Source organism: Talpa occidentalis, unplaced genomic scaffold (genome assembly GCF_014898055.3).
Source record: "Talpa occidentalis isolate TD23 unplaced genomic scaffold, MPIMG_talOcc4v2.1 talOcc4.8, whole genome shotgun sequence".
NCBI lineage: Eukaryota > Metazoa > Chordata > Mammalia > Eulipotyphla > Talpidae > Talpa > Talpa occidentalis.
Genome location: NW_023605194.1, coordinates 43,585,502 through 43,702,865, shown reverse-complemented (window position 1 = coordinate 43,702,865; position 117,364 = coordinate 43,585,502). Strand labels below are relative to the sequence as shown.

The window sequence follows — 117,364 nt, the reverse complement described above, 5'->3', positions numbered from 1 at the left end:
AAAACAACCTGTATGCAAATGTTCATGGCAACTTTATTCAAAATAGAAACTGAAAACAACCCAAATATGTGTCAGATAGTGAGTGGATCAGTAAACGGAGGCACATCCTTACAATAGAATATTATTCAGCCACAGAAAGGAATAAACTACTGGTGTGTTTGTAATACTTCTGTTCAGATAGATCTAACAAGCATTTGTGCTAAGTAAATAAACCTAGGTCCAAAAGCCCATACATCAGGTGATTCATGTGTTCTGGAAGAGATAAAACAACAAGGATAAAAAACAGATCACTAGTTGCCAGGGCCGGGATGGGAGAGAGATTGACTGGAAGGGGCAGGGGGAACGTTTTGGAGTAATGGGGGTACTCTCTATGTGATTATAGTGGTGGTTACACTCTGAATAAATGACACAGATTTTTAAATGAACTTTCTTATTTGCAAGTTTTATCTCAATAAAGAATCACTTTTAAAAGTCACATAACCAAGACAATGGGAGATGTTGGGTCCCCCCAAGATCTCTGAGAACACACTGCTATTTTCCTGCTATTGGGCAGACCCAATTCTTCATTATCTTTTCCTAGGGGAAAACACCTGCTCCACTCCCTCAATTGGACAGGGATTTATTTGATTCCCAGCAGCCCAGAGAAGGTATTGCTGGCTCGAGGGGCAATCTTGCTTAAAGCCTTTTCTCATTGTTTACTATTCAGGTCAGCCCAGTATCCCTCTAGGGAGCCCCCTGTTGCCTTAGTTGCTCCTCTGTGATCCTGCTCTGGGGGATCCTGCACCCAGAGCATCCTTCTTGGGTGTGGCCTATTGGTCTCCACCACTCACTGAAAACCCCTGAGAGCAGGAGCTGATTCTCTAGCTCGGAGCCTGGCACACAGAAGCACACAGTAAATGAATATTGAACTGTAGGTGGGTGCGTGGAGTGAAGAGTGGACGGCTCCGGGAGAGTTTCCCACTGGACCCTGGGCTGGACTGAAAAGGGCTTTGGCCCTGGGGTTCCGCCTCTCATCTGTACCTGCTGACACAGTCTCATGGGGTGTCAAAGGTCGTCAAGTCATGACTACCTCAGTTCCAGCAGGACCATCAACTCAGCACAGTGAAAGAGCATCCACAGAGACCTGGAAATTCACCTCCAGGGCAACCATGAGGAGGAGACTTTTTCCCTTTTAGTGTTCCTGCTCACTTACATAGCTCCATCATCCAGAAAATCTGAGCCCCACACTCTGCCTTGGCCAAGCCCTTGATGAAAGGAGGCTTATAGAATCAGGAAAGCACAAAACAGTAGGGGAGCTAGGCTTTGTTGTAAACTTGAGAACAGGTAGTTAAATTCTCCCATTGCTAATTTAACTCCCTGAAAATTACCTCAAACAAACCTCCCAGCACTCACCTCACTCCTTTTAAGTTTTTTCTGTTATCAGATGAATTGAAAATATATGAAACATCGTGAAACCAAGACGACCCTGGCCACTCGTCCCACCTGGACAGCAGCTTCACTGTGGCCTCGAGTCTCCCGGGAGACTTCCCCAGCAACACGAACAACAGAGCCATACTTCAATTTCAGACACCAGGCTTGGGGTCTCTCCCTCCCTTGCCCAGGGGCTGTTTTTCAGTACCTGTGTCCACAGGTTCATGTCCACCTGAGCAGATGCCCCCAGCTGGAGCTGGCCTTGACGGACCATCACAACTGCAGCCCTGACAGTGGGGTGCAGAGAAGGAAGGTGTGGGACAAGCAGGGACTCTGATGGTCCCTCCTACAGGCCTGTGCTCATGCAGTTCCCTGCCTTTTCCCCTTTCTTTACTCTTCTTGGAAGACTAGAGCCAGGTGTCACCTCTGGGGAACCCAGTTGACTTAGCGATGCCCTCCTCTGTGCATCCTTCACATACCTCCGTGTTCACGTCCCTCATTTTCATGACTTTGCCTCTCTCTCCGCTCTACTGAGCTGGGACTCCTTGAGGGCAAGACCCAATTCTTCATTTTCTTGTCATTCAGTCAGCAAGCATTCCTTGAGTAACTTCTGTGTGCACTGGCACTATATGGAGCTGACAAAGCAGAGACGGTCCTCGCCCTCATGGAGCTCACAGTTTGATAGGGGAGGCAGCTAATGAATGAGTCAACAATGAGGATGATCTTTTCAGATTCCTTGCTAAGAAAGAAATATACAGCATGACATGGTAAAGAGGTGAACTCTCTTTGGATTAGGTGGTCGGAGGGAGGCAGAGGGTGGCGGGGTCTCAGAAGTGATGATTGTGCTGAGAACTGAAGGACGAGGAGCCAGCAGGCAAGTGCTGGGAAGAGCATTGCAGGAGCAGTGGTGGGAACAGCACGAGCAGGAGCTCTTCAGCAGGAACAGGAGTCAGAATGTTGCAGGAGGGCCAGGTAGGCTTTGTTGAAGGATTAGATGTGGGGTCAAGGGTCACGCCCAGGTTTCTGAGCACATAGATGGATGAAGGTCCTGTGCCGGAGGAGCTCAGAGTCACGAGCTACATAGTAGACATGTTAGATCGGTAGTGCCCATGGACCCAAGGAAGGCATGTTGGCAACAGGAGCTCAAGAGAGAAGGCAGGACTGGAAAAGGCAGTGTGGGGGTTATCAGCTTGCAAAGGGTGTCTGACAGCAGGGCGTGGGGAGGATGGCCTGAGGAAGAGAGCTGTCAGGGAACAGCAGAGGGCCCAGGAAGGAGCCTGAAGGTCCAAGCTGGGCAGGGGGGCTGCAGTGGTCCTGCACGGTGTTTGGCTTGCATAGGACGCTGCTGGCCAAGAGTTGACAATACAGCCAGCTGGGCCCCGGGAAGAGCCTTACACAAGAGTTATAGGTTGAACAATGTCCCCTCCAAATTCATATGTTGATGACTCAACCCCTGACAACCCAGAATGTGTCCTTATTTGGAGAAAGCATTGTTGCAGATATAACTCGTTACGATGACATCATTGGAGTAGGCCCTAATCTAATGCGGCTGGCATCCTAACAAAAAGAAGAGATTCAGACAGAGACAGACATGCTCAGGGGGTTGGAGGGTAAAGGCCACAATGTGGGTGAGGCGATATTGTGAGTGCTGAGAGTTCAGAAAGAGGGTACAGATCAGTGACAGAGGCTTCCATTCCTGAAAGGATCCTGAGTGGGCTGCCCTCTGGGGGTGTCAAGTCCCCCGGCCCATTAGCAAACCCCTGGCACCAGGAGCTGGGGGAGTTGTTTTCTGAGCAACTGAATAGAGGATGGTGCCCTTGAGGAGGGGGCTTGGTAATGCCCCCTGGGGAGAGGGCACTAGTACAAGGCAAGGGGCCCTAGTACTAAAATGGAGGCTACATGCTTAAACTGGTCTCAGACAAAAGGAAAAAAATAAACTAAACTTTTCTCAGGTATTTACAGCCAGCAGGGCCTGGACCTTGTCTGGCACAGCCTAACAAGCAGAAGCAAACAGGCTGGGCTGAGCTCTATGACTGGCTAGATACTGAAAACACAGAGGAGAGGTTCCCCAGACACAGGGCCCCACCAACAGAAATTCAAAGCCCAGCTATCTGGAAAAAAAAAAAAAAATAAGCCTCTTCCTACTTCCTACTTCTTGTTTATTGTGCCCTGTGACTCGTCAATGAACTTCAGCCAAGTCCACCTTTCTTTGCCCATGACCCACTTTTCAGCCAATAAAACTGAATTCCTTGTTCTCAACCCTGGCCCCCAAAACCTTTATAACCTCATTTCCTTTCTTAATTTGGGAAAGTAGATTTGAGTTTATCTCCTACCTCTTTGCCGATTGACTCACAAATGAATCTGACTACAACTGCCAAAGCCATGATATTCCTGAGTGGGGGGTATTATCTGCGCACTTGTGAGATCTGAGAGGAGGAGGCAATCAGAAGAGCGAGGGGGAGAAAAGAAAGGCCACAGCAGAACACTAGGGGCTAGCAGCGTGGCTCTTCCCTGCACATCTCCTGTAAAATCTCCTGAAATCCCAAATCCTAGCTCGCTATGGTTGGGTTCCTTCTGGTGATTCATGCAGGAACCAAATTCTTCAGCTGGGTTGACATTAGGGGCAAAGCAGAGGCCAGAGGCTGAAGGGCCCAGAGACTATGTCGGGGACCCAGAAATCTTTAGGTGATGGGAATTGGGAGGGTTCGAGGTTATCTCACCCGGAGTGCCATGAGCAGGAAGACAGAGTGCCACAGTGCCACAGGGGACTAGATTCTGGGCAGGAATCCTGGACCAGGAGCTGTTTTCTAGACTGTACTTACTTTGTACTGGCAATTTGCCAGTTTGCAAGGTGATTTCTTCTCTGCTTTATTCTCCACTTTAAAATCTGGACAGATGGACTGAGAAGGAAACAGATCTGACCAAGGAAGGCATGCAGAGCTGGAATGTGGCAGGCATTCCGGGTGTGGGTTCAGCCATAGAACATCTGGGCCCAGCCCCTTGTCGGCCAGCAAATGAAAGCCCTTGGCCATGCAGCCCCTGTCAGGTGGGGGCAAGTGAGGGTGCTTGCCAGGTAAGCAGAGAGGAGTCCTGGTACCTTCTGCTTGCAGCAAATCCAGCTCCTGGTCCATGACCTAGAGTTCTTTCCACACTTCCAGCTCCTTCCTTGGGGTCCTCACCAAGTGCCTCAGGTAGGGGGCCACCCTCTGCTGGGAGTGCTGGAGCTGGGGAGAGGGAAGGCCTTTGTTAGCGACAGCCTCATTCCCAGTTTGGGGAGCATTGGGGCTCCAAAGCCCACCCGGCTGACCTGTGGAAGGGCGGTCCCTCCTGCCAACCCTTTCCTGCCCTTCTGGGAACTGCCAGGTTGGCGTTCAGCTTCCACCAGTTTTGAGGACTGTACTTTATCTCTGCATGGTGCTGCAGAAAAAAACCCCACTTTTGTGATTCAAATCTGTGAAAATCTCATCTTGTTCTAAATGCAACTGGGGAACTCATTAAAGAAATCTCAAGAGGCTTTCATAAAGCTGCCACTGGCCAAAAAATCGTCATTGAAACAAAGTGACTTGCAGCCACTTTTCCCTTTCTAAGTGAGTGGTGGAATTTTTATCCCTGAGTAAATAGGTCTGCACCACTGGGGTGCTGAGAAAAGTGAGCCTGGAGAAAGGGCCCTTTGTGACCATGGATAGCTGACTTGCCTCCATAATGCAGAGGAGAAAGTGGTTTTGGAGCTGGGGGAGCAACAAAGACAGATGGTGGAAATGGGAGGGGGCCTTTTTAGGACACAGTTTGCCTAATGTGTGTGATATTTAATTAAATTTGTGTCTATTGCTGTCTCCTCAAACCTTTAGGAATGTTCACCACCACCCTCCCCTCTCCCACCACAATGGCTTTGTGTGAGTCAGGATTTTTGTTTATTTTGATGGAAATTGAGAAAAATGGAAGGATGTGTGGGTGTAGGTAAAGGAGCAAACAGCAGCCCAGGGAAACAGGGGGGAGGGGGAGAATGAGGTTCAGGGCAGGCCAGTGCCCTCCCCTACCTCCACCCCTTCTCCAGGAAGTCGCAGAAATAGTGAGGAAAGCACCACATTTTGCAGAGATTCTAGGCCATCCATGACCTTAAGAAGAGCTGGGTTTCCATAAAGAAACCGCCTCCAATTTAACGTCTTTGTTGATGTGGTGTTTGTATTGGGAGAGTCGAAGTGGGATCTACCTGCTCATGATCCTAATTTCTCCCTGTGGAGCCATGGCATTTTGGGGGTTGGAAGGAGCCTGAAAATATTCTGAACCCTCACCTCTACAGAGGGGGAGATTGAGGCCCAGGAAGGAGGGTTCTCCCTCAGGGTCAAATGTGGGTTTACGAGCCTCCCTGGTGGCGCAAGGTGCTAAGTCTTAGCACTATGAAGCCATCCACAGCCCCTGCAGCTCAAGTTAGATCCCCAGCCAGGGAGCTACCCACATGGCACAGCAGACCTCTCCTGTCTCACCTGCTGCCCCCCTCAGCAGTGTATTTCAGTCAGTCTGCCTGTTCTGTTCCCCGCTCTGTCTCCCCACTATGTCTTTGGTGAATCCTCTCACCACCACCCCCCTACACACACACCTCTGGCCTACACTCCAGCTCTTATATGCATAAATAAATAAAATAAATCTTAAAAAGAAAATGTGGGTTTATGGCAGAGCACAGTGGCTCCTTTTGTCCAGGCAGGTCTCAAAGCAGAGTGAAGAAGCAGCAGAGTGGCAGGGGCAGGAGAGACACTGTCGAGAGTCAGGGCCTCTCCCCGGCCTGGCTGGGACCATAAACGATGACGTCAGGTCAATCTTTTCACAATTCCCTAATGTTTCTTAGGAGACATTGCCAGAGTGAATTGGAGTGAAAAAGGTACCAAAAGCACATTTTAAAGGCATTTGATATTTATATTTCCCAGCTGCCTTCCAGAAAGGTGGTTCAGATTTTAGTTTTTCCAATGGTGTGACAGCACAGCATTCTAACTATTCAAGACTGATAGAAAGACTTTGGAGCACCCAAACAGATGACATTACTAGAACTTTGGGATTACTGTCCACATGGTAAGAACTGGCATTTGTAATGACGTCCCCAAGAGCTGAGGATGTTTGAGGAGCTTCTGAATCCTCATTTCGGCTGATGGTCTCTGAGTAGTCACAGGTTGTAGGACCCAGAACACTGGTCTCAGAGGCAGGAGACCAGGTGCCAGCCCAACTCTGCCTGTATTGTCATCTGATAGTTACTACTCCCCTTTCCCTGTCACCTGCCAGGCAGGAGAAGCTTCCTCTGGCTGGATCCTGATGGGGCAGCTGTGAAGCCATGAGACCCCTATGTAAATGTTAGCTGTCCCCTGAATAAAAAGCAGTCAGGAAGATAGGTGTGGTGATTTTCAGGTTCCATTAATTTCTGGAGATGGGAGCTTGACTGTGGAGGAATATATTACAACATTTACCGAAAATACACAGTGTGCTGGCACTGTGCAATGTCCTTCATTTAACAGCTCACTGAGTCCTGACAATAGTCTGACAATAGCTGCTATTATTAGCCCCATCTCACAGATGAGGAAATTGAGGCGAAAGAAGCCACTTGCCTAAAGGCATACAGGTAGCAAAGGGTAGAGAACCTCTACCTGGAAGCTAAGGGGAAGCCATATAGTAAATGAAACACACGCCTGGAATTGTGTACGTGAGACAGCCAGCTACGCACTGAGTGACAGTGTTTGCAAAAAGAAAAGGGGTTGGGCTCCTAATATTGACGTCAGAGTCAAGACAATCCTCTTACAGGTCACCTGATGTTCTCTGGGAAGGTGTTCCTAGCAGGCATAAGCCAAGGCCTAGAATGATGAAAGGAGAGAAGACATTTACACAGTGAGTGGCCCATACAGAAATTGTCTCCATCCTTTGCTTGCCAACCCTAAAGCCACCATGTCCATCTTTCTGCTTCTCCAAAGAACTACAGAGTTGGAATGTGGTCAGTGCACAATAGTCCTGGCATCTAGATAAAAGGAAGCAGTCAACCAACACCTTTTGCAGTGAATGAAATTGGATCCCTTCATTTTCTGTAACTTAGAATGCAATAAAATATAGTTCACACAGAACTTTCCCTGATCCATGACTGTGGACAAAAGTTTACCCTCTTTAAGTTTCAGAGATTGAACTAAATGCTCACTGAGTAATTGTTTTAGCCGAGAGCAAGGACAGATTGTCTCAGGGCCTTTAGGTCATTGTTAGGGAAGTGCAGAGCCCAGGAGAACATGGGAGCCAGAGTTCAGCGAGGGGACTGGAGAAAGCTAGAGCAAGCCTCACATGGGTAGCAGCGGGGGTGTCCAGCGCAGTCTCTCAGACTCAGCAAGTCCTGTAAATGAGGGTGGTGACTATGGGGAGTGGGAGCTGCTGCCAGGAGGAACAAAGATCCAGTGTTTCCATAGCTTCTGATGTTTTAAGAGACGCTCCAAATTCAGATTGTTATATGTTAGGGGGAAAAAAAGAAAGAAGAAAAAATCCCTGCAAAGGTCAAATGAAATTTATTAATGGCCTGTGTTTGGCTCTCTGGCCGCGGGTCATTTTAGTTGGCCAGCTAGGCCAGGCGCTCCCAGGGCAGCCAGCACAGCATCCTCCCTGTCTTCCCTTTCTCTGAAGTCCAGGGTGCGCAGCTCTAGGGATGGTTACTTCAAAGGACCCTGCTAGGAGAACCTCCCCTTTGTCCTGGCCAGATTAAGTTCGGGGAAACTCACTAGCAGCATTAGGAAGACAGATCTGTACAGGGTGCTGTCCTGGGAGCCAGGACCCCTGGGCACTGGCTGTGTGGCCGAGGGGAGTCACATTCCTCCCTGTTCTTCAGGTTCTTTGTCATCTCTCCGTGACACTAAGGGAAACAGTATGCTGCGCTGACTAAATACATGGGTTGCCTTTTGCTGTGACGTGTTGGCCTCTCCCTGTTTCAGTTTTCTCATGTAAAAATGAGGATAATAATATTATTTAATTTCATTATTATGAGTACCGATGATGTTTATAAAATGTTAAGCATGGTGCCAGGGACATGGAAAGCCTTTAACAAATGTTACTGATTTTTATTATCGGGAAACCCTCTTATTGTAAAGTCACAGATTAACTAGGAAGAAGGGGCCTCAGTGAGCTGAGGGTAAACAAAGGCCCAGAGAGAAGAGGGACGTGCCTGGAGACAGCTTGCTGGGGCAGTGCCACATCCATACCTGGCAGGACTTGTGACAGGTCCTGGGGTTGCACATTGACCTGGGGCTCTTCACCCAAATGTTGTCTGACTTGGGCTGTGATGGGGACTAACCCGTTGTCTACCTTCAGTATGGGCAGCATATGTGGGGGTCCACCCCTCTCTTAGAAGAAGTGAATAAATCAGGGAGAAATGTTAATAGGCACTATTTTTCCCTCTTCCTGCTGACAGGCAGAAAACACTTAAGCAATCATTACCCCAAATTAATGATCTTTGATGACAAACAAAAGTTTTGCTGAATGGAAAAAAACAGCTGGGCTACACCAGTTTAATATCAACTCTGAAGAGCTAAGCAGCGTCAGACTGCAGAGGTCAAGACTGTGGTCCAAGAAAATCACAGCCAAGGAGCATGGAGTGCCACAGAGCAACAGGACTGAGAGGGGTGTCTTTTCTAAGGTTTGGGTTCCAACCAAAGGGTTCTGGAAAGGTCCAAGGAAAGCAGAGATGAATTCTGGATTGGTGACTATTTCTGAGGCAGGATCAGGAGTGTGGGGGTAACTAGAGGATGGGTCATGGGCAAGGGTGACTTAGCCATTGGGCATCCTGAGGAACATAGAAAAATAGCAAACATTGTCAGTCAGTGGGTCTCACTGGTAAGAAAGTAACAGTGACTTAACAAGGGGATGATTATGGCATTTTACAGCTGCTGCGGCTGGCTCTGTGTCTCTTCTCCCAGTCTGAAGAACAGCAGGGCTGCCTTTGTTTTTCAGTACAAGTCGATTTTCTTGCCTTTAGTCTTGTTCAGGTTTTACCCCTTCACAACCAAGTCAGCAAAAATGAAAGCACAATTACTATCACAGCATCTCTGTTGCTATTTTTATTTCCTCTTGCATGTTGAAATGGCCCAAAGGAAAAAGAAACAGCAAGGAATGGGTCACTGATCTAGGAACTTGGAAAGGGGCTCAACCAAAGCCACATGTTTCGTGAAGATTCACCTAGAGATGCCAACTACACGAAGGGCAAACTGCACAAAGGTTCCAAGACATGTGCCTTGTTCCCTGAAAGTGGTGCAGTGATAGAAGTTGGGTAAAGAGAAGTCTAAAAACCTCACAGGTTCCCCCCAGTTTAGTGGAAAAGAAATTGCAGGTTTGGGAGTGCCCACATGGGCAGTGAAACACCTGGTACTTGTCTCCCATTAGAGATGAATAACATCTTAGATGGAGATGGAAAACATACTAATGGGCACTACCCCAAGCTGGCAGGAAGAAAGTACTTAGGCAATAACTACCATGCTGCAACATGAATGAGCCTTGAAAATATTCTGCTAAGTAAAAGAAGCCATTTATAAAACCATACGTTGTATGATTCCATTTACAGGAAATGGCCCGAATAAACAAATCCTGAGACAAAAAATAGTTTAATGGTTTGAATAAGGAGGAGGTAGGGGCTTTAGAGGGAAATAGTGACTGCTAATGAGTGTAGGAGTTTCTTTTTGGAGTGATGAAAATGTCCTGGAATTAATTGTGAAGCATGACTCTTGAATACTAAAAACCATTGACTGTACACTTTAGGTGGATTTTATAGCCTGTGAATGATTTCAACAAAGCTCTGTATTAAAAAAAAATAATAATAGGGGAAACTGGATGTTTCCCCTATATGGAAATTCTCTGTGTTATTTTCACATTTTTTTTCTTTCAATCTAAAACTGGTCAAAATTTTTAATGAAATTACAAATGAAGAGAACAGAGCTCTAATTCATTTGCTGGTTTCCCAGGCCCCAGCCATCTCTCAACCCCTCTGTCCTAAACAGCTAGAAAGGGAAAGGGGGAGGGGGTGGGGGGGTGGGCGGCAGGCAGGGGGCATGTAAATAGAGAGAATGAAGAAGCCCTCTGTGAGAATAGGAGAATAGGAAACTATTGACAAGAAGGGTTCCAGGTCCAAAATAATAAAAAATAAAAGAAACCTCCATGGTCCCTGTGCAAAACCTCACAGGTTACCTATGCAAGGGAAAGATGAAATATACATGCTAAAAGAGGACATGCAGGAAACAGAAGACAATATTGGATAAGAAATGTTTTGCTCTCTCAAGAAACTGAAGATAACTTGAGCTCTTTGAAAAATGAGATCAATGTCCAGGCAAGGCAAGAGAATGATTTGAAAAGGAGCAGCAAGAAAGTAAGAGAATAGAAGAGTAAGAAAGTAAGAAAAGAAACCAAGGACAAAAACAACAGTGGGGCAGAGTTAGTGGATACAAGGGCTCTTATCAGTGACTCTGGAGTCTGATGATCCTGAATTCTAATTTTGGGGTCTCCACTTAGATTATTCGGGATCCTTTTGTTCACACATGACATAAAATTCAACTACTTTTACACATGTGTGTTCATAGCAGCATTATTCACAATAGGAGGGGAATAAAAACCTGAAAAAACCCAAATACCTATCAATGGATAAATAAACAAAAATGTAGCATGCACATGCAACAGATTATTCAGCCTTGAAAAGGAAGAAAATTCTGACATATGCAACAAGTTGGATGAATCTTGAGGACGTTATGCTTAATAAGATAAGCCAGTCACAAAAATGCAAATATATGTGATTCTTATATGAGATACCTAGAATAGTCAAGAGATGGAAGGTAGAAGTGGCCAGAGGCTAGGGATAGAGGGAATGGAGAATTATTGCTTAACAGGTACAGAGCTTCAGATTTGCAAGATAAAGAGAGTTCTGTAGAGACAGATGGTGGTGAGGGTAGCCCAACAATATGGATGTATTTACTATTGAACTATACGCTTAAAAATGGGTAAGATGGTTAATTTTATTTAGAAATGCACAAAAGTCAGCGATTAGATTAAGAAGTAATTTGTCTCACATAATGGAGGAGGATGGGGCAGAATCAGGGGCATCACGTGTGACCAGGGCTTGGTCTTCATGGAGTGATGATGACCAATGATGGCATCCTCTCAAACACCAACAGTTCTTCATGTTCCTCTCCCCCCACAAAAGAAATCCCTAGGACAGTGATTGGCCCGGCTTGAGTCACATGCTTATCCTACCCCTGAACCAGTCCCTGTGCCCAAGGGAGGGGGTGCACTAATGGGGCAGAAGAAGGATGGGGAACTCTTTGGGCAGCCCCAAACAATAACTACCATAGAGATTAAGGAGACTACATTCCAAGGATGACTTAGAGCTATAGGGGAGAAGATTGGAAGGGGGAATCTATGCTATGCTTTAGGCGAGAAGCAGAGAGTAGGGAGAAGAGGAATTCCAGCACTAGGAGTCAGAGAAAACTTAGGAATAGGGCCTCCCTGATTGCGCAGGGGTTAAAGACAGCTCTATCAAGCTATTGCAACCACTGCAGCACTAGTTTGATCCTAGCTGGCCAAGGAAAGGCACAGTAGACCTCTCCTCTCTCATCTGCTGCTCCCCTCAGTAGTGTATTTCAGTAGATCTGCCTGTTCTGCTCCCCACTTTGTCTTTGGTGAATTCCCTGACCTCTGTACCTCTGACTTACACCCCAGTTCTTGTATGCATAAATGAATCTTTTTAAAAAAGAAAACGTAGGAATGACCAGGAAGGAACAGTGGCATGTTGACACCCAGGAGAAGTCATCTTGATGCCCAGATGCAGGCCATGCTGCTGTGACAGGGAGCACTGTTAAGCAGAGCACAGAGACTCTGCAAAGCCAAATAGACCTCAGAGGTCAGTGCCCAGTAGCCTGGCCTCTGACCCAGACAGGGTTTTCAGGCACAGCAGGTGAGTGTAAATGAGGAGGAAGTCAGGCCCAACACTACTCACGTTTCCAGAAAGACCAGTTGCGACTTTGGTGCTTCGTGAGATGGAATCTTCCAACTGCCCCAACTGGCTATCCCTCTAGGACTCAGCAGTGATACTTTGAAAGGAAGAAAGAGGATGCAGGCCAGTTGGGGAACTTTGAAGATGACCAGGGAGTCAGGGCAAACCTTGTCTTGTTCCATATCCAAGTGATCAGGGAAGAGGAATCGGGAGGAAAAGAAGGTGAAGGGTCCATTTCTTTCATCTGGGGATGAATGGGCTTTGGGGTGTGGCCTGCGAGATCTAACAGAATGAAGAGACCACTGGAGGAGGAGTCTGACTGCACTGGGCTTGCAACAATTACTTAGGGGCTATGTGAACTTTGATGTTTCTATTGTTCTATTCCAGTTTCCTACCAGTAGATTGTGAATAGCTATGCCTGCCCTTTGGGCTACCTATGAGCTGAGTGAGAACAGAATCAGGCCAGGTCATATACCTTAGCTCTGCTGCTCATGTTTTAGCGATACAGATTCCCCATGTGCGCGTCACAGTGTTTATTTCCACAGTGTTTTTATGAGTACATGGTTCAGCTACGTCCTCTTGTCTTTCTTGATAGACTGCAGGGTTGCTGAGAATGATCTGTGCACAATCTACCCTCAAATACTGGGCAAAGAGCCAGGCCCAGGAAGCTTTGTCTCTAAGTACAATGCCAGTGGGTGCAGAGGCCAAGCAATGACGCGAACATTTTGTAGGAATTTGCAAAAGCAAATATGAGACAGGAAAGCAAAATAAATTTGAAGGCTGGGTTAAGCAACTTTGAAGAGAGGTCTACTCTGTGGAATAAGAAAATTTTCAGAATCTTCAGTGGCAAGTGTTAACCTCACAGCTTTATTTCTGGGAAAAGTGAGTTTGGATGACCTAAAGGATCAGGGTTTTCATGCCAAGTATGATTTGTTCTGGAAGCAGGTATCTTCTAGGAATTTTTACTGCATGGATTTTTGAAAAGAATTCTTAGGAGGTGGGATGTTATTACAACTCTAACTGCCAAGGGGCAAGGACCTTATTCCGCAAACAGACCTTAGACTCAGCCCCTTGAGGAGTTTTTACAACGAAGGTGGGTCTGGAGGATTTAGGAGCAGGGACTAGAGGAAGCTGAAGTGCTTCATGGACAAAAATAATAAATGTAGGTGGGAATTCGTACACCAGCTGTTGATGAGCCTTTAGGACATTATGCTAAGTAAGGTGAGCCAGGCACAAAAGGACAAATGCAGTAAGACTGCTCTTACATAAGGTCTCCACAGCAGTCAGATCCATAAGGAGAAAGCAGAGCTGTGTTGCCAGCGCCTGGGAGCAGAGGGGATGTAGAGTTATTGATGAATGAGTCTAAAGTTTCCATTTTGCAAGATGAAAATAATTCTGTGGCCAGATGGTTGTGACGATTGCAGAAATACAAATGCACTTAGTATCACTGATCTGTACAGTTAAAAATGGTTACAATGGTTAATTCCATGTTGTGTTGATTTTACCACAATACAAAAAATGGAAAAAAGGAAATGTGGGTTTTCCGGGGTAAACTGGGGGCAGCAAGATGGCAAGGGACACAGTTGATGTAAGAGATGCTGCCGTCCGGGAAACATCCCCCAGTGGGACAGTGGCCAGGGACTTTTAAAAACAAAATGACTTAATATTGACTGTGGTGAAGCTATTAGCTAGGTTCACAGCAAATCCCTATCCAGCCCCTGATCTGGACTGAAGCCTGATGCACAGAAAAGTTTTGCATAAACCGGGTCTTTGAGAAAACCCGGAGAGACTGAATACATCTGAACTGCTGTGCGGTGCTGCGTGCATAGAATAGAGTTGCCATCCATGGGCTGAACTGCCAGAAGTAGGCACTCAGAGTCATAAGCGACCTTGACATTGACCTCAGTGCCTCCCCACTGCATGCCCCCTACCTTTCCAGGCAATTCTCAAGGAAGACATTGGACTTCCAGAGGGTCAAGTCCTCGATCTTAAAGGATAGGACACCCCTAGCTGCACCTGGGTCTCATTTATAAAATGCCCCTTTCCTTCTGGATTTTGCCAGGCACCATTTTTTGGATAACCCTTATGCTTTTCAGAAATGCAACTACAAATATTAGTAAGGTTTGCTGTTTGTAAATCAGTAGAGGATGTTGAAACAGAGCAGGAATTCTAGAATGAAACATGTTGAGTTGGGATCCTGGCTCTGCCTTCTACCGTGTGACATTAATATTTTACCTTATAGAGCTCTTAGGAGCATGAAATCAGCACCTCAGGTAATGGATGCAGAACAGCTCATAGTGTTCATCATCCCTGCTACCTAAGTCAGTTGGAGTGGGGTGGCGGCGGGGCTAGGGCTCAGTAATTGGTGATTGAAGATTGATGATTTTCCTGAGGAAGCTTTGAGTTCCCAACCTCATCTATAACCAGAACTCTTGTGTCTGGGCCCAAGGAGTGCAGAACCCCTTTCTCAGGCTGCCCCAGCTACCATCCACCCTTCAGTTCTCTGGAGCATAAAAGAAGCAGGTCAACTGCACATGAACAGTGGGGTTTGGATTCTCTTCAAATGAATGGGGATCGTTCAGAATATCTCATCCCCTCTCTTGGAATAAATGACCCCAAGCACATAGCTGTTGCAGATAGGAAAGTGGAACTGGCCTCTCAAAGAGGAGACTGTATTTTAATCGGCTCTATGTGATAGACAATGCGGTATTTTCGTCGAGATCGGGATAACCCCGAAGCCCAATTCATCGTTGTAGCAAAGTGCTCCACTTGCTTAAAAGTCTTCAGCCCTCTGCTTTGGGCATCAACACTTTCTCCTCTGTGTTCTCGCTTGAATGCACCTGGAGAACTTGCGCTTTCCCAATATATTCTGAAAAAAGGGAGACAGCAGACAGGAGAGGATGAGGGCGTCTGGGCCCCTCCCCGGGAGTACCCCATGCCGCCACAGGCCCTGAGCTGGTATGGGTGAGCCTTTTCAAGCTCAGTCTGGCCCTGGGCTCTGCTGGTAACCGGAGAGGGGTGAACTCCCATCTCTGATCTTCACCACCACTCTCTGTCCTTTCTACACCCAGGTAACAAATGTCTATGCAGTGCCCTCGTGTTAGACACTCAGTCAGGCACTTAGGTCTAGTCTGGGGGAGAATAACATACCCCCAAAATATCTGTCCTCTTCTCTCACCTCAACCCCCGACCCCTGACCTGGTCTCAGGCACTGGCTTCATACAACAGCCTCCCCCCTTCTCCCCTATGCCCTCCTGTCCCGTAACAGTCTATCTTCACACAGGAGCCATAGGGGTCCCCCACATCCTGCTTATAAACCCTTCAGTGCACCCCAGACACAGTGTAAGAACCATATCCTGGCCTTTGTCACAGGCCACCTGCCTCATCTCATTTCTTACTACTTTCCCCAAACCATGAGTACCCCAGTCCCCATCCTGGCCTACTTGCTCTTTCACCAGCACAGCGGGGGAAGAGGGGCTGCCCTCCTTCTAGTTTCTCTCCAGACCTGTGTAGGCCTGGGGCCTTGCTGTCACTCGGCTCTTGGAGGCCTCTTCCCACCTGCTGGTAGTTCCTACTGTCTGTTTTTTTATTGCTATTTCTCATATCACCTGCTTGAAGGCACTTATGCCTCTCAGATGTTTTTATTTATTGTCTGCACTACTCCTCACTAGATGTAAGTTCTTCATACAAGCTCCTCCACAGCTGGGATTGTCTGAATTTTCCCTCAGATGCCCAGAGCCTAACATACAACTGCTAAAAAAGCATGTGTGGGGTGAATGAGTGAATGGATGGATGGATGGATGGATGGGTGGGTGGATGGAAGGGTGGACAGATGAAACCAGACTTTCTTGGGCAGAGACCCATTTCTAGGGTGACTTGAATCCCTCGAGAAGTCCAATCTGGATGAGCCTTGGTGCCCCCAGCATGACCTGCTGCGTGGACTTACCTGGTTTCTCGCTTTTTGGTACCGGTGGTGACTTCATCTTCTTCAGGGATTGACTATAACCAACACAAACAAGAGGCTGGGAAGGTCAGGCTGGAGCACATGACAGCGGAATAGCAGGATGGGCAGGGAGTGGAGGGAAGGCACTCTTGGGAGAGGCAGGTTATCACCCTTCCTGGAGAGCCAGCAAGTCTCTTTCCTGGCTGGCACAGCCCCAGCCAGGACCCTGGCAACTGTAACTCCATTTCCTGCGGCAGCCACAGGGAACCAAGGCCTTGCTGTCCCAGTTGCTGTAGGGAGATCCCTGGACCTGCCTGCCCCAGACCCTCACCTGCCTGCTACTTCCTCTAAAATAGGAAGCCTGCTTGTTTGAGTGGAGACCAGGACCTCTGCTGCCCTAGGGAAAGTCTTACACGCACGAATAATGCTCTTCCATCTTGTATCAGCTTTCTACTTCAGCAAGCCCTTCTCTGCAGCCAGTATCATTTTTCCTGTCTCCAACTCTGGGAGAGGGGTTTTGGGAAGGTGAAACTGAGGTTCAAAGGTGGGAGGTGGCTTGCCCAAGCTCACAGTGGGGCCTGCCTTCCTCATGAGTCTCCCCTGGTCTCTCCAAATGGAAAAGAAAACCAAATTCAAGACGAGAGCAAGAAATCAAACCTTCAAGTCTGAGCACCCAGTCCCTTCTCATCAAACCCACCCATATTCCAACCATCCCAAACTCAACATTCCCTAGAGTATGCACACAGCCAACCTCCTTTTCTGAATTTCCCTACCCCCTCTCTTCAACTTCAAATCCTATCCAACCCTGCAGAGTTCCACAAGTCTATCAGAAATACCTAGGTGATTATTAAAACTACACATTCTCTATGTTCATTCCCACCCTGCTGGGTTTGAATCTCTAGGATTCTGCATTTTTAATAAGAGCTCTGGTAAATCTGAGTGCTGCTGGGCATGGCTCTCCTGCTGACCAACAGGATAACTGTGAGTAGTCATTCAACTTTCCCCGAGCCTCAGTTTTGTCATCTGTAAAATGGAGATCATACTGCTTCTGTGAGTGGTTGTGGACCAGAAAGATATACAGTACCTGGTGTTCAATATTTCTGGTTCCATTACTAACATTCAGGTCCTACTCACCTGCTTTGTGGGGCCTTCCTGAACCCTTTCTCTTTCTCCATCAGACTTAATGCTGACAGAAAGGTCCTTCTGCCTCCCTGTTTTAGCATTTCACCCCTATTTTTGTCTTCCCAAAGACCAGGAGCTTCTGGAGGACTAGATGGGGTAATTCAGACCTGGATGGTCTCTTGGCTACAAGAGACAGCTCCTGAGGCATTCCCACAGCCAGCAGTCTGGTCTGGTTTGCAAAGCGACCTTCAGAGAGTACAGACAGAAGTGGAAGGTCCCCTGCAAGGGGCTGGGCCTCTTCCTTGGGGCCAGCTCAGCCAGCTCAGGCTGTGGCTAGCACCAGGCTCACTTCTCTGGACCCACTGACCTCACTTGGGAGGACAGGCGGCTGAACATGAGGGGGCAGTTCTGGATACAGAAGGGCAGATGAAGGCGATCAAGCGCACCTGGAGGGTGGTGGTAGTTGTTTCTCTTGTAATTCTTGTACTTCTTGGAGTTGGTCGAGCAGTTTTTCTGCTGGTATGGAAAGTAATGGCTCGGGTAGGAGCTGAGCCACCGCTGTCTGCAGGAGCCCCAGTGCTAGGTCTTTCTCTGTAAGACAGCCAGGACAAGTCCTCAGCGGCAAGACCAAGGCCCCCATCCCCTCCCTAGATGAAACAGGCAAGAAGCAGGGGTCAGGGCTTCCCGCCAACCCTGGCCCAGGGCAGCTTGCTCTAACCAGCTGGCACAGGTCCCTGTAGTGGGTAAGAAGGGCCTTACTTCCCTCCTGGCCTGTGTGTACAGAGCATCCAGTGCTTCTGCTCCTCACTCTTGCTATACAAGCACCTGTGCACCCTGTTCTTAACACCCTCTGGCCCACTGCTCCCTCTCACTTACTCCCCACCCACCCTGGAAAGCTTCTCTCCTCCCTTCTCTTCCCTTCTCCCCTGGCTTTCCCCTCTGGGAAGCCTTCTCCAGCTCTCCGGCCCTCATCACTCCTCACCCTCCCACTTAGACACACGCACTGTCCCGTGTCTGCGTGTGTGTCCATGTGTGTTCATGTGCATATACGTGTGTGTGTGTGTGTGTGTTTTGTATCTATGTGTGCATTTCCCACAGTGCTGGGTGAGGACTGAGTCTGCTGAGTATAGTCTTTGGATTTTTTCCTCCTGGGTGCTGGGGCCTGCGTGCAGTTAGCATGAAGGAGGGGTCCTCCTCATGTAAGTCTTACTGTGGCATGGAGAGGAGGAAGCGGTGTGATTGTCCGGCTGGAAAAGGTTAGTTTGGGACTCCCAAAAGGAGAAAGGAGAAGAATCCCAGGTGGAGGGCCCTGGGGTGGGAGCCAGGTGACATCCATATTGGCAGAGATAGAGGAGGAGGCCCTCCCTCAGCCATCTCCAGTGAGAAAAGGACCCAGGCACCCCAGGATGGCTGTGTTCTCACCCTTTGGTGGAGCGTAGAGTAGCCAGAACTGGATAGAACTCAAGGAGTCTGTCTGTAAGATCTGACACAGGAGCTCCAAGACCTGTGGGCAGAGGGCCTGGTCAGCGTGCCCAGATGGTACCTTCCAGCCGCAGCACAGACCCTCTCCGCCCTCCCGAGTGGCCTCCCACAGCCACTGCTTGGTCACATTGGCCCCCACGGTGGCCCATGGTCCCCCTCTCTCCATGGTTCTTTACACTTTACAGGGGACCTTCTCTCCAGAGAACTCTGGAGGAAGCTCCTCACTGGACAGATGAGGAATTCAAGACCATGGGAGGATGACTCACAAGGAAATTGTGGCAGAACTAAGCCTCAGAATCATATAGGTGGGCCCCTCACCCCACTTGGAAGGGTTGTACCCCAATTCCTTCACTGGGAAGGCAAAGTCAGAGCTGGCCAATCAGTTGCTTGGAGACGCACCGAGTCTTGAATCCCTGGGTCCTTGGTGTGGGAGCTTCAGGGACCCCACGGGCTTCCTCCCCACCCTGGAGCTCCCAGAGTCTGGAGACATTAGAAAAGAGGTGAGGTGATCCCAGGGGGTAGCCTGAAGGTCAGGCCTGGCTGGTACTGCAAACCGCCCAGCTGGGGGCTCCTTCTTGCAGAGCAACTCGTACACTTCGCTCCCAGCTTTCTCAGCCTTTGGCATCTTTGTTACTTCTGGATTTTTCCCCCCCTTCATTCTCCAGTCAAGAAAAGAAAGATCCAGCTCTGTCTCGGATGGGCTATGGGAGATCCCTACGCAGGGTTGCAGGCGGCGGCCATGGCTACGGTGGGCTGAGGTTGGCACCCGTGGTGGGAGGTGTAGCCCCTGGAGTCCTAGGAAAGTGGGAACCCCTCAGTGCTTGGCAGGTTATTCTTCCCAGGACTTGAAGGGGCTTGTCAGTCCCCTCAAGTCTCTGCATCCTTGGCAGAGTGGAAACTGGGCAGGCTGCTCCCCAGGCTTATGCCACTTGGGCACCCACCCTCACCCCCATGTATATACTCACTGCAGTGACCCCCTCCCCTGTCTATCCCTGAGCCCTTCTCCATTCTCCCAATCCAACTTACCTGCCCTGTGCCCCCTCCCCACGGGACCCGAGAACCTAATTCCAGGCAAGGTGAGGCCGCCCTAAGGTGGAGAAAGTACTGTGTTCTAGTCCCAGCTCTGCTGCTCCCTCTGGGGACCTGGGCCACAGAATGTCACCTGGCAGGGCCTCAGCCTCCCCATTGTGCCATGAGGATCTCAGGCCCTGTCTATTCTATTCACTTCCCTGGACTCCAAAGGGAGCACAGGCTTGAAAGTGCTGGTCACAGGGAAGGTGCCCAGATGCTGTCTCAGTGTCTGCCTTCCCTGGAGGACACAGATATCTCAGTGCCGTAACCCACTGAAGAAGACATGGACTCATCTCAGGCCGGGAAGGGGAAACTTGAATGTGGAAAAGGTGGTCTTTTTGCTTTGCCGTAGCATAGATCAGACCCTTTCGGAGTATGAGGAGACCAGGCTGCGGGGCACAGGTCCCCGGGAGTGCTTTGAGGACACAGTGGGCAGGACCTTCATCTCCATGCTTGTCATTCCACTATTGTAGCTGCCTTCATTAGCTCATCAAATGCCATAGCTCGAGCAGACCTTCATGATGACTTGTTCATGCTCCCAATTTGGATAGATCCTGGAACTAAGGCCCTGAGAGGGAAGGACTTGACAGGGAGGGAAAGCTTAACAGAAACCTGGAGGCAGCAGGAGACTGGAACCCAGAGTCCTGGCTCCTAGGTCTGGAGTGTTCAGATCAGATGCAAGCACCCCTGGGAGAGGCCATACTTAAAAGTAGTCTGAAGAATCCTAGTGGGGATTGCTACGGGCCTGGGGGCAGGTACCACCTGGTCGTCCTCAGACCAGGGCCTCTGCTGGGCCTGCCGTCGGCTTTCCCTGGGCCTTACCAACAGCTCCTGATCCTGCAGGATGGTCTGGACTCCTCTGTCCTTGCCTGAAGCATAGTTCCTTCGACCCTGGCGGGAGGCGTGGCGGCCTATGGCTCTGGTGGAAGTGGGGATGAGCCTCCCTGTCTCAGCTGAGTACTTTGCCCCCTGTTTCCGCTGGGGCTCTTCCTTCTGCTGGGACGTAAGTGTCCTGACACTCTAGGCAGAGAGAGAGAGACAGGCAGAGACAGACACAAGGGAGGAGAGGTAAGGAGAGGAAAAGCAGGGGAGGGGAGGGGAGGGGAGGGGAGGGGAGGGGAGGGGAGGGGAGGGGAGGGGAGGGGAGGGGAGGGGAGGGGAGGGGAGAGGAGGGGAGGGAGGGGAAGGGAGGGGAGGGGAGGGGAAAGGAGGGGTGGTGGGTCACACCCTAGGACGCCCATCACTGCCTCTTCTCCTAGAATCCCAGCATCAAAACATTGCGAGGATCCAGAACGTTGACTAGACCAGCCCCACCCCACCCCATCCTAGACCCTCTCCCCAGTTCATCGTTCTATCGTCTCCCTCTTTCTCCTGAAATTTCATTGCATTTGGCTGTTCTAGTGCTCCTTGGGTGGTCTTCATGCTTCCTCTTAGGCAGACATGCCCTGCTGCCCCTCCCCTTCCCCCAGTCCCTCAGGGATTTGCAAACAATATCCTGTGTCAGGACCCCCACATATCTTAATTCGTAGTTCAGCTGCCCCCAGTTTTATCCCCCACAGCTTGGCATCTTTTCTTTGCCCTGGGAAACCCTCCCAAACCAGGACTGTGGACACGAGACCTGGGGTCCCCAGCCCCTGCAATTCCAGTTAAGACTGGTAGTAAGTATCCTTCCGCCCATTTTAAAGATAAGAAAACTGAGGTCCAGGCAGCTAAGCTGAGCTCTGCAGGGAATCAGCTGCCGAGCAGGGGTGAGCACTCTGCTGCTCAGGCAGGGGCAGGACCCTACTCAGCCACACAGCGCTGGGCCTGTCCCAGGACCAATTCCAACTCCCTGCAGTCTGCCTCCCAACTATTTTTACTGGGTTATCAGCAAAAGGCCCCATGCGATCACCCCCACCCTGCTTGAGTCAGTGATTCTCCACTCCTTATGAGAACAGATACTAAGTTCAGAGGGAAACACAAGCTCCTCTTGCCCACACTCAAAGTTGGTCCCCTCTCACCTTTTCTCCAACCAATGCCCGCCGCCTGCCCCCTCACCCCCCATCTCAAGCTGTCCTGTACTTTTCAGCCCCTGAGATTTGGGCTGCACGCCTCTACTGGGAGCGCCGCCCCTTCCACTAGCTGACCTCCCACTCTTTTTGGGATGTCTCCCCTAGGAACATGCTCTCCTCCTGAGCCCTCACTGCAACCCTCTCCCTTAAGTGTTCCCGGGCCCCTCCTCCCGTGCCAACAGCGCCTCATATGACCCTGTGCTCTAGGACTGATTAGGTCCCACTGACTCGGAAGGATTTGGGACAGGAAATGGATCCATTTCCTCTCTTCCCAGGCAGCTCCTCTGTTCAGCACCCACCTCCTTGTCCTTCAGCTCATTCTCCTTGGTGAAGATGGCCACCCGGGAGGCCAGGTCCTTCAACTCCTTCTTCCATGCCTCTGGGAGGAGGGAACAAGATCCCGCTGGCCCACATCTGGGTTCTCCCCATTGCCCTCCCTGTGGTGCAGGGTGTTGGGAGGCCTGCTCCCCTCCCCAGCTTTGTACCCTACATCTTTTTTTTAAAAAGTATTATTTATGCATACAAGAACTGGGGTACAGGCCAGAGGTGTGTGGGGTGAGAGGATTCACCAGAGACAGAGTGGAGAACAGAACAGGCAGATCTACTGAAATACACTGCTGAGGGGAGCAGCGGGTGAGACAGGAGAGGTCTGCTGCGCCATGTGGGTTGCTCCCTGGCTGGCCAGGGGATGGAACCCATGCCCACCCTACATCTTAAAGAGAGAAGCAGAGGCAGGGTCCTTGAGAGATGGAGCAGGAATATTTCATTGGCTGGGAGTGCGTGGGTGTGGTGAGTGCTGGAAGGGCTCGATGTGCAAGGCCTGGGGTTTATTTGGAGACTGTACCAGGTTGTATATTGTTCATTATAGCGTTGCCTCTTTTAGGGCTCTGAAGCTGGACTGAGATTCAGGAAAAGTGCTGTTACTAAATACCGAACTACTGCTGGAGTGGTTATTAAGGAGCACTACAGCACATCTTCCAAACCTGTGCATGCACAGGACTGTCCTGCCCCCCAGGATCTCCCTTCCTCCCCACCCTACCCACTTTCCCACACCCTAGTATGGAAAGGGCAAGGCTTGCCAAAGCAGAGGCCCCTGGCACACAGCTCCAGCACGCTCTATGCTGATGAGATGATAAGCTGGTACCTGAGACTACAAGTTACTAAATATTTCCAATATCATGCCCTTCTCCAGCTGTCAGTCACAAGACTGTTGTCCAAATCTGCTTGTCTTCTGCTTGGTACAGAAGAAACTCAAAAACAAGCAGGGGTGCATTTGTTAGCCACTGGGCGGGGGTGCGCAGGGAGAGAACTAATGCAGATGCAGGTGCCCAGGGAAATGAGGGGGAAAATGGAGGACCCCACCATAAGCCACTGACCTAAAAACAATAGCCCTTTCCTTCTCAGGCACCCCCCCAAGCAGGGCTGCCCATGGGGAAGGTGTATGGTTCAAGTACCTCCAGAAGAAAGCTGGGGTTCCTTATTGGACTGTGGGTCACCAATGGGGCCATAGATGGTGGGCATCCCCATCAGATAGCGGGGTAAGGTTGCCAAAGAGAACTCGTCCCTGACGACACAGACGGGCTTCCCGGTGAGATCTGTGAAGGGTTAGAGGTGTGAGAAGGTGGCCCAGGTGGACCCCAAGAACTCTGGGAGACCAGTCGAGGCTAGTGTACAGGGAGAGCCCCAACATCCCCTTCTCCCAGTACCCACAGCCCTTAGATCCGCAGCGCTGGGAGGAAATCTGCAGCCAGCATGGTCCACCCCAGGGGCACTCAGAATGGAGGCGGGAGGGACTTGCTCAGGGTCACGCAGTAAATTAGGCAGAGGTGAAAGAACCAGGTGCCTTGGGCCCCTAGTTCTGAGTCCTTTGCGTTTTCTATGATGGGGTAATACATGCAGGTATGAGCACACAGAGGTCATGCTGGGGGCATTAAAACACAGTCTGTGATAAGAGGGCTCGGATCACAGGGAGTGAGATTTCACTAGACTCTTACAATGAACCTCACACCACCTGTCAGCCTGTGTAGGGCACAGGGCAGGGCAGCTCGGAGGTGGTGGCAGGCAGTTTGCACGCGAGGGCCCTTCTGAGCGAAGGGCTGTGTGATGTGCTATTCCTATTAGAGGGTTAAGCCTGGAGGAGCAGCCTGGTTTGGACTCAGAAAGGTCGCCTCCTCTCCCTTTCCCTTTTGGTGCCAGGACCCCTCAATTTTTGGGTTCCCTCCAGCTCGCTGCCACCTCCTCCTCTCCTCTGCTGTTTCCTTCTCATCTCTGTAACCTCTCACCTTGGGGTACCGGGGCTGTGTCCCCAGGTTCTCCTCTCTTGGATGCACGGATCTCTGGTGCATACATACCGGACGATCTTCTCCAGCCATGTCCACTCAAATACCATCTTCTGAATGGCTCTCACACCTGCCTCTGCCCGAACTCCACACCCAGCTGCCCACTCTCCACCTCCTCCTGGGTGTCTGAAAGGCAGCTCACACTTCTCGTTTCCCACGTCCCAGCCAAACTCCTGACCCTTCCCCACCTTCCACTGGCTCCTTCCATAGGCTTATTTGTCTCAGTCAATGCAACTGCAGTTGCTCAGGCCAAAAGCTAGGCATCAGCCTTGATTTCTCTTCTTCATACTTTATTTTTCATCGACCAGCAAATCCTGCCGGCTTTACCTTCTGTATATCTCTGGAATAAATTCACTAATATTTCCATTACCGCCTTTCTGGCTGTCCACACAGAGGGCAGTAGGTCGCTCCTGTCACTGCTTTGCTCTTAACCTTCCAATGGTTCCTACTTGACTTGGAAAGACGACTCCATGTCAAATGCTGCAGGGCCCATGTACTCTCTGATGCTCTCCTTTCTCCCCCTCGATCCCCACTATTCCTGCAACGGTGCCCAGATGCTCTAGCCTCACGGCCTGTATGCTTGTTGTCTCTCTACCTGGGACATTCTTCCCGATATCCATGTGGCTCATGCCTCTTCCTTTAGTGCTTTGCTCAAATGTCTTGTTGTTGGTCAGTCTCTCCTCTCCAGCCTTGAGACTCACTCTGGTACCTGGTCTCTTTCCTGGCCTCCCCCACTATCTCAACCCCATCAGGGCAGGGGCTGCCTGTTTTATTCACTGTCATTCCCCAGGACCTAAAAAAATACCTGAACTATTGTTCACATACAATAAATGGTTGATGGATGGATGGGTGAAGGGATGAAATGGCCTAAGCTAGAGAACAGAGAGCAGCTGGGGCAAAATGTCATCCATTTGTCTGATTTGTAAAATGGGAGAATCCAGCAAGGAGGGAAATCCTATATTTTACACACACACACACACACACACACACAGTCTGCCCTTAAGACTTTTATTCTGCTCCCCACCCCTCCCAACTCCCAAGGCAAGTCTTGATTTGGCTAAGTGCTGCAGTGGCCAAACAGCTCTGTGACCCTGACCAAGTCCCCATCCTCTCTGGACCTCAACCTGGAAGCAGGAGGCCTCCCCCCTTTCCAGTTTTCAAGAACACTCCCCACCCCCCACCCCACCCAGGTTTTGGCCTACCTCAGCCCTACCTTTGATGTGGATCACACGTTGGGGGTGGGGGTGGTGTCGGGAGAAGAAGGAGTGGTGACTGAGACGGCCAAAGCGATAGGCGCCTGGGGTTTTGGTCTTAGGGGTCTTTGGTGCCTCTTGGGTCAGCTCAAACTTCATGATCCCTGGGATCACCAATTCTTTCTGTGGCCCGTCATTCCCTCGATGCCTTGGATTGTCCTCACACTTCTTCACAGGCTTCAGCTCAGCCTTTGGACTAAAAGACAGGATCAAGAAGAAGGTAATGGAGCCCCCATAGTGGTGCTCATCTGAGCTCAGAACTCAGTGCCTGTTTTCTAGTATCTCAATACCACCCCATGGCACGCAAAGCTGGGTCTCTCCGAGAGTCCTTTCCAAATTGGTACAATCCGGCCCCAGATTTTAGAAGGCAGCCTTCCTAAAATAACTTAGCAGGAAGCTAGGATCCATTTGAGAGAATGCAGATGGGATCTCCCAGGATCCCAGTTTCTCCCCAGAAACCATCTCTAAAGCCAGAGACAGAAATCACAGACCCACCTACTCATCCAAACACCTCGGATGGAGCAAAGACCCATTATATATATACATGGGCTGACACAAGCAAGGGCCTGCCCCCAAGCCAAACTGTTGGCAACCCAGGAGAAGTCAACTACAGGTGGTCACCTCCCCCCATGCCCTTGGGTCAGTCTTGGCCCAGTCAAAGCCGGTACCAAACCAGACTACACCACCAAGTCTTTCCTGTGGGGGCACCTCCTGGAAGAGATATCAGGCTGTGACGCCGCAGGGAAGCATCAAGCTCTTACTGGCTTGGCTTCACTGGAGACAAGCCGTCTCAGGTTCTCTGGCCTCCACCCTGCAGCCCGCCCTGCTCTGAGTATGCTGTACTTTTTCCCCTAGAGGGAGAGGTCAAGGTCGGCCCGCAAAGATCCAAGCTCAGCTGCGTTTACTTGGGGCCTGGTGGTACCACCTGCCTGCTAGGTGTCTGTATTTCCTTCTCCTTGTGGCCCTGGAAAGGAGTCTCATTGGAGGAGAACAGATGGGCTTTGGATACGCTAAGTAAGACTTTCCGCCCTGGGACACTGGGAGGATCCTGCTGATCAGGCACCTGAGTTTCCTGTTCCATCTTCGATTCATCACTAAGAGACTTGGGACTTAAAGAAATAAAGCAAACCTCAGAAAGTAGCAATTCGAAGCCTCCCTCATCCCCTGCAAGTAACAGAGGAAGCCACTCCCAGAAATCAGTGCCCCTGCCCCCTGCCACCATGGCCTCCCTTTCCCCAGGCTGTGACCCCTGCTAACTCAGGCTTGAGAACCCCGCTGGGGGCCTGGTTGGTGACAATGAAAGGTGAGGAAAAACTGCTGAGTCTTTCCTCTGCTGAGTTCACCAGGCTACCTTTGTCTTCCTTCCCACCCCTACCCCACTTCCTTGGCCAGCAGGATGTGCACATGGGACCTTACCTTATCTGTGGATCCTGGGACAATTCAGTCATCTCCGTAGTCATTTTAGGGTTTAATGGAATAAAGACTTGTACACTTAATACTAGTGCAGAAGACAGATGACAGTCGCTCTCATAGACTGGTGATGGGAGTATAAGCCAGAACACTTTGGGGGGAAAATGACAACATCTTATAAAATTGAACATGTGCATGCCATACCATGCAGCAACTCCTCTGCCAGATACATGCTCAACAGAAACTCTTGCAGATGTGCAACTGGGACTATTTGCAAGAACATTCAAACTCACATTGTTCAAATAAGCAAAAACATGGTGACAATCCAAATGTTCAATGGCAGAAGAATGGATAAACAAGCTGTGGTGATTCAGACAATTGAACATTGTATTGCAAGGAAAATGAATGAACCACAGCTATAGTCAGTGCATTGATGCATCTTATCAGCAGATACATCTTACAAGTCAAGGAACTGTCCTGATGTAGCCTAAGATTCTTTTGAAAAATGAAGTTCAAAAGCAAGAAAAATTATCATAAGCGTGATAAAACAAGGAAAAAACAAATGTTAATGACAAAAGTGACTAGTGGCTACTTCTGAGGGGAGGGGAAGGAGGGAGGAGACAAGATGTGTTGGTGGTGATTTTCTAGTTCTTGGTTTGCAACATTATTTACACATGTTCACTATATTATTAACTAATGAAATTAAATGGATGAAAGACGATGGATGTCAAACCTAAGGATTGTGATTAATCTAAATCTCTGGACCTGAATATATATATATATATATATATATCTCCAAAGTACTGGGGTTGCAGGTGCCAGGAATGGGTTTAGGACAGAAAATCAGTGCATTCTTCAAATTAACCCTCAGAATCACAGAAATTCCCAGGGCCAAACTTGGTGGGGAGGGTGGGTCACACTCTCTGAGGTGGAGAAAGAGAAGACTCTTTGGGGTCACCCAGCAAGGAACCAGGCATTCTGATTCAAAGGCTCTTTCTTGAAAAGAGAAAGAGTTCTTCCTTTTAAGGGAGCTTTGGATGAGGGTAGGGTGGGGGTCCTGTGCCCTAGAGCACTTAGATGCCACAGGCTTGAGGATAGCCCCAAACCCACCTGCCAGTAGGAAAAGATATTTTTCATAATATACACTTTCAAAATGCTTTTGACTATGATCACAGTAAGAAACTCATTTTTGCCTCATGACCCAATTAACACATGCATGAGCATAGGTTTGTGGATATGAAACTGAAGCAAGGAGATCCCCAAGCCATACTTACCCTTGCTTCATTTGATGCAGACTCACATCTTCTTTCTACTTTTGGCTTTCATTTTGTAAATGTTAGACGTGAACCCACTCAATTGATTTTATTAGCCATGAATGGATCACACCCATAGCTGCTGCAGAGAAGTCAAGAGAGACTGAGCAGGCCAGGCCTGCCTTATCCAGATTGGAACAGGCTGAGCCCACTGCCCCTGCCCTCATCCTCACTTCCCTTTTCCTCTGGGCCCCCAGCCATCCAGGCAGGAGGGGTCTGAATGCTCAGATCAGTAATGAAACAGAACTTATATTTCTCCAACTCAGCTCCCTTGGGCTCCACCCCTATCCCCCACCCAGGCTCCTGTCTGGCTGCAGTGTTTCTTTTCTCCCCTGGAGAGGTCCCTGGACTCACCGAAGGCAAGTGCCCGCCGCTATAGAATGTGGGTAGGAAGCCCTTGCTGCCAGAGCAGAAAGGAGCAAAAGAACCAGTCACCGAGAAGGCTCCTTGGTTCTGTGGGCAAGCCTGTCTGCTTTGTGACTGCATGAGCTAGTGGTTGCTAGGTTACCCCTTCCCTACAACTCCAGAACCACTCCCCAGAACCCCTCTCCTCATCCCCACACAGCTCCTTTTACCTCTCCTGGAGGGCAGACAGGACTCACTGAGGATCTTCTCCCTTCCTGAGCTCCCTCTCCACGTTGCATTTGGCATTTTCAGTGGGGGGACTAGGGAGAAAATGAGAGTCAGGGCGGGTTCCAGCCAGCAAGTAACAGGCAGAGAGAGAAAAACTGGCGAAGAAAGTTGGAAGAGTTGGATCCCAGCTCTGTCAGACAGAATGGGCCTAATGCTACCTAAGCGGGTTCTGTCTCCATGCACCCAGTTTCTGAGGATAGACATGCAGAGTCATCTCTTGGCATGGAGAGAGGGAACCCTGTGAATGTGACTCAGAGCATCCGTGCCCCCTATTCCAGGCAGGATAGCTGGTGGGAAGGTCCTGTGCTTCCTGTTGGCCAGGAGTTTCAATCTGACACCACCTAGCCATGTCTCCTTGGGGAAGTCGCTTGTACTGCCGGAGATTCCGAACAGCCACAATAACGCTCAGTTCAAATCCCAGTCCGGCTACATCCTAGCAGACAATCTACCTGGTGTCTCTGAGCCTCAGTCCTGTGTCTCTGAAATGAGTGATACTTGCACTGATTTTCACAGGACTTGGGGGGAGACTGAGTGACAGTGCACAGGAAAGTGTTTAGAGCAGTGCCTGGCACCAAGAGTGAGCGCTCATTGTTGCTCCTCTCTACTTATAAAATGCAGCATCTCACTTACTCACAAAAGATGTTTTGAAAGACAAAAGCAATAAGGAAAGTGAAGCACCTTGCCACATGCCTGGCACACCGGTGATGCTTAGAAATAGTGACATAAGAGTCATTATCACTGGTAGCTCATGGAGGAGGGGGGTCTAGTGAAATGAGTCCTTTGCCTAATTGCTTGGGTAATTTGCTTTATTTCTCTAAGGCTCAACTTGGACACCTGTAAAATGGAGGTGAGGATTATCTTTAATCTATGAGACAGTGGTGGGTTAGAGGCTGGGAGGGGCACAAACAGGCTGAAAGAGGAAAGGTTTTCAGGCTATGCCTGAGGCTGTCCCAAGAATGAGAAGATTCTGTTCAAGAGTTCTCAGCACCCCTGGCTCCCTAACAGAGCCCTGAAAGCTTCTAGATTCTAGCTTCACTCTGGGAGGAAGAAAATGAAGGAGGGTTGCTTGAGGCAAAACCGAACTCTTCAAAACTTCTAACCTTCTCAGCTGAAGGGAGGGACTCTGATCACAGCAGTCACCCTCCGGGGAGTGAACTTCCATGTTGTCCTTGACCCATATGCTTCTCCATCCACACAGGTATGTGTCCCCCTTTAAGCTCTAACTTTTCCTGGATGTGTCTCTGCAGAAATGAAGTGATCCATTCTGAAAGCCTCCTCTTCCACGCTTCTCGGGAATCCTGGTGGCTGTTATGATAAGTGATATATCATGTTTGAAAGAAGAGAGGACTCTCTTCCATCCTGACTACCCTGATGTTTTCAGATACTTAGGGGGCTTCCCAGTGTCAGGGCTGACACAGCTGAGAGTAAAACCAGCTTCACCTTCCCATTGCACACCCCCCCATGTCCCCACCCCACCCCCACACCTAGAATCTCCCCTCTCTGCAGTTTCATTTTCCATCCCTTCAGTTATCCCTGATGAACTGAGGTCTGAAAATATTACATGTCACAAGATTTTTTAAGAGAAAGCTCACATTCACAAGACTTTTATTACAGTAGAGTGTTGTCATGGTTTTATTTTATTATTAATCATTGTTGTTAATTTCTTACCACACCTCATTTAGAAATTAAACTTTAGCATTGGCGTGTATGTATTGGGAAAACCACAGCGTAAAATAGGGGTTGGTGCTATCTGTAGTTTCAGGCATCCACTGGGATCTTGGAACATATCCTCTGTAGACAAGGGGGTACTACTGTATTCTTTAGAACTGAACATGCGGTCTGCTGAGGGAAACCTACTTTTTTCTTTATGGTCAGAGATTCTGTCTTCCTGGAAATGGAGTGCAGTCCTCCTGCCTTTCAGTGTCCACACATACATTGCTAGTATGTAGACTTTTTTGTTAGTTTTGTATCCTGTGATTTTGGGGAACCCGCTCATTAGTCCAAGGAGATGTGTTATAGATTTCCTTAAGTAGCTAATAATATCACCCACATAGGGAACATTTTAATTTTTTTCTGTCCGGTCTGTGTGTCTTGTCTTTATTACCTATTGCACACACTAGAAATTCTAATACTATTTTGAATAATTGAGTAGAGAATGGTAAAAAGTGGATATCCTTGTCTTGTTTCTGATCTTATGGGATAAGCATCCAGTCTTATTCATTACATGTAATGTTAGCTGTAGGGTTTTTGTAGGTGTTCCTTTCTAAGGTGAGCTGTTCTTTATTTTCACTTTCCTGAGAGGTTTTTATATTATTGAATTTTGTCAAGTGCTTTTTTGGCCTTAATGGATATGATCTTACATTTTTTTTTCTTTAACTTTCTATTATGGTGGCTTACAATGATTGATTTTACATATTGAAGCAGTCTTGTCTTTCTGAAATAAACCTCACTTGATCCTAATGGATAATTCTTTTGACGTATTGTTGAATTCCATTTGTTAAAGATTATTATATCTGTTTTCATGAGGGATATCGGCCTGTGGTTTCCTTTATTGTATACTGCCTTGGTCTGGTTTTGGTAACAGGGTAATACTAACTTCATAAAATGAACTGGAAAGTGTTCTTGCCACTTTGGGGCGGGGGGGAGAAGGGACAAAAGATTGCATAATATACATGTTAATTCTTCTTGGAATGTTTGCTAGACCTTTCTAGGAAAACCATGTGGACTTGGAATTCTATTTTTTTTTTTTTTGAGAGTCTTTAAATTACAATTTTCTTTATAGTTACAGGGCTATTCAAATTATCCATTTCACATTGGGTGAGTTATAGTAGTTTGTGTTTTTCAAGGAATTGGTCCATATCTTTTAAGTTGTCAAATTTATATGCAAAGAGTTATTCCTAGTATTCTTTTATTATCCTTTTGAAGATTGTATTAATAACCCATTTCATTTATAACATTGACCATTTGTGATTTTCTCTTTTTCTTTGTCAGTATCACTAAAGGTTTGTCGATTTAAATTTTCTTTTCAAAGAAGTGGTCCTTTATTCCATTGATTTTTCTCTGTTTTATGTTTTCAGTTTCATTGATTTCTGCCATATCTTTATTATTTTCTTTTTGTGTTTATGTTGGGTTTATTTTGCTTTTCCTCCTCTACCTTCTCAAGGCAGGAGCTTAGATTATTGATTTAAGACTATTCTTTTCTAATGTATGAATTTAGTGCTATAAATTTCCCTCTCAGTTTAGCAGTATCTCACAAATTCTAATTTGGTATATTTTAATTATCATTTTGTTAAATGTATTTTTTATTTTCTTGAGACTTCTACTTTGACTCATGGATTGTTTGAAGTTTATGCTTTAGTTTCAAATGTTTGGATATTTTCCACCCTCTCTATACTTTCAATTTCTACTTTGGTTCCATTGTGATTAGAGAACAAACACTATATATTTTAATTCTCTCAAATTTTTTGAAGTTTATTTTATACTCAGTATATGGTCTTTATTGGTATGTATTCTGTGGCCATTTGAAAAAATGTATATTCTGCTGTTGTTAGGTAGAATATTTTATAAATGTCCATTAGATTCTGCTAGTTGATAGTGGCATTGAGTTCTTCTCTATCCTTGCTGATGTTCTGTCCAGTTCTAGCAATTGTTGAAAGGGAGACATTGAAATCTCTAATTATAACTTTAGATTTGTCTATTTCTCTTTTCAGTCCTATCAGTTTTTTATTTGCATATTTTATGACTGTACTGCCTGGTGATACACATTTAGGATTGTGATATGTTCTTCTTGATAGATGGACCTGTTTATCATTATATAAAGTCCCCTGTCTCTGGTAATTTCCTTTGCTCTGAAGTCTACTTTATCTGACAATATTAATATAGCCACTTCTTTAATCAATGTTTGCATTTCTTTAATTAGTGAGAGTGAACATCTTTTCATATTTGTATATATTTATTGTGATCTCTGTTCATATCCTTTGTTCATTTTGTCTGCTGATTTGTTAGTCCTTGTTATATGGATACACAGATTTATATATTAGATTATCCCTTTGTAATATGAGTAATTTTTAAGAGAACATTTTTTTCTTATGTTGTTGTTTGTGCTGTGAACTCCTCCTAAACTGCTACTCTGTAGAGCGCACATGCACTGACATTAGGAGTTCAGAGAGGGTAGCTCTGTTTTGACGCATTCTGCTTTTTGGGGGTTTTCATGCCTCCCTATGGAAAATCCACAGAGAAGAGCACAGGCTCTGGAAACACACTTGCCATTCTCTAGCTATACAAATTTAGATAGGTTTTGACAACTTCCAGATCCTCAATTTCTTCATTTGTAAAATAAGGATAGCAATTCTGCCAACCTTATTGGATTATTTTATGCTTAAATAAAATAATGCACATGTAATCACCCACCACAGTGCCTGACCTATAGTGAAGACTTGATGAATGGCATACTTTTAATTTTGTTTACTCAAATCAAGCAAATGTTTAATGAATGGCTGCTATATAATCCTGGTGTTATCCCCCATCAGTGTATAAGAGAAAATCCTGTGATCACATGCCCCTTGTCTTATCTTGTCTTCTACTTTGTCTGTGGAGGTCTGGATTATGGCCAATACTGTTGGGTGCTTTGATGAGGGTTGGCAGCTCTGAAAATTGAGTCTCTTCCAGGCTCTTGGGGTATAGCCACTAAGGCATTGCCTGTGCCTGTTGTCCCAAAGTCTGTGTGACTAGCTTGTGTGACTAGAGGAGAGGAAAGAAAAGTACATGACTTAAGACCCCACATGGTCCACCCACCTGTCTTTCCTGAGATGATCAAAGTCATTTGGCTATCTGTCACCTGAACAGGACTCACTGTTCCAGAATTAACAGGTATATATAGGTTTAAACCATTACTTAAGAAGGTCACCCAACTGGAAGAGCAGGCATAAGAAAAGAGAGAAACCTGAGCTCTCTAGGCTGGTCTAAGGTCATAGAACCAAATAAGCTTCCTACACTCATCCCTTTTCAACTTACATGCTTCTTTTCTGACTTCTACCCAAGTTCTCTCCCTCACACTCTTTTTTAATACTCAGTAATTCTTACAATGACATGTATCTGTGCTGCAAGCTTGCAACCTCCAAGAGGTCAAAGGCCACATTGTTTTGTTTATCACCAAGCATAGGGCCTTTCTCTGTACGCTGGTTAGACAAGTGTGCTTCTTTTGTGCTAATTCATTGAACTCTCAGTGCAATGCTTGGTGCCCAGTAAATATTCACTGCACAAATGAATGAATGAATCCCACAGTCTAAGCTAGTTATCCAAGACATTCACCCACTAAGTGCTGATTCTAAGAGTCTTACCAAGTTTATGGTAGTATTTGCCACTAAATCAGCTCTAGTGATAGGAATGCTCTACTGTCCAGGGCTACCTGGTCATTTTTGATGTAGTCCTGTTGGCCAGGAAGTTCTTCTTAATATTGAACTGAAATATATCTCCTTGAGGCATCCAGTCAGTATTCTTAGTCTACCTTTGGCCACATGAATCAAGTTTAGGCTGCCTTTGAAGTTAATTCTAAAATCCACCTTTTCTCCAAGGTAAGCACAAAATCATTGAATAGATAGACACTTATTTGTTGAGTGCCTACAACATGGAATTGGCTAGAGAATGAAAAGATGAAAAGATATAACACCTGTACTCAAGAGGTTACTGGTCTTGTAGGGAACCAAAGAAATGAAGCTAGAATGTGAAAAGTGCTAGGGACAGTGGAGATCAGCAGAGGGGTGCCCAAGTCAACCTAGGAGTCTTGAGGAAATGCCACAGAGGAGGGTATGGAATGAGCTCCAAGTAGAACAGGGAGGAGAGATTATTCCAAGGTAAAAAAGAAAGCATACTCAAAAGTGTGCAGATATAAAAGCCCATGGCTCTTATGGGGACTTTAAATCGTTCCATATAGCTAATGAGATCAGCAGCCCCAGGTTGAACAAAATAGTCCAGTGTAGGCCTGTTGTCCCAGAAAACCTACCAATATGTCCTCAGTCTCAAAAGTATCCCAGATTGAATGATAAGTTACATGATCACTCCAGCTATGCTTGATGCTCTATTTTATTTTATTTTTTTTGCAATTTTAAAAGATTTATTTATGCATACAAGAACTGGGGTACAGGCCAGAGGTACGAGGGGTTAAAGGATTCACCAGAGACAGTGTGGGGAACAGAACAGGTGGATTGACTGAAATACACTGCTGAGGGGAGCAGTGGGCGAGACAGGAGAGGTCTGCTGCGCCATGTGGGTCAGCTCCCTGGCCGGCTGGGGATTGAACTCGTGCTGAAGAGGCTATGGATAGCTTCATAGTGCTGTGTGTAATCCCTTGCGCCACCAGGGAGGCCCTGTGTTTGGTGCTTTAAATCTGAGGGTGAGGTAGAAAAGGGGAGTATGAAGTTGGAAAGAGAAGTTGCTCTTAAGAGGCCTGGTGGGCCAAATTCAAGAAGAGCATTCAGTTAACTGAGCTTTGTATGGGTGTCTTCCCTTTGAGGTCATCTTCTCCAGATATATAATTCACAAAGAGATGAGCATATCTGTTGATAAATGATTATTGCTATGGGTTATCTGTTATGGAAGATTTATCAGGTTAAGTGATTTCCATATAGCCTGAGATGTGGCCCAGGCAATCTCCCCGACCTTTGTTTATACATGTCCTGTAACTGATTCATTACAGCAGGCTTTGGTTTTGACTTGTTTTTATGGTTGTGAGGTTGTGTTCTGAGACAACATTGGGCAATCCCCTTAGGACCTCTGTTCCTCACCAGAATGATTGTAAAGCTTCCCTGGAGGTGGGTGGCTAGGGTCAGGAGCAGGCCTATAAATAAGTAGTTATAAATAATTGCTTTAAAGAACTGGGAAGATTTGTGTATTTGGAGCAAATTGTAAGAATATGCAAATGGAATGAGTTTGAGTCTAAGATGATGCAATAACTAGGGAATGTTGAGTTAGGTATTTCCAAGGGCAGTCAGTAGAAATGGTTTAAACATTGAGAGTATTTGAATTATGTGAATAGGAGTGAATTAGAGTGGACATTTGAACTATGTTCAAGTGCCTGGTTTCCTCAGTAGTGTCCCCTACGATGTCTCTCCCTAAGTGGCAGGTGTTGGTTTGTATCCCCAAACTGAATGTAGCAGTCCCCTCCAGCAGGACTAGCTTCAAGATCCATTTTTCCACAAGGAAGTCAATTGACAGTGGACCCAGGACTTCTGGAAGATTCCCCACCCCAATCACTGCTTTGACACTTGGCTGCTTCAGACTTTTCCCCACCCCTTCCTGCTTTGTCAACCTGCTGGAGTTTGGGGGGCTAGTTTGAAATTTTATTTATTTATTTATTTTTAAAGAGTTATTTATTTATTTATGCATACAAGAACTGGGGTGTAGGCCAGAGGTGCAGGCCAGAGGTGTGGGGGCGGGGGTTGTGAGAGGATTCACCAAAGACAGAATGGGGAGCAGAACAGACAGATCTACTGAAACACACTAGTGAGGGGAGTCAGCGGGCAAGACAGGAGAGGTCTGCTGCGCCATGTGGGTTGCTCTTGGCTGGTGGGGGATCGAACTCATGTGGCTGGTGATAGCTCGATAGTGCTGTCTTCAACCCCTGAGCCATCAGGGAGACGCTAGTTTGAGAATTTAGGTATATTAATTTGCTAGGACCATAAACTGGATGGCTTGAACAACAGAGATTTCTTGCCTCTCAGATCTGGAGACTAGAATTCTGCGATCACGATATCAGCAGAACTGGTTCCTTCTGAGCATGTAACAAAAAATCTGCCTTGTGCCTCTCCCCTAAGCTGGCAGTTTGCTGGCAATCTTTGGTGTGCTTTGGATAGTAAAAGCATCAGCTAATTCTCTGCCTTTATCTTTCCATATTTTCTGTGTGCATGTCTGTGTCCAAATTTCCTGCATTTATAAGGACAGTAGTTATATTAGATTATTCCTAATATAGGGGCTCCCTGGTGGCACAGGCAGTTGAGCGCAGTGCTATGAAGCTGTCCGCAGCCTCTGCAGTGCCAGTTTGATCCCCACTGGCTGCGGAGCAATCCACATGGTGTGGTAGACCTCTCCTGTCTCCCCTGCTGTTCCCCTCAGCAGTGTATTTCAGTCATTCTGCCTCTTCTGTTCCCCACTCTGTCTCTGATGAATCCTCTCACCCTCCCACACATCTGGCCTGTACCCCGTTCTTGTAAAAATGAATATTCCTACTATAGTATGACCTTATCTCAACTAATTACAGCTGCAATGATCTCATTTTCAAATAATGTCTCATTTTAAGGTATTGGGGATTAGGCCTTCAATATATGAGTTATTGGGGAACACAATTCAACTGACAACACTAAGGTACATAAAAAGAGTATCAGCCTGGAGGTCACTGCTCAGTTGGCTACTGCTACAACCGATTTTAAGGGACACCATCAAAAAGAACCCCATGGTTAAGTAAGAGGTACTCCAATTCTGCTGTCACTAGTTAGTTTTGTCTATTAGATAGTGAATTTCCCTTGAACTATGACTGTAACTTCTCTGGTGTAGCTTGAGGTCACACCTGGGAGCCTGCTGACCAGGACACAGGGAACCTCTAGCTCTGGGAATCTTGTTTTCATGTATCTGTGCTCTTTGCAAGAGTATCTTCTAAGCTTTTGCCATTATTCTGCCCTAGAAAGCCATCTTCATTCTTTGCCTGGAGGAATGCAAACATCTTGTAACTTGTCTGAGCATTTGGGTCTTCTCCTGGCCAATTTTCCATATGATACAGAGGGAGTGTTTTAAAATACAAATGTGCTGTAGTCAGCTCCTAAATTTAAATAACTTCATTGGTTGCTTGCTGATCTTTGGATAGAAATCAGAATACTGTATCCTGGGGCCTCCCTGGAGGCACGAGGGTTAAGACACAACCTATGAAGCAATCTGCAGCCACTGCAGCACAAGTTCGATTCCAGGGAGCAACCCACATGTCGCAGCAGACATCTCCTGACTTGCCCGCAGCTCCTCTCAGCAGTGTACTTTGGTCAATCTACCTGTTCTGTTCTGTTCCCCACTCTGTCACTGGTGAATCCTCTCACCCCCACATCTTTGGCCTCTACTCCAGCTCTTGTATGCATAAATAAATAAATAAATCTTAAAAAAAAAAAAATACTGTATCCTCTAGGACCCCAAGCTCTCAGACAGAGGACTTACCACATACATGCAGACCTGATGCTGTGTATGTTGATGTTCACTCCATGAGTATTTAGGAAGCTCTAATCTTTAATTTGTGGACTTGTCTGTATGTCTGGTATATTTCAACAACAACAAAAAACACTTCAAAACAGTTGAATGAGTTGCTTGGTCTTCTTCCCCTTTATGGCCTTTTAAATTGCTTGACAATCACCAAACAACTTAGAGATTTTCTTTCTCTAGCATAGGGGAAAAGGACGGAATTAACACACAGGGTTGATATAGCAAGTTATGTCATGGTCACCAAATACTAGTCCAATTGCAACAGGACTAGTCCAGAACAACATGATCCTACATTTTTCAGCAGCTTTAGACCAGAAATTATGCTGGCTTTCTATATCTGGGTGGGAACTAAGAATCAAGAGTGTTCTGCTGGGGCCTTCCCTGGTGGTGCAGGCGGTTGAGCACAGTGCTGTGAAGTTGTCTGCAGCCTCTGCAGTGCTGGTTCGATCCCAGATGGCTGGCAAGGGTCCCACATGGCACAGCGGGCCTCTCCTGCCTTGCCTAATGCTCCCCTCAGCAGTGTATTTCAGTCAGTCTGCCTGTTTTGTTTCCCTCTCTGTCTCTGGTGAATCCTCTCACCCTCCCACGAATCTGGCTTGTACCCCGTTTCTTGTATAAATAAATAAATAAAGCCTTAAAAAAACCAAAAAACAAAAAAAGAGTGATCTGCTGACCACCTGTGCCTCCCAGGACCAGGAAGAGACCAGGAGGGGTCTCTTGACACTGTTGGGTGTCAGTGCGACACGTCATTCCTGCTGTAGGGAGGGAATCTTCCTTTCTGAAGCAACAGCCTTCCCAGCAGATCAGGGGCAAGCCGAGGGCTCTGTGTCTGCCCCAAGATAGTAGGAGTTTTGGACAGCTCTGGCAATGAGAAAAGGGAAGCACCAGCCACAGATATCTGAAAACATTAGTTGGTAATATCTGAAGGTGGCTCAAAGGGGACAGTAACAGGCTCTTTAACAGAGCTCTGTCTTTTGGGTGCTGAAACTAATGCAGTCTTATAGAAGAGGGTGAACATTATCCCTGACCCTGACAGGCCCCTAGGACATCACCATTTTAGAATTTTGCCGAAAGTCTAGATTTCTGACTGGAAAATTGAAATTTTAAAAAATTATTTATTTATTTATATACATTTTACATCATTGTTCATTTTTTAAAAAGATTTATTTATGCATATAAGAGCTGGGGTACAGGCCAGAGAGGTGGGGGGTGAGAGGATTCACCAGAGACAGAGTGGGGAATAGAACTAGCAACTGCTGGAAGTACACTGCTGAGGGGAGCAGTGGGCAGGACAGGAGAAGTCTGCCACACTATTTGGTTTCTCCCTGGCTGGCCAGGGATCGAACTTGTGCTGCAGAGGCTGTGGATTGCTTCATAGTGTGGTGCTTAACCCCTTGCGCCACCAGGGAGGCCCCATCATTGTACATTTTTGTTCAATGTTTGCTTTCTCCTCTCAGGTTTAGTCCTTGTAAAATTCCCACCACCAAGTCACCCGTGAACCATCACCATAGTCCCTTGTGCTCTTCCCTCCCTTGTTTTGATTCCTCTCCCTCCCCTTCCTCTGAAGAAAGTCTCTGATTTGTAATTGACTGTTAAGTTTATTTTATTATTATTTTTTTCCTGATCCTTTATTTGGTTCCCCTATATTCCTCCCATAAGTGAAACCATCCGGTATTTTTCTTTTTCTTTCTGGCTTATTTTGCTGAGCATGATCCCTTCCAGCGCCATCCATGTTGCTGCAAATGGCATGAGTTTATCTTTTTTGATTGCTGAGTAATATTCCACTGTGTATATGTACCACATCTTCTTGATCCAGTCATCTATTTTTGGGCATTTGGGTTGTTTCCATAGCTAACCTATTGTAAATAGTGCTGCTGTAAACATAGGGGTGCAGGTGTTCTTTTGAATTAATGTTATTGTGTCTTTTGGGTAGATTCTTAGGAGTGGAACTGCTGGGTCATATGGTAGCTCCATTTTTAGTAGTTTGAGGAAACTCCACACAGCTTGGAAAATTGAATTGTTGAGCTTTCTTAAAGCTGCAGCATCCATGACATCCTGCCTCATGCCCCACATTTTCTATTTCTCATACTTGACTTTGCTTTCACCTTTCCCTAGCCCTTGGCCCCTTCTTGCTGAAATTCTAGTTCACATATCTATTTGTCTGTTTCCTTCTTCTAGAATGTAAATTGCATGAGGGCAGTGGTCTTTGTTATGCTCAATGATACATTTCCACTCAGGATATTGCAGCTTAGTGTTTAAAAGCTGAATGAATGAGTAAATGAGGCTGAAGCCTATACTCCCAAATGGACTTAACCTTCATGCAGGGTCACTTAACCTGCATGAACCCTTAAAGACACGGACATTTGCCCACTCCCCTGACAAATCCGTCCCTATAGACTTTTACCCTGACCTCTCCCTTGTTCCTTACTCTTATTTCTCTAGCACCATTGACCTGCCTTTGCCCCACTGGTCATTGGCGACACAATTCCTTACCCCTCTCTGCCTGGTTAAATCCTGCTCATCCTGCATTCTCAACTCAAGCTGTCCTTGCTCTTTCTGCCTTGATCACTTCCCCTCAGCGTGGAGAATAAGTGTCCTTAGTTTTTTTAAACTTCTGGAGAAATCTTTTATTTCATTTGTAAAGACATAGGAGGTTTTTAATCTGCATGTGGAGACAAATGCCCTTTGTTCCTGCCCTGACCTCTGAGTGCTAGATGCAAGAGCTGCTCAGCTGTCAAAAACCAGCCCCTCTGAGTGAGTCAACCATGGGAACCGGTTCTGCAGGGCCAGGCAAGCAGTAAGCATGGCTAAGGTTCATAATTACCCCCTTGGTCCTCTGTTTACAGAGGACTTTTATTACGCTGGGCTTCTTTATTGCATTCCATCTGTGTCAACACTGTGGGAGTGAGGAAGGAGACAAGGGGCCTGTCCTCCTGGACATTCAGGCTACACTGCTCATCAGGACCAGCAATGACACCTCCACCATCAAACAACCTCATGATCTAGGGCCCTTCCTGGAAATGTGGGGGCCAGAGAGGTAGAGTTTCCAAACAGAAGTTTTTGGAAAGTGTTACCTAAGTGGGGCATAAAGATTTCTAGACCGGGAGTTGGAGAGCAGCTTCCTCTTTCTAACAATTTTGAGTGAGGAAATTGAGATCTAGAGAGGGTAAATGGTGCAGCCAAAGCCACACAGCATTTGAGTGCCCTAGGCTACACAAGAACCTATAGATTTCACTGCATTCTCTGGGCCTGGGCTTCTGGGATGGAATGTCAGGAATTCTAGGTTCAGTGCCCACTCACTGTGGGATGAAGGTGAAGAAATGGTGTTCAAAATATAGATCTAAGGGTGTCCTTATCTAGGGAGTGTTCACAATACAGATATCTGGGCCCTACCCTCCATTCACTAGGTCTGTAGAAGAACCTCGATGTGTAGATCTTGAGAAGTTCCTTGGAGGATCTAACATGCTATGCGAGGTGGAATGGACAGTTCTAGATTGCTTAACCCTTGTAGATTAACCAATTTTCTTTTTCTTTTTTTTTTTAATAAATCTTTTTTTTTTAATTTTTTTTAATTTTTTTTTTATAGAGGCATGTTTTATTTATTTATTTATTTGTTTGTTTGTTTGTTTGTTTGTTCATACATGCACTGGGTACAGTCAGAAGCGTGGGAGGGTGAGAGAATTCACCAGAGCCAGAGCGGGGAGCAGAGCAGGCAGAAGGACCGAAGTACACTGCTGAGGGGAGCAGCGGGCGGCAGGAGAGGTCTGCGCGCCATGTGGGACCCTCCTCCAGTGGCCGGGGAGCAGCCGGGGATCGAACCGGCGCCGCTGAGGCCGCAGGCGGCTTCGCAACCCAGCGCTCAACCGCTGCGCCACCGGGGAGGCCCTTCTTTTTCTTTTTTAAAAGATTTATTTATTTATGAATATAAAAACTGGGCCAGAGGTGTGGGGGGTGAGAGGATTCACCAGAGAACACTTCTCCCCACTCTTCAGATTGACTGAAATACATTGCTGAGGGGAGCAATTGGTGAGACAGGAGAGGTGTGTTGTACCATGTGGGTAGCTCCCTGGCTGGGGATCGAACTTGTGCTGCAGCAGCAGTGAATAGCTTCCTAATGCTGATGCTTAACCCCTTGCGCCACCAGGGAGGCCCCTAGCTTAACCGATTTTCATCTAGAGCTATGAACCAGAGGCTGTGGGAGAGTGCGTTTCTGTTGTTAGTCCACAATAGCAGGTTTCAGTGAGAAGTTTTAGTTTCTCATGGAGCATCCTAACATTTTTAAAGTTTTGGCTGCCACATGATGGGGTCATTTCTCTGACATCAGTGATGGATGATAGGTATCTTGCAGGGGAGACATTGCAAGGGTAGCCCCCCACAGCGAAAAATTGTCCTAAATCCTACACATCTTTTTAGCATCCTGCCAGAACATTCATGTAGGGGAAAAGCCAGTTCATAGTCACATGAGCCCAAAGTTCAATTCACTTTGTATACAAGGAGTGGATTTTTTTTAAAAAAATATGATTTTATTTTATATCTTCCTGGGTTCTAACTACTGTGCTGAAAAGGCACATTTTTTTTGGGAACTTCATCAGCTGTTAATCCATTTTGGAAAATGCCCCCTGTACCCCCCAATCTGTTGGCCATGTTTATGCCAGTAATTGAGTCGCCAACACAACACCTCCATTCTGGTCTGCGTTTGTAGCTTTCCCCTTCACAATGATTACATGTGCTATATAAAGATGTTAACTTAACCCTGATTCCAAAAAGTTCAAATATAAAGGAAATAGTGACAATAATGGTCAACTAAACATTGTCATCTTTTAAATACACACTTACACATCACAAATTCATGCATCTGCCAACTTCAAGTATGATGGTATTGGAAATATCATAATTTTTAATTTTAAAGTTATGACACTAATTCCTTGTAGAAGAAGGTAAGTAGGTAAGTACATGTAAGTAGGTAAACCCCCTATTTATAACACTCTAGATCATAAATCTCATTAACCGAGGGTGCTGGTTGGTCTGGGACTTAACGATGTGTAAACAAACAAACAAATGAAAAAACATCAGGAAAACAGTCAATCTGCAGATCTCAGACAAGGCTTGGAAAGGCCTAGGGTGCCCTAGGTGGGACAAGCGGCTTGTCAGAAGGAAAAATCAACTGTCAGGATCAGGCTCTGCTGGGCACTGAAGTCAGACCAAGAGCAGGAAGGCAAGAGGGGCTGGGTTTGGGGTAGCAGGTCACAGAGCCCACATTGGGATCTTATCTGAACTTACCCTGGACATGCAGGGAGTGGGGTAGACCAATAGTTCTTGAGTGTCTACTGCAGGATGGGGCCTATGTTGGGGACGTGTATCCATCTCCTATAGTTGCTACCATCCTTTTAGGGGAGATGCTATTAACTCTGGTGCTACAAGGAAGAGCAACTTGCCTGAGGCCGCACAGTGATCTGGGTACAGGCCATTCGGCTTGGTTCAAAGTTGTTATGTCATCACAGGCCCCAGCTGGTTTCCTTCTGCCCAAGGAAGTTTATATTTATTTGGTTTCTGGTAAACACTCTGCTTTTAGTGCTGTGCTGGAAGTGATTGTGCAGTGCAGATGACAATGGGGGCTTCCTCAGCAAAAGCAGGACTTCTTTGGGAAGAAACTTGCTTCTCTGGGGTCTTGGTGTCTCTGACTTTTGGCTGAATTGATACCTGGGGCAAGATATATTAGTGATTCATAGCATCTTGTTCATTTCAGGGTGGCAACCTCTGGGTGCATATTCCTTGGCCCAGGTACTCCTATGCCTGGCTGGACCTTGGCCTCTCCTTCCCTCACTGGCCAGTTCTGTTGTGATCCACCCTGACTGCTGCTCTGTGTTAGCTGTCTGCTCTTCTTGGGCAGGACAGTCCAGTAGGTCCAGCAGTGGGCTCTCTGGTGGGTCACTCTGTAACAGGGTGGTCCCCAGGAAAGGGGGATGTTCCCTGCCCCACCCAAGGGAGGGTGGAGCTGAGCAGGAAGAAGAGAAGCTGCAGAAGAGACTGAGGAAGGAAGCAGGATGGAGCCAGGAGACCTGGAGGAGGCGCGTGGAGCCTAGAGACACGTGAAGAAACTGTGCTTGTCTTTTGGTCGTGGACTGGGTAACACAGATGTGGGTGAGACCCGTGGGGAGGTGACCATGGCAGCTTTTATTTTGATGTTGATTTTGCTCTTTTCCTTCCGGCCTTGTCTGGTAGTTTCTGACCCTTTTCTGTGGGTCCCCACTGGAAGATGCTTTAGACTTGTGGCAGGCTTTGGGGCCTTGCTCTGGGCCAATCCCATATGGATGGACTTTTACCCACGAGGGAATGGGTAACTTTGGGTGCTTCATTTAGAAACTAGACTCTTTGCCTTATCTGTATTGTTTCCTAGTTTTATTAAAGTTCCTTTTCATTAAAGTCTCCTATGTTTTGTGTTGATGCGGCGGATGGCAGAACCCATGTAGAATAGGCAGGTTTGCGGGGTTTGGGCTGCCCCTCTCCCTGTTCTATAACAACTCCTTTCCAGGAGGGGCTCAGATGCAGCAGTTGTGCCCACAGCCATCTCCTGAGATGAGCTTCCACAGAAGCTCCCCAGTGGGGTGGTGGTGTGAGGGACAGGAATGGAGGTATGGGTATCTTGTGTGAGCCTGCCTTTTCGAGTAGGGAGTATGTGCTTGTGTATGGAGAGAGGGTGTCATTAACTTGGCAGTGGATAGTTGCTATTTTCAGCAGTAACAGATTTCCTGGCACACATTTTTAAAAAGCAGCCACATGGGGGTGGGGGGAAATCCCAGAACATCTTCCTCTACACTCCTCTCTCTCCTCCCCTGCCACCCCAAGTGGCAGAAATTTCAGTCCCTCATTGGTTCCTCATAACCATTTCCAGTTCCTCTCAATCTTGCTATTCTGGAAAGTACCAGGATGGCATCAAAGGACACCTTAGGCAACTGTAGTTCTCCTTCCCTCCCCCACATGTTCCCCATCAACTACCTTAAACTATCTCAAACAGACATGCAATCTTAATATAAACAAGGTGTATTCTCTGCAAATGTCCAGGGGCTTACTTCTCAAACTTTATTGTCATAAGTGTAACCCAGGGATCTTAAATTGCAGATGCAGATTCAGTGGATCTGGAGTGGAGCTTAGGAACCTGCATTCCTACCTAGCTCCCAGGTGACGCCATTGCAGCTCACTGTTGGGAAACCAACTCTGATCATAGATGCTCCAGGCAGCCCCGCCTCTGCCTCCTGTGGGCCAGCCAAGCCCCTCCTTCATGGAAATTCTGATGATCCCACTGTATGAGCATCTAAGGGAGGAGGGCAAGGACACAGATGTTGGCCTGTGTCCCCTCCTTAGCTAACATTTCTTCCTTTTTATATCCCTCTTCTCTTGGAGCTATAATTCTCTCTTTCATTTGGCCTTTTTCTACTTGATGATTCTGTTGTTAATCACTGATGTTATTATTCAGTCAGACAGTATGGGGTAGAGGGACAGAGGGGCTTGAAGTCACACACACACACACACACACACACACACACACACACACACACACACAGAGTTTCTGGGCTATGCCACAAACTTCTAAGAATCATGTCCTTCCCTGGGGCTCAGTTTCTATGGGATTGATTTGAAAAAGAGCTGGAGGCCCCTCAAGTGCTGACATTCTTTGACTCTAGTTAACCAACAAACATATTTTAGGTCCTACTTACAAAGACTGAAACCTTAATTTCCCACATGAACTCCACCTATCCTGCTGTGTGTCTTTGGGATAATCATTTACCTTCTCTGGGCCTTAGTACCCTTGTTTACAAAATTAGAGGTGATTAAGAGTCACATGACCTGGGCAAATTAGGATATAAATAGGGCCTTGTATATAAAGATGCCCAGCATGGCTCTTGGTAAAGTAAGTGTCTTAGTCAGCTCTGGTTGCTATGACAAAACACTATAGACAGTGACTTAAACAACAGACATCTATTTATCACAGTGCAGCAGTCTGGGATGGAGAGTCAAGGATGAGGCTTTGGTGAGGTCCCTCTTTCTGGCTTGCAAATAGCTGCCATTTCAGTGTGTGATCACATGATCCCTTCTTTGTATATGCATGAGGGGTCAGTGAGAGAGAGAGATAGAGAGACAGAGACAGAGAGAGAAGAGAACACTCCAGTTTCTTTTCCTCTTTTTCTAAGGACAGTGATCCCATTATTGGAGCACTACCCTCACGACCTCATCTAAACCTAATTACTTCCTAAACTCTCTAACGGTAAGGATTAATCAATATGGCTGATGTATTTTGTTCATGGGGAAGAATGAACAGACTGCCCAGCCTGAGTTAGGGCTGGGGAGTCCTAACTGAGGTGTACCGCAGAGAGCATAGGGAGAAATCAGGTGTGGACCTGCCTCTCGTCAGCTGGCACCAAGATTCTAGATTAAAGGGGTTGGCATCTAAAGAGAGAGACTAGTGAGGGCATTCTTAGGACCTGAAGAAATCAAGCAGGGGAAGTGGGGAGGGCATCCCTGAAATTTCAAAGCAGCAAGAGGAGTGCTGTGCCTGATTCAGGAGTTCTGGATGGTAGAAACGTCCAGGACTTCTGATGGGGTGGAGGTGAAGGAAGGGAAGCCCAGACTGCTGCAGAGTCTTAACCATTCTGGATGGAAAATTAGGAAATGCTAAGGGGTGGGCAAAGAACTTTTGTGATAGCAAGGAATTTCATCCGAGGAGCACTAGATGAGGAATAGTGATGGTAAAAGATGATGTCATGACAACAGTTAATGTCATGTTAATGTCATGACAGCAGTTTGCAACAGGATGGAATGGGTACCCTCATTAGTGTCATTTTTGTTAAGGTTTCAAGATCCTAACCAGGTATTGTTTTTCAAAATCTGTTTAAAAAAATACCGTATGCAGATTACTGATGAGTTGCAACTATGCTGCCTTTTGTTTCTGCTGAATTAATTAATGCCACTGACAACATGGGCAAGGCATAGAAAATACTTGAGATTTAGTTTTTCATGGCCTTGGTGATCCTGGTGGCCAGTTTCACTTGAGTATTAGATGACTCCGACATTGCTTACTAAAGTAAATATGGGCAGCATTTTTTGCCCAACAACTATAGTTTCTGTTCTCCATTTTGGGGGGAGGAGAGAGGAACCGGTGAGATGATATTTTCATGATGGCAACTTTTCATGAAGGGACTTTTCCTGTTGCTTTTCTTCAGGCATCACTGGCTTCCTGAAAGTCTCCAGCAAGTCTCCAGAAAAGAGGCCAGGAGCAAATCTTTGATGACCCATTAAGACCCCAAGGGCCTTTCCGGAGACCCACCTGGAGTCCCCGTTTCGGGTTACCCTGCACAGAGCTCTGCGCTCCACTCGGCGCCGACAAGCGGCCCGAAGTCAGTGAGCAGATTCCCAGCAGCGAGCGCGGCGGGGCTGGAGACCCCCTGGGGCGGAGGGCGCGCCCTCCCGAGGGGGCCCGGGTGTGCGCGCCCCTCGGGCCGGCAGGCGGGGCGCTCGCCGCGCGGGGCCCTGAGGGCACCGGGCGCCTCAGTCAGGCGAGCGCGCGGCCGAGGCGGGGCCGCGCACGCGGGGCGGGGGCGCCGGGCCGGCGCCGCCCGAGCCATTTCCGGGCGGGGAGGCGGGAGAGGCGGGAGGGCGGGGCGGGGAGGGGCGGGGCGGGGGGCGGGGCGGCCGGACCCTCAATCTCCGGAGCCGCGGCGGCAGGGGGAGCCCGCGCCCCGCGGCCGGCTGGTCGATCGCGCGGCGAGAGGGAGCAGGACCCGCGACAGCGTGAGCCGGAGGGAAGGCGCGGGGAAGCTGGCTCCGGACAGAGGCGGTGGCGGGGTCCGGGCTGGGGAGGGGGCTCCGGATCGGGGTGAGGGGGCGTCGGCGGGGAGTCGCCGGCCGGCCAGCACTAGGTAGGGGTCCTCTCGGGGGAGGAGAGGAAGGGGGCTGGGCCGGACGGAGAGGCGGGGCGCCCGAGGCCTGGGGTGGGCTGGGGTGGGCTGGGGGTGGGCTGGGGTGGGTGGGGGCGCCGCCTGAGGTGAGCGGAATGAGGGGGGCTCACGAGGGGGGAGGGCGCCGGGGCCGAGGTGGGGCCGATGTGGCGCTCCCCTGCCCCGGCTGGGTCGGGGTGGACTTAGCGGCTGGGGTTCGCTGCTCTTTCAGGAGCCAAGAGGGGTTCTGGGGAGGGCGGGACGAGGCCGCGGGCGGGAGCGCGGGGCGGGGAGCCCGGCGGACGCAGGCCCCGGGACCGGGCGGCGCGCGGCCGGGCGGGTGAATGGTCGGGGCGGGCTGGGCGGCACCCTGTGTGCACCTGGGGGGCTGCCTTGTGGGAAGCTGGGTCTGGATTCGTTTGACCAGCTGTGGGAGGGAAGTGGAGCGGCTGCGGGGTTCCGATTCGCTGGCTCGGATTGCTAGGGGTGGAGTGCGGTATCTGGAGTGAAATCTGAGCTCTCAAAGAGGGAAGGGAACCTTTCTTGAAGGCTCTTGCGACTCTAGGCGGGCCAGGTGGACTGTTTAAAGCTTTAGAAGTAAACAAACCTGGTTCCCTTTTGCAGAGGGGAGGCTCTGAAAGGAAGACGAGAGGAATATGCCGAGTACGGACCTTCTGATGTTGGTGAGTCTTTTCTAAACGTCCTCTTTGTTAGAAGGCACTTGTTCCTTAAGTTTTATTTTTAGTTCAAAGACTTTTGAGTTCACCTCCGATACTTGCTTTTTCCTAGGTGAGTATTTCTGCCACCTTTTAGTTTAGGTTGAATGATTAAGATGGATACAAAACTAATTAAACATAGGAATATATATTTTATGTATACGAAGAAGCTTCAAAATTCTGCAGTTGATTTTAATCTCGCCCTTTCCGTAGAAAGGGGTTTTGAAACTTGTGTTACGTTTTGTCTTCCTCGACCATACATCAGTTTTTAAGAGTTTGACTCCCAGGTTAGTTATGATTCCCTGGAAGGCAGACATCATGTCTTATTTGTTTAGAGATGAACAAACACGTATTGCAGTGCTCTATATGTAATCAGTGCTTACCAAATGCTTGTTGAATTAAACTAGTTTAAATTTAAGCTCTTGTTGGTTTGAGGAATATGCTTCCTTTGGTAGAGGCTGTTTTTTCCTGTTGGTTTTTCATTGAATAGGGAAAATGTTATTGCCAAATGATTGTTTACCAAAATGATACTTTATTTCCTTGGGACTTCTATGGTTCTATAGAGGGAATTTAATGTGAGAATTAGGGGGAACCTGTGACTTTCAAATAGCAATATTCAAAAAATTATTTGGGGAGGGTTACATTTTAATAAGTCACTTCTGAGTCTGCTATTCCTTTTTTGCAAAAATATTGCCTTAAAAACAATTCCTTTCTCACTGTCCCAGAGTTGGTGCTGTCACTTGGCAAAAGTGGGAAGTTGGCAAAAGCTAATAGTGAGATTTTCCTGTAACTTGTGCTGACTTCTTGTAGAGATAAAACCTTTAAAATCTGCAGGAGGATAAAGAAGAGGGAAAGCCAGGTTGTGATTAGCTCTGGGGGCAGGGAAAAAGATGATTTTAAGGTCATAGTAATACTTGATTTATCTAGATTCCTGATGAAGAGTTTACCTGAAACTCTTGCCTCAAATTTCATGGACTATTAGTAGATAATAATAGCCTCATGTGATTTTAAATTTGTATTACAAGAGCAGTCTGTTACAAAAAATAGAAACTATAAATAAGCAAAAGGAAGTAAACTACTCAGAGACAGCCTCTGTTATCACCTTGGAGGGCTAATGCAGAGTGACTTGAGACAGTTGATAGTTCTCTTTTTCCTCTGACGGATCAGCATTCTTAAATCAATTAAGATTCCTATGTGTAAGTAGAATAGACCACCTTTCCCAGAGTTGTGCTTATTACTTCTTGGGCCTGTTCATTCCCTTTAGCAGTCTGAGCAGTGACTACTCATATTCAGAATATTAACTCTAGAATATTAATGCTGGAGTATTGATTTGCCACTACCTTTCACTTCCTCTTTTGATAATCTAGTATGTTTAGAGGTCTTGTTTTGATTGTTGGTGTAAGGAATTAAGTTATATAATGATTGGCACTTGTGAATCATCACTCTCTGAGGATACTATACATGTTGCTTAAAAATGACTTGAAAAGGTGTCATTTTCTCCTTGACTGTTAATCAATGAAGAACCATTGACCAGGGCTAGGTATTCAGTGGGGCAGTAAATCAAGTGATTTAGTGTAAATGATCTGAGTTCTAAATGTTTCTCTAGCTACTTTTTATGATGTATAAGACATGTTCTTAGATCTCTAACTGGGAAGAAAGGACCTGGGTAATAAAAAAAATTAACCTTAATTTAGGGCAGCACTTTGTAGAATTTCGACATTATAAAGAATCTTAGAAGTCATATGCGGGCCTCCCCTGGTGGCTCAGGCGGTTGAGCACAGGGCTTTGAAGCTGTCCACAGCCGCTACAGCACGGGTTCGATCCCGGCTGGCCCGCGAGAATCCCACGTGGTGCGGCAGACCTCTCCTGTCTTGCCCGCTGCTCCCCTCAGCAGTGTATTTCAGTCAGTCTGCCTGTTCTGTTCCCCGCTCTGTCTCTGGTGAATCCTCTCACCCATCTGCGCATCTGGCCTGTAACACGGTTCTTGTATGCACGAATAAATAAATCTTAAAAAAAAAAAAAAAAAAGAAGCCATATATGTAACTTCTTTTTATGTGTGAATCTTTTTAGACTATCTGATAAGTGGATATCTAGTCATCTATCCTTTCTGCTGGGAGTATAAGATGGACAAAAGCTAGGAAATATGATATTAGGTGTTGTCAGGAAAAATCTGTCTGAAAGCTAACATTTATTGAGCATATATTACATGGTAGGTACAGAAATACTCTACAGACTCGTTTCATTATTACCAAAAGCCTTTGAAAAATATGTTGGCCTCCTCCTTTTATATGTAAAAATCTAGACTTAGGGAGCCACAGCATTCAAGTGGTGGAGTCACATTTTAGCCACATTTGGTCTGATTTCAAATCCCTTTCTCCTGTTTGCTCTGCCTCTGGACAGAAGGGATGGGATAGCTTTGCCTTCTAGGGGACACTTTGGAAATATGTGTCTTTAGAAAGGGTGTGCTTTCATCTTCTAGTATAATCTTGTCTGCATTGTAATGAAATGTTAAGAATTATATCTATAGGTAGAAAGTTATAATCTTTGAATTTCATTTCATAAAAATAAAGGGACATTAATTATAAAATATTGGTTGTAAAAAGAGGACATTGAATTTGATAGGGTAGAAAACCCTGTGGTGTGGGTTTTATGCTGTGATAATAAAGCTTGAAGACCAGCTGGAGTCCACATAAATGACAAGCCTTATATTACGGACCAAGGAGCTTGGGCTGTCTGTCCTCCGTGATTTCTTGCCTTATTTTTGTCCTCATTTGAATAGGGTGGTTTGCTTGCCTTTTTCCATTTGTTCTTATATAACATGCCATGGCCTGTAATACTTTCCACCTGTGTCTCAGGGAGAATAAAGTGAGCAGGTATACTCATCTACTGAGGATTGAAATGTTTTCAGAGGGAATTCAAGTTAGGCAGTATTTAGCAACCTTTCCCTCCTTTGGCAACCGTTTTTTTAATCCTTGTTCTCCTCCTCCTCCCTACTACCGCGGATGGTGCCGCTTTGCAAATATATAAAAATGCTTGCAGATTTTAAGGAAAAGTTATAAAGTTAAACCTACTTGGGTGACTTTTCTTTTTTCCCACCCAGATAGGTGAATTAAGGTTACTGTATGCACCGGGTAATGCCAGATGAGTGGTTTGAATAATTGTTTATCTAGGGTTGTGGTTCTCAACCAAACCACAGGTGATTTTGTCCTCTAAGGATATCTGACAATGTCTTAGAGATACTTTTCGTTGTTATACTTGAGAGGTGGAGGTCAGAGATGTGACTAACGATCACTATTATGAATGCCCGCTCCCACAACTAAGAATTATCTTGATAAAATGTCAGTCGCTGGGGTTGAGAAGTCATGGTCTAGGGTTCCCTGACATAGAGATCTGTATCTGGTAGCCCTGGCGCTCATGTGGGTGTGGAAATGAGTCTTTGCATTTAATAGATATTTTGTAGTATTTGTAGTATTTTGCCATAGATCAAGCCCTGCTATTTTGGAATATGTATTGGAAAGTATACAGAATGATCTTCTGCAGCAGAGTAAAATTCTTAAATGCATTTTTTTAATCTTTTATGCAACATTCTTCTTTTTAAAAAAAAAAAAAGATTTATTTATTTATACAAGCACTGGGTACAGTCAGAAGCGCGAGAGGGTGACAGAATTCACCAGAGCCAGAGCGGGGAGCAGAGCAGGCAGAAGGACCGAGGTACACTGTTGAGGAGAGCAGCGGGTGGCAGGAGAGGTCTGCGCGCCATGTGGGACCCTTCTCCTGTGGCCAGGGAGCAGCCAGGGATTGAACCAGCACTGCAGAGGCTGTGGGCAGCTTCCCAGCCCAGCGCTCAACCGCTGCGCCACCAGGGAGGCCCCTGCAACATTCTTCTTGATTTGGAAACAATTAAATCTCCATTTTTGTTTTTTGAATTCAAAAATAGAATTTTATCTTTGACCCTTGACTCTTTTGCAGGGCTATTTTCCTTCAGAATCTTAAGTGGGATTTTAGCAGTAAACTGAAAGGTAGACACTAGGCTCAGTTCTTTTATTTGAATCTGGTATCTTATTTGCAGGATTGTCTAGAAGAAGGTAAAGTCATTCATTGAAATACTCAGATTGTTGACAATCTGACGGGCGTTGTAAGATGAGCACTGTATTTAGCATTGTTCCAATCTTATACATGAAGCAGAGCTATAATAAGTATGATAACTTCTCCAGCCTTTGGTCTGAAGGAAAGGGGAGTTATAAATAGATAAATCCCAAATCCCAGTATTTGGCTTGGCTTTACAAAAGTCTGTGTGTCAGGAAATTTTAGTAACATTTACTTTCTTAATTGGACTTTGCCCAGTCTAATATTACATACAGTTTGTACACATTGGTAGCGGAATTGGGAATCAGCCAGGGATTAAAAATTTTCCACAGGGAATTGGTTTATAGTGAATGAGATCCCCATGTATAAACATACAGAAGCCAATTATGGAGAGAAAAACTATGCTGTGGGGAAGGGGAGACAGGAGCTTTCTGGGAAGATGGAATAGTGCAAGCAGAGAGTAGTTTGTTGGCGAAATCAGTTATCTCATGCCACAATACAATGGTGGTGATTGAGGAGGTGAAGGGGCCTATTTATAAATGCTGGGCAGTGTTAAGGGAGACCAATACGGCTTGGTGACACACCATTATCACTTTTAAGGGGCAAGAAAGGAAATAGTTTTGGGACCTTGAGAGAGCTTAGATGCAGGAGAGGATAAAACCTGCATTCACTGTCAACTATTGGCCTAGCAGAAGAGGAGAATCAGGGGAATAAATACCTGAAACTTTCTTTTCCCATCCTCTGATCTTCTGTGGGTGCCTCTCATTGATTAAGCAAATCAGAAACCAGAGGAGAAGGGAGCCTGGGTATTGTAGTGCATAGAGTGAAGCTGTGAGGCCCCTTTGAGCGTGGAGTAGAAGATCTGGAGGAGTAAAGGACCAGCATGTCCAGGTCCAGTTAGATTTGAATGCACGAGTGAGAAGATAGTGTTTGAGCAGTCTTGAAGTGCGGGTAGAACATGGAATGTTAAAGAAAAGGAATGTTCTCACTGATAACAGGATTTCAGAGCAAAGTGTTCCCACAGCTTTGGCAAGCCCAGAGCTGCTTGGTTCCAACAGTAGCCTTAGAATCTTAATTGCCTGAAGGGCCTTTAGAAATCCTGCAGTCCAGCTTCCCTTGCTGTGTAGTCATCCCTTCTGCAATGCCCTGCCAAAAGTGGGAGCAGAATCCTTCGCGGGGAGTTCTTTGCATTGTTGGATAGCTTTAATTGTTAGAAAGTTTTTCATTTGTCCAAGTCACTGTAGTCACAGGATTAGGTTTGGCTGTTTTTAGCAGAGAAATTTAAAGAAGCAGAGACTTTTAAAAGACAGAAACTTCTAAAAGATAGAAGTTCCTGCTGGCATGGCCATTCCTTAGATCTTTGAGGACATTCCCACCACTTGCAGTTATGTTCCTTGTTGATCCAGGGTGGCTGCGCGAGCTCGAGCTGTCAGGTTCCTGTTTCAGTCGGAAGAAGAAGGGAGTAGAAGGGCTTGCACTCATCCTAATTAAGTATGTTTTGTGTGACATAAAGAAGAGTATATAGGCACATATACATTTTAAAGAATAATAATAAACAATCATATCTAATCTGTTACAGGGCAGGGAGAGGGGCACCCCAGACCCCGCAAACCTGCCTGCTCTAAATAGGTTCTGCCATCCACTGCATTAACACAAAACATATGAGACTTTAATGGGAAGGAACTTTAATATGATTAGGAAGCAATATAGGAAAGGCAAAGAATAGAGTTTCTAAATCAAGCACCCAAAGTTACCCGGCTCCTCATGGGTAAAGTCCACCCGAGCAGGATTGGCCCAGAACAAGGCCCCAAAGCCTGCCACAAGTCTAAAGCATCTTCCAGTGGGGGCCCACGGAAAAGGATCAGAAGCAACCAGACAAGTCTGGAAGGAAAAGAGCAAAATCAAAATCAAGACAAAAACCACCATTGTCACCTCCCCACGGGTCTCTCACCCACATCTGTGTCACCCAGTCCACGACCAAAAGGCAAGTGTAGTTTCTTCATGTGTCTCTCTGCTCCATGTGCCTCCTCCAGGTCTTCTTCTGGCTCTCCATCCTGCTTCCTTCCTTCCTCAGTTGTAACACCCTGGTTAAGAAATAAAATATTCACCACCATCCTCATGTGCCCCACTCTTGTTACATCTTCTTTCCTTCCCTCTAGATATAACCACTATTGTGATTTTTTGAATTTTTGCCTTACTATTTAAAAAAACAAACTCGTTCACCACCTATTATGCATCCCTGAGTTTAGTTTACTTTTTATATTGATGTAAGTGTATATCTGCATATGTGCGTATATATTTTATATACACATATATAATTTTCCTGTGTTCAATATTTGTGAGATTCATCTGTCTTGTTGCATGTAGTTTATTTAGTGCATTCATTTTCGTTGCTGTATAATTCATTGTATGGCTGAATCAGAATTTATCCATTCCGAGGAGGATTGACATTTTGGTTATTTCCAATTTGGGCATCATTTTAAACATTGTCATTATGATCTTTCTTGTTTATAACAACAGCTCACAAGTGAAAGAGTTTTTCTGGAATTTATTCCTGGGAGTGAAATTTCTAGATGGTAAAGGGTATATATCTTAACTTTCCAGATAACTGCAAACTTTTCTAAAGCGATTGATATGGTTTATATGTTTGGCAACATTCAGAGGAATTTTTGTTCCTACACAGCTTAACAAATTGATATTTATAAGGCTTTTTAGTTTTGCCAGTCTGGTAGGCATGTAAATCTAACTGGTTTCCGTATGCATTTCCTTGGTTACTGATGAGGTGATATCCTTTTAGCTACTTGGATTTCTTGTTTTGTGGGTCTCTCTTCAACTCTTATGCCTTATCACTTATTTAACTATTTCTCCTTACAGTTCTAAGGGGTGTTTTTATTTATATATTTGAGATTTTGTTAGTAGGTACATACAAATATAAAGTTGTTACATCTTACTGGTAAGTTGAGCTTTTTGTGTAATATTTTTTGACTTAATATGATACAGCTCTGTGAGCTTTTTGTCATGAAATAGGCAAACTTCAGTGTTTGGTGACTGAATAATTTGCCTGTTGTACAGGTATAAACTGCATGCAGTCTTCCATTGGACTCACTATGTCTTATCCTATAAAATGCATAAATGAATCACTTAAATAAAAACATAGTATTTTTGTTTTGAGGGATAACTTACATATAGCAAAGGGCACAAAATTTACTGTATGTGTCATTTGATATTTGCATGTGGATACTCTGTACTCATTATCCAGATCAAGATATGAAAAATACCCAGCATCCTGCCAGACTCCTCACATCCCTTTCTGTTGACATCTGCGCAAGGTTGTCATTCTTCTCACTATAGTTTAGTTTTGCTGGGTTTTGAACTCTATGTAAATGAAAACATACAGAATATTTTCTTTTATCAGTTAGTGTCCTTTTTTGCTCAGCATTTTGTTTTTGAGATTCACCCATGTGTTATGCAGCAAAAGTTTTTAAAAGTATTGCTGTGTAGTTTTGCAGTGTGTAAATACATAGCAATTTATTCATTCTACAGTTGCTGAACATTTCTGTTTCTCCTGTTTGGCTAGTATGAACCACATTTCTACATTCTTGTATCTTTATAAATATAAATAGAATTGCTGGGTCATGAGGTGTATTGTCAAACAGGTTTCCAAGGTGATTGTGCCAATTTGCACTTTCATCTATGCTTCTTAATATATAACTTGTTTATTATTTAACTTCAGACAAAAAAATCTTTGATTTCTGCTATCAGCACATTAGACATTGGAGAGATCATTGAGAACTTTTTCCAGGGTAGTGGAGACACTTTGAAGATGTAAAATGCCCTTCCTTTTTTTGTCATTTCCCTAGAAAATGTATTTCCCTTGCTGTGGTCTTGCTTTTTTTTTTTTTAAGGTTTATTTTTATTATTTATTTATACAATACTGGGTACAGTCAGAAGCGTGGGAGGGTGAGAGAATTCACCAGAGCCAGAGCGGGGAGCAGAGCAGGCAGAAGGACCGAAGTACACTGCTGAGGGGAGCAGCGGGCGGCAGGAGAGGTCTGCGCGCCATGTGGGACCCTCCTCTGGTGGCCGGGGAGCAGCTGGGGATCGAACCGGCGCTGCAGAGGCTGCGGGCAGCTTCGCAACCCAGCGCTCAACTGCTGAGTCACAGGGGAGGCCCCCTGGTCTTGCTTATAGAGACAATAAATATTAATAAACATTTGATGGAAGCAAAGAAACCTTAGTTCTTTGAGTCCTGAAAGGGCTCTGTTAAGAGCAAAGTTTAAGAGTTGTAAAACATCGTTCATAGCAGTTAATTCCAGGACTGAAATCTTAATCCTCTGGAACGCTTTGGAACCTGAGTAGTTGTTGTGTTGTATTTACACTTTGCACTCAATATTGAGGAAACCTGGTTTTCTGGAGGTTTTTTCCTGAAACCATTTAAAAGCCCTCATTTGAAATGCGTTTTGGCAGGTGGGTCTAAAAAGAATACATCTATCTGTGTTGAGCTGAGTCTTTGAAGTAATTGAGGCAAATATAAAATTTATTTTCTAACTCTATGATGATATTACCCAGCCCTTTTTGATGAACTTAAGATTTCAAATGCTTTCCCAAGAGTCATGACTGCAGCAGTCAATAGCATGCTATCTGGTAGCTGATTTAACATCAACAGGTAGCTGATTTAATCTTCTGTAGGCGGCTAAGGGGCCACTTGCAACCTTCTGATTGAATCAGTAGATAACTGAAGGCTAAGAGTTGGCTTAACAGTTGCCCAAAACTGAGGGGCAGCTCCTGATCATCATGTATTTTGTTACCATCATCTGTAAGAAAATACAACACATGCATGGGACTCAAACCACTTAATCCTCTCCTAGCTCCCCCTTGGTGACCTTAGTTACTTTCCCTTGCTCTTTCCTGAAGAGACAAGGAAAACATCAGATTCATGTAACATTTAGTAAGTGTATGTTATCTACAGTCATTTTCATATTACCTTATGGTTAGGTGAGTGGTTAGTATTCCTCTTTTTTTCTTGTGAACTTTTGGTTGAATTCTAACAATAGTAACTTTTTGCAGATGGGTAAAATCCAATTACATGGAGGTTCAGTATGTGGCAAAGGATGCACAGCTTCTAAGTGAAATCTAAAATTAAAATACATGCCTTTGCTTACTGGTTCAGACTTTCGAGGACAACATAGCTACCTGTAGAACAGCCGTGACGTGACTATGAAAGTTCACAGGCATAGTGGTGAGGCGTCAGTTCAGGACAGTGCTCAGAGGTGACTGCAGATATCCTGTCTTAGTGGCTGGAGTTCGTGTTCAGGAATTACCAAAGGAAAAATGATGTTTTAAAAATGTTTTAAATCATCATGTTAAAAGTTAGTGATTCTGTTTGTAGACTCTTCAAAACTATACCTTTAGATAGTAATGACATTCTTGGTCTAATCTACACATAAGTGCTCTACAGATTTCTAAGTTATTTTTAGATATTTATGGTTGGGTTTGTGTGTGTGTGTGTGTGTGTGTGTGTGTGTCGAAAGCTTTATTCTTTATTTTGGAATAGCAAAGCTCCTGCTGTCTTTTGCCCATTTGGAAACTCTTTTCAGACACAGATTTTTATTTTTATCTTTTTATTTTTTATATTTTTAACAAGTTTGTGAAATTAAAAGAATCTTTGGTGGTTGGTCTCAGCTGAGAGAATATTTGGTAAACATCAGTGGAATTGCTGGATCATAGTGCTTTTTTTTTTTTTTTTTTAAGGCAAACGATTCTGTGGTTTTCAGTATATTCACAGGATTTGTGCAGCCATCATCACTATTAAATTTAGAACTTACTCAGGAAAAATTCCATACTTATTAGTAGTCTCTTCCTTCTGTCATCCTAGTCCCCTAGCTCTAGGCAAGCATAAAACTGCTTTTTGTCTGTATATTTCCTTATTCAAAACATTTCATGAAAATGTAATCATATATAGTCTTCTGTAATTGACTTTATTTTTTACTTAGAGTCAGATTTTCAAGTCTCCTGTCACAGCTTATGTTAGAATTTCATTCTTGTTTATTACAGTCATCAAGCTTTTCTTGGAAAATTTAAGTAGTGGAGACATCCAATAGTGTTTCTGTTTTCTTTTCACCTACAGGGTGCACTGTCATTTGGGGCTCACTTTACATATGATAGAACCATTTGTAATATATATTTTATATATTTTTAAATTTTTTACATCAATGTTCATTTTTAAACAATTATTTGCTTCCCCCACCCCCTTAGGTGTAGTCCCCATGGAATTTCCTTCCCAAGGCACCCATGCACCATCACCTCAGTCCCCTGTGCTCCTCCCTCCTTCCCTCCCTCCTTTTGATTCCTCTCCTTCCTCCTCCTCCCCTGCAGTATGTCTCTGATTTATAATTGCCCTTTTTTGCTTTGTTGTATTTTGTACTGTTATTATTTTTTTTCCCTTGATGTCTTATTTGGTTCCCCTATATTCCTGCTATAAGTGAAACCATCTGATATTTTTCTTTTTCCTTCTGGCTTATTTCACTGAGCATAATTCCTTCTAGTTCCATCCACGTTGCTGCAAATGGCATGAGTTTATCTTTTTTGATTGCTGAATAATATTCCATTGTGTATATATGCCACATCTTCTTGATAGAATCATTTGTCGTACTAAGGTTACTTCTGTGATTTGCTTTACAGAAGGGCTTACTAGCCTGGGGAATATAAACCCCAGTGACTGGCCCTCAGAATGTTCTGATCCTTTGGTAATTAATTGTGAAATTTTGTGTTTACAAATATTTTTTTGATGAGGGAATTTGAGGGACTGAGAACATTTACCTTTTTTCTAATTGAGTTTTTTTGAGATATAATTGATATTCAGCACCATATAAGTTTAAAGTGTAGGGGTAGGAGAAAGAAAGGAAAAATGTCTTTTTCCTTGTGACAAGAACATTTAGAACTACTCTTTTATTTGACTTTCAATATGCCATATAACAATGTTGACAATAGTCACCCTCCATAGCACTTATCTGTCTTAGAGCTAGAAGTTTGTACCTTTTTGACCACCTTATCCAATCCTCCCCCAACCTCATAGCACAAATCTGATCTCTTTCTATGAGTAGATTTAGCTTTTGTTAAAAGATAATTAAAAAAAAATTATGACACTCATACAGATATAAAATGAGTACATACTGAAGACTATATTTTACTCATAATAAAGAAACCAGGCAGAGTTATTTATAACTGGTTCAAAGGAGAAGTCCAAAGGATAGGTAGACACAATTATACATCAGGAATATTAAAATGATTATTCAGCTGGAGGCCAGACTAGTTTCCTCCATAGTGGAGAGGGAAGTCATTTTGAATACGCAGTTTTCATGTTTGTAGATGAAGATTAGTTTGCAGCTGCTGCCAATTATCTACAACTTTTAGAGTTGTCATATTACTTCCATATAATCAGTATCAGATAACGCAGAAGGGTGTCCTAGACAATGTATGACATTGCATTGGAAGCACGCGGTTTCTCCTGTACTTTGAACAAAGTCTAAAACTCTTCCAAAGTTAACCTTAAGTGTAGAGTCTTCAGTTTTTAAAAGTAGCTCCTTTGTGGTGATGAGACTCAACAAAAACAAAGTAGATAATCCAGTCAAAAAATGGGTAGAAGAGCTAAAAAGAAACTTCTCCAAAGAGGAAATGCAAATGGCCAACAGGCATATGAAAAAATGTTCAACATCACTTGAAATCAGGGAAATGCAAATCAAAACTACGAGATACCATCTTACACGAGTGAGAATGGCACATATTAAAAAAAACTAGCAACAACAAATGTTGGTGAGGATGTGTAGAAAAAGGAATTCTCCTGCACTAGTCCAACCACTATGGAAAGCTGTGTGGAGATTCCTCAACCTGCTAAAGATGGAGATTCCATATGATCCAGCAATTACACTCCTACGTATTTACCCAAAGGACACAGAACCATTAATTCAGAAGGGCACCAGCACCCCTGTGTTTATAGCAGCACTATTTAGAATAGCTAAGCTAGGGAAACAACCCAAATGCCCAAAAGAAGATGACTGAATCACGAAGATGTGGTACATATGCACAATGGAATATTACTCAGCAATCAAAAAAGATAAAGTCATGCAATTTGCAGCAACATGGATGGAGCTGGAAGGGATCATGCTCAACAAAATAAGCCAAAAAGAAAAAGAAAAATACCACATGGTCTCACCCATAGCAGGAATTTAGAAAACCTAAATAAGGGACCAGGAAAAAGACTAATTATAATAAAGTAAGAGTCAAAATTAACAAGCAACTATAAACCAGAGACACACTACGTGAGGGGGCGGAGGGAGTAGGATCAAAACAAGGGGGGGTGGGGATTGTATGGGGTCTATAACCAAGATGAAATGCATACATTGCATTGTGCAAAAATGAAAAATGATGTAAAAAATGTGTAGAATAAAAAAAAAAATGCAGCTCCTTTGCGACTAGCTTTGAAGGCAGGTTTTCCAGAGGGTAGGTCTCTGGCTTATTCTTTTGAACAGGATTATATATTAGAATCTCCAAAGAAGAAAGCCTTTGCAAGTTAGGTTACACTTCTTGGCATGTATTCAGTATTCCTCATTTCTAACAGCAACATGGTTATTGAAGAGAGCGGATTTCGATAAATAGTTATAATTTGGTAAGTCTAGGTATCACAAAGGTAGATAAAATCCTATTAGTAAAATAGGCTCAGATGACTTCTGCTCAATTATGATATTATGCTCTGGGAAATGAGGACTTCTTTATGTGGGAAGAATTTGGAATTATATCTAGACCTTGCTAGTTATCCAAAGAATTCTCATTTCTGGTCTTCAGAGGATAGTGAATTTCTTTTTGTACCTTGAAAGGTAACCTCTGTCCATATGCACTCTAAGTCATTTAGCTTCTTGTTATAAGAGACTCTGGGCATTTGTAGCAAATTCGGCAGCGTGCATGTTCAACTTTGCATAGCACTTTCCCCCCACATTGTACCTACTGACTTAGACTGAGGATGTATTGATATTTAGCAACAAAATCCATAGTCATTCTTACCTCTGCATCCCTCATCCTGTTCACCTGCATATTGGACTTAGTTTTATGCATTTTAGTCTTCTCAATTATTTTAAATTCCCTGCAATACATTTCTTGATGTGTTTCAGAAGAGAGGTTCCCAGAATCATTAGCTGACACATCAGTCTCCGTTGTCATTTAGTACCTGTTTTCATTCAATACCGTGTTCTGACCACGAGTAAATAAATACAATATTTAAAATTGACTATAAAATACAATATTTAAAAAGGCTACTTCACTGACTATTTGGCAGTGTGTTAGGGCAGTCAGCTTTTAAAACGAGCTCAGAAACTTTGATTTTTCTTGAGTGCACTCCTGATGATTTGAGAACTTGGCCTATTTGTCTTCTTTTTGAGGCCCAATTTGTATCTCAGTGATAGTGAAGTGCTTTGCCTAAATACTCCAGTGCTAAGTATAGAGCAGTTCAGCAGACTTCTTAGTGCTTGTGAACTGTACTGAGCATGTATAGCTGACTCTTAAAGCCTGACCAGGAGGGGAAAATATGGACCATTACACTTTTTAAAGAGAACTTCTCAGATATTGGGGTCTTGTGATTTACATAGTGGAATTTTGGAGGAAGTTTATGGTTTGTTCTTTACCTCCTGAGAAATGATGATTCAGTCCCTTTGACATTAATGGCTGTTAGGTTTGTTGCTCAATTCTTAACTAATGACCCAAGGGACTTTTCTCTTTGGGTTTGTGATCTGTGTTAGCTGATAAACTTCAATGCCTTTTGCGGATATAAAGACAATAGTGTTTTTTTTACCTGTTTATGTTGCACTGTGAAGTTCTGCAGAATGTGATGTGAACAAGAATCAGATTGATTAGCTTTGTTTTCTGTTTTTACAGCAGAAGTAGAGTAAGAATAAATAACATTAAGTATTTGGATCTTTTCTGTAGTTTAATTTCACTCTAACATAAGTCTCAGTCTTTATAGAGTATGATTTGATCTTAACAGGGCAATGAGTGGATGGATAGGGTAAAACAGGTTTCTCTTTTCCTCAATAGTCCCTTCCTGCTTTAAAGCTAGGATTTCTGGCTTTACTGAAAAACAATATTGAGTGTTGAATTGTGCAATTATATTAGAGGTGGAGAAAGTGGAAGGAACACTAAAATAAATCCATTCTTCTCTGCATCATTACAAGATTGAAAATTTGGATTTTCATTAGTATCTGATCAAAGAATGAATGTTATTAGCGAAGAGCAAATTATCTGATGTTGTGGCTGGGCCCTGGGTCGAACACTACCAGGAAAGCTTAGTAGATATCTTTTTACACACCCCCATCTGAGAGATATGTAGCCTCTTTTTTTGGCAATTGGGTCTCAGTGATACCAACTATTGGCTTACTTTTTTATAAAAGAAGGCGATGGGGAGACGAAGGCCATCATGTTCTAGTCTAGAGAAAGGGTTCTTTACCAGGGATACCTATTATGTTCAATGGAGGCAGGGAGGTTACTTAAACTATGTGTTTCTGGTCTCCTCTCTACACTTACTGACTGCTATGTGGGATGTTCTGGGAGAGAAATGGATTTGGGTGATTTTGATCCATTCCACTGATTTAATGGAAAGAGTATACAACAAAAAGTTGGATTCTGATGTTGGCTGTGCCTCTAGTTTGACCCCAGGGATTGCGCATTTTAGTTAGTCTTTGAATCTCAATTTCTTCATCACTGAAATGGATTGGATTTTCATGTTTCTTTGAACAGCAACATTTCATAATTTTGAAGACAGTTCTCCTGAAATACTTTTCACACTTTTCAGCCTTTCTTTTTGAAAGCAGGTAAGTCATGTGTGAGAGTCTCTGAGAATGAGATTTGCAGTTTGAAATGACTATTGAGTGGTGGTCCAGTCTCCATAGGACAGTGCTCACATCACTTGGCAATGTTGTCTTAGGTTCAGAGAGTTGTGAGGCAGTGGGCTTGTAATTCAGCTTTTGGCATAAACTAGATGACATGACTGAGAATTGTCTGTTTCAAACCTGCTGGTCTTCTTGTAGTTTATGCCAACAATATTTGACTCTGGAAAACTGAGGAGTAAGAAACATAGTGGAAAAACAGTGCATGTTGAGTCAGAAGGTTTGAGTTCTGGTTCTGCCATTTCTAAGCCATGTGATCTTTGGGCCTCTGTGTCTTCACCTGTGAGGGATGAAGAGCAGTCAGTCATGATCAGATCTCTAACCTTTCTCCTGATGACCTATGATACGGTATCTTGTGAACCCAGCAGAAGGGTGCTGTGTGTACAAAGTCCGGTTATAAATAATAGTCATACTCCTCTGCAGGGTCAGACCTGCCACCAGGAAAGATGTGAGAGAGGGGAAGGCAGAAACGTCCTTGGATACACAAAACAGACTGTCATAAGTACAATATATGTAAGATTATAATTATTTCACTTTAGTTGAGTGAATCATTTTCTACCATGATGAAGATGTGGTTCTCATGGTGTCGGAGATATAAAAATGGCATCCCTCTTGTTTGTATCCTTATCAGCAAAGTTCAGATGTTAAAATACAGTTACTGGGTTATTCTCCCACTCCAGGGTTGAGTGCTTTGTCTCTAGGACTAATTCATTCACAGTGTGATTGGCTAATGTAGTTGGGCCCTGATTGACTTTTGAGAAATTACCTGAATTGAGGCACACTGTGTATTTGGCATATTCGAAATGAAAGAACACACTGTGTTATTATGAAGATAAACCTTTTTGAAAAAGTAACTTTCCCAGAAGCCTGATTTTACAGGGACTCATTGATATTAGGCATTACCAGTGTGAATTTTTCCTTTAGTGAGTGAGACTTATACTGGAACCCAGGTCTCTGTTGTGGCCAGCAGTCCACATTCGGACAAGCAGGGCGTTTGAGAGGTGTAGAGCAAAAGTACTGCGTTTTCTTTGGCAAGGAACGTGTTTCTCTTTGGCAGTTCAGAAACAATTGGTAGAGTAGATCAGTTTCTCAGCGGAAATGTTTTTCTTTGATCTTTTGCCTGATTTTCTTTAATGTGAGAGGAGTAGGAAGAAGAAAGTACATCGGAAGGTCTTACTGGTTTCTCTGCTTGGCTTTGTAGCTGTTGGTTCTCTTTGGTACTCTTCTTTGAGGTTATATTCCAATTAATGTTCAGTACTTACGATATTTTGAAGTTGTGAGAGATGTTTTCTGACATCTTGAATTCAATTCTAAGTGTGAAGTCTTGGATTTTAGTCTGACTCTGTCCCTTACTATCAGTTTGCCATAAAGCAAGTCACTTAACCTTCCTCGACTTCAGTTTTCCCCATTTGTAAAGTGAAACTGTTCATTCTTAATCTGACACCCTCATGAGGTCATTTCAGTTGTATAAATATTGCTGTGTATTCTCTCTAATAATTTAATGCATTTAGGTGCTTCATTCTTTCCACTGTATGCTGTCATGGCAACTTTGACTTTCTGTTAATTAGTTCTGTAATCAGATAGTCACCTAATCTTTGAGTTTTAAAGGGAAGAGGAAGTTTCAAGTGAAACACATGGATAAACCTGGGCCCTATAAACAGCATGTGCATTATAGGCACTCAGAAAATGCCTGTTGAATGACAGAAACCATAAGCCATGGTGGCATGTCTGTAGCAACAGTAGCATTGCAGGGAAGCTCTCTTCTCAGATGATGGGATGCAGATGCCACTGCTCTTGAATAAAACAAATAGGATGGTTTCCCTGTGGTAAATAATGGAAAGTGATTTTTACCATTTGTATTAGTTCCAAGGAAGGAAGCACCTGGTATGGTCTGAAAGTGTTTTCCCAAATGTTTTACCTCTTTTAGTGATACTCATTTTTGGAATGTTTCTTTTGCTATAAGCAGTAATTAATAAATTTAATGGGGGGAAAATCACTGTCTAATTGGCAGTAGTCAGGTACAGTACTAGTTCTTAAGTAAGCTTTTTGGGGAATGGAAGCTTTTTGGGTAGGGCCACCATGGGAAATTTGCTTACAAAATCTTCCCTTGAAGATATTTGGGGACTGAGAGAGTGCTGTCTCTGGGGATAGCTATGGGCTAATACAATGGGAAAGTAACCTGCAACTGAAGAATTGTGAATCTTCTGGACTTAGTTACTTCATCGGCTCATAATCCTGGCCTCACAAAGATGTTAACAGAATAAATCATAGCCATAAACAGCATCAAGATGTGTAAAGTAGAAAATAACAGTATTAACTCCCTTCATTGCATTACACAACCATATTCTAAATTTAAGGAAGCCAGGCACTTAGAAAATACCTGCTGAGTGACAGGAACCTTAAACCAGGAGTAAAAATCACTCTAAATCACTAGTTTTAAACCTGAAGGTCATGATCTGTTTAAAGGGATATGGAATCAATTTGATGGGTCCAACATTTAAAAAAAAAAAGTGTCAGGTATTATTTTGGAAACTTTTGGCTTTATATCTGTCTTTTGTTATGAGTATTAGATTGTGTTGTAAAATAACATTTCTTTGGGACCATGTTGGAAAGCTTGAAACTCATTGGTTGGAAAGCTTGAAACTCATGCTTTTTAAAATATCATGCCCCAAATTTACAGAATTTGTAGATTTCCTCTAGCATGTTACATTCAGGTTAGTGTCTTGCTCCCTTGAAGTGATTTGGGAGCTGAAAGAGTTCAATACCATTGGGGTAAGTTACTAAACTCCCATAAATTCTAGTAGATGCCTATTTGTCTAGTACTTGTCTAATTATTATTAGGATTTTTGAGTATAGAATGTTAATTATTTGGTATCTTGTAGGTTTCGGCTAAAACCTAAATCACTAAAGTAGAAATGGTGTGAATAAGAAGAGAAAGACTAAGCTTACTGATCATTATTTGACAGTAGCTTCCTAAAATAGTTAATAATTTGATTCTTCATACTAGTAAGGTTTATCTTGATTTTTTTCCTTTAATATTTTAAAAAGATTTATGGTATTCTTTACTATCGTTTTTTACATTTGCTGGGCAACCTTTTTGTTTTTTTCTCTAAAGGAATGGATTGCCAATTTTATATTAAAGTGTGAAGGAAGGAATGCTTTACTTTTGGAAAATTTAACCCAAACTATTGTTCTCTTGGGCCTCCCTGGTGGCGTAGGGGTTAAGTCTCAGCGCTCTCACTGCTGTGGCCTGAGTTCAGTCCCTGAGAGGAGGCATAGCAGACCTCTCCTGTCTCGCCCACTGCTTCCCTTAGCAGTGTATTTCGGTAAATCCGCCTCTTCTGCTCCCCACTCTGTCTCTGGTGAATCCTCTCACCTTCTGCACCTCTGGCCTACACTCCAGTTCTCATACTCAGTAAATAAATCCTTAAAAAATATATATACACTACTGTTCTGTTAATCAAAGGCTGGTAATAAACACCCCCACATACTGACAGGCACAATTGATCTATTTTATTCTGTGTCCCTTCTTGATAAAGAAGTGGAGGTGAAGATTGGTGATTTGCCTGGACTTGTACAAAAAGCTAGTGGCCTTTATAGATAACCATTCATAGTTGTTGTGTTGTCAAAGACACAATATGTGATTTAAGTTAAACAGAACCCTAAGTATTATAATTTTAAATATATATGCAGGTGTATATAAACAAAAAGTGTATTACTGTAAGCAAAAAGACTTGGTGGGAAATAATTATATGAAGTACTTGTGATACCTCTATCTAGATGTTTATCTCTAGTAATGACCTGGCAGTACAATTTTAGTTTGTTTTAGTTCTTATTAACTGTTTTACATGTCTAAGGTTGATTATGCTAAGAGCATAAATTATGAATAGAAAACTCTTGAAATGGCACTGGATCGTGATATGTTGAGAGAGCCTCTGTCTGCGAATATTGAGAATGAAGAACTGAAGGAGTACAGAAGGTTGAATCAGTAGCCAGGGTTCCTAGTTCCTACTAGGACACACACCTGTTTGTAGGAGTTTAGACACGCTGCTTCTCTTTGAGACCTGTTTGTAAAGTGAAGATGTTGACTTGATCTCTAAAATTTCCTTCAGCATTTAGAGTCAGTTTCCCAAGGGCTGGAGTATTGCATCAGTACCTGGCCCGGGGTTTGTGCTTTTCGCAAGGCCCCAAGGAACTGCCTCATCCTTTTTTTTTTTTTCCAGGAGATTGCATACATTACCCCACAGAGCCCAATAATGCAGTGAGCTCTCAGTGTTGTGAGGTGCTTCTTCATTGGGGACAGAGCTGAGGTTGTTAGTAATAATCTAGAAGGACTTTGGAATGAAGCCAGAATATGTGATCTCTGATCACCTAGTTTCCTACTCAGAAAGCTTGCTGAGACCTGTCCAAGTACAGTATCGTTCTGTCTTTGGTGTAAGAAAATATAAAATATTTCTTCATAGAGGAGATATTTAAGGATTTTTCTTCCTAATTATTTTTTGAGGGACGGTAAGGCATATTTACAAACACTGTTTGTTTTGGGAGTATAGGTTCACACCTCCACACCATACCCACTACCAAGTCAATTTGTTGCTCTCACCTCCTTTGCCTACCACCCTCCACCTTCCCCTTTTGTAACCTCAGTTCTGCAGACAAATTTGGGAGCTTTATGTCTGTTCCTTTGCTTTGATTTTTGTATGCTACATATGAGTGAAATCATCTAGTATTTGTCTTTCTCCTTCTGACTTATTTTGCTTAGCTCATTTCCTCCAGTTCCATTCTTGTTGCAAATAGCAAGATTTCATCTTTATTTATTTTTTAATGCTGAGTAGTAGTCCCGTGTGTATATATACCACATCTTCATCCACTCATCTATCTGTGGGCGCTTAGGTTGTTTTATATAGCTTGGCTATTTTAAGTAGTGCTGCACTGAACGTAGAAATGCATATACGCCTTCAAATTAGTGTTCTTTCATTCCTTGGGTAGAATCATAGCAGTGGAATTGCTGGATCATATGGTAGATTTATTTTAATATCTTGAGAAACATCTAAACTGTTTTCTACAGAGATTGGACTAGTTAGGCTACATTTCCACCAACAGTATACAGGATTCCTATTTCTCCACACCCTGTCAACACTTGTTTCTAGTTTGCTTTTGTTTTTTGTTTTTTTTTAATGTGGGACATTCTCACAGCTGTGAGGTGGTTACTCATTGTGGTTTTGATTCACATTTCCCTCATAATAAATGATGATCAACACTTTCATGTGCCTGCTGGCTGTCTATATGTCTTCTTTGGAGAAGTGTCTGTTTAGCTTTTCTGTTGGTTTTTTGATGGGTTAGTTTTTTATCGTTGGTTTTTTGATGGGTTAGTTTTTTATCGTTATCTGCGTTTTTTTTTTGTAGATCTTGGATATCAGCCCTTTTCAGGTGTATGATGTACAGATACTTTCTCCCATTTGGTAGGATGTCTTTGTTTTAATGATGGTTTCTTTCATCATGCAGAAGCTTTGTAATGTGAGGTAGTCTGATTTGTTTATTTTGCTTTAGTTTCCAAAAAATATCACTAAAGCCAACATCATGGAATATTTTGCCTGTGTTTTCTTCTTTATTATGGTTTCAGATCTTACAGCCAAGTCTTTGATCCACTTTGAATTTTGTGTATGGTCTGAGATCGTGGTCTAGTTTTGCCTGTAACTGTTTGATTTCCCAACACTTTTTCTTCTCTATAGACTTTCCTTTCTTCACTGTATGTTCTTGGCTTCTTTGTTGTATATTAATTGTCCATGTAAGTGTAGGTTTATTTCTGGGCTCTCAATTCTATTCCATTGATCTCTGTGTGTTTTCATAACAGTACCATACTGTTTTGATCACTATGACTTTGTAATTTGAAGTCTGGAAGTATAGTACCTCCATTCTTTTTTATTAGAATTAGAATTTTGTAAATGTTAGAACGCATGCCTTATATATTATACATTTAAAATTAATTTGCATTTGCTGATCTTTGCTTTTCCCCAATACTAATTTTTATATTACTTGTTTTGTTCAGTGCTGTGAACTGTTGATAATTTTTATAGTCATCTTTTTTTTTTTTTATATAGAGGCATGTTTTTTTCTTTCTTTCTTTCTTTCTTTGTTTTGTTTTTGTTTATACATGCACTGGGTACAGTCAGAAGCGCGGGAGGGTGAGAGAATTCACCAGAGCCAGAGCGGAGAACAGAGCAGGCAGAAGGACCGAAGTACACTGCTGAGGGGAGCAGCGGGCGGCAGGAGAGGTCTGCGCGCCATGTGGGACCCTCCTCCGGTGGCCGGGAGCAGCCGGGATCGAACCGGCGCCGCAGAGGCCGCGGGCAGCTTTGCAACCCAGCGCTCAACCGCTGCGCCACCGGGGAGGCCCTATAGTCATCTTTTGACACTGGTAGCCTCTCCTTTTGGAGTGAATTAGAAACTGGTATCGCTGGAGGGAAAATTGATCTGACTGATAGTTTTTTTTGGGGGGGGGTATATTTTTGGTTTGCTCGCTTGCTTGATTGATTGGTTTTTTTTTTTTTTAAGATTTATTTTATTTTTATACAGGAACTGGGGTACAGGCCAGATGCGCGGGAGGGTGAGAGGATTCACCAGAGACAGAGTGGGGAACAGAACAGGCAGACTGACGAAATACACTGCTGAGGGGAGCAGCGAACAAGACAGGAAAGGTCTGCTTCGCCATGTGGGATTCTTGCCAGCTAGCCAGGATCGAGCCTGTACTGCAGGGGCTGCGGACAGCTTCACTGTGCGGCGCTCAACTGCCTGCTCCACCAGAGAGGTCCCTACTGATAGTTTTTTAACCCATTCACACATATTATTTAATCCTTTAGTTTGATCACAGCTTTGACACCGGAAGATTCTTTATAGTGGTGAAAATCTTGACATACCTTTAACGATGATAGACTTCTCTGGTCTTTTTCCCAGTTTTTGTCTGGCACTACCATTGCTGTGCAGGATTGAGGTTGTTGATAGCAACTGTGGACCCTGGGGAATAGTCACCAAGAACTATGAGGGGTTGTAGGTAGCTGTGTTTCCATGGGTGACCTCCAGGGAACCCCGTACTTGTCCAGTGTTAATTACCTTATATTGCAACCTAATTGTTAAGAGCTTAAGTGTTGTTAACAAATATTTGTTGAGCAGTTGTCCTCTTCTTACACTTTCGTGCTCCTGTTGCAACACTGCGCATAGATATCTTATAGAACATAACTTAAACCAATCTCTTTTTCTGAAAAGTCTCCTCTGCCTTCTTCAGCTTCCCTCCTATTCTCGTCTACTGTGGTTAATAGTGACACCATTTATTTTACTCTTTCAAACCAGAACTTGAACATTTGGAATTATCTGTACTCTTTACACTTGATACGTTTTGTATCTAATAAATTATCATACCATATTTCTTTGGCCTCCAAAAATATCTTTCATATCCATAGTGCTCTTCTTTCCCAATACTGAGGTAAATAAAACCCAGTGTTTCTCCCCTGGACTATTTGAGCAATCTTCCTAAATTTTACCCCAAATCTGCTACTCATCTTCTACCAAATTATCCTTAAAAATACTCATCTATTGCTGTTGCTGTTTTGCATTTTGCTTTTTTTTAGTTGGCAATATGCTTTAGAAATTTTTCCAAGTACTTCCTATGGCTCTGTCTTCTTTTTAATGCTACTTAGTATAGTTACATAATATGTGTATATTCTAGTTTACTGACTCTTAACCATTCCTCTGTGAATCAACATTTATTACATTTTTTTCTTTACCTGTTAAAGAAAAGACTGAAATACATGTCTTTGAATATGCGTCTTTGTATAAATGTTGAAGTATGTTGATGTCAAAAAACAGAATTCCTGGATCAAAGGAATATATATCATTTAAAATGTTAATAGAGGGCCTCCCTGGTGGCGCAAGGGATTGAACACCACACTACGAAGCAATCCGCAGCCTCTGCAGCACGAGTTCGATCCCCAGCCGGCCAGGGAGCAACTCACATGGTGCGGCAGACCTCTCCTGACTCTCCTGCTGCTCCCCTAAACAGTGTATTTCAGTCAGTCTGCCTGTTCTGTTCCCCACTCTGTCTCTGGTGAACCCTCTCACCCCCCACACCTCTGGCCTGTACCCCAGTTCTTGTATGCATAAATAAATAAATCTTTTTAAAAAACCTAACAAACCTTAGCTAGATTAAATCTTTAAAAAAAAAAAAAAAGATTTATTTATTTATTTATACAAGCACTGGGTACAGTCAGAAGCGCGGGAGGGTGAGAGAATTCACCAGAGCCAGAGCGGGGAACAGAACAGGCAGACTGACGAAATACACTGCTGAGGGGAGCAGCGGGTGCGGCAGGAGAGGTCTGTCGCACCATGTGGGACCCTCGCCGGTGGCCGGGGATCGAACCAGCGCTGCAGAGGCTGCAGGCAGCTTCGCAGCCCAGACTCAACCGCTGTACCACCAGGGGAGACCCGTTAGATTAAATCATTAAAAATAAATAAATAAATAAAATGTTAATAGATACAAGTCACTTTACAAGAAGTGCCTATCAATTATATTCTCATTCTCTGTGCCTCTCACTTCCCGCCCCCACCAAGACCATTTTATTCAGGACCTAGTGTACGTCCCCCAGTCTTAACTCTGTGATTGGGACTTCTTCTCTCATTCACTTGCTCACTGTCAGTCACAGTTCAAGTTTTTATTTAGTCCAGAGTATGTGCCAGGCACTGTGTTCTATGCTGGGGCCTCAGCACTGGACAGATATGTTCTCTGGCTTCACCTACTTGAAATTCTTACCACACAGAAATTTTTGCCATTTCCTTAAGCATTGGCAGTTGCTACTCTCTCTTCCTGTTACAACACTTTATTCTTTTAACCTTTCTGCCTAGAGAATTTTCTTAGATCATTCTTTTACCCTTTATCTAGCTTAGATTTATCCTCTGTCATATCATCTCCATCACCCCTTAGGTAAGTGGACCTTCCTCTGTGGTCTCTCTGAACATTTCACTTACATCCTTTTTATATATAGTGTTTATTCCAAAGGGTTTTAATTACTCACTTATATCTGTGTGCCTCTGTGTGTGTATGTGCCTGTGTGTGTGTGCTTGCACACCTGTACACACAGATCTCTCCTGTTAGCTTGTAAACGCAGTAGGGACAAGACTCTAATGATACTTACCTTAATGCTCCCCCAACTTAATGCCTTAAACACTGGGATTTCTTCACTAATGTCAGGTAAATGAACAAATAACTTATAATGAACTTATTTTGTGCAGGGCAGTCTGGGTCTTGTAACAGACTTGGTCTGTCTTCAAGGACTAACCATACAGTCAGGGAGATAAGAAATAGATAAGTAGACTGCAGTGCAGGTGTGATAAGCTCTGTGTAGAGGCAGGGACAAGGACCCGAGGAAAGCTCACTGGGAGAGCTTAATTCTTGTGAGTGGGTATTATATTAAGTTTCCAGTTGATGGGATTTTTTTTTCTTGCTTGTGCCATGTTTAGCGAGGGATACACATAATGAGAAGATATGGTCCCTTGCTTTAAGAGTCCTTTAGTCAAATAAGGCCTTTGAGCAGATTGGAAGTCTGGCCTATGGACCAAGTGTGGCCTGCCCGCTTTGTACAACCCATGAGGTAAGAATGATCTTAAATTGTTTAAAGAAGACTATTTTGTGACAAGGGAAATGATGTGAGATTCAGATTTCAGCATCTGCAATTAAGTTGTGTTGGCACATAGCCACCTTCATGTGTTTACCTGTGTCTCACAGCATTTCTGCTACAGCAGCAATGTTGAGTAATTGGCCCCTAACACTTACGGGATTTTCTCTTCGGCCTTTTACAGTGACAGTTTGATGACCCTTGAGTTAGAGAACAGGGAACATTCAAATCAAATAGAGAAGAGCAAGACATTCATATTGAGAGGGTCAGTTTGAGTTCAGAGAATGGGACAATGAATATGCAAGGCATAGAAACTTTATAGCTTAATAGATGATCTGGCTTAACTTTTTATCTTACATACTAGGCAGAAGATGAAAAATCTTGCCAAAGTCCACACGACTTGTCAGGGACAGTGAATGGAGAAGAAGCTTTGAGGGCTTTAGAGGATGATAAGATTATTGTTGGGGTAGGGCCAGATTCAACAATGGCTTCACCCTTGAAAAATGAGGATTAGAGAACAAGCTAAGAACAGACTTTGTTACTCCGTCTGAATGCAGTATTCTTTCTCTTCTGTTTCTAGAAGGCCTTTGAGCCCTACTTCGAGATTTTGGAAGTTTATGCCACAAAAGCCAAGAATTATGTAAATGGACACTGCACCAAGTATGAGCCCTGGCAGCTGATTTTGTGGAGTGTCGTGTGGACCCTGCTGATAGTCTGGGTATATGAGTTTGTGTTCCAGCCTGAGAGTAAGTATGCCACCCCTGCTGTAAAGGTAGAGGTTTAGTGGGATTTCACTAGCCTTGGACCCATACTGACACATTGAATTAACTTCTTACCTTTTGGTTATGATTTTTAAAAGCTCCGTAAGTGAAAAATAGCACATTATCCGTTGACTGGTAGATATCTCTTATGTAACTCTCTACTTGTGTTGATATGGATATGCAGCTTACATCAAAACTTCTGAGAAATTATTCATAGCAAGGATATCTCAGAGTGTGGCTTAAATTCAGTTCTAGTTTCTTGCCTAGAACATAATTGTGTCATCTGGAGTTCCCCAAGCAGAAATGTATTGCTTTTTAGGCCATCTTTTTAAATAAAGAGTATGTAAAATTGGAACATTCCTCATGAGAGGACCCTGTGAGTACCTGCTATGTGCCAAGCACTGTGCTAGGCCCTGGGGATAGTGTGCAAGCATTACACATCTCCTGTCTTGGAGTTGAACTTCTGATGTCAGCCAACAGAACATGTTAAGCTTCCCTGGGAGTGAGTTAGGGAGTCAGACTCCCAAGGGGATGAAGGAGCCCACCTCTTAGGGCATGCAGAAGAAGATAAGTTTCTTGTGATCAGTGTGTAGATCCTCTGTCTTTTCGAAGATTTAGGTTCTTCTCTTGCCCACTCCTCTCCCCTTCCCAATTTGGAGTTCTGGTTTCCATGTTACCTCCTTGTGAATTGTTTTTACCCTGCAGGCTGTGCTTGGTAAGTTTTGCTTGATTTCACCCAAATTCAAATGTTAGCAGTGGTGGGGGGTATTTTCTAACACCCCCCTGCAGCCCTTCTGTGCTCTTGGTAAAATGTCTGAGTCTGAGTTCATTTCCTTGGGATAGGAAACCAGTAACATTGAAGAAAATTGCTTGTCATTTCTCATGTTTTTAAAATTTCCTGTTTGCTTCCCTGATAATGCCTGGTTGAAGGGATTCTTTAACTATACTTATTTTGCTTTTCTTCCTCTTCCTCCAGGAAGTTAGCTTAGATAAGCCAGATTCTGTTTTTACCTCTCTACCACGCAGTAGCCACAGAGCCATTCTAGTAACATTGCAGAGTGATGGCGTAATAAATTCTGCACTTAATTACAATGAAAATGAGACAGAACTCCCTGTCTAAATTGTAGTTTACTGCTGCCTTTAAAACCCTGTCTTCAGTTTTTGCTATTAGTCCTTACAGGGTTTCCTCATAAACTCTGACACATTAGACTAACTAGCCCTTTAGCTGCATCTGCTCAGTGGTGTGGGTATGGGCTCAATGTTGTCTTTCTGCTCAGGTTTTATTGCTTTTCCAGGAAGCATTTCATACAGTAGTGTCTACCATCTTGACCCGCCAGGTAGTCTGTTCCAGAGGACCCTTAGGAGTAGCAATAAATGTTCTTTTTTTTTATTCTAAAATATACTTAACAGAAATCTGCCATTTTACCCATTTTTGTTTATTGTTCAGAAATATTAAGTATTATATTTACATTAATGTACAACCATCTACCATCCATTTCTGCAGCCTTTCCATCATCCTAAACTGAAACTCTGCACCCATTAAGCCCTAACTCCCCGCACCCCAGCCACCATTCTGTGTGCTTGTCCTTTTTTTTTTTTTTTTTTTTTTAAGATTTATTTATCTATTTATACAAGAACCCAAGAACCAGGGTATAGGCCAGATGCTCTGGGGTGGGGGTGGGGGGGGGTGCGGTGAGAGGATTCACCAGAGACAGAGCGGGAACAGAACAGGCATACTGACGAAATACACTGCTGAGGGGAGCAGCAGGTGAGACAGGAGAGGTCTGCCGCACCCTGTGGGACCCTCCCTGGCTGGCTGGCTGGTGGAGATCAAACCACTGCAGAGGCTGCACAGACCTCCTGCGCCACAAGGGGAGGCCCGTGCTTGTCATTTTAAGGTGGTACTTGTGAAACCAGCTTGTGGTTAGAAATCTTGAGATATATATTTCTTTGCTGTGATTAGCTTTAGCTTTAGGTATTTATTTCTGTTTTCAGTTCTGCAGTCCATGGTATCCATGTGCATTTTGCTTAACTGGTGAAGGCACAACCCTCTTAGGTTCCGGTTCTTACCTACTTACCTTTAGTGTTCAAAAGGAACAGACTGGACTTTGAGCATCCTATGAGAATTTTAGTAGTAGCAGTAAATTAATAGGGTATGTTACCTAAATCTTCATAAGCTGAACTCCAAAACATTTCAGTTGTTTTATTTTTTATAACATTTTTTATTATAAAAGTAATAACTTGTTCATGGTAGAACATTTAGAAAATATAGATAATAATGTAAAAACAAAATTAACATCTTGTTACATAGAGATAAACAGCATTTATGTATCTTTATCTATTTCTATATCTGAAATAGGCTGAACCAGACAAAGTATAGTTTTTGTAGGTCACAAATTACTGCTGTTGGCATTTCCGTGCAGTTTAACACAGATGCACACTTTTTATTTTGCAATTTCCAACTTGAATTTAGACAGATAAAAATGTCTTCTTGCCAGAGATGGAAGATAATTTTGATAAAATTGCTATTTTTTTCCCCAACACCCTGCTAATGGAGAAATATTTGTACATATCACTGAACGATCAAGTCATTATTAGTATATTGCCCTAGAGAAGTCTAAAGTCTCGGCTGGTGAGGAATTTTGCTGCTCCTCAGACCCTGAATACCCTTCTGAGGGAGAGGGGTAGTTCTGGAAAACAGGATAGCCACTGGGCTAGATAAGAACTGCAGTGGCAGGAGGGTGGGCAGGTATGAGCAGTTCTTGGGTGTTATCTCAATTAATTCTACTTTCTGATTATCTGCTCATATCATTACTACTTGATGTTGATTTTAACTGTGGGATTGCCCGTAGTTCATCAACAGATACCAAATTTCTATGTGGGAGGAGGTGGTAAACTCTCCTGGTTTCTAGCCCTGGCACCTTGGGCAACAATATCCTTCATCTCTCTTGACTGTTTTCCTTACAATAAAACGATCATAACAATACCTGCCTCACCTGGTCATGGGACTATAGGATTGAGTGGGTGTAACTTGTGTGAGAAGAATTTTTAAGTTTGAACTGTGCATTGCTGTTCTTATCACTGGCATTTCCTGTTTATTGCCTTAACATAACCTGCCTTTCTTTCTGTACCTCTGGGGACTTTTTCTCCTGAGATCATCTTTAGATTCCTACCACATGATCTTTCCTTTTTTAATTTGTCCATCTTTGATGCTGTATTCTGTTTTTTCTACCCCATATCTTACAACTTTGCCAAAATTAGTCTATTCTTTTCTCTTCCACGTAGACAAATAACTGTCCTTTTGGAAGTCTGACTCAGTTTGCTAATTTTTAGGTCTCTTTTACCTCACTCATTAATCACTTCATCTATTAAGTAAGGAAGTGGTTTTGAATTTGTATAGCTTTTGTATTATTAGAAATAGTCAAATAACAAGCAGCTTAAATATAACCAGCACTAGATTATACTCCCTTGATGGACTATCAGGGTAACATTTAAAATGTGTTTAATGAGGGGCCTCCCTGGTGGCACAAGGGGTGAAGACACAGCACTATGAAGCTATCTGCAGCCACTATAGCACGAGTTCGATCCCTAGCCAGGGAGCTAACCCACATGTTGTAGCAGACCTCTCCTGACTTGCCCCTGCTCCCCTCAGCAGTGTATTTCAATATATCTGTGTGTTCTGTTCCCCACTCTGTCTCTGGTTAATCCTCTCACCCCCCACACCTCTGGCCTGTACCCCAGTTCTTGTATGCATAATTGTATGCATAAATACATAGATCTTAAAAAAAGAATTTTTAATGATGTAGAAAATAAGTGAAAAGAGTATAGATATACCATTGTATGTACAGCCTAATCTCAGTTCTGTATACTAGCATGTTGAACATAGCATGGGAAGGAAATACTCCAAAATTCAAACAAAACAATAGCTACAGTAGTTTCAGTCTTGTCTTCTTATGCAATCTCTGTTTTAGTTACCTGGTCTTATCCCAGATACTTACAGACTTTCAGCTAAAAACGACAGGGATACAACCTAAGCAGAAACAACTAGTGAAGATATAAGGCATTTTGTAACAGATATCAAAGGAAGATACGGATACATTCTGGCTGTTGAGAAAGAGCGTCTGGCCAGGGATTTGTAATGCTCAGATCTCTTAGGAATGCAGTGAAAGTTCATATTCAGTTCTTGCCCTGTATGAAAGCTAGGTCTAGATTCCTTTTCTTCATCTGGAAAAACTGAAAATTTCTACTTTTATAGAGTGAAAAACAAAGACTTCAGATAAATCATCTATCATGATTTGATTTGTGGCCTTGAACAAATTATAAATGCTTTGACCCTTGGTTCCCTTTGGATAGTATGCCCTGACTTCTGTGCCAATTTCAAAATCTTGTCACAATCATGCATTAAAAGATATACAATCTATTTAGATGTCACATATTTATAGTCGACAGCATCAGAATTCCATATTTGTCCTTTGTACTGTCCAACAGAAAGGATTCTGATTGGTGTTCATGATAAAGGCTAATTTTAGGTCCAGAAAATGTTGCTAGGATGAAAGTGTTCAATGAGAGACTGAAACACAAGCCCTAAAAAACAGTATGTGTTGGTTATTTGTGGAGAAGGGAGAGAAATGTTGGGCATGTGGAGACCTTGGGAAGGTAAAGAACTCTGGACTGAACACTTCTGGGAATTTCTCCTATGGTAGACTGTCAGGTATATGTTAGGGTGTGTGTTACATGGAATTTATTTCAGTGTGGTTTGTAATAGCAAATATTAGAAACAACCAAATTACACTTTAGGAAGGGACAGGTTAAGTAAATTATGGAATATCCATATGATGGAATACTTGGCAGCTATAAAAATGATTGATCTCTTACATTTCTCAGTAGGCAAAGTTAGTACAGTACTGGAGTATGCTGCCTTGTGGGTAAAAGGAGACACAAATAAAACTATATCTTTTTTTCTTTTATATACGTGAAGAAATTCTAAAAGGGTAATTAGAAACTAATAGTAGTGTTTACATGAGACTGGGAGATAGGTGAGACTTTCTCTCTGTGTGTGTATGTTTACACATTTGAGCCACATAAATGTGTTACCTTTGTGAACTGAAGTAAGGCTGTGGAGGAAATATTGAATATTAAATTCCATCACTGTGGCTAGTAGGTCATAATCATGGAAATTTACTCGAATAATAAAACCATCTGTTTCTTTAGGTTTATGGTCAAGGTTTAAAAAGAAATGTTTCAAGCTCATCAGGAAGATGCCTATTATTGGCCGCAAGGTAAGTAGAAGCTATAGATCTCCAGACCATCTCCAGCCACTCTCCTCCTGTAATCATATTTCTTTCTTCCTATTTATTGAACCTAGTTTTCTCAAGCAGGGAGGGTGATTTTGTCCCGTAGGAACATCTGACAATATTTGGAGACATTTTTGGTTATAATAACTGGAGGGTAGCGCTTGTTGTTGTCATCCAGTAGGTGCTGGCCAGGGGTCCTGCTAAACATTCTACAGTGGACAGGACAGCCCCCCACAACAGAGAAGTGCCAAGGTTGAGAAGTGTGACTTAACCCTTTCTCCAGCTTATTTGACTTAAGGAGAAAGGAGGAGTCTGGGTTTTTTTTTGTTTTTTTTTTTTTTTTTTAAAGATTTATTTATTTATTTATTTATACAAGCACTGGGTGCAATCAGAAGCGTGGGAGGGTGAGAGAATTCACCAGAGCCAGAGAGGGGAGCAGAGCAGGCAGAAGGACCGAAGTACACTGCTGAGGGGAGCAGCGGGCAGCAGGAGAGGTCTGCGCGCCATGTGGGACCCTCCTCCGGTGGCCGGGGAGCAGCCGGGGATCGAACCGGCGCTGCAGAGGCTGCGGGCAGCTTCGCAACCCAGCACTCAACCGCTGCACCACCGGGGAGGCCCGAAACGAAGAGTCTGTTAAGGAAGAATTTTGTCTGTTAAGGAAGAATTTTAAGTTAGAAAACCTGCCAGTAGAGACACAATTCTTTTTTTTTTTTTTAATAATAAATTTTATTTTTATATTCCCCATACAATTGCAGTAGAGACACAATTCTTTAGAGCAGTATTTGACTGGGCTGAACTTAGATAAAGCAGGTCCTTGAATAACATCGTCTGTTATAATTAGGAGGGAAAGAAAAATATCACCCAATGTTAAATGAAAAAATATTCAAGGATCTCATTTCCTTAAACGTCATTTTGCTGAAGGTCCAAGTTTCCAAAAACTTGTGACATTAAGTGAGAATTTCCTGTATTTATCCTTGGGTTGGGTGTTTATGTGGTTTAGAGCAGGGATTGGCAAACTCTCTGTAATGGACTAGATGTGAAACATTTTAGGCTTTGTGAGCCATGCTGTGTCCGCCCCACTCCTCAAGTGTGCCCTTTTAGAGGGAAAGCAGTAGGGTGACAAGTAAAGGCATGGACCTGGCTGTGTTCCAATAAAACTCTCTTTGCCAAGACAAGTGGTAGGTCAAATCTGGACTGTATTTTGCTGATCCCAGGTTTACAAACTTAGATAACAGAGCTACTCTCTTGCCCTTTGTACCTATCTACAATATAGTATGTGCCCTTCACACTATCCTCTCCACCCTCAAACACACCAGATAAGACAGTCACCTCTGTACCCTTCCCACAGATTCTTTATCACCAATGACAATTAATAGGACAAGGCCCCATTGCAAAATAGAAGGAAGGCTAGCGAGCCTTTGAGATCATCGTTTCCCCCAGTACCCTGACTCTCCTTGGTTTTCCTTCAAGCTTTCCCAGCCTTAATCTGCCTTCAAGCTTTCTTTCACTTTTGCCTTTTAATTCCTTTTTCCCTTTCCTGGCAAACCAGAGAAGTTGTGAGTTGTCTTTAGCTTTTGACCAAAATCTAATCATACTACTGTGCTAACAGTTATCCCAGAATTCTCTCTCTCCTTAGCTGTGGGAAAGTAGAGTAATTAGGACAAAGAAAGGGAATAAGAGTAGATAGACTTTTATTTGCTTCCCAAATGATATTCAGCCCTAAGATTAAATCTAATTTAGAGCTTAGAGAGTAAGGGGTAGGGCCGAGGCACAGGCATCATGGAGGAACTGTAGCACAAAGGTTAAGAGAGCAGCATTTCTCCTCAGTCCCTATATTTTTTCCACCCTTACACTTGTCTCCTTTAATTCGAATTTTGAGACAAACACTAGAATTTCAGAACCTATTTTAAATTCATGAAATAACACTTAGAAGATACTCACAACTATATAATCAGCTTTCTTCTTTTTTTTGCAGATTTTGAGGTTCAGGAACAAGAAGTTATTTGAGTGTGTGTGTATATTCTCCCCTCGTTCACACATCTGCACTCGCTTATTCAGTGCTGGTTTATTGAACACCTTCTTGTCGAGTGCCCTCTTGGGTGCTGGGGGTAGAGTGATGAACAAGACCCAATCCTTCCTCTTTGGCATTTACATATTTAGACAGAAAACAAGTAAGCAAGTGTGTAAGGATTGCATTTTGAATGCGATGAAGAAATTAAAATTGGGTAATGTGATTAGAGGTTCTGAGGCAAGAATTGGGGGTGGGAAAGTAGTTGTTGTCTTTCTAACATACCTCTTATTTTTTGTTTGTTTTATCACAACAGCACAGTCCGTGCATGGGAACTGAGCTTTCATAGCCTGTTCCTGTGCGTGGTTGCCATGTATGCAGCACAAGTTCTTTATTTACAGCTTTAAAAATACTGGCATGTGTATGGCATGCCTGGCCCAAGAATGTGGACTCTGCTGCCTGCCATTGTTAGGCAGCTACAGACGTGTTTTAAAGGAGTGGCTTTCCTGTGGTTTTAAGAAGGGTCATATACAAGAAGACCCTAGTGGTTTTTGTTCACCTACAGCTAGAGATGAGAAAATCTAAATAGTTTGGAGTAACATCTGGAGCGTCAAACTTTAATACATATACCGATGAAAACCATCTCACTGAAACACAAATTGTGGTCTTCGCCACTCGCCCCAAACCTGTAAACCCCAGTCACTGCTTCAGTTTTCATTGACTGCATCTCTGCCCACAGTATTTATTAAGTTCAACACTTACTTATTAAGGGAGTAAGTGAATGAATGAGAGAATGTTTCAGAAGCTGTGGCTATGAGAATGGAAAAGAAATAGCCATAGTTGATAAATTATGCAGCAGAAAGGACCTTAGCTCCTCCTACTACTTAGATTTCAGTTGATAACCTAAGGAGATAATGCAAGCTTCCTGAAAGTTTCCAGAATGTCTTGTAGGTAGGAGTTGGGTCGGACTTCCAGATTCCTGGTGTGCTCTGTTGAAGGAACTCATTACGTGGCACAAGCAACAAAATCTGGCTACTGTTTATGGCTCTACCTTTGTTTCTTTAGTGCACGCACTGTGGCTGCTACCAGGGCAGGAACAAGGTCCAAGTATTGTGCTCAGGAAGTGGTGATATTAGCAAATGAAGATCAAGTAAAGCAATGGTGATATCAATGTGGCAGAAGAAATGTGGGCAGAGGTGGGATTGGATGCATCTTTGACCTTCGGAGAGAAAGTGAACTTTTCATATTTCTAAGAAACTTGCACATACCAGAAAGTGGCTGACTAGTCAAAATGTTTCCATATCTCTGTAGAAATAATGCCATTCTTGTTTTGTAGCACTTGTGGAGTTCCCAGCCCTGAGCTGTTGACTTGATGTCTCAGCTGGTTCATTTACTCTCTGTACTATTTTCTTCCATTGCCTTGTTAATTTGTTTTTCTTATCTTTGGAGATCCAAGATATATTGAAGAAGACCAAGGATGATATTAACAAGAGCATGTCATTCCTGAAAATAGACAAAGAGTACGTGAAAGCTCTGCCCTCTCAAGGTCTGAGCTCATCTGAAGTTCTGGAGAAGCTCAAGGAATACAGCTCTATGGGTATGATTCTTTACCAGTGTATCTCTTTCCTTACCAGGGTGGGTGTGGGTGTCATTAAAGGTTAAGATCAGATCATCCCTTGTACCTACATGTTTTGGAAGTCAACTCCCTGTTTCAGAGGTTGAATTTCTTATTTTAAAAATTGCATTTAAGTTCATTTTTCATCTATAAAGCACACAAATCTCAGAGAGTGTGGAACTTGGTTTGGTATCCTTTTCTAAGCCTGAATAAAACAAGATACATTTGTGTTTTAAAAAGAGATTCATAAGTGATATGAATGAAATATAGATTCATTATAGAAGTTAGGAAAGATGCCCAGAGAAACAAAAGAAAATGAAAAATTACCAATTCCATCATCAAAAGATAAACACACGATATATATGTATCTGTATCTATATCAGAATGTTAATAGTGTTTTGTGTTGTAGTCACACACACATCCATCCATCCATCCATACATGCATACATAACATGTATGAGCACATATGAGAAGGATAAATGCACCAGGATAGACATTTAAGAGTTTAACCTGTGGAATCAGCCCAGATTCACATCCTGGCTTGACCACGTGTGACTTGGGTGAGTTCCTTAACTTCTCTCTCCCTCAGTTTCTGTCTCTGCAATGAGGAAACAGCAGGTCCTTGAATAAAGTCATTTGTTATAACATTAATGAGGAAAACACAGTCAGTTCCCAGCCAGATCTACTGGGCGCCCCTGTCTGTGTGGTTTTTCTCCAGGTACTCCAGCTTCCTCTCACACATCCCAAAGATGTGCACATGAGGTTCATTGTCATGCCTGCATGTCCCCGACTTTGTGACTGTGGGTGTTGGCTGAGTGTGCCTTTGACAGACAGGCATCCTACTCAGGGTTGGTGCCTATCTTCTGCCCTGAACTGCTGGGATTAACTCTGGCCACCCAACACCCTGAATGGGGATAATCAGGTCGGAAAATAGATGAATACAAATGATTGTTTAACAGAAGTACTTTGATCTTTACAAGCTTACCATGGGAACTTAACTCTTATTTATTTATATCAGTTAAGTTGTGATAAATTGGTTTCCTTATAAGTCATTTCACTTAAAAGTAACACTTTCCAATAACCTATTAATGAAGTTAACCATAATAATAATAGTGCTTATCTGAAAGGATGATGATCGAGATTGAGAGCATACATGTAAATGTAGAACTCCTGTCATTTAGTAAGTCCTGAATAAATGTTAAATATAACTTTAATATAATTTATTACAGATTAAGATCATATTATAAATATTTTTAAAAAATAATTTTTGGTTTGGCATAATTTTAGAGATATAAAAAATTTGCAAAGACAATTCAGATTTCTGCTCTGCCCCTCACCCGCCTTTTCCTGATGTTAACCTCTAAAATAATTATGGTATGTTTGTCAAACTGAAAAATTATGGCGCAGCAGACCTCTCCTGACTTGCCTGCTGCTCCCCTCAGCAGTATACTTTGGTCTGCCTATTCTGTTCCCCACTCTGTCTCTGATGAATCCTCTCACCCCCCCACACCTCTGGCCTGTACCCCAGCTCTTACATGCATAAAATAAATCTTAAAAAAAAAAAAAACTGAAAAATTAACATTATACAGTACAATCTTAAGCTACAAATTCTTCATAAGTTTTTCTATAAATGCCTTTTTTCTTTTCTAGGATTCAATACAGGGTAACACATGGCATTTCAAAACAAATGCATTTTAAATTTCTAATTGACAGGTATTGAGTTTTTTATATTGGATCCTGTCCAGGATTTATTGGTGACGTAAAGCAGGGATTAGCACCCTGACACCTGTATATTAAAGATTTTCATGATTATGGTGATTATTTGCTGCCCATATTTCCTTCCCTTCCACTTTTTAAGTCCCTATCTATTGTTATACTCTGTAACACCAGTAAAAGAACAGTAAGTGAAACCATGGGCCCTGTTTTTAAAGGGCTAATGACCTCTGATCTGAAGACATTCTTGGTACAGAGCAGTGTCCTCCAAGGAAAGAGGGAAAATCAGACTGGTAGCAGAGCTTAACGCAGGGTGAGATTGAGGGGTTTCTCTGGGTAGTCACTGCTCAGTACTTTGCTCTCTCATTGGAGCTGTAGATACTTTATGTTAGTGTTTTTCTGTAACATGCCTACTTTCAGTAGCAAAGGATCTCAGACACCCATATCAGCAGATTTGTTGCTATAATGTAGACAGGAAGTGGATGTCAGGAAGCTTCCCTCTGAACTTTATCCCAGTGTTGACAGTGTTCCTGATCCTTATGCTACAGCATAAGTTGCTGGAAGCAGGTGGCTAATTCTATGGATTTCTAAGCTCATCTGAAGGACCCCTGAGGCTCAGGGGTCCTTGTCTCAGCATGGTTTGTTTAGTTCGGGATTTGTTCCCTTGGCTCCAACTCTGATGATAATAAACTCAAATTTCACACTTTTGTCTTGCTTCTTTCTGCTAACTCTGTTCATAACAGTTCCCAGGGTGAGAGGGAGGAAACGATTGCCGAAAAAATTCAGGCTCAGAGAATAGAAAGTGAGTTTATAAATAGAGGAAAGTTTTTCTGCTACTACAAGGCAGGTGGGAATGAGGACACTGTAGTAGATGCTGTTAATAACTTTTCCACACTGTTGTTGATAATCTTTCATCATGATTTGGTGATAGTTCTTTATTGGAATTCTTTCTTGATTCAGTATAATGACTGTCTTGAATGTCCACTTAAGTGGTTTTTTTTTTTTTTTCTCTTTTTTCCCCAGAGGGGCTTCTTTATTAAAACTTGTTCTTCCCAAAGATTCCTGCTTACTGACTCATTGACTTAACTTTCTCTGCAGATGGTGTGTGGCAAGATGGGAGAGCCTCTGGAGCCGTCTACAGTGGGGAAGAGCAGCTCACCGAACTCCTTGTGAAGGTGAATGCCCAGTATTCTAAGGGAGGGTGTGTGGTCTCTGCCAGTTTATATTACCTCATTTTTTTTCTTTTGTAATTAAAAAAATGATTTAAGGAAAGTTTATTGTTAAAATTAAAGAAGTTAAGAAGTGATCTCCTTACCATCTCACACCAGTGAGAATGGCACATATTAAAAAAACTAGCAACAACAAATGTTGGCGAGGATGTGGAGAAAAAGGAATTCTCCTGCACTGCTGGTGGGAGTGCAAACTGCTCCAACCACTATGAGAGCTGTGTGGAGATTCCTCAACCTACTGAAGATAGAGCTTCCATATGATCCAATAATTCCCTCCTAGGTATTTACCCAAAGGACACAGAAACATTAATTCCAAAGAGCACCTGCACCCCTATGTTTATAGCACCACTATTTACACAATAGCTAAGTTTTGGAAACAACCCAAATGCCCAAAAATAGATGACTGGATCAAGAAGATGTGGTACATATACACCATGGAATATTATTCAGCATTCAAAAAAGATAAATACATGCAATTTGCAGCAACATGGATGGAGCTGGAAGGGATCATGCTCAGCGAAATAAGCCAGAAAGAAAAAGAAAAATAGAGGATGGTCTCATTCATAGCAGGAATCTAGAAAACCTAAATAAGGGACCAGGAAAAAGAATAAGAAAAGAAAGAAAAAATATAAGAAAGAAAAAATCAAAATCAACAAACAACTATGAACCAGAGACACACTATGGGGGAGGAGGGCAGGGAAAGGAGGGATTGGGGTCAAAATAAGGGGGTTGCAATTGTATGGGAAATATAAAAATAAAATTAAAAAAAATTATTTTCTTATAAAAAAAAAGAATGATCTCTTTACCTAGACACAGGTGAATATGTATAATATTGTCAAAGATATCTTCAATCCATAAGTACATTATTTATGTTTCCCTGTGCAGAAGGCAGGTAACTTGGAGAGGTTCCATCTTTTGAGATTGTTAATAAGACATCATAGTCTGTTTGATAAGAAAAGACAAAGGATGGAAAGTTGGGCTTAATTTTCTATACCAGTGAAAATGATTCCACTCACTTAATTCTCAAATCAAATGATCTGAGAATAAGCAGTACTCCTCATGATTCAGATAATTCTCATTTTGTTGTTGACTTTAGAGTTACCTTTAGCTTTCTTAATTTCCAATCAGATTTATTTTTAAAATCCCACTTTGTCACATAAAATTAGCATTGGACGGATAGTCCCTAGACCTTCAAGTTTGATATTATAACTATGAAACTGCTCACACTTCACTGAATATTACAGCTATATCTTGATTTTACTTCTTTGCTTAAAAATCCTCTAATGGCTTCCCTCTGTCTGTGGGACAAAATACAAGCTGCTTTTGTAACAGAAAATGCAAGTCCTTCATGAACAACTCCCACCTATTTTGCTCAGCCACTCCTGTAACTTTCCCATGCCTTCTCTTTACTGAGCACACCATACTCTTATAATGTGGCTTTCCTGTCCCTTCTTCACACCAGCTGTTGTAAATGATGAATCCCTGATCATGTCTCAAGGTTCTCCCCTCAGCGGATACCTCCAGACCTCTCAAGTTGTTCATCATCTTCTCTTTAATGCCCTTTACCATCATGTACATGCAACTGGTGCCATACTTACAACATGGCTGTTTTGCGCCATATACTCTTTTAGGTGCCCTGCATACATTATATTGTTTACTTATTGCTGGAACCTTACTGGATTGGTACCATAATTATTACCTTTAGCATATGAAGAAACTAACCTTACTTGACCTAAGATGACAGCTAGGAGTGCTAGGCAAAAGTGGGACTTGAAACTGGGGCTGTTTGGTGTTTTAGTCTGTACTTTAACCACCTTTGTGCTTTTTATCCTAGCCATGTGTGCAAACACATGTTTGCACATGTGTTTTAATCTTCAGGTTGGAGAAAGTAACAGCATTTTTGCAGTTTCTAGAGCTGCACCTACTACCTAGGGACTCTTGTTTAATACATGATTCTTTGTCCCTTACAGTGCAGTTGTCTTCACATCTGCTTGTATTTATTTGCAGGCTTATGGAGATTTTGCATGGAGTAATCCGCTGCATCCAGACATCTTCCCAGGACTACGTAAGATAGAGGCAGAGATTGTGAGGATAGCTTGTTCCCTGTTTAATGGGGGGCCAGATTCCTGTGGATGTGTAAGTAATATGCAAGTGGTAGCCATGATTTATTTTTAGCTTAAAATTGAAGCATTTATTAAAAACATTACACATGTAATATATGATTATTTTGGAAAAATCCATAGCAGCAGCAATTTTAAAATAGTGCTTATAATTTTTTAGTCTGTAGAGTATTGACATTTTGGTATATAGTCTTCTAGTTATTTTTTCTCTTCAGTTTTTTTTTGTTCTGAAATGCTATAAATCTACATATAGTTACTAGATTGGGTAAAGGAATACCCTTAATTCATTAAGGGATAATTACCCTTAATCCATCTAAATATAAATATTTTGGTATATTATTCTTGGCTTTTATCCACCCAACCACCCACATACTAAGCCATTCATATAATTCTGTTGAACTATATTGTTTTACTACACTATTTGTTTTACTTGACTTATAAGTTTATTATTTTGCTGTAAATTGAGTCTCATTTAGTTGGCTTAAGAATAAAGGAGTTCAGAGATGGAGAACAAGAAGACAAAGCCAAATGGGCTGGACTGTCTTTAGATTATTTTCCAACTGAGGTCTTAATCTCTTCTCAGTCTTTATTCTTCAACCTAAACTCTTTTACTTTTTATTAACTTGATTTGCTTCAGTTAGAATAGATGAGAAGTAACTTCATATACTCAAATTAGGTTGCCAGGGAGAACGTCTTTGGCTTGTGCAGATGCCATTGGGCCCAAACAACACGTAAGAGAAAATTTTCCAAATAGGGCATACTCCACTCTTTTTTCCTGATAAACGTGTCAGATATTAGAAGGTTTTTATTAACGTTGGAAGAAGTTGAATACCATAACAAGTAGTTATTTAAATTTCTGTCTTCTGGGAATGGAGGAAAATAGGAGATTATGAGCATATTTAAACATAGAATTTGGGGGTGAGACATAAAAATCAGAAGTAGAATTTAGATGTTCCTGATTTTGCAGGCAAAAGTACACTGATGTTTGTGTAACAAATGGTGATGTTGATTTGATTAGTTAGTGGGCTAAAAAGTACATATGAAGTGGTTGACTGGCAGTTTGGAAATATTTTTGCTTATGTCATTATTGGACTTTGGTAAGAGGTAGACTCACTGCAGACTTTGACTTTGCTGGTCCTCTCCTAAATTTCTTCACAACTGGTTTGACTCCCCATGTGACATTCTGAGGTTTCATGCTGGCTCACAGGAAATGCAGATGATTTGCAGAGATGACCTCAGCTGTAAGCATTTGTCTTCTCTAGCATTGAAATGCAGAGGCTACACACAAGTGACCTGTGCCCAAGTTCCAGGCATTACTTTGTGGATGGTGATCACATGCTTCAGACTTCCTGAATCCAAAAATTACTAGGCTAATAACCTTCAAACTTCTGTATTAAATGGTATTTTTATCTTATATGTGGTTATTAGGAAATATCAACAGTCACCCTCTCTTTTTTCCTTCTCATATTAAGCTATACTAAGTTGAAGATGTAGATAGTTTTACTTAGTATCAACAGATGCTCATGGCTGAATCACGTTAGTCTCAGGGGCTCAAACTGTAAAATAAAAAAAAAAAAACAAAACTAAGATTATATGAATCTTCGGAAATGATGATTCTAAGACAATAACCACCTAGCTCATTGCTTCGGCTTTTTCCCTGCCCTGTTCATTTTGAAATTATTCACTCTTGGATGTTACCAAAAGATAGACAGATGGGTCTGATGTGCTGTGTTGTGTGTGTTGGTCATGGTTTACTGGGAGTCAAATGAAGCATTAAGAAATGTTAATCAAGGGTCTATTCAATATTGGCCTCCCCTTCATGAGTATATAATCCAGTGAGGAAAACAGAAGGCATGAAATAATCTCTGAGTCTTTTTATTTCAACTCTGGTAAAACAAATCCACCTGCTTTAGAGGGGCTAGGCCTAACTTAAGGAAAACATTTTTATTCATTTCAGAACATTAGGATTTTGCTTTGTTTCAGGTAAGATAACAAAATTCTAAGCAGAGGCTTCTACTTTCAAATTTGTCAAAACCACAAGTTCTCTTTGGTGTGTCTGAATGTTTCTTGAGCTTCTAATGTATTGCATAAGTCACTAGATTTATAATTGTACATTCTTCAGTGGGCATTAAAATTTCAAAGTCAGATATACATTCTGGTGCTTTTGGATGTCAAAATTCCCTCTCCTATGTGCAGTTGGACAAACGAATATGGAAAGGTTGATGGATTGTGCACAGATCTGAACAGATGTATGTTTGTCCATACAATGTAGAACTTCTGCGCATTCTTACGTAGTGGATTTTACTCTTCTCCCAAATCAAGATTGAGTTTAGCCAACAAAATCAAATTTTTCTTTGGAAGATACAACTGTGTCTGCTCTGTACCATGCATACAAGACCTTACCTGTTCCTGCATCAGGCACCAAAAAAACTAGGGCAGGAAGTACACACTGATAGCTGTTCCTAGCTCTGCTCTACAGATGGCATCACTTCTTTATTACAGGTGACCTCTGGGGGGACAGAGAGTATACTGATGGCCTGCAAAGCTTATCGGGACCTTGCTATAGACAATGGGATCAAAACTCCAGAAATGTATGTATATCTGGCTGGTTTTTTTTTTTCCTTTTTGAGATTTGTCTGTTTGAAATACTGCTATGTGAAACAGCCTGAAAATCTATTTTCTGCTTCTCTTCCTCTGGCAGCTCCAATCTGCTTTCTTTCAGTCCTGTGCCCTTGACCCTTATCCTTCATTCAGCCAAATCCTCAGTGGAGGAGTTGATTTTTGAACATTATTCCCTTTCCCAGCCCCCTAAGTTTAAAAACATGTACTTCTATACTGAGAGTAAGAATGAAATACTTATTTTTAAAAGTGTAATTCAAAGACTACATCTTTGAACTTCGTGCTATTTATTGTAAATTATCTGGAGTGTAAGGAAAGTTCTCTGCTTCTCTTAGTTCAGTGAATGTTATGTAAGTGTAGAGACTGACTCAGGGTGCTCTCTAAGGAAATTCAGCCCAAGAAGGAAAATTATAAAAATCTTCTGAGATTTACCTATATTGCCATAGACATAATTTTAATATTTGGTTGCAGTTTTTTCCTCTACACTGTCTCCTTGTCCAGTGTATTTTTACCACATCTTTTAGTTTAATGTTTTTTCCCACAAGTGTCACTGACTAAAGATTTTCTTGCACATGATTTCATGCTGTGATTCATATTTAGCCTAAGAGAATAAATCAGGCTGATATCTTCCTTAATAATCTTCATAAATCTTCAGTGCTTGGTACTTACTCTCTTTGGTGTTTGATACTCATTAATTCATTTTTCTCCCTTAAGGAAGCAGGTTTAATTGCAAAAGTGGAGTAACTGAGGAGAGTCTGAAAGCAGAAACTTAAGTATGGCTAGGTTTCCTTTTTTCAATACCGTTTGAAATGCTGCTTCCAAGAGTGTAGGAAAAATGTGGATCGTGGTCTTTCAGAGATGGAGGAGACCACTGATCACTGACTGCTGCTGTAACATCCCTGTCAAGCAGTCTCACATTTTCCACTTGAACATGCGCTGTGGCAGGAGTTTGCTTCCCACTGAGGCACCGTCTTTGGATAGCCAGACATTAGCAGGCTCTGCTTCATATTGATCTGATCCAAAATCCCTCTCTCTTATCTTTGCCTGTCAGCCCTAATTTGTGCTTTAGATTCCTCCATGTGGGCCTACTTTTGAGTTCTTCCTCTTGCCAAAATGATTTTCTAAATAGTAGAAAGAGTGAGAAGGATTCTATAGAAAATTAGTTCACCTCTTTTTGTTCATGCTTAAGAAGCAGTATAAGCTTCGTAAAATTTGAGAAAAAATAGTAAGTTTACTCTAGTGACATCAGTTAGCTGCTAACCATGCTCTCTCAAACCCTATTTTGATCTGAATTTCATGATTTTCTTCCCTGTCATTTAGTGTGGCCCCTCAAAGTGCCCATGCTGCATTTGACAAAGCAGCCAGTTATTTTGGGATGAAGATTATACGAGTTCCACTGAACAAAATGATGGAGGTGGATGTTCGGGTGAGTTTCTCTGAGGGGCCATTGTCTGCCTGGGATGAGGAGGACCAGGAAATGCTCCTGATTGAATAGGTTTTTTTCTGGTGTAACCTGCAGATAAGGTGGAAATGCCTTCGATTGTAGCAGTCAGAACTGAATGAACTGCCACTGAGAGTAGTGATTGATTGCAGCTTCAGTTCTTTCATAGATTCATGACTTCTAACAGGAAGATGACCTAGTCCCTAACTTGAGACTTCTGGATCTGGCTTTTGCTTCAGTACTATCATTTGCTCTTTTCTGTTTGTAAAACACTGATGGACTAACTTGCTCTAAGATTCTCATTGTGGTTTTGATTGACCTTAATTAGTACCAATGCCATTATAGTACTTTTTCAGATTTATGTATCTTACTAGCATTATCTCCCTCCCCATCTTTATTGAGGTATTAACTGATATTAATTATTGACAAAAAAACATATTTAAGGTATACAGCTCAATGTTTTGCTACACACTCCCCTACCCCACCTCCTCCCCTCCACCCCTGTGAAATGACCCCTGTGATCTAGCTACTTAACATATCCATCACCTCACATGATTACCATTTTCCTTCTTTCTTTTTTCTTTTCATGGTTAGAATACTTAAGACTATCATCCAAGCAGATTTCAGGTATACAATGAAGTATTGGATAAGTAATGTCACGTGGCTATGCGTTCGATCTCCAGAACATACTCATCTTGTATAACTGAAACTTGGTACTCCTTGACCAACTTTACCTTCATTCTCCAGCCCCTGGCAACCACCATTCTACATTGTGCTTCTTACTATGTTAGATTCCACCTATCAGGAAGATCATGCAGTAATTTGTCTTTCTATTCCTAGCATATTTAGCTTACCATAATGATGTCCAGCTTCATCCATGTTGTCACAAAAAGCAGGATTTTTTTGTTCATAAAAGCGTGGATACTTTTATGCCTTGCATAAACCTTTCCAGTTTTCAGAGTGATGTCAAAACTGCATTTGATCCTATGACAGCCTCTGGAGGATGGAGGCCATTAGTATTGAAGTTCACAGTTGAGGGCACAGACCTGGTGAAGGGAAGTAGCTTCCTCAAGGTTTTTATTGCAAGTAGGTGGGGCTGGGATTCACCTTTGGCTTTTATTTATTTATTTTTTTTAAAGATTTATTTATTTATGCATACAAGAACTGGGGTACAAGCCAGAGGTGTGGGGGTGTGAGAGGATTCACCAGAGACAGCGTAGGGAACAGAACAGACAGATTGACTGAAATACACTGCTGAAGAGAGCAGCGGGCAAGACAGGAGAGGTCTGCTGTGCCATGTGGATTGCTCCCTGGCCGGGGATTGAACTCGTGCTGCAGTGGCTGCAGATAGCTTCATAGGTTGCGCCTTAACCCCTTGTGCCACCTGGGAGGCCCCACCTTTGGCTTTTAGCCGAATATTTTTATCTCCAGTCATCTTGCCTGGGGGTTTCAGTGTGTTTGTTTTCTTACTGTGCTGTATTGTCAGATGATGTTTCCTCACCCATCAAGCCTTGTTTGTGTTCTGTCCCCCTGATGGGTCAGTATTCTCCCAGTCTGGACAGGATAAGAAGGGGCACAAGTACAACCAGAAGGCTAGCTGGTAGCCTGGATTACCCTCATAGGGGGAGAGAGTAACTGTAATGTGGCTTCTCACTTTCCTTGAAACTTTAAAACCCTAGGCAATGAGAAGAGCGATCTCCAGGAATACTGCGATGCTCGTCTGTTCTGTCCCCCAGTTTCCTCATGGTGTATTAGATCCTGTCCCTGAAGTGGCCAAGGTACGTGAGAGATGGGCTGTTGGGTAGACAAATTGAGATTTTTAAAATAGAATCTAGTGGTGCAGTATTTGTCAAATAGAAGCAATTCTGAGTTTAGAGTTGAGCACAGTAGTGATGAATAGCTCTCATCAGCCCTGTGGTAAGCCCCGCAGCTGTGTTTGGAGCCTCTGAAAGTTACTAGCTTCTACCATGGAGGTGTAATACTACAGGAAGAAGTCTTTGTTTAAATTGGATGTTCTGAAATAGTACTGATATTCCAATTCAGATGAGGAAATCATCTGCATTTCCTTACTTGCTAGTAGGGTTGGTATTCAGCGTGTCACCCTGCAGTGCACCCTAATTCTTCCCACCTGCAGTTCCTAAAGCAGGACCTTTCCTCCCTCCAGAGGCAACCTAAATCAGAGTGCTGCTCGTTTCTTGCTTGATTTTACAGTGAGTTGGAGACCCTGCTTACTTAAATACAAATAGACATCACATTTCAGATGAATTTTTTTTTTTTTATAGAGGCATTTTTTTTTTATTTATTTAGTTTGTTTGTTTGTTTGTTTGTTTTGTTTATACATGCACTGGGTACAGTCAGAAGCACGGGAGGGTGAGAGAATTCACCAGAGTCAGAGCAGGGAGCAGAGCAGGCAGAAGGACCGAAGTACACTGCTGAGGGGAGCAGCGGGCGGCAGGAGAGGTCTGCACACCATGTGGGACCCTCCTCCGGTGGCCGGGGAACAGCTGGGGATCGAACCGGCGCCGCAGAGGTCGCCGGCAGCTTCGCAACCCAGCGCTCAACCGCTGCGCCACCTGGGAGGCCCTCAGATGAATTATTTTGAAAGCTAAAGGCATTGGAAAAATCACCCTTTATTAGGAATGTCAAAAACAGCCAGTTTTTTAAAACATGAAAAACCTGTCCACGATGGCCTTGTCCTTCCACCCAGGTTTTGCAAAATTTTTGTTATAGGGCTGTTAGGGGCTATAAATGAAATTCTCGTGAGGTTTTTGTTTTTTGAAACTAGCTGGCTGTCAAATACAAAATACCTCTTCACGTGGATGCTTGTCTGGGGGGCTTCCTCATCGTCTTTATGGAGAAAGCAGGATACCCATTGGAATACCCATTTGATTTCCGAGTCAAAGGTGTGACCAGCATTTCAGCTGATACTCACAAGGTAAGCTTGGGAAGAGACCAAATATCTAATCAGAGTAGACAATTATTTTTGATTAATTTCAACAAAATAAATTGGATAAAATATTAACCTTTCCCGTGAATATAACAAAATATAAAATTAAATCTGGCTTTTTGCTCTTACCAGGCCATTGATTCAGGTGACAAGGTATAGTGATAGAGAGGACAAGCAATAGTGAAAAGGAATATGTTCCCTTTGTGTCAGTCACATGGTGAAGAGCATTTCTCTGTCCACTGACTGTATATAACCAAGACATGCTAGTGTAGTGACCCTTACAGAAAAGTCCTGTGAAGCCTTGACATTCGTTGGGGCAGGAGGGTGGGGCAGTAGAAGAAAGGTTGATGCTGGATTTCTAAGAGGATGTTAATGCAGCCACTCCTGGGGCTCCAGCATCTCAGTGACAGCAGTGTGTTGGCAGCAGTCCTTTGGAAAAGAGGGAAGAACTTATTCAGGAATGTTTGGCTTGTAATGTTTGAAATGCCTGTGCCTGCCAGATCAGTAGGATTCTGATCACCTATCTCCAGATGAGAGAGAAGCAGTTGCAGCCTCAGGGACATGTGCTCTGTGGTTGCACTTTCAGAGCTGGTTTTTAACTGGAGTCTAGTAAATTCTAGTAAAGACCTGTTTTTCAAATTCTAAAGGAGCAGTATCGAATCTTCAGTCAGGGCTGATATTTGCTTTGCTGTCCATGGATCTCCTGTGCTGCTTTTCTTACCCTCCGCCCTTGTTTGGTTCAAGGATTGCAGTCCTTTCCATGTCAGTTTTAGTGAGAGTTAAGTAGGAGGGCACATTTTCTATAAGGAAACAAGTACTGAGTTTATTTTAAAGCTGGATTAATTTGCTGCTAGATTCTAAGTACCATAATGTTCTCAGAAAGCAAGTACAATATGAAGCGAAAAGGGTGGGAAGGGAGTCAAGTCACTTGAATTCCATCCACTCCTGGCTTTCAGTGGTTATCTTTGCTTCCATCCTGACATGCCACTCTAGAGAAGTTTTAAAGAAGGAAAACCACATGCTGGGTGAGGGAGAGAAAGTACACCCGTTAACTTTTCTCATCCCTAAAATAGAGTTTTTAAACGCTATCCCTTAAGTTTCCTCTGCCATTTAACATTCTTTTTTTTTTTAAATATTTATTTATTTATTTATTTGGACAAGCACTGGGTACAGTCAGAAGTGCGGGAGGGTGAGAGAATTCACCAGAGCCAGAGCGAGCAGCAGAACAGGCAGACTGACGAAGTACACTGCTGGGGGAAGCAGCAGGCGCGGCAGGAGAGGTCTGCATGCCATGTGGGACCCTTGCTGGTGGCCGGGGATCGAACTGGTGCTGCAGAGGCTGCAGGCAGCCTCGCAGCCCAGCGCTCAACCGCTGCGCCACCGGGGAGGCCCTGCCATTTAACATTCTAAGTTTGAATTCTTTAATGTGAGTGGGAAATGTATTATTAGAGAAACCAACATGACAAGGAGAAATCTCCATGATATGAGAGTCCTGGGACAGGTCTGCTGTACAGAACTGTGCACTCACCTGTGTGCTTCTTCTCCCCCTCAGTATGGCTACGCCCCCAAAGGCTCTTCAGTGCTGTTATACAGTGACAAGAAGTACAGGAGCTATCAGTTCTTCGTTGCTACAGATTGGCAGGGTGGCATCTATGCTTCCCCAACCATCGCAGGCTCTCGGCCTGGTGGCATCAGTGCAGCTTGTTGGGCTGCCCTGATGCACATGGGTGAGAGTGGATATGTTGATGCAACCAGACAGATCATCAGAACTACTCGCTACCTCAAGTCAGAGTATGTATGTGTGGAAGATTGGTGTTCTGCCTTGTATCTTCCTTGTATGCTGGTGGGCTCGAGGTCTGGCCACACTCCCAGAATTCCAACCCCATTTGCTGTCCTTTTAGAGACCATGGGTTTAGACATCAGCTTAGGGGTCTGGTACTAACCTGGAAAGATATGCTTTCTTGCTCTGCTATGAGTTGGAGGGTCAAATTGGGGCTTCATCTGTAGCCCGTCTTGTTTCCAGGATTGTCTGAACAATTGGCAGCTCTTACCAACTATTCATGTACAGTTTAGTGGTGAAGACAGTGGTTCTCAAGCTTGAGCACGTATCTGAGTCACCTAGAGGGGCTAGTTAAAATGCAGATTGCCGAGCCCCACTCTTAGAATTCTGATTTGGTAGATCTTTATAGGAGTCTGAGTGTTTGTATTACTAGGAAGTTCTGATTAGGTATTGATGCTGCTGGTATAGGAATCACACTTGGAGAATCACTGGAATAATAAAAGAACTGGAGATAAAGGGTTGGGGGTTGGGGCAAAAGGGGCGTGTGTGATAAAATCTGGGTTTAGTCTGAGACTTGAACTAGACTGCATACTATGTCTAACATCTGTTATGTATTATGTGCCAGTCTCTCTCTGTCTGGGGAGAGACTGGGGAGGCTTATTCAGAACATTGAGGGTGAATGAAAGCAGTCAGTAAGTTCTGTTTCATTTGGAAAAGGCCTGCATATGGTTCTCATATACCCATCTGTTAAGAAACGCGGTACCATTTCATGCTTTAGGCCTTGCATATATGACTTTAAAACTGTAGACATGGAGGGATTTTTTTCAGGGTATTTTTTAAAGTACATCTTTTATGCCTCAGATGCCTTTGGGGCCATGTCTTAATACGGGAGTTGGGCAGACAGGTTAGGAGTTGGTGATTCTGTTTCATTGGCTCTAAATGCAATTTGGCCCTTTGAATATTTAGGAATTGCTGATTTCTGTCTAGCCACCTTATTTTAGAAGCGGAAAATCTAAAGCTCCGAAAGGTTAGTTTGTGTCATAAGGGAGATATTGGTTGATTAAAATGATGACCTGAGGAATATATGTGGCTAAATTTCCTTTTTTGTTCCCTTTTTAAGACTGGAAACTGTCAAGGGCATCTTTGTTTTCGGGAACCCTCAGGTATCAGTCATTGCCCTGGGCTCCCGTGATTTTGACATCTATCGACTATCTAACCTGATGACTGCTAAAGGCTGGTTCTTGAACCAGTTGCAGTTCCCACCCAGGTAAGCTTGAAGAAGTTCTTTGCTGTCCTTTGCTTCATGACTTTTGAAGAACTGGGGTTGGAAGGTGACCTGGGACATAGAGCTGGCTTTGCTAGAGCCTAGCACGTGGTGCTATTCAATATCGAAACGAAGACAGCTTTAAAACCCTGGCAGTTAGGTTGCCTCTTAAGACCAGTGGATGGCCATGAGAACCCCCTCACCCTGGTACCCCAAATCTTTCTAGGCTCTATACTCTGATCCATCTTTGTCTACAGCCACATACCGACTCATTACCTGAGTAATACTTAGCTCAAAACCTTCTGAAGGACTTCTAGTAATTCAGTCCTGCTACTGCCTCCTTTAATGTGGTTTTCTCTTAGCTTTCTATGATGCCCTATCCCCATGAGTGTTTATCATCTATGATAGGAACGTCCCATTGGTGGTCACATGGTCGAAGGAATAGCAGTTGACAGTTTTTGAGGGGAGGGGTGGGGCAGAACAGCCATTCTGTCAGGGTGGTGCTTGATGATGATGAGAAGCCCTCATGCTACCCCGTGCTTGACAAGCATGTATCTGAGACCTTGATTCCTAGGACTAGGAATCACAACTAATACTTGTCACAAATAGCATGTAGAAGCAATCAAAACATTCCTATATTGGGGGCTGCTTTATTTTAGAACATTTTTCTCTTTTTCCAAGGTTCATCTTTGTCTCCTTATTCTCTTTTAGTATTCATTTCTGCGTCACGCTAGTACACACCCGGAAGCGAGTAGCCGTCCAGTTCCTAAAGGACGTCCGGGAGTCTGTCACTCAGATCATGAAAAATCCTAAAGCAAAGACCACAGGAATGGTAGGGACACTTGGGGTTTTTCTTCTTGTGGAAGTTTAGGTGGGTGGTTTGAAAGAATTAGATGACCTTGAGTCTGTTCCTGCCTAATCCACAAATCCCTAATCCACAGACCTCTTTCTTTATTTATTAATTGCAGCCAGATATCTGCGTCTCACTGATACCCAGAGTTTTTTAGGCTCAAATGAGATAGACTATATCTAAAGCACCTTATAAATTTGAAAATGCTAAGTACAAAGGCATATGGTGGTAGTGTCTATTGGAGAAGAAAATTTTGACACAGCAAAGGCAGTAAAGCTGTATTCTCTGGAATTTTCTAGAGTAAATTCCATAGGCTGTTTCCTTTGGGCAGAAAGGCAGACTGGGAAGTGCCTATGAAAATTTTACTATGCCAGACGTTTTTCTGAAGGAATGGTGCTTGGCATGGAAATGGAGTGAGGGAGAGAAGGGCACATGGAAAGCAAGGATGGAGGGATGAGGAGGGCAGTGCCACAGCTGTATCTTTGTTCCTGTACCCCTTGTCACTAATACGGATTCTTGGGCTGCTCTGCAGGGTGCGATCTACGGCATGGCCCAGGCAACCGTCGACAGGAACCTGGTGGCAGAATTGAGCTCGGTCTTCTTGGACAGCCTTTTCAGCACAGATGCTGTAACTCAGGGCAGCCAAATGAATGGTTCTCCAAAACCCCGCTGAGCCCAGACCCTTTCTAGCCCCATGGCACTTCTGGCCTCCAGAAGATTCTCGGGGTATGGAACAGGCCACGCACATTTTCAACATGGTCTTGCTCCATAGAGCACAATGAAACAGACCATGCGACAGCTTGATCCTCAGGATTCTTGTTCCTCCTTTCATCATCCTTTTATGGTTTTTAATGTGAAGATCCCCCCAAAATTCCATTACATAATTATTTTGCCCTTGTTATAAATGTTACCCTAGGAGTTATTATAACCATTTCCTTCTCTAACCTCTCTAGCTTTCAACTACCACTTAATCATTGTGTGGCAACTCTGACCTGTCCTGATTCCTTAGGGAAGCTGGGGTACAGTTTATGAGCTAGAAGGTTTTCTTTGTTATTTCAGGCAGATTGGCTAGTCAGATGGGAAGCATTTAGGTAACAGATGTCCCCCAGTGGGTGTTAGCCATACTCTAAACAGGAGGCCTTTTCAGCTGTCCTCTTTGAGTAGGTTAGTTGGCCCTCTTAGAGTCACTTTTATTAGAATTTGTTTTTCCAGGACACACATCACCAGGCTATTCCCAGTTTGCAGGCCCCATCGACAAGGAAACTTGGGAGCGGCCCCTTGGTCCTCCTCTGTGCTGGCAGTCCTATTTGGCACTCGGGTGCCATCATTTTTGGAGATTGTTGTTTGAAAGGTTGACCCATTGATTTGTTCTTGTTTCTTGGACTAGGAAGAGGGTGTGGTTTCCCGAGAATCTAGGACTTTCTGGTCCAGGGCTGTCTCTCTGAAATGGCATGATCTGAGTATGCCTGCTGGTGCTCAGAAGCCAGACTGTTTTCTACACTTTGCTGAGGATCAGAGTAGGATGAGCACCTGACTTCAGATGCATGTCACAAGGGTGCTGGTGATCGTCCTGCCCTCTGTTGCTTTAAGGCATCATGTATGAGAATGTTTTGCTTGAAGAAACAGCTCAAAAGCACCTTCACAAGTTGCTTTGGCTTACCCTAAGTGGGTGCACGGAGGCATGAGAGCGCCCCCAAGGCAAGGACACTTTTCTCTCTCCATTAGTGTGTCCTTCCTGCCTTTCCCCCCTTTATTCAGCTCCCAAAGGTACTATGGCAACTTAGCCTCAGGTACAAGATGCTTTTCAGCCTGGCTAAGATGAGATAAGCTTTTTGGAATAGGAAAACATGATGGCAAGTGTTGTTTGTGGACTCGGGCTTGGGATTCCTTCCTAAGACTAGTTGCTCAGGGTGGTGCAGGGAGAGGACCAGACCCTGCACCCACTTCCTCCTCCCCTGCATGGGCCCTCACCCCTCCTGTCTGATGACAACATATCGTGTGCCTTTCTCTTCAGCCGTGAGCAGTGGGGGCTATTCCTGACAGACCCTAGAGGAAGTAATCAGTCTTTGAGGCTTTTCTTTGGGTAGAGGAGTACTTAGGATAAGTCAGGAGAAACTTTCCTCTGTTCCATTGCCCTTCTCAGGGACTCCTGAATATTCAGCCTCCTCAGGCTAGTGTCCTCTCGCCTCTGCTGGGAATGCTGGCCAGAGAGCCAGGCTCACTGACTTTCCCCCAGGCTTTTTGTCTGAAGTGTTCTGTAGCACTGTACTTCCTGCATAGTAACTGTGACTAGCTAGCCATCATTGTGGGGCTGGTTTGGGGGTGTGCGTGTGTGTGTGTGTGTAGGTATGTCTCTTCCTGCCTATCGTGGGTTCCAAAAGTCCGGTGTATGTGTGTGTGTGTCTGTCTGTCTGACATCTTTTGGACATGGGAGTCACAATCCCTTCAGTTGCTAAACTGGTGGGTACCTCCTGAAAGAGAAGCTGTGGTGGGAGCTGTGCGTGACGTCTCTTGGGTCCCCAGTGCGTTCTTAAGTTGGTGGCAGTGCAGGGCAGATGCTCTGGCAGGCACCACTGATTTGTCAGCTTCTAAAGTGGCGCTGCACGTGCCCTACAGATTGTGCTGTTGTTTCCAGTGTCTCCTTGGGACCTTCCTCTGTGCTGTGACCACGTTGTTGCCAGGGGTGATGGTGTATTTCAAAGGGACCTACTGTTGCCACTTTCATTTATGATCACAAGCCTTAGTTTGATCCAGTACTTGCGGGCTTTGCATTCTGTGTGTATCTGTGCATGTAGTAACACCTAGTCTGGAAGAGGCGGAGGAATGTCTTAATATCATGTTGCTGGCAGATGTCATTTTGGCTTCTGCGAAAACTGTACTGTTGTTTGTGCAGTAGAAGTAGTTGTGTGAAAATACTGCCATGTCACTTTTAATATTACCAGTTTTATACTTGGAAAATGGTACTTGCCTCTTAAATCTTTTGTCTTTAACCTCCCCTCTCTTTCTTAGTAACCCTTCCTCATTGCAGCAATAATCTCTTTTAAAAAATTAAGTAATAAAATATCCCAAATGTTAATCGTCTTGAATGGTTGCATTCATTTATTTGGGCACAGGGAGATCCCAGGAGGGGGTGGCAGGAGCTCTTGACCTGGCTACTGATGAGAGCGCGCCCCCTTTTGGTGGAACGGTTGTGTGTGACGCTGATACCAAGGCCAATAGACCCAGGCAGGGAACAGCAATCCTGTCAGCTGGAAACACTTTCATAGGTAGTGGGGGGGGGGGGGGCGGCGCGCGGCGCGGGAATGGTGATCATACCTGTTTTAAGGTGGTCTAGAGCTCAGGTCTTTCAGTGACTCAGGGCCTGGGCACTGCCTTATATTTCCGTCATTTTCGTCATCCACTTCTGCTTATACCTTCATGATGCATTAAGCCATCTGGGATGGTCTCCAGCCAGCTGGGTACTTGGCTCTCTCTTAGCGAAGGACACTGACTTGCAGCCCTGTGTTTGGTTTGGGAGCTGCTAGAACTGCTCCGGTTGTCTGTGCCAACGTAACTGAGCTTCTTGCGCCATCATAACTGAGAAGTCGTTCCAAAGGGTTATATTAGGGTTTCGAAGGCTGTCATTGAGGTGACCCTGCTTTTCACTGTCTTTCAGCCCATTCAGACTTTACCAGGATCAAGCTGAGGCATACCACCTTTGCAATAGTTTTCTGCTAAATGACTCAGATCCCTGGGCCTCTACTTACTTTGGGGTGAATGCTACACTACAGAGAGAGGGGCTGGCCTATACTTGGTTAGGCCTGGATGTCTGGATGCTTATATCTTCTTACAGTTATAAACATTCTCTGTGGGTCCTTGGTAGCAAAGAGCTGTTGTTAATTAGAACCAGTAGTAACAGAAGTAATAACGAAGACAGATTTTGACAACCACTAGCTCTACCACGGGTAAGCAAAAGTCAGGTATTCGGAAGCCTTTTCTTGAGTTTTACTTTTTCCTGCCTTTTTTTTTTAAATCATAATCTCTCCTAAGCATCTGTCCCTTTATTTTCAATTATTTGCATTAACATTAGAATAAATGTTTGTTAAAAAAAGTTACCTGAATCTGTGTCCCACATAAAGGTGCTTCCTACAACTGTAGTGTCCGCTTGATTGGTGTTTTTTTCACCTTTGGTCCTTGCGAATAAGCAGAGGCAGAAAGGTGACATAATACTAGTCCACAACTCCATGTTTGGTGGCTTCTGTCCCCTAATCCTAAGCCGGTCATCAGGTCAAAGTACACTTAGAATCATCTAGTCAGCAGTGGAGCAGACGGAGGGCCACTGTCTGAACTGTGCTGAGAGCTTGCTATTAACATAGGTGCCAAGAGTCCTTACCATCCTAGAGGCTGGGAAGGAGGTCCTGTAGTCCCATCTTACCCAATAATATGCTTATTTTCTCAAGCACCAATTTTATTTTTCTGGTGCTGCTGCAGGACCAACTCATCCAGGATAACTGGGGCATGGTAATGCTAAATTGCCTGCTCCAGGTGACCCTGCATTTATAGCTTGAAGTCATTATGCCTTGGGACCCAGGCAGCTTCAGGTTAGGGGTACAAGATGAGAACCCATCTGGAGAATGGCTTCCCAGCCTCTTGCATAATGGCTTGTGTGAAGTGACAGCCCTGCACATAGGGGAGAGGAGACTGCTCTGTGTCTCTTCTCACAGACATCCGGGGGGACATTCTGCCGTAGAGAGTTCCTGGTCAGACCACCTGCAGATCAACTCCTTAACTGCTTGGATAATAAATAACCTGTTACTCCTTAGCTCTGGCTTTCGTTTTCTCCCAGAGAGAGTAAAAGCAGGTGAGCCTTGGGTCTTCAGCTAAGTTTCTAAGAAACTGTAGAAACTATCAAGATTAGAAATCTCCCCGTCAGATGTTAGAGGCCAGGAAGAAAATGAGGCCCCAGCCGGCCTGTAGGACGGGTGCCTTCTACCTTTATGTTTGCTCAGGGGCTCCCTCAGGCACCTCTGCCTCAAGAATCCTATTCAGTACTTCCAGGTACATCTCAGATGAAGCCTCCAGAGTTAGTTCATTGCTTCATGTTCCCTTAGCTGACTTCTTGCATCTGGCATTGACTTAATTCACCCTGCCCAGTAATCGTTAACTGTTTTCCTGTTGAAGTCCCCTAGAAGATCATGAACAACCCCAAGGCAGAGTGGCCTGGGCTCCTCTTCCCCCAGGGCTTTGAATAGTGTCTTGCGCAGAGTAAGTGCTTTAAATGCCCACTGGCTTCACTTTGGATTGACCTTGGAAAAAGATTCTAGAGCCTGAGGCCAAGTGAAACAATACTTTTTATTTGAGGCATGAAAGCATGTGTTTCTGTTACTACTGGATGGGGTTGACTTAGGGTCCTGTTTTCTACGATGAGACTTTATCAATCTTAGAACACAGCTCTACTCAGCTTCTTGAGAAATGAAACAGGAAAAGATCAAGATACGGCCAGAAAGAAAATTACTGCTTGGAAGTTATAAAAGGGAAGATCTTACTCAAATTAGTGTACATGTAACAGAGCCCCAAGGATGAAGAGAACGGTGTGGGGGACGAAGGTCTATGGTCCTGGTGTTGGCAGAGATGCTGGCTTCTCTTTCCACAGCAAGGACTCACCCTAAGCAGAGGCCACAGGGTCAACATGACAGTTCTGAGTGCAGCTAGATCCTTGGGCTCCCGAGTTCCCTTTTTGGATTCCCAGTTCAGTCACCCCTTCCCCTGAAGAATTCAAAGGGCAGGTCTAGGTCATGGTCACTGCTACTTGTTCGATGAAGCTGGCCAGGTTTATGTCCCGTTCTGACAGGCCTGCACACTCATGGGTGCTCAGGGTGATGTGGACCTGAAACAAAACCAGAGATTCGGGGCCAGCTGATCCCACGAGCTTACCTAAAAACAGGAGGGAGTCCCTGGGCACTGGCCTGGCCACACTAAGGCTCCTGACATGTCTGCCTTCTACTAGTCTCCACAAGTAGTGGTGACTTCAGCTGAAGGCTGAAAATGAGATACCCAAATATCAAGAGCAATCTGAAAGCTCACAAGACCAATGACCAACTTTGGCTCCGAAGTGCTACCCTTTTCCAGATAGTCTCTTCGTTTTAATGTTTTCATAAAGAGCCCAGCACTGCTCTTGGCAAACGGCAGGCACTTAATCTGTTTCCATTCATTAAGCAAACAGTCTGATCTGTTTGCTGTGCATGGGTATCCTTAGTTCAGATTTATTACTTTTTCTTTCTTCATGCCTCCAAAACGATTGAGGCCATTTAGCGCTATTAACAAGGATGCCTAATTCCCACAGACTTTCCTTCCTTTGGGTTGGCCTTTTAGTGTCTCCTTTGACCATAAGTGATCTCACCAGTCTTTTAATGAGACAGTATTTTCCAGGGGTGTTTATGTGGCTTATGGAAGGGGGTGAACTGGTCAGGGGCAGCAAGTAGCTAGTCAGCCTTTGGGTGAATAAGGGCCGGAGGCAGATCCCAGAAAAGGGTCTTCCGAACAAACTGGAGTTTTCAGAACTCACACAGGCCAAGCACAGCAAGCCCACCTCACTCACCTTGTTGTACACGTTAAACCATTCAGGGTGGTGGTCCAGTTTCTCAGCCTGCAGCGCCACTCTCGTCATGAAGCCAAAAGCCTATTTAGTGAAATGAGACCCAGGTCAGTGTTCTGAGAGACACATGGCTGGGCGCCTTTTTAAAGGCCAGTGTATGTGTAGAGACATAAGGGTGGGCTAGCTCCCTGTAAGGAGACCTCTCTAGCTCTAATCACTGCCCCTGGAATCCTGCCACGGGTTCTGTGGCTGCAGGTGGTCTTGTAGCAGGAAGAGTCTTGTTACTGGAATCACTAACAAGGTGGGAATGCCAGGGCGGTTTGCATTTCTGTCCTGCCCAATTCTGGCTGTTTACTACAATGTCTTCATGTGCCCCTCTTTCCACCCTGAACTATCTCCTCTGAGGATAGTCTGGGAAAACCCCAGGCACGGGGAGCCCAAGACCCGCCTCCCCACTCTCCAATCCCCCAGGATGACACTTTCCCAGAAACAGGTAGTGTCGTGTCTGAGCCTTGGCATGAGGACTCGAAGAGAGAGGCCAGTTCTGGAGTGTGACCCATCAGCCCTGGTGCTGTACCCTGTTGAAGTCTTTGAAATGGAACTGCTTGAAGATGGCATCTCGGCCTTCCAGCTCATTCCACCCCACAGCCCTCAAGTTTGGCAGCAGCTGGTCCCTCTCTTCAGCACTTAGCCTGTGTGCTTTGCCAGCCTGCAAAAGGAAGAAAACAAACAACAACATCAAAAAACCAGAGGCCTAAGGGCATTTCTTTTTACAGGACAAAAGAGAGGGCCCTGACCTTTGGGGGCAGTTAGCCAGACTCCTCTGGCTACTCTGGGGATGCAAAGGGCAGCTGGTCTAAAGCGATGGACTGGGAGGTAGGGCCCTGGCTCCGATCTGATAGGTTCTTAGGCTTGATACTCCACTTAGAACAGATTCTGAGGTGTAAGAAAAGTCACTGGGACTGAGAAACACTCCCGCCACCCCTGCCCCCTGCCAAAGCATTACACAGCCCTCCCCCCACCAAAAAAAAAAAAAAAAAAAGAGAGAGGTCTCTTAACAAGGGAATAAAAGCAAATTCAAGCCCAGATACGTCTGTATTACAACACAACCTTTCAGAAAGAGAACCGCTGGCTGGCCAATTTCCTTTTTCTATTATGGGGAGATCCAGGCCACCCCATGCCCCTACTGGTACCCATGTCAGGTGTATTTAAGAGGAAACTGAGGCCTAGAGAGGGGAAGTGGACCTCCCCCCACCTCCCACCTCATCCCCTCACCCCGCCCCCAGTCAGTGAGAGCACAGACAGTGGGTCTAAGCCTGCATCCCTTCAGCCAGCTGGGCGGAGGAAATGGTGCTCAACATGTCCAGGCGACTCTCAGCTACACTGCAGTTGGCAACCACGGCACTACCTCCCTGTGGGTGCTGCACACGCCCCCTGCAGCCTCTGGTTCCCATCCGTCTGGCCTAGGTTACTCAGATTTTCCCACCTTTTCTGTCCACTTGGGAAGACAGGACCACCAAGCTCAATCCCCAAAGAGGAAATAACTTGGGCAGTTGGTAAACCTAGTGCCCGTCCTGTTTACCTCAAGCACCTCACATAGGCACATTACAGAGCAGATGGTACGAAGGGCAGCTGCATCCTCTAGGAGGATCCAGGTCTAGGCGTTTAAGGGATTCCAGAGCCTAGGCTTCTCAAACAGAGCCAGCCAACGGCAGAAACTCGAGCGTGCTCAATTAAAAATGAAATCAGTAAGGTCTGGGAAGAAAATGTAAGGGGGTTAATTTAGTGTGTATGAGGTAGGTCAAAGATGGGGAGCCTTGGGTGGAGTCAATGGGACTGGGTGAAGCACCTGTTCTGCCAACATGGGCCAGCAGGCCTGGTGCACATCTCTCTTGGGTCAGGGCAAAAGAGGACGAGAACTTCCACGGGACAGAGCAGCAAGAGGAGCCAATGGGACACGAGTAAACACCATTGCTTCTTATTAAGGGAACACCATTTGCATTTTCAGAAGAGGCTTAGATAGGCCTGGCCTGAGACAGGCAAGGAGGCTGAGATAGGCCTGGCTGGTTTGGGTGGGATTGGAAAAGCATTGCAGAGCCCTCAGTCCTCATCCTTTTTTCCCTTTTGAAAACACAAGTTGTCTCTGGACTGATCTGGCTTGGTCCGGCTTCTCTCCAGGCCTTGGAAACGCAGTAGAGATCTGTATCTGGTGCTCAGCCTGGCTTCATTTCAGAAAGGCCCTTTCTCAGCAGCTGATAAGCCTGGTCCCTGTTTCCAGGCAACAGGATGACCAGATGTCAGCCAAGGCATCAGAAACCACCTGTTTAATTCTCTGGTTCCGAAAGGAGTAGGTGGGTACTAGTGAGCTCCTAGGAGATCCTCTCACCTCCCCAAAGAAGACTTAAGAGTCTGGAATCCCCCAAGTCTCACAGCCTGGGGCTGAACTAACTGACAAGCCCTTTAGAGATGGAATTAGAGAGGGGGCAGGGGCTTGTTTGCTTAGTAAATCACAAGTCAGGCCTGGACGGGCCTTAGCCTCTGGGGGAGGGTGCAGAGGAGTTACTGATTACCCATGCCCTGCATCTCTGAAGCCACAGAGCACCTCACCATCAGCCTCACTCCCCACCACCCTTCCCACCCACTGCAGCCATCAAAACAGCCTCTGCCCCCCCCTACCAGGTGTCATCACAGGCCCTACTGTTCCACTGCTTTGGAGCCTGAAACAGGCTGTTAGGTAAAGCTCCCCGCCTCTAGACTGCCTCCTTGAAGCACAGCTAACCACAGGGCTTGAGACCTTCCCGCGGGGTAGGTCCTGAGCAATCAGCTCCCCATCTTGAGCATTAGCCTTGACTTAAGTGCCAGGGGCGCACTGGGAGGTGGGGGTAGGCACTGGGAGTACAGAGGCCTTCGCCAGCCCTGTGCCCATAAGTGCAAGGCAGGTCAGCACAGACACACAGAGGAGGATGCGGATGGAATCTCCCCGCTTTTACACACTCACAAACTGGCGACCCCCCTACCCCCACCCCAGGGAGACCAGAACCAGCACGGGCTCACCGGGCTGCCCCGCCCACCTCCGCCCAGGGAGGTCACTAGGCCCCGCCCTCAGATTTGCACTAAGGGGGCACCGGCCTGGCAGCCAGGGGCAGGCCTGGGCTCCCGCCTCGCCAGTCCCCCATCTGCCACCTCCCTGCCCCCGACCTCAGTTCTAGGACACCACCGGGAGGGTGGAGCGGGGCGGAGACCCCCGACTCTCCGAGATCGGGGTGAGGCAGATCGTCTAGGGGCTGGAAGAGAACCTCCCCGCCCCCACTGGGCCACCCCACCGGTTCCTGGCTGTCGGCCCCGCAGAGACCCAGCGCCGGCCCCTTCCTCTCCGCCCCGCCCGCGCGCCGGCTCCTAATGGAGCTGCGGGGATCGCAGCAGCGCCTGCCCCCCCTCACCATGTCTGGACGCGGCGCGGACGCGGACCCGCAGCAGGTGGCGGCGGAGAGGCCTCACGGCTCGCGGCGCAATGGGCGGCCGTCGGGCGGGGCAGCGCTTGGGTGCAGGGGGGCGGTGCGTGCACCCGGGAGGGGCCGCCCACCCATAATCATTAACTCGGCCGGGGCAGCCGGCTCCGTCCGTTCGTCCGTTCCCTTCCGGCACTTTCCTCCTGGCCTTTGTTACCTGGACATCAGGGCTCAGGTGTGCTCAGGCTCCGAAACAAGGCTGCTGAGCCGGATCCTGCACCGCCGCTTACAACCACTTACAACGCTGTGACTCTGGCGCGAGACTGACTTTTTCAAAAATACTTTGTGGAGATATTGACATCCAGTAAAATCCATATTTAAAGTGTACAGTTTGATGTCTTTGGACATATGCCCCTGTGCAGACATATCATCGTGAACATATCCATCGTGAACATATCCATCACTCCTAAAAGTGTCCTCCCTTGTCAGACAACCGTTGATCTGCTTCCACGCACTAAAGATTACATTTCCTAGAATTTTATGTAAATGGAAATTATACAGTGTGTATTTTTGAGTCTGCTTTCTTTCACTCAGCATAATTACTTAGGTTCACCCATGTCCTTGCATGGATCGAGTTTCTTCCTTTTTATGGACTAAGTAAAATCTTATAATATTACATTGTATGGATATGCCACAATTTCTCATGGGCGTTGGGGTTGTTTCCAGTTGTTTGTTTTTTTTTTAAGATTTATTTATTTATACAAGCACTGGGTACAGTCAGAAGCTCGCGGGAGGGTGAGAGATTTCACCAGAGCCAGAGCGGGGAACAGAACAGGCAGACTGACGAAGTACACTGCTGAGGGGAGCAGCAGGCGCGGCAGGAGAGGTCTGCACGCCATGCGGGACCCTAGCCAGCAGCCGGAGATGGAATGGGCGCTTCAGAGGCTGTGGGCAGCTTCACAGACCAGCCCTCAACCGCTGTGCCACTAGGGGAGGCTCTGTTTCCAGTTTTTGACTATTACCAATGAAGTTGCCTTGAACTTACACATGCAACTCTTTGTATGGAGTTTGTATGTATGCTTTGTATATATGCTTTGTATATATGTATGGAGTTTGTATATATGCTTTGTATATATGCTTCTGCTTTTCTTGGATAGATACCTAGAATGGCATGGCTAGATCATATGGGTAGTTGTATGTTTATAACTGTTAGGAAACTGCCAAAATGCTTTTTAAAATGGTTGTACCATTTTACATCCTTACCAGCAATATAGGAGAAATTCCAGTACCCTTCCACCCTCACAAATGACCAATCCTTGGTATGGTTGTCTGTTCATTTTTAACCATCCTAATGGTTGCTAGTGTCATTGTGGTTTTGAGTTTCCTTAATGATTAATGATATTGATCACCTATTCATGTGCTTATTTGTTACGGTAACCCAAGGTCTCTAAGACTTTGTTCTATGGTTTTATAGCTTTTGGTTCTACATGTTGATCTTAGATCCATTTTGAGTTAATTTTTATATGCTTATGTAGGCTTGTTGGTAAAGTCATGACATATTTTTTCTGTTTTCTATGCAAAAATGTGTCATGATTTTTCTGACAACCTAATAGATCCAGCCTCACTTTTGCATATGAATATATTCAGTTGTTCCTTTCTTCCTTGCCTTCCTACCATTATAAACATCAATTGTCCTCATATATATAGGTTAACTTGTGGGTTCTCTATTCTGTTCCATTAATCTTAAGGGTAAGACCTCCCCAAGATATTAAGAATAGTACCGCCCATGACACACCACTTTGGCATGTGGCTAATTTCAAGATGAAGTCAGTGGAGGCCCTGGCAGTCTCCTGAGAAATTTTAACTAATCCCTTAACTACCTCGAAAGATGAAAATTGGGGTTGTTACCCAGAATAGGGATTATTACCAGAAATAGCCTTTCTGTCTGAAAAAACTAGGTGTAAGGCAAGACAAACATCTGATTGTCAGGTAACAAGGTTAAAAGCTAAGCCCCCACTCCTTGCCCAGCAGGAGCTTTGGGGGACTGGAATAGATAAAGGGAATTGATAAGGTTGCTATGGGAACCAGGCCATAAGACTGGTCATTTTGACCATGAATGCAGAAGCAGGGCGAGGGCTCATTCTGTGCCAAAGGCCAACTCCCAAGACAAGGCATCCCAGCACTAAGTGGCCCAAACTGACTCTTCCAGTCAGGAAAAGCCCACAAAAACAGGTTATAAAAGGGAGCCTCAAATCCTTTATGTGCAGACATCTCCCTTGCAAGGTATTTCAATAAATCTGCCTTTTCTGTTCTCCCCTCTGTCTCTGGTGGATTCTTTTACCCCCGAGCCTCTGGCTTCACCCCGCTATTTCTCCCCGCTACACTAATTACAGAGCATCCGCTCTTCATCATGTGACTCACCCTCTCCCGGTCACGGGAATCTCCCTCATCTCTCCTTGATGCTCCATCCTAGTCCAGCGTTTGGATCCAAGCTCAGAATTATATGTTCCCATTTACCTCACTGTCTTTGCCCTCCTTCTGTCTATGTAGAGTCCCCCATGCACGTAATTAAATTAGATTTTTTTCTCCTACCAATCTTCCTGGTGTTCATTTGGTCAGTTGGTCAGCCCAAGATGAAGGGAGAAATTTCCCCTCCTCCCTGACAATCTATCAGTATTTGTCCATCTTGATGGTAATACCATACTGTGTTCATTACTATAGCTTTGTAAGTCTTGAAGTCAGCCAATATAAGTGGTCTAATTAAAAAACATTTTTCCTATTAACCTTTACCCCCATGCGCCACTTGGATTCCTCTCCTCCCAATAGTGTTTTCTAATGTGTTAATAAGTAATTTTATTTGTATGAGTTCTTGTGAAAATGTGCTTGTGGTTGCATCTGTATTTTTTGTATATGGTAGACCACACCGTGGCGGTGAGACTCAGGCATGGTTTATTGCTCTACCAGGGATGGACACTCAGGTGGCCTCCAACTGTACCACCACCACCACTAATACCCCAAACACATGAGTGTGCAACCTGCAGATGCACAGACACACACATGCACACACACAGGGCAAAACAACAAATTGATTTTTCAGGGGCGTCTCTTCCAACTCAGTAACTCCCTGGCCTGTGGGAATGTCCTAGGCAAATAAAAGCATGTCTCACAAATCCAGTCATTCCCCATGGGGTGTGTATCCCCAAAGAGTTCCAGACGCTGTCCAGAATGGCTGCATCAGTCAGTCCTCATATGCAATTTGGAGGGCTCTTATTACCCTTCGTGCCTCACACACTCATACTCGCACTTGGCACTATCTAGTTTTCTGCATTTTGCCTAGTTAATAGGTATAAAATGATACCTCGTTGTTTGCCGTTACATTTGTCTATTACTCATGATGCTGAGCACCTCTTCCTATGCTTGTTAGCATGGGGGCTTATTGTTTGCAAATTGCTTTCTACTGTCCTTTGCCAGTTTTTTATAATTTACTGTGCTTTTATACTTTTTAGTTAATTTGCAGGAGTGTCTGTCTAGGCACAATTAATCACATTAATTGCATGTCAGCTTTAGATATTGCAAATATCTCCTCCCATTCCACCCTCTGTATACTCAATTCCTTCATGATGTCCTTTGTTGGCAGAAATCTTAATTTTGACATAGTATGATCAATCTTTCTTCTCTCTATTTTATAATCTTGTGCTTTTAAACCTTTTTTTTTAATTTGTCCCCTCCCACTGCATCACAAAAATATTCTCCTTTTTTGGTGTCATATTTATACTTAAATACATTTAAGACTTAACTGTCAAAGTTCCTGTTGTGTACAACGTTAGGCAGAACTTGGCTGGTCTTCAAAGCTGGCCCTCCAGTGACCCTTGACTCCCAGTACTCACCTCGGTGTCTTCTGTAATCATCTGCCAGGCAGGGAGGAGGCTTCTCTGCTGCCCAGACCTTGGGATGACTTCAATCTCTGCGAAGATCTGACTGCAACCCCATGTGAAAACAGTGCCCAGCAGGGACCTGGCAACTCACGGAACTATGAGAAATGGCAGTATGTTTTCATTTTAAGCCACCAATTTTTTTAAAGCTTTATTTTTATTTATTTTTTGCATAGAAGAACTGGGGTGTAGGCCAGAGGTATGGGGGGTGAGAGGACTCGCCAGAGACAGAGTGGGGAACAGAACAGGGGGATTTACTGAAATACACTGCTGAAGGGAGCAGCAGGCAAGACAGGAGAGGTCTGCTGCACCATGTAGGTCAGCAACCTGGCCAGGGATCTAACTCATGCCACAGTTGCTAGCGATAGTTTGATAGTGTTGAGACTAAAACCCCTGTGCCACCAAGGAGGTCCTAAGCCACTAAATTTTGAGGTGGCATGTTATACAGCAATAGATAACAGGACAAATCAATTGGTACCCCAAAGTGGAGTGTTAAGAGTAAGAAGGAAACAGATAAATATCAGGTGGTTTCACTTACATGTTGAATACAGAGAAACCAAACAAAAGGTTAAGAAAAAAATGACCAAACCTGCAAGCTGACCATAGACCTGGGGCATCCAGCAGGGGAAGAGGAGGTTGAGGGGTCAAAACAGGGGAGGGAAGAGCACATGGGGCTAGGGTGATGGATCACAGGTGCAGTGGTGGAGGGAGAACTGGGGACTATACCTGAAGGGAGAAATCAATTGCTGTAAAAAATTGAACAACGATGTAAGGAAATATTTAAATAATGAGCAATTGCTTGAAAAGCACCTGGCACATAACCATTATATAATAAATGTTGCTAATTTGAAAAAAAAAAAAAAAAAGGAGCAAAAGGGTTGCCAAGGGTAAATGGGTAGAAGGAGAAAGGCAGGTTTCAAAGACAGGCAGACGTTGCACTGGCCCAGGACTAGCACCCACACTGACAAGGAGAAAGACCTGGAGAAATCACAGTATCATCACTTTTCTTCTTTTCACAAGGGAGCTGAGGTCACAGGCAACCAAGGAGTCAGGGGTGCAGACCAGCTCACCGGCGCGCCCTGGGGGTGGGAGGGGGAGACACAACTTCCACGCAAGAGGGTTAATAAAAATAAGCTAACATTTTAGCAAATGGTTGGAAGCCAGGTGTGTGCTGGCTTGTCCGCCTGGAGAACTCAGGCACCCGGGGTGGCAGTGCCTCGAGGAGTTTGCCCGGGGGAGGAGGGGGGGCGGGGCTCTTGCACACACCAATAGCTTTTGTTTATGGGTCTCCACTGATGCGCAGGAGAAAATGGGCAAAGAGCCTGAGATGGGCAGCTGACCCCTCTCAATCAAGCAAGTACAGGAGGGGATTGGCCACAGCCCTTTGGGGACGAGTGCCAAACTCCGCCTCCCTCCCCTGGTTCTGGTCTCACAGGAGCAAAAGGCTGGAGTCACCAGGAGAGGGCCAACAAACCCTGTCCCTCCCAGGGTCCAGATAAAAATCCATTATGGCTTCATGTTCTGCAGACGAAAAATCCCTTGCCCTGGGGAAGGTGCAGGAAACCCCTCTGGGCCTGGGCCTTGTAGCCTTGGGTCACCTGTGGAGCAGGAAACTGGGGCATTCTGGCTGCGATGGAAGAAGGGGGTGGCACACAAAGGAAGGGACTTTGAGAAAGCTGCAGCACCTAGGCCAACAGCAACCCCCCCAACATACCCTTACTTTATGAAGCGCAGTAACTCTCCAAGAGAAATGAAAACATGTCCACCCAAGAACCCATTACAAATATGTATAGTAGGTGTGTTTGGAAACAATCCAAATGCCCATCTGCAGATGTGTGAACAGACACATATGGGTCATTCGTACACTGGAATACTACTCAGCAATATAAAGGAATAAACTGCCCATGCAACAACATGAGTAAATCTCAAAAGCGTTACGCTAAGCAACAGAAACCAAGCACAGAAGCTTAAAAAAATGAAATCATTCTCTTGCATATATTACACATCAGATGATTGGAAGAATTTTCTAGCAGTTAGATACCAGCTCTGTACACCTGGATCTCTGTCTCTCCTCCTGTTATAGGGCAGGGAGAGGTGCACCCCAGACCCCCCAAACCTGCCTATTCTAAATGGGTTCTGCCATTCGCCGCATCAACACAAAAACATATGAGACTTTAATGGGAAGGAACTTTAATACAACTAGGAAACAATACAGGTAAGGCAAAGAATCTAGTTTCTAAATCAAACACCCAAAGTTACCCGTCCCCTCGTTGGTAAAACTCCATCCAAATGGGATTGGCCCAGAGCAAGGCCCCAAAGCCTGCCACAAGTCTGAAGCATCTTCCAGTGGGGACCCACAGAAAAGGGTCAGAAACAACCAGACAAGCCCAGAAGGAAAAGAGCAAAATCAAAATCAAGATAAAAGCCGCCATTGTCACCTCCCCTTGGGTCTCTCACCCACATCTGTGTCACCCAGTCCACGACCAAAAGGCAAGCACAGTTTCTTCACGTGTCTCTAGGCCCCATGTGCCTCCTCCAGGTCTCCTTCTGGATCTCCATCCTGCTTCCTTCCTTCCTCAGTCTCCTCTAAAGCTTCTTCTCTCCCTGCTCAGCTCCACCCTCCATTTGGGTGGGGCAGGGAACCTGGAACCTCCCCCTTTCCTGGGGACCACCCTGTTACACTCCCATTACCCACATGCTTCTCTGTTGGGACCACAGGCACATTCACATCTCTTACAGCTTCTGCCCTGAATCTTTCTGTCACCATGCTGGTGATTTGGCACAGGGGGACATGGGGCTCTTTCTGGAAGGTATTCCTACAACTGGAATGACTAGTAATAAGTAGTCTAGCGGTGGACATGATTGAGAATCACATTCCTGTAGCCCTCTATTTTTTTTTAGTTCATTAATTTATGCATACAAGAGCTGGGGACACAGGCCAGAGGTGCAGGGGGGTGAGAGGGTTCACCAGAGACAGAGTGGGGAATAGAACAGGCAGATCGACCGAGGTACACTGCTCTGAGGGTGCAGTGGGCGAGTCAGGAGAGGTCTGCTGAGCCATGTGGGTTGCTCCCTGGCCAGCCGGGGGTTCGAACTCATGCTGCAGAGGCTGTGGACTGCTTCATAGTGCTGTGCTTAACACCCTTGTGCCACCAGGGAGGCCCTCCTGTAAACCTCTAAATCCAAATTAAGTGTATCCACAACTCAACTTGCCCTTGACCTGATGTCCAGACATGCTCAACATCCCCTTGAACACAAGCCAACACAAGGAGTGTGCAGGAGGGACAACCAGAGTGGCAAGAGACAAAGGGCTTAACCTACTGCACTTAAAATACACACACACACACACACACACACACACACACACATCAAAATTTGTAAAAACGTACGACCATGTTAGTTCTTGGAAGGGTCCCTTCAAGGAAAGCCTGGGACTCTGGCTTCATTTGCTTCCCAGCAAGTCCTCCCTGCCAGGGAGCCTTCTCTGTGCCACCCACTGCTTCCTGACCATCCTTGGTCCCTTTCCTCCGTGCACTTCCATCCTCCCCCTTGCTCCTGGAGCATGTAAATTGATGTCTTTGAATCCTCTACGGGGCCTGGCTCCCTGCCCTGGATTTAATACCTTCCCCACCAGCACTTCCAAAATCCATGTTCGTGTATTGTCGTCGTTGTATTTTGGTAGCTGATACGGCTGCTGAGCAACATATAAACTATTGTGAAGAAATACTAATGATGACAACTCTGACACTAATATATGTATATTAACTTTTTTCCCTTAAATTCTAAGCTAAGGAAAACCAATTTTGGAAAACCAGTTTGGAAAACCAATTTTTAAAAAAGTTAACAGGAAGAACATGTGCCCATATTAAAAATAAAAGAATCCAATAAACAGCTCGCAATCAGGGATAACACGACTGGGCATAAAGAGAAAGACAGCGCCTTCTCCAGCACCTCTGCACCCACCTGGGTGACCGCCAGAGGCCACTCCAGCGCTGGGAGAGTGAGGGCTGGCCCCTCCACTGGCCTGACTGCGGCATCTTGAACGAGTTACTGAACCTTTTGGAGCCTCAGTTTCCTCAACTATAAAACGGGGCTAATGATAACAGGCACCTTGTAGGGTTTTTGTAATGACCAACTGAGATAGTCCATGTCAGGTGCCTGGCATTCCCACTTGTATCCCCTACACCTTCCCAAAGATC

General features: G+C 44.3%; 3 protein-coding genes across 8 annotated transcripts; 1 reads left to right on the top strand and 2 right to left on the bottom strand.

The window, feature by feature from the left end:
- Positions 1–15,028: 15,028 nt before the first annotated feature.
- TBATA (thymus, brain and testes associated) lies at positions 15,029–28,848 on the bottom strand. The gene is made up of 12 exons (XM_037497247.2): positions 28,730–28,848; positions 28,337–28,454; positions 27,069–27,213; positions 26,582–26,761; positions 25,613–25,848; positions 23,515–23,655; positions 22,360–22,439; positions 20,832–21,029; positions 18,879–18,960; positions 17,903–18,047; positions 16,338–16,390; positions 15,029–15,260 (listed from the first exon to the last, which is right to left on the bottom strand). Exons 3-12 carry the CDS (start codon positions 27,110–27,112, stop codon positions 15,175–15,177), a joined length of 1,245 nt encoding a protein of 414 aa, XP_037353144.2. The 5' UTR covers positions 27,113–27,213; positions 28,337–28,454; positions 28,730–28,848; the 3' UTR covers positions 15,029–15,174.
- A 1,294-nt stretch (positions 28,849–30,142) lies between these two features.
- SGPL1 (sphingosine-1-phosphate lyase 1) lies at positions 30,143–102,459 on the top strand. Of its 5 annotated transcripts, none has more exons than XM_054690775.1 (17): positions 30,143–30,206; positions 47,461–47,634; positions 48,799–48,857; positions 73,474–73,545; positions 74,150–74,315; positions 79,542–79,609; positions 83,082–83,229; positions 86,059–86,135; positions 88,197–88,325; positions 90,812–90,900; positions 92,249–92,354; positions 94,049–94,147; positions 95,155–95,304; positions 96,869–97,107; positions 98,217–98,363; positions 99,072–99,192; positions 99,743–102,459. In XM_054690775.1, the coding sequence occupies exons 3-17, from the start codon at positions 48,831–48,833 to the stop codon at positions 99,881–99,883; spliced, it is 1,779 nt and encodes a 592-aa protein (XP_054546750.1). In that variant the 5' UTR covers positions 30,143–30,206; positions 47,461–47,634; positions 48,799–48,830; the 3' UTR covers positions 99,884–102,459. The 5 variants fall into 5 exon arrangements, with proteins under 5 accessions (XP_054546750.1, XP_054546751.1, XP_054546752.1 ...); XM_054690776.1 differs by lacking the exon at positions 30,143–30,206 and adding an exon at positions 46,407–46,505; XM_054690777.1 differs by lacking the exons at positions 30,143–30,206; positions 47,461–47,634 and adding an exon at positions 47,968–48,028.
- A 1,913-nt stretch (positions 102,460–104,372) lies between these two features.
- Positions 104,373–109,281, bottom strand: PCBD1 (pterin-4 alpha-carbinolamine dehydratase 1). 2 transcript variants are annotated; one of them, XM_054690458.1, is made up of 4 exons: positions 107,367–107,417; positions 106,362–106,493; positions 105,788–105,868; positions 104,373–105,076 (listed from the first exon to the last, which is right to left on the bottom strand). In XM_054690458.1, exons 1-4 carry the CDS (start codon positions 107,388–107,390, stop codon positions 104,978–104,980), a joined length of 336 nt encoding a protein of 111 aa, XP_054546433.1. In that variant the 5' UTR covers positions 107,391–107,417; the 3' UTR covers positions 104,373–104,977. The 2 variants fall into 2 exon arrangements, with proteins under 2 accessions (XP_054546433.1, XP_037353088.1); XM_037497191.2 differs by lacking the exon at positions 107,367–107,417 and adding an exon at positions 109,225–109,281 and having other exon boundaries at positions 104,374–105,076.
- Between the last annotated feature and the right edge of the window lie 8,083 nt (positions 109,282–117,364).

Bases quoted from the DNA above. Each gene is read 5' to 3' on its own strand.
- TBATA (XM_037497247.2), bottom strand. From the start codon at position 27,112: ATGACTACGGAGATGACTGAATTGTCCCAGGATCCACAGATAAG. The intron at 26,762-27,068 runs GTAAGGTCCCAT...TATTTCTTTAAG, and splicing joins TCCCAGGATCCACAGATAAG to TCCCAAGTCTCTTAGTGATG. The intron at 23,656-25,612 runs GTAGGGCTGAGG...AACCCTTCACAG, and splicing joins ACGTGTGATCCACATCAAAG to ATCTCACCGGGAAGCCCGTC.
- SGPL1 (XM_054690775.1), top strand. From the start codon at position 48,831: ATGCCGAGTACGGACCTTCTGATGTTG. The intron at 94,148-95,154 runs GTACGTGAGAGA...TTTTGAAACTAG, and splicing joins CTGTCCCTGAAGTGGCCAAG to CTGGCTGTCAAATACAAAAT. The intron at 95,305-96,868 runs GTAAGCTTGGGA...TCTCCCCCTCAG, and splicing joins TTTCAGCTGATACTCACAAG to TATGGCTACGCCCCCAAAGG.
- PCBD1 (XM_054690458.1), bottom strand. From the start codon at position 107,390: ATGTGCCTATGTGAGGTGCTTGAG. The intron at 105,869-106,361 runs GTACAGCACCAG...TTCACTAAATAG, and splicing joins ATTTCAAAGACTTCAACAGG to GCTTTTGGCTTCATGACGAG. The intron at 105,077-105,787 runs GTGAGTGAGGTG...GTTTTGTTTCAG, and splicing joins GGTTTAACGTGTACAACAAG to GTCCACATCACCCTGAGCAC.